This window comes from Protopterus annectens, chromosome 15.part0 (assembly GCF_019279795.1).
Source record: "Protopterus annectens isolate FY-2018-M chromosome 15.part0, PAN1.0, whole genome shotgun sequence".
In the NCBI taxonomy this organism is placed as follows: Eukaryota; Metazoa; Chordata; order Ceratodontiformes; family Protopteridae; genus Protopterus; species Protopterus annectens.
The window spans coordinates 527139951-527284129 of NC_056749.1; positions in this window are offsets into that span (position 1 = coordinate 527139951).

Below are 144179 nucleotides of genomic sequence, written 5' to 3' on the forward strand. Positions count from 1 at the left end.
CCATCATAGCAGAGGCAAGCAATATAGTTAGTACCCATATGAAAAGTCAGCACTTGTAACCTTGATAACGTGGAATGCCATGAGGCTAGGGACAGCTCATTCAAGACTACCTTTCAATCTAAAAAAGTGCAGGCTACTTTGTTGCTTGGTCTGTAGGGTGTCATCTTCAAAGTTGCCTGCATTTTTATTGTGGGAAAACACTTCAACCAGTTGTGTGCTAAGAATTCACAAGAAAGGGCAATAGTTTACAAAAATATTCTGAGAATCTTTGAAGACTGTTTTAGTAAATTTCATTCCACTCATGGTATTCCTCATCCCAACAAGTCTGTGGCTTTTTTGTCAATACTGGCCATCCCTTTGCTAGACAAAGCATCCAAAAAAGTTATGAATAAAAGCATTTCTTGGTATTGATATATTAACTAAGTGCAAGTCTGCTGGCCCTGATGGGCTACTAACTTTGTTTTTTAAATAACTCAATATAGTCTTGGCACCTAGGGTATAAGAACTTTATAACAGTGTCTGGTCCCAGGGAATTATCCCCAAATCTTGTAGAAGCATCAGCTGAGGAAGGAAGGCAAAACCTAAACAGATTACAGCAATTACTGAATAATTTTTCTGATGCCTTTGGAAGTCAAATAGCTTGTTAATATTGTTAACTTTGTTTCTGGAGAGGTTTTTACCCAATCCCATACATCATTTTCATAATTTGTTGTGCTATAAGTTAGCTCTTGAACATTTGTGGCAATGCAGCATCCACACTGAGTCCTTAAGTCACCTCTCTACAAGCATTTGAGTGTCATTTACCAGATAACCCACTGGTTGAGATTACCATCCCTCTTTTTAGCAAGAGAATTGAGTTCTATTGGCGGTGACATGAACACAGAGCTTCCATAGTTGCTTGCAGCGGTAGTAAGTTGACTTTGTAATGGTCCTACTTCTTTCTATGCTGGTGCCACATTTATAGGCCACTGTCTGTAATGAGTCAAGGTCAAGGAGTTCTTTTGCTCCAGGCCCTGGGGTTGTAACACTTCCCTAACCCACCTGTACACCAAGTCCAGCTGCCTTCTGAGAGATGGTCTTCAATGGGTCTACAAAAAGTAACCCACCTCCACCACCACATCACCCTGGCCCTCTCCTGCAAGAAAAGTGGGAGGGCAAAATTTTGTCAGTCCTCCCTTTGTGTCCACCAGCTACCCAGGTGCCTGAGCCACTAAATTAATGTGTATCACCTGAGTTATAGATACAGATTCATCCCTCTGCATCAACATTTTGTAGAATGTAGGGACAGTAGCTAATATTAGGCTTGGGGTAAATGCATGTTAGTTAGTTAAGTGCAGGTTGAAGCCCATAGTAGCCATGTATATGCACTTTTGCAAGGCTTTTGTGTTCACAGAATAGCAAGTTCTTTGGGACATCTTACCTCAGTTTGAGATATCAAGGCAGTTTCTACCCTGGTGCCAAATACTATACACTAATCCATTGGTCTAACTCAGCATTAATGGGCATATGTCTTGGCCTATTTCAGTGAAGCAAGGAGCGAAGCAAGGATGCCCTTTTGTTGGTGCTATTTAATGCCTAGAGAAATAAAGTGAATGGCTATGTAGTGACACAGTGTTCCCAAATCTTTTAACAGACAGCTGGTTCACTGATGATTGTGTGGTTTAGTTCAGGAAGCCAAAGAAAAGCTAAAGGTCATAAATGCCAAACTGGAGCAGTATGGATCCCTTTCTGTGTTGTAGATTAACTATATGAAGTCATACCTTTTCTTTCCTAAGAAAGCTGGTCAGAAGGAGGTTCTCCTCTTCCACAGCAACAGTACTCATTGGCTCTACAGGAAACCTATCTAGCTATTAGACGCAAATGGGGAAGGAGGAAAATGAATCAAATTGACTTAACTCCTTTTCTTAAGTTTAGTAAAAGGCAACTGAAAATAATAATAGCTGAATAGTTCTCAGGTTCCTATTTTTAACCAAAATCAGAGCTATTAATTAAGATGAGCATCTGGAACATTTCTCCTGGGCCTACACTGAAAATGGGCTCTGTCCCACTTGAACTTTCCTGGTAAACAAATGCTAAATAAATGATGATCTTACCCAAGTTTATCTTCTTTTGATAGGAACCTTCCCCCATATTCTCCTTTTCTCTCCTATAAAAGTCTTGCAAAATAAGATTTTACATTTTACTTGAAATTGAAGGAAACTAATGGCATCTCATTTAAAGATTATGTTGGAGGCTTACTGGTAATTGACCTTTCAAATATGCCTATCTGTGTATTTGAGCCCATTGATTAAATTAAGGCAATCAAACAGTTACATATGGCTGGTTGTAGCACTACTGGTGCAATTTAGGATATTTGAGGACATTTGGAGGAATGGGGTTGGGGTCGAGGGTGGAGAGTTAAACTGTCCTATTTTGAGGGGGTATGAGAGTTAACTGGAGACATTATTAGCTTTTAAAAGTCCTTGAGGATGGATAAATTACTTATGCTGCTGCTGTTAGATATAACAGTAGAAAATAAAATGTGTTCGTTATAACCTTCTAAGAGTGTTTAGGCTGTACAAATATGGCTTGAAATTTTAAGTGCAAAAATGTGGATTTTGCTGTCATTAGTAACTTGCAGACATGATGGGGGTTTTGGAATGTTTCATAGTCCTCTGTGGAGTGAAAAGACTTCCATTGCCTCCATGTGTGGTCCCTATCTGAAAATTATTTACTTTTAAAGTTAGTGTCAAGAAATGGACATTTTTTAAAGTACCACTTTATGATAGGTTAGTGTTATCCAGTGTGGTCTTGATGAGGGTACTAAATATTTGCAAAGCTGTGGTTGGGTCATCTGACTGATATAGAGACCAGTCTATTCTGCTTATGTGACAAAGGACTTACTCTCCTTTATTATCTGTTATAGGTCAGGTTTCAGTTATAGTGGGGGATATGGGGACCACTGACTGTTAAGATTCCTTGGAGAGGTAGGTGGTCACTGAGGATGTTATAGAACCAGGATTATGTATGCAACACTCAGACCTTCCTAGGAAAGTCTGATTTGGTGGTAATATTTGTAGCTGAGAGGGAGGTTGGTATAATGGCTAAGGTGTTTACCTTACAGACACAAGGTGCAGGTATTGATTCTCACATGGGATAATTGGATAGGCTTAAAATGGCCCACATGGGCAGTTATCCTAGTACTAATCTATAAACCTATCTATAGACCCATAATCTATTTGAGACTCTGTATGGAAAAGGAAAGGAACAATAACACATAAGGGAAGCAAGCCTTGTCATCCTTCTAACTGGAAGCAGGAACAGTGCACTATTTAGATCATTATACTGAGCACTAGCAACCCATCAGCTATCACCATTTGGTAAGAATATCAGTGACTGGGAAATGTGGTTTGGATGTGCCTGAACAAATGATGTTTGGAAGGAGATGCTTCCAAGCTGACTTGTCCATAACAGAATGTCTCTACTTGCCTTCACTAGGTTCATATTACTGCACCAGTAGCAATTGACACCTGCTAACTTATTTAGGGTAGCTGTGTTGTAGAATGACTGGTGATGAAGGTGCCAAAACCTAATGTTAAGCTATGAACATTTTGTGTGGAAGTGCCTTCAGACTTGGTGCACATGGTTAAAAGGAATGGAGACCCTGGAATGGGCAACTCGACTTGGCAGATTAGTGGTGTTTAGTATATTTATGGAATGCAGTCAGGTCTCTAATAATGTTCACTATGGAATTTGGCAGATTTGAATTATCAATCCGGCCATTATTTTGGGGTTCTGGGAATCTCTGCCTCTTGACATTTCTTCTGAGGAATAGTTATATAAATTCAGACAGGAGAAGGTGGACAAGGGTTTATTTATTGACTGATTCATTAACTTTGTAATGGTCCTACTTCTTTCTATGCTGGTGCCACATTTATAGGCCACTGTCTGTAATGAGTCAAGGTCAAGGAGTTCTTTTGCTCCAGGCCCTGGGGTTGTAACACTTCCCTAACCCACCTGTACACCAAGTCCAGCTGCCTTCTGAGAGATGGTCTTCAATGGGTCTACAAAAAGTAACCCACCTCCACCACCACATCACCCTGGCCCTCTCCTGCAAGAAAAGTGGGAGGGCAAAATTTTGTCAGTCCTCCCTTTGTGTCCACCAGCTACCCAGGTGCCTGAGCCACTAAATTAATGTGTATCACCTGAGTTATAGATACAGATTCATCCCTCTGCATCAACATTTTGTAGAATGTAGGGACAGTAGCTAATATTAGGCTTGGGGTAAATGCATGTTAGTTAGTTAAGTGCAGGTTGAAGCCCATAGTAGCCATGTATATGCACTTTTGCAAGGCTTTTGTGTTCACAGAATAGCAAGTTCTTTGGGACATCTTACCTCAGTTTGAGATATCAAGGCAGTTTCTACCCTGGTGCCAAATACTATACACTAATCCATTGGTCTAACTCAGCATTAATGGGCATATGTCTTGGCCTATTTCAGTGAAGCAAGGAGCGAAGCAAGGATGCCCTTTTGTTGGTGCTATTTAATGCCTAGAGAAATAAAGTGAATGGCTATGTAGTGACACAGTGTTCCCAAATCTTTTAACAGACAGCTGGTTCACTGATGATTGTGTGGTTTAGTTCAGGAAGCCAAAGAAAAAGCTAAAGGTCATAAATGCCAAACTGGAGCAGTATGGATCCCTTTCTGTGTTGTAGATTAACTATATGAAGTCATACCTTTTCTTTCCTAAGAAAGCTGGTCAGAAGGAGGTTCTCCCTCTTCCACAGCAACAGTACTCATTGGCTCTACAGGAAACCTATCTAGCTATTAGACGCAAATGGGGAAGGAGGAAAATGAATCAAATTGACTTAACTCCTTTTCTTAAGTTTAGTAAAAGGCAACTGAAAATAATAATAGCTGAATAGTTCTCAGGTTCCTATTTTTAACCAAAATCAGAGCTATTAATTAAGATGAGCATCTGGAACATTTCTCCCTGGGCCTACACTGAAAATGGGCTCTGTCCCACTTGAACTTTCCTGGTAAACAAATGCTAAATAAATGATGATCTTACCCAAGTTTATCTTCTTTTGATAGGAACCTTCCCCCATATTCTCCTTTTCTCTCCTATAAAAGTCTTGCAAAATAAGATTTTACATTTTACTTGAAATTGAAGGAAACTAATGGCATCTCATTTAAAGATTATGTTGGAGGCTTACTGGTAATTGACCTTTCAAATATGCCTATCTGTGTATTTGAGCCCATTGATTAAATTAAGGCAATCAAACAGTTACATATGGCTGGTTGTAGCACTACTGGTGCAATTTAGGATATTTGATTTTTGCAGAGATAAGATGGTAAGACATCCAGGAGGTATGGAAGACAAGATTATAGCAAGTTGTCTGGATTTCCTTTGGATTTGTTCACTGAGATATGATTTCAACTTCTCTTAATGATGTAATAGGAAATAAATATTTATGGTGGCAGAACTTGATTCAAGCACAGATGACTTGTTGGAGATATTTTTATTTATTCTTTACTGACCGTTTGGGTGTGCTGGTCCTTGGACCCTTTTCAGCCATGATCCAGGTGCAGAAAGAACAAATGTTTGAGGAAAACAGTCAAATATAATATTTCAAAGATTAAACAAGTAAACAAAATTTAGTTATACAACTTTTGCATAGGCTAAAAATCTTCTGTTCTTCCACAATCTAAATCCATTTAAAGTACAAAGGATCCATGTAAATGCAGTAATACCTGCACAGAAAAGTTCCTACGGGAAAGAAATTAGAGTCAGGAGATGAAAGAGAAGTATGGCCTGAGAAGTGAAGAGAAAGTAGAAGGTTATGAAAGATGCAGGTAAAGCAGAGGAAGGGTTAGAGATTCATGGAGTGAATGCAGTCATTAATTGATTGGATCAGAAGATGTTAATGTACTACGACTACTGCAAGAAGAGGAATAAGTAACATTTATATATTTACAATACAAGGAAGTCCCTCTGTTATGTGAAAACAATTTATAGGACTTATGGCTTATATATTAATATAGGGACAAGATGAAAGAGTACAACTAGGATGTGGAGATTATCTTTTATCTATAAAGCAGGTACACTTGTATGTGTCTTTTAGTCTACTCTTTGAGCTTTCCTGAAACAAGTACTCGGTAAGTTGCTGGAATTGTGATGGAAGATGATTCCAATTAACAAGGGCTATTTTACTGAAGGACATTTCACCTGTGGCAAGACCAAAAGGGGACAGACTAGAATTAAAGTGTTATTGTCATGGCATCTGAGAGAATAGGGTAAGGATTTTTATTTGGAGTCTTCTTTTTAGAGATGGGCAGAAAGAGCTGTTTCATATAAGTATGGGCAAATTGAATGAGTGTGGAATGCACTGTGAGTGGAAGCCAGCTTGCCTTTTGCAGGGTGAGACAGGGACTTTCATGTTAAGATGAAAGACATATGATTTTAAACATGGCATTAATTGCTGTTTGCATTTTACAAGTGTCATACATAAAGTGCAGGGTATCAATTGGTAAGAAATACTCTCACGTTGGGATAATATGTTCTTTGCAAGAGCTTTTTCTGGCTTTTTTGATGACATGGTTTGAAATGGAGTAGGAGGATTTCAATTGGCTAATAACGTTTATAATCACAGTGTTGATGTGGTTTCTATAAGGTAGTGTTTTTCAAGTATTAACCCATGGTACTTAATACTGTTTGACCATGCTTGTTGGTTCCTCGGGCAAATGATCAAATTGGGAGGGGGCAGCAGTTTTATGTTTCTGCTGTGAGTCAAACAGCATTGTGCCAGTTTTATTAAGAGTAAGTTTATTTTTATTTTGGGTAAGCCAAGTAAGGATGGATGTGAAGGCCTTCTGCAGGGCAGAGTGGACTGAAGAGGTGTATGGTCCATTTCTGTACAAGATGACGTCATCTACATAAAGTGTTAATTCCTTGAAGGGATAAAAGTGGATATGTCTAAGGGAAGAATAAGATAGGCCCAAAAAACGTGCTTTAAAGAACTCCAGCAGACCAAGAAACAAAATCAGTTTGTACAGCAATGGCTTTGACTATAAAGAGGAAAACTTAAGAATGGATGAAATAAAAAAGTGTTTGAACTAGGCTGATAACTTACCTGTGGTGATTGAGAGACTGAATATGTGAACAAGAAGTTTGGAAGGTTGTTTAGCACATATTTTTAGGAATGCTGGGTGTATACTGCTAGGATTCGGGCTGTATTTAGTGGTGAGTTTTTCAAGAATTTTTCTAATAAATTTTGATGAGACTTTTCTAAAAAGGAGGGAGTCCAGCTGGAGGAATGGGGTTGGGGTCGAGGGTGGAGAGTTAAACTGTCCTATTTTGAGGGGGTATGAGAGTTAACTGGAGACATTATTAGCTTTTAAAAGTCCTTGAGGATGGATAAATTACTTATGCTGCTGCTGTTAGATATAACAGTAGAAAATAAAATGTGTTCGTTATAACCTTCTAAGAGTGTTTAGGCTGTACAAATATGGCTTGAAATTTTAAGTGCAAAAATGTGGATTTTGCTGTCATTAGTAACTTGCAGACATGATGGGGGTTTTGGAATGTTTCATAGTCCTCTGTGGAGTGAAAAGACTTCCATTGCCTCCATGTGTGGTCCCTATCTGAAAATTATTTACTTTTAAAGTTAGTGTCAAGAAATGGACATTTTTTAAAGTACCACTTTATGATAGGTTAGTGTTATCCAGTGTGGTCTTGATGAGGGTACTAAATATTTGCAAAGCTGTGGTTGGGTCATCTGACTGATATAGAGACCAGTCTATTCTGCTTATGTGACAAAGGACTTACTCTCCTTTATTATCTGTTATAGGTCAGGTTTCAGTTATAGTGGGGGATATGGGGACCACTGACTGTTAAGATTCCTTGGAGAGGTAGGTGGTCACTGAGGATGTTATAGAACCAGGATTATGTATGCAACACTCAGACCTTCCTAGGAAAGTCTGATTTGGTGGTAATATTTGTAGCTGAGAGGGAGGTTGGTATAATGGCTAAGGTGTTTACCTTACAGACACAAGGTGCAGGTATTGATTCTCACATGGGATAATTGGATAGGCTTAAAATGGCCCACATGGGCAGTTATCCTAGTACTAATCTATAAACCTATCTATAGACCCATAATCTATTTGAGACTCTGTATGGAAAAGGAAAGGAACAATAACACATAAGGGAAGCAAGCCTTGTCATCCTTCTAACTGGAAGCAGGAACAGTGCACTATTTAGATCATTATACTGAGCACTAGCAACCCATCAGCTATCACCATTTGGTAAGAATATCAGTGACTGGGAAATGTGGTTTGGATGTGCCTGAACAAATGATGTTTGGAAGGAGATGCTTCCAAGCTGACTTGTCCATAACAGAATGTCTCTACTTGCCTTCACTAGGTTCATATTACTGCACCAGTAGCAATTGACACCTGCTAACTTATTTAGGGTAGCTGTGTTGTAGAATGACTGGTGATGAAGGTGCCAAAACCTAATGTTAAGCTATGAACATTTTGTGTGGAAGTGCCTTCAGACTTGGTGCACATGGTTAAAAGGAATGGAGACCCTGGAATGGGCAACTCGACTTGGCAGATTAGTGGTGTTTAGTATATTTATGGAATGCAGTCAGGTCTCTAATAATGTTCACTATGGAATTTGGCAGATTTGAATTATCAATCCGGCCATTATTTTGGGGTTCTGGGAATCTCTGCCTCTTGACATTTCTTCTGAGGAATAGTTATATAAATTCAGACAGGAGAAGGTGGACAAGGGTTTATTTATTGACTGATTCATTAATTGTGTTTTGTTTATCAGGAAAGTCCAATGGGCACAATTCCCATTTTCAGTGAAGGCCCAGGGAGAAAAGCTCTACATAAAATACATTTTTATAATGAACAACAGTAAAAAAAGTAAACATTTTAAACATTACTTTGTAGGTGATATTGAGACATAAATAGTAAATATGTTTATCATTTACTATAGAACTGATATTGTACATAAGCCAATGCACGTTAACACGTAATAGCTAGAGATACTAGAGTAATGATAATGCACACAGGTCCAGTACGTATACTGACATAAATGAACCTGGATGTCACTAGAGCTGGAACAGAAAACAGTGAACGAGGTGGAAGGGTTTAAGCAAAAATAATCAAGAAAAAACATAAGAAGAAAAAGTTCTGATATTGAAGAGGTTGAGATAACGTAGATTGGTAAGGAGATGAGGTGGGTACGAAGGAGAGGATTAAGGATACAGGGCAGGTGGGTTAGTGGAGCAGTAGTGGGGTGAAAGAAGGAGAAAAAAAGTAAAACAGATAAGAAAGGTGAGATAGGGTGATTAATAATTGGAGACAGCAATCTGGCAATCATCAATAACATTAAGAAAATGTTTGTAAGCTTCTGTCCATTCTATTTGACATTCTCCTTCTGTGGATATTAGAACGTTTGCAAGGTGACAGATGTTTTAATTAAGAATATCTAGATGTGAAAAGTCTTTCTAAATGTGTAACATAGTCTTTAGAATTATTAGCTCTTTTGTTTTGTTTTTGTATTACACCATTGAAGTGCTGTTCAAAAATAGGGTATATAAAAGATGGAAAGGATTGGGGGGATGGCAAGGGTGCAGTACTAGGAGGCCAGCAGAAGGTCAAGCAAGCAAGATGGTGAGAACAGCAAAGATGCAAGTTAAATGGGAGTTGGCAGAAGGGATCAGAAAATAGAACAAAGGTTTCTTAGGTGTGTGTGTGTGTGTATCTGTATAGATAGATAGATAGATACGTATACAGACATACATATATATATATATATATATATATATATATATATATATATATATATATCCACACACACACACACACACACACACACACACACACACACACACACACACACACACACACACACACACACACACACATACACACATCAGTATCTCAAGACCAGAATGCCGAAAGGAAAGAAAAATAAAAATGGAAAATGCTGGCATTCAAAATATTGAGAGAAAAAAACAACACAGAGTAAGCGCTAACCCTCCCCAACATAAGAAGAAAAAACAAACTCAAAACACAAACTACCATATGTTTAAGCAGCAGTTTAAACTGAAGCTTGCTAAAACTGTTGAGCTGTTAACAGCAGCTGAAACACTCTTGATACAAACAGCAGTTAGAGTGGAAATTTGCTGGCTCTTACAAGAACTATTGGGCTGGTAAGAACAGCTGAAGAACAGCAAACTAAGAAAAACAGACCGCAGAATTACTGCATAGTTGGCAAACTCAGATTCGAAAATATGCACTTAGGCATTCTGCTCTTGAGATACCGAAATTCAATATTTTAGTATTTCGAGATTCAGAAGTGGATCTATGTGTATGTATGTATGTATATGTGTGTGTGTATATATATATATATATATATATATATATATATATATATATATATGTATACACACACACACACACACACACACACACACACACACACACACATATAGCCGAAAAGAGGAAGGAAAGGGCACACCTACACAGAGAGCGAGAAGGGAGGGTGGGAACTTGCTGCTGACAGAGAGAGACTAAAGCATAAAAACCATGTAGTCTAGGTAACAATACATGCAGAAAAAATGTTTGGGAGGAGGAACGAGATTTAAGAGAAGGCAGGAATTAAATAATTTATGTAATGTTGCTTGGATTATATAACAATATATGTGATGTATAATGTTTGTAAATGTGAACTTGTTAATATGGTTTGATTACTTTTACATATATGTAAGTTTGCTTATGGCTCAGATAAATAAAATTGTTTAAAAAAACATGTAGTCTACCTCCCAGAGCACTCAGAAATCTGGTCAGTATGATGGCAGATCTCCCCAACAAAAATCTCCAACAGATCACTGACCAGTGTAGAAGTGCTTGAGGATTAGAGGGCAGCAGGGATGGAATCTTTGTACAAGAAAGGAGCAAGAAAAATCTGAAGAACTCCAAGCTATAAGCTTAACATCAATAACAAGGAAAGTCATGGAATAATCCTAATAAAAGGATGGTTGTTTTACAAGGGGACTACAACCTCCAGGACAGCAACCAGCATGAGTTCATGGCCAAAAGGACCTCTCAGTTAAATCTGATCCACTTTTATGACTGGGTTACAGTTGAAGTCGATAGAGAAATATGAATAGACATAACCAACCTGGACTTTACCAAGACGTCTAGCACAATCCCATAAAGACAGCTGATATGAAGACTGGAAAGGTGAGGTTAGGACCAAGACTGAGGAACTGAACTACCTCATCTTTGAATGGCATAACACAGATAGCTGTGGTGGAAAGGATGACATCACAAATAAGCTACGTGACTAGTGGAACTGGATGGTGGTGTGTGTGTGTGTGTGTGTGTGTGTGTGTGTGTATGTGTATGTGTGTGTGTGTGTGTGTGTGTGTGTGTGTGTGTGTGTATGTGTGTGTGTGTGTGTGTGTGTGTGTGTGTGTGTGTGTGTGTGTGTGTGTGTGTGTGTGTGTGTGTGTGTATGTGTACCCATGCACAATTTTGGCTTCTTCTTAGCTCCTGGATCTGTGAAATCTCAGAAATCAGTTGCTCAATCACGTCATAGTGAAACAATTTATTGCCCAGCACCACTGTGTGCTGTTTTGGGACTTTCCTCCTTCCCCAATTTTGTGTGACAATTGGGTCATTATGTACAAGTTTGTGGGATGTGAGGGCATGTCTCCTATTTGGGAGGTGGAGAAAACCTTGCAACCTACAAAAAGCACCTATCTGAAGTTCTCTCTTAAGTTGCACATAATGGACAACTTTTAAGACTCTAGGGGTGAGCACTTAGGGTGCAAGAGATCATGTTATAATTTATTTATTTATTTTATTTTACATTTGTTAACCGGGAAAGTCCGACTGGATACCTATCCATTTTCAGCGGAGGCCTGGGGAGAAAAACTCCACATTGAAATTAATTTACATTACAAATTGTAGTTACAAAGAAGTCTATAAACATTTAACAACATCAGTGACAGGTTACAGTCAAAATTGTGGTTACATAAAAGTTTGAAAACATTTAATAACATCAGTGACAGGTAATAGTCAAGGTTACATGTAGATACAAATAATCATTTAGACAAAAACTGTCATTGTTGGTAGATGGATTAGGTATACAGAAATAACACTTACATGTCTGAGCAGTGTGTAATACAGAGAATGATTTTCAGATAGAAGGTAAGGATGATAGTTAATTGAATGGTGGTAGGTAAGAAGGAAGTAATTTAGTGTGGGCAGAAAGGTAAGTTCTCTTCCTGATGATGGGATAAAAGAGATGTAATGGTCGAGGGAATTTTGTGTTATGAGGATGGGGAGAGAAGATATAAGGGTGTAGACCTCTGTGAGCTACGTTTGGGTTACCTTTGTCCTGGTATTAAATAGGTTAGTCAGGGTATAGACCTGGTCATGGCTGAGTTAATTTTGCTTATTCTGATTTGTGATTGGGTTAGTCAGGGTTTAGACACGGGCAGAGCCAGTCACTGTTCATGTACATTTTTAGGGATGTTTTGAATTGGGGAAGGAGCATGTGGTGGTTAGTTCAGCTGGAAGTGAGTTCCATTTTTTTGCAGCAGAGTTAGAAAACAATGAATCTCCAGCTGAGCTGTTGGCTTTGGTGGTTTGTACTAGCAGTTTGCTGGATGAATGGGGGGATGCTAGGTTGCTGTAGGGGGTAATAATATTAGTCAGAACGGGGGTACTGGTAGGTTGATTTAGGATTTTATGAATCATTATGAGTTGGTTATAATAAATCTGAATGGGTAGTTCAAGCCAACCTAATTTGTGAAGATTTTGACAGTGGTGAGTTCTGTAGGCTGAGCCTGTGGCAAATCTAGCTATATTGTTATAGCAGCTAGTGATTTTGTTAAGGTTTGATTTGGTTAGATTTGTGAGGATGGGTGAGGTATAGAGAAGGGTTGAAAGAAGATGCGTGGGAGCTATGGCGGTTCTGGCAGATGGGGTTAAGAATTGCTTAACCCTATACATGGAGCCTATTTTTTTGTTTACTGTTTTTATGGTTTTATCTACATGGGCATCGTACTTCAGGTTATTATCAATGATTACCCATAGTAGTTTAGTGCAAGGTTCGGGAGTGATTATGGTGCCATTGTTGGAAGAGACTGTAATTAATCGTAATGTTAGCTCATGGGAGGGGGAGAAAAGTAGTAGTTTGGTTTTGTTTGGGTTCAGTAGGAGATGACGATTATTGAGCCAGTTTTCTACTTTGTTGAAAGTGATTTGGGATAGTAATCTATGGGAGTGGGGGCAGTGCAGATGAGCGTAGAGTCATCTGCATACTGTACACAAGTTGCATCTGGGATAACTTTGGGTAGGTCATTAATGAATATGGAGAAAAGGAGGGGACCTAGGACAGAACCTTGGGGTACTCCAAGGGTGACAGGTAGAAGGTGGGATAAGTTGTCTTTCCACAGGATGGCTTGTTGTCTGCTGTGCAGGTAAGAGTGGAACCAGCTGAGTGCTGGGTTATCTAAGGAGAGTGATCTTAAAGAGTCTAGGAGGAGGTGGTGATTTACCATATCGAACGCTTTAGATAAACTGAGAAAGAGGGCAGAGGAGAGCATATTCTGATTGCGGTTTTGATTTATAGTGTGAGAAAAGGAGATAAGGGTGGTGGTAGTACTATGGGCTGGTCTGAAGCCATGCTGGGTTGAAGCTAGGAGAGTATTCTGTGTAAGGTGGGTTAGGAGTTGTTTCTGTATGCATTTCTCCATTATTTTCACAAAAGGAAATAGTATGGCTATGGGTCTGTAATTAGAGAGTTTGGTGGAGTTTCCCCCTTTATGAAGTCGAATAATATGAGATGTATTCCAGATGGAGGGAATGTAGGATTTGTGGATAGTGCGATTGATTAAGATGGAGATAGGGTACGCTATAACATTAGTGGCCTTTTGTAGTAACTCTGCAGGAAGTTGGTCAGCTGCCAGGGTGGTAGGTTTTAGTTTCTTAAGTAGGGATTTAATATAGTCTGTGCGGATAGGATCAAATATGAGTGGGGGGGTATTTTCTCGAGTAAATGAGATTGCAGTCGAGGAGGTGGGAGATTATTAGCAAGGGACTGGACTGTTTCAGTGAAGAAAGTGTTAAAGGTTTTAGTAACATATTTAGGAGGTTGTTGTAGGGTAGCTGAGGGGGTGGGGGTAGAAGTTATACCTGGGTGGATCAGTTTTTTTAGACCTGACCAGAATTTTTGAGACTGATTATGGTGTTTTTGCTGTAAATTGGAATAGTAGTTTTGTTTGTCTAACACAATAGACTTTTTTGCTTCATTTCTCATTTGTTTGAATGTAATGTGGGCTTGTGGGGATTTGGTGGCTCTCCAGGAGGTCCATGCTGAGTTTCTAGCAGTAGGTTTTTGTCTAGTAGTATTGGTTAGCCATGGAGCAATTTTATTTTTGGTTCTGATTGCACGTGTGCAAGCATGCCTATCTAAGATGGCCAGGAATCTAGTGTTGAATTTGGAGACTCCTTCATCAAGGGGGAATGTTTTTAGATTGGCCCATTTACATGAGCTAAGATTGTCCTGGAAATTAGTTAGGTTAAAGTTCTTTGTATACCTAAGGGTTTTAAAGGTGGTTTGGTGAGACATGTCATCCTTTTTCCAGATTATATTGGTAAGGAGGTGGTCGCTCATTTCTTCAGGTAGGGTGCCTGATTTGCATAACTGTGGTTTGTTATTTATTAAGATCCAGTCTAGGATACTTTCCTTTTTGTTGGGCTTGTTGATTCTGGTGGGGGGTGGTAATAGTCTGGGAGAAACCATATAAGTTAATATGAGTGGTAGGAAAGTTTGCTGAACAAGTTATCCAGTTGATGTTGAAGTCCCCGAGAAAGATTGTTTCTTGGGGGTGGGTTGTGGATAACCATTGAAGGGTGCTTTCTAAGGTGGCTATGTTGTTGCCTGGGGGAATATAGCTGCATGCTATGTTTATGTATTTGTGTTTGTTAAGTTGTACTTTTGAGATGATTATTTCAGAGTTGGAAGTTGTTAGGTATTGTGTGGTGCTAATTGTGGATATCTCGAGAGTGGATTTATAGAGGATGGCTACTCTGCCTCCTTTTCTGCCTTTATGGTCAAGTCTTATTATGTTATAGTTGGGGGGGGTAATATTTCATTATCAGGGATAGTGGGTTTGAGCCATGTTTCTTTAAGGTAGAGTATATCAGGGGAGTGCATGTCTAGGAGGGCGTGCAGATAGTGGACTTTCTTATTTAAATTTCTGATATTTAGGTGGCAGACTAGGAATGATTTGGGGGCATTATGTGAGCTTCTTAGGTTGGTAGGAGAACTATTTATAGGGTTAGAGGTAGCTGATGACTTTGGGCCTGGGTGAGGATGGATGTCACCGCTGGTTATGAGGTTAGGTAATATACTCCTTATGAATTTGGTGAACTTTAGTAGGAGTTGGTAATAGTTCTTTGTCCTTGGGTTTAAGTAAGTAGGATGTATGGGATGGTGAGGATTTGGGGTAGTGCAATTGGTGAGGAGCTGGGGTAGTATTGGTGGCGGGGTGTGTGTTTGGATGCTAGTGGTTGTGATAGATGAAGGGTACTGAGAGTTAGGTAGGTAGTGGAATTCATATGCAGTGAAGACAAAGTATTATAAGTGGGGAAATGAGGTAGCTATATGTTTTAGGGTTTTGGGATAAGGTGGAAGTAAGGGGATACATTCTTGATGGGGTAGTAGAAGGGTTAGTGAAAATAGGTGGGGTGATAGAGAAGTGTGAAAGATAATTAAGGTGGGAGTGGGGGGTGGGTTTGTGGAAAGGTTGAGTTCTGATAGGATGGTTGTAATTAATGGGAAGGGCTGATTAAGTGGGGGGGTGGTTAGGGAAGTATAAGAGTAGGAGTACTGGGGGTGGGTGGAATTTGGGGGCAGGGTCTACACCCTTATATCTTCTCTCCCCACCCTCATAACACAAAATTCCCTCAGCCATTACATCTCTTTTATCCCATCATCAGGAAGAGAACTTACCTTTTTGCCCACACTAAATTAATTCCTTCTTACCTACCACCATTCAATTAACTATCACCCTTACCTTCTATCTGAAAATCATTCTCTTTATTACACACTGCTCAGACATGTAAGTGTTATTTCTGTATACCTAATCCATCTACAAACAATGACAGATTTTGTCTAAATTATTATTTCTATCTACATGTAACCTTGACTATTACCTGTCACTGATGTTATTAAATGTTTTCAAACTTTTATGTAACCACAGTTTTGACTATAACCTGTCACTTGATGTTGTTAAATGTTTATAGACTTCTCTGTAACCACAATTTGTAATGTATAATCTGTCAGAGTAGAAGTCTTCTTTTTCTAGAATAACAGGGGAGTAGATACGGGGATTGAACTTTACATTGATAACAAAAGGATGGCTGCAAAAATGTAGGATGAGGGGAAGAGTTTATAAAAGCATTTGCAAAAGCTGACCACGTGATCTGAAAGAAACTGGGAGTTCAAGGCAGATAAAACGAAAGTACAGCAGTGAGCTCTGGTGTAAAATACTATCCAGAGGAATGAAACTAATGGCAAAAGAGCAAAAACAAGGCATCTGAAAATGTGAGAAGGCTGAAAAGACTGTGGCAGTAACATTTAGAATTCTAGAGTGTATCAGCAAAGGAATAGACCCCAGAAGCAAAGAGATAATGCTACTGCTCTGCCAGGCCCTAATCAGGCCATAACTTGATTACTGTCTGCAGTTCTGGAAGCTATATAAATAAAGAAAAATTAAGCTGCTGGAAGAACTGCAGAAAAAAAAAACATGAGGAAAGTACAAAGGATGGAAGGAAAACTATATAATACACGAACAGAAACAAGAAAACTTTTACGTTCTATTCCATAGAGACAAAAAGAGATATGGAAGACAAGATAAGGGTGCATGAGATCCTGCTCAGGAGATGTGAAGCATTCATCCTGTATAGGAATGCCAGAGGGACTAACTAGTCCCTAGTTTTCCAAAAATACATGTTCAAATACAGGGTTGTGGACCCATGGACAACTGGAAACCATGACAGAGAATCTACAAAGGCATTCAAGTGGGGAGGCAATGGTAAAAAAAAGTAAAGTTGAAGGTAGAGACAGAAGGGAGGTGCAATATATTACTGAATATACTTAAGGAGCAGGCCAAATAAAAGCTTAATATCTTCTTATATCATCAAGCAAATATAATGAAAAGTATGCCACAAAGTGGCTTTTGCAAGAATAGAAAGCTGCATATGACTTTCCCACTCATTTCACCTGCTTCACCCTGTGAATAGAAGGAAGGAGGTAGATTCTCACTCCAAATGGCAAATAAAGGTAGGTAAATGACAAAACCATTGTTAAATATCAGTCTTCTAAACACTCATCCAGACACAGTCTTAAATAAAGAAAGAAATTCAAAATCTACTACCATTCAACCTCCCAAAAATGCAAAGATACTCAGAGTTTTATTTCAAGCTCCTTGTAGTCTCTGCGAAGACCAGCAGCATGAAGGGCATATTGTCTGTCACGAACCTCAAATGTGTGAGTCACTCTATAATTTTCAGAAAGATCTGACTACTAAACCTGCAGTCAGGGCCGGGCTTAACTAAACTAACACCTTATATTAAAAGCTTTGAGGCATCCCCTGTCTCTGCCAAACTCATCCTGGCATACTCACAGTATCCAGCTTCCTTTTCCCTCCTTTTTCTCACAATTTATTTGACTCTCCATTTTTTCCTGCAATTATTCATTCATTCATTCAACATATTCTGTCTAAGCAAGACAGCACTTTGATAACTGTGAAGGAAACAACTGCATAAAAGTGTGGGGGCCTCAAGACCTCCAGAAGATATGAGATTTTTAGATACTTTGAGATGCATTCTAGCCTTTTTTAAACAACAATTTTCATCCAGTGATTAGAAAGACAAAAGCACAGGTACCAGATGAACAGCTTGGTCTTCACCTAAGAGCCAATAGTATGTATAAAAAGTCGAACTGCCACAGTAGAAGGAAAATTCTTTATTGCAAGGAAAAATGAGCGCTTTCACGACCCTCCAGGTCGCTTCATCAGACTTGATAAAACATCCCATGCCTTCATTGATATATATACTTTCAAAGTGACCAATCAGTTAAGACAAACAATTAAATATTTATATCAGATTCGATTAATTTAAAAATAGTAGAAAAAAACATAAAAAGACATAAAATTGTTAAAAACAGTATACAAGTTCAAATGTAAATGCCTATAGAACCATGTAGAAGGGAATTACTGCTTTAAGGCTCTTGCCTTTAAAAATGGTTTCAAAGAAACAGTTTCATTAATGCCTGGGGGTTTGTCTGCATTTAGTTGCAGAATCCATTTTTGCTCAGCCTCTTCTATTCTGTTTTTAACATCATCCCCCTCTGATATTTTCTTCCAGAACTTCTAAAATTAAATGGAACTAAAAGAATGACAACAGAAACCTATCTAATGAGAATCCCCCTTTTCCCATGCAACAGAAGGGAATACCAGGAACTGAAATGATACCCTTCACACTAATGAATGCTTTACCAATAAAAAGCAGATCAAGGAGCAGAGGAAGGAAGGGCCGAGTCAGGCAGATACCAAACACAGAAGCAGCACGGAACACAATGGTAGCCCGCAGCAAGAACACAAAAGTCTGGTAATAAATCTTTCATCTTTAACAGTAACTGATGCACATATGTCACTTTTGAATAAAGGGCTGTTGTTTATTCCAGCCCCGAGAACTGTGTTAGCTGACATTCTTAAAGAACGTTAAGTTATCTGGTCGCAACTTAACTTTAAAAACTAGGTTTAAAGGACAGATGACTGACAATGTGAATATTTTTAAAAAAGCTAGTACATTTGTACCTAAATTACATCCTATGGTAGAATCCTATGTGTCGGTATGTGAGAAGCAAATAAGGGAAGCATTTAATTCAGATAGAAGAGCTGTCTTTTATAACTTGAGTAAAGAAGAATCTGATGCTCTATATGACCTGAGGGAATTGCATTCAGTGGAAATTAGACCTGCAGATAAAGGAGGGGGAATTGTGATTATGGATAGGGAATTTTACATCCAGCAAATGATGAAACTACTGAATGACCATGAAACCTATGCCTGTATCTCAGTAAATATAGTTAAATGTGTTATAGACAGGATTGCTGTTTTGTTGTTTGACTTGCTGACTACAAATTTGATAACAGAGGATTTATTTAAGTATTTTAATGTAGAAACTCCCACCATTCCAGTTATATATGGCCTTCTCAAGGTACATAAAGATATCATATGTCCACCTATGAGACCCATAGTGTCTAGTAGAGGTTGGGCAACAGAAGCCATGTCAATATATGTAGAGAATAATCTTCATCCACTGCTTGAAAAGTGTGAACAGTACTGAAAGACACAAAATCTTTTCTCCAAACATTGTATAGAAAGACAATTTCGATAAATAAAGAGTATCTGATTGTAACCTTAGATATTACATCACTTTTTACAGTGATTCCAAATCAGTGGGGAATAGAGAACATTAGGAGCTTGCTATGTTCTAAATGTGTTTTCTCTAATGATAAAGTTAATCTGTTATGCAGTCTGCTTGAAATAATTTTGGACAATAATGTTTTTGTCTTTAAAGATAATTTTTACCTACAAAAGGTTGGCATAGCTATGGGCACAGCTTGTGTAAACAGCTACGCCAACCTAACTTTAGTCCAATGGGAAGAAACATTTCTACTACAGGGGAGTAAATTTAGCAAATATGTTCTGTGGCATGCACATTTTGTGGATGACATGTTTTATCTATGGGAAAACTCAATAGAGATGCTGGGCAGATACTTAGAGTACCTACACACAACAACACCATTTTTAAAATTTACCTGTAAGTACTCAAATGAACAGATAGAATTCCATGATGTTCTAGTGAAAAAATCAAAAATGGGGCAGATGGCTACTAGCCTATATAGAAAACCAAGTAGAAAGAATTCCATATTATATAAAAACAGCATGCATCCAAGATATGTTAGCAAAAACATTATAAAAGGGCAGTTCCTGAGAGCCTCAAGATTATATAGTAAAAACGATTAGTTGGAGAGGTCCATGTAAATGTTAAGAGGAGAACTACTTGATAGAGGATATAACCAGACAGAAATAGACACCACCATAGAAGGAGTATATCAAGAATGTCAAGGGAAGGGAAGACCTTACTTCTCAGAACAAACTACAAGAGATAACCCTGAAACTGACTCCAGGGATGAGAAACTCAGGTTTCCCATTACATATGCAAGTGATGTCAGTCAATTTTGTGATATATTTAGGAAGAACTGGAACATATTGTTAGCCACTACAGAACTTGAAGGCGTCATAGACTCTAGACCTCACTTCTCATTTAAAAACAAAAAGAAATCACTTAAAAGGCAATTATGTTATAAAACCCAAACACATAAGTCCCTGAATGCATCAGATGGGATAGGGACATATATGTGCAGGAACTGCAGAGCTTGTAAGTACATTTTCTCTTGTAGCACTTTTGTAGATCCACAGCAAAAGTTTAGAATTGAATTTAATTTCTATTTAGACTGCAGGACTAGAAACATAGTCTATCTGAGTTTTTGCCAATATTGTAAAGTTATTTTTATGTAGGCAAGACTAATAGAATGCTCAAAGAATGCATTTTAGAACATATGAGGGACACAGTAAACAAAAAGGAGAGTAGTGCCCTAGCTAAACATGTAGAAGCTGAAGGGATGCACCATGTTTTTAAATTTTTAGTTTTAGAGGTTCTGGAAGAAAATATCAGAGGGGTTACTGACATTACAAACAGAACTTAAGAGGCTGAGCAAAAATGGATTCTGCAACTAAATACAGACAAACCCCCAGGCATTAATGAAACTGTTTCTTTGAAACCATTTTTAAAGGCAAGAGCCTTAAAACACTAATTTCCTTCTACATGGTTCTATGGGCATTCACATTTGAACTTGCATACTGTTTTTAACAGTTTTATGTCTATTTATGTTTTTTTCTACTATTTTTAAATTAATTGAATCTGATATAAATATTTGTTTGCCTTAACTGATTGGTCACTTTGAAAGTATATATATCAAGGAAGGCATGGGATGTTTTATCAAGTCTGATGAAGCGACCTGGAAGGTCATGAAAGCGCTCACTTTGTCCTTGCAATAAAGAATTTTCCTTCTACTGTGGCAGTTCAACTTTTTATACATACTATTAATCCAGTGATTGCCTGAACAAAACGCATGATCAAAGAAATAAATTTAGTCTTATTTCTCAACTTTGTTTTTTCCTGCATCCTTTCAACACATCCTAACTAATCAAGACCATACTGTTTAATAACTACAGTGGGAATAAGTATATTAAGTCAAAGCCTGGGGGCTGCTAGGCCCCAGAATCCATGACATTTTCTATATGCTCTGAGATGCATTTTAGTTTTTTAAACAACCTTTTCATGCAGTGATTGCTTGAACAAAAACCTGGATTACTGAAAGAAATCCAATCTTACTCTTCAACTTTGCATTTTCATGCATTCTTTCAACACATCCTGACTGATCAAGACTACCCTGCAATAACTAAATTAAGCTGGGGGGTACTAGGCACCCAGAGGCATGAGATTATAGATGCTCTGTAGTACATTTTAGAGCTTTTTTTCCAACCTTTTGCTCCAGTGATGGCCTAAACAAAAATGATGCATATGGAAAATAAATTCAATTGTACTTTTTTATTTCAAGCAATAAATAAGTTGTATCTCAGTTTTAAAGCTCAAAGCTGACCAAACCCCACTTGACAATAAACTGAGAAGACAAATACTTCTGAGAATACATGTATCATATCTGAGAATAGCACCCATCACCCTACACACTCCTATCTCAAAATAGGTAGTCACTTCTTATGTATCTTTCTCTGACGTGAAATTAGGATTAAAATTAAGGCATAAATGCCCAGAGTTATAGCTCAAGTTGCTGTTGTCATATTTATATACAACATGCCTCCTCATCCCCTTACACCCAAAAGACAGACACCTTTTCTGTACCCTTATGACATCAGACTGGGACAAAACTGAAAAAAAAATAGAACATAGCACATTTGCTGTCAGACATATATAACCAGATGCTTATTTACTCTCCCCAAAAGATCGCCACCTGTATATGCATCAGATATTTGATTGCGATGAAAATGAAAACAAAAATAATGATCACAGTATTCCATCTTGTTTCTTCTAAAGACAGTAAAAATGCTCCTCTGCAAGCTATTGTGACTTTCTGTGTACCGCCCTGAAGTTTGTGAATGACCACACTGTCCCCAGCTCAACACAAGCTATAGTGACTCTGGGGTTTTGGGAAGAATGTTAAATAAATAATGACATAACCTTCAGCCCCCACACAAGTACAGAGACCTTCTATACACAACTATTAGCGAGTCTAGTTTTAGACTAGATGGGGTTTGTGGCAGAGGTGTTTGCTAACCCCATGTAAAAATGCACGTATACAGCCTTGGTGTGGGGGCCACCAGCACCAAATTGTTCCCCTGAAGGTGTAGGTATTCTGCGATGCATTTCTCCCTTATTTTTGAAAGAGAACTGTAATTGAGCAAGTGACAACATAGGTTCATAGGTTCATACTAGGCTATCTGCCCTAGGGCATTTATAAGCCTAGCCAGAGTGTGTTTGGCTTTCGCCACCCATTTTAAATTAATTTTGCTATGCCCTTTTTCAAGGTTAATATACTGTGCCTCTGACTAACAGTGACACAGAAGTGATACCCGGGGTAAACCTACGATCTCCCATCCACTCATCAAGATTCCTCTTGAAGAGAGTCAATGAGGGACTCTGCCTAACCTGGGCTGGGATTTTATTCCAGAGTGAAGGGAGCCTCTGAGTTATGAATCTGTCCCTCCAGCATGTCCTATTTATTTCAGTGCTGAGGTTCAAGTCTCTCGAGCGTGTAGCTCGATGGGATTTGGATTTTTTGAGGTGCAGCATGTCCCTTAATTCCGGGTTGGACATGGCTTTATACGTCAGGCACAGGTCACCTCTGAGCAGGCAGTATGCCACTGAGTAGAGCTGGAGTTTCTTTAACCGGGCAGCATATGGCATCTGTTTGAGCCCTTTGATCCTCTTGGTGAGGGACTTTTGGGGTCTTTCCAGTTGCAGCAGGTGTTTGGTAAGGTACATCCCAAAAGGGGCATTGTACTCGATTATGGGCCTGATGAGGGATGAGTAAAGAGGCACGATGACCTCCCCTAATCTAGATGTGAATCCCTTCATGATTAGGTGGGCTATATAAAATGTTTTTCTAACCACTTTGGCCACGTGGTTGTCAAATGAGAGATTGCTATCAACTTGGGTCCCCAGGTCCCTAATTACTTCTTCTGTACTTAATGGATTACCACCTATGTGGTAATTTGTGGGCACTTTGTTTTTGCCAAAATGGATGACTATACACTTTTTGGCGTTTAGCTTGAGGCCATGGCTCTGGCACCAGTTGTCTGTTTCTATGAGGCCCTTTTGGAGGATGCTTGTGTCGGCTGGAGAGTCGATTATGGCACCCAGTTTGCAGTCATCTGCGAACTTGGTCAGCCACAGTCCTTCTGTGTTGGCCTGTACCTCCGAGAAATATATACCGAACAAGAGAGGTCCCAGGACTGAGCCTTGTGGGATGCCACTTGTAACTGGTTTGGAGTCTGACATGGCTCCAGCAATTCTAACCATGTGGGTTCTGTCCTTGAGCCAGTTTGAAACCCATCTAGTGACATAGGGGTTTATATTTAAGCTGGTGAGCTTATCTATAATGCCCGAGTGGGGTACTGTATCGAAGGCTGTTGCGAGATCCAGGTAGGCTGTGTGGACCACCTTCCCTTCGTCAATGGCCTTGGTGACTGTTTCAAAGAAGTCGACCAGGTTTAAGAGGCAGGATCTGCCCTTAACAAAGCCGAACTGGGTAGGATCCAGTGTCTGTAGGTCCCCAATATCTTTATTTATGAGGTCCATGATGATCATTTCCATAGCTTTGCAGACCAAGCTAGTCAGGCTTATGGGGCGATAGTTTCCAGGGTCCGTTGAGGTACCACCTTTGTGGAGAGGGACCACTGTTGCTGTACGCCACACTTTGGGTACACATCCTGTAGTAAAGCTGAGATTGAACAGTAGTTTTATGTTTGGGTTTAGCTCTTCTTGGAGTTCATGTAGGACACAGCCCGGGACACCGTCTGGTCCCATTGATGCTGTATTTTTTGCTTTGGAGAGGGCGGCTCTTACCTGAGCATCTGAGATGTCAGTGGGGCAGCACTCTGCTTGGATAGATATTTGCCCTTTTGGTGGGGAGGGGGGGGAGTTTGCGCTGAACCTGTCAGCTAGGATGTTGGCAATGTCTGTGGGTTCAGTGTATTTTTTGTCATTTTGGACTAATTCTGAGCATATCTGGGAATTCCCACCCAGGTTCCTAACATAACTAAAGAAAGCCTTGTGATTATCCTTAGTGTCCTGTGCAATTTTTCTCTCGAAGCTGGCCTTAGACGATTGTATGAGTGCCCTTAGTTTTTTGCTAATACTGATTAGAGATGCCTTCCCTTTTTGGGATTTTGCTCTATCATGTAGTAGCGTCCTCCTTCTATTGTATAGTTTGTTTATGGCTGGGGTCCACCAGGCAGGACGTTTGCCTTTGGAGGATTGGGTCTTAGTTTTATTTGGGATTGCATGATCCATGCATTCCTGAAGGTGTTCAGAGAATGCATTTATAAAGGATTCTGCAGTCTGGGCCGTATTTTCCACAGGCCCGGGGGCTTTGAAGGATTCCACCTCGGTTTTGAGGAGTGTGAAATTTGCTTTAGAGAAGTTTTTCACTGTGGTTTTCTGGACAGGGGGTGGGGTCGGGATGTGAATATCCAGTGAGATCAGTTTATGGTCTGATCTTACCAGTGAGGGATACACTTCTGGTCTGGAGCATAGAGTCCCCATGTTGGTGATGATCAGGTCCAGTATGTTTTCCCTCTTGTGGGAGTGGTAACAAGTTGTTCCATAGCATTTGAGTTTATGAATTCTAGGAACCTTTGGGCTAGGGTGTTGGAGCTAGAGTAATGCTCCCAGTCTATGTTTGGGTAGTTGAAGTCACCCAATATAATGGTGTTTGGAGAGACCTTCATATTTTCCAGTGTTCTCAGGAAGGCCGAGTGGGGTTCTTGGGTTTGGGAGGGTGGTCTGTAGCAGGCTATAAACTGGAAGGCAGTTTTACCCACTGTTAGTTGCACATGGATAGTCTCTGATGCTTCGTGCTTTGCCATCAACCTGGAGGTGTGGGTATCTTTGATGAATATCGATACTCACCCTCCTTTTGTGGTTCAGTCCAAGTTTTGGGGCCGAAAAGCATGGTATGAGGTATAACCTGGTAGTGCTGGGGTGCTCTCGGGAGCCCTGAACCAGGTTTCTCTTACTGCACAGATATCGATGTTCTCCATGCTAAGGAGAGTTTCAAGTGCGTGCATCTTGAGGTTTAGACTTCTGGCATTGAGTAGCATTACTCTTAGTTTCTTATCCCTTGTGATACCTATGGAGGTGGGTTTGTCTTTTGAGCCTTGCCTAAAAAAGGCACTATGGGGGTAGCAAGAGCCTTTGCCAATATCCAAAAGCCCAGGGGTGACAGGTGCAAGCTGTCCCTAGCAAAGCATCATGGCTTGTCGAGCATATCATCCCAGGCTGACAGGCATTGGATCCCCTTTGAATGACACCAGTACTTAAGCCAATTGTTGAAATTGATCATCTTGTCTTCATATTGTGGCATCATTCTTGGTGAGGGTAAGATGCTACTCAAGGTCAGGGTCATACCGGCCTGGGCTACATACTCAGAGAGCTCCTCTATGTCTCTTTTCATGTAGTCCAGGGAGGTACGTCTCAGGTCATTCACACCAGCATGGACAATGACTGAGTCATATTTGTACTTGCCTTGGAGTGACCTGAGTGCTTGTGTTATGTGGCGGATCCTAGCGCCCGACAGGCTGCTCACCATGACCTTCTCCTTGTTCAGACTGGTGAGTGGGACATCAGTGTGCCTGATGACAGAGTCACCTATTACAAGTGTATCAGGTGTGTTGTTTAGCCTTAAGGGCTGTCACTGTTCGGCACACTGGCTTTGTGAGATATGTGTTGCACGTGTTTTGTTTTGGGGTAGCGGTTGCTTGGGTGTCTGCTTTGGAGGTCTCTGCTGCTTAGGCAGATCTTTATTTAGAGCCTCCGAGTATGTTTTTGTGTGATTATGTGTTTGGTTTGCTGTCGTGGTAGGTCTATGTGAGACTGGAATTGTAATGAGTGTGGTTTCCTTCTCCTCCTGACTGGTTATGCCAGTACTGAGTTGAGAGAGCTTAGCCTCCAGTTTGGCTATATGATTGCATCTCTCACATGTGTTGGAATTTGTTGGAAGGAGGGGAGGGTTGTCTGTGTACATGAGGCAGTTGTAACATTGCCTCAAGATTCCCAGATTCACCAGCTGGACCGGAGAGGAGATTGACAACTGACCTTTGGACATGCTAGAATAATATTGGGAATTCCTTTATAATTGAAAACAAGGGCCAATGGGGAGTGAGGGTGTAGTGCTTTTAATTTTTAGTGCTGACTTATATAATTGTTTTAGTGAGCAAGTGCCAGGTAACTTAAGTGCAATGTGTTACAGGTAACTTAAATGCAAAACGACAAACAGTAACTTTCAATCAAGTGAAACAAGGAAATAAGTACAGTAAGCAATGCAGATATCACTAGGGATCCACAGAAGCGCTGAGAAGCCGCATTTTAGGTGGAATTAGTGTTCCAGGGAAATAACAAGCAAACAAACAACAAGCATACAAACAAAGCTAGATTCAGCAGGCCTGGATCTAGTCTATGCTACAGCAAACAAGGTGTACCAATTTCAGTAAGAAACAGTTCAAATATGCAGGCACTATAAACCTTTAACCAGAAATTCCCAGCTCAGAAGGGCAGAGTCCAGCCTCTCCTCCCACAAGAGTGCAGACCATGAACCTTCTTAATGTAAAATAACTGGCCTGAAGCCCAAGTGCTTAAACCAGAACTAATACACTTTAAGAATAACAGACACTGAGCTCTCAATCAGCAGTTCCCAACTTAGAAGGATGAAAGCTACCTGTCCTGCCACCACAGTGCATGCCACAAACCTTCCTAATGTAAAACAACTGGTCTGAAGCCCAAGTGCTTAATCCAAAAGACTTAGAATGATAGCTACACTTTAATCAAGTTACTACCAAGCAGTAATAAATACAATTGAATACTTTAAAGAATGCCTGGATTAGTGCTCAAGTTATACAAACAAAGCTAGATTCAGCAGGCCTGGATCTAGTCTATGCTACAGCAAACAAGGTGTACCAATTTCAGTAAGAAGCAGTTCAGATATGCATGCACTATAAGCCTTTAACCAGAAATTGCCAGCTCAGAAAGGCAGAGTCCAGCCTCTCCTCCCACAAGAATGCAGACCACGAACCCTCTTAATGTAAAATAACTGGCCTGAAAGCCCAAGTGCTTAAACCAGAATTAATACACTTTTAGAATAACAGACACTGAGCCCTCAATCAGCAGTTCCCAACTTAGAAGGATGTAAGCTACCTGTTCTGCCACTACAGTGCAGACCACAAACCCTCTTAATGTAAAACAACTGGTCTGAAGCCCAAGTGTTTAAAAGGCTTAGAATGAGTTACACCAAGCAGTAATAAATACAATTGAGTACTTTTAAGGTGACGCAAAAACAAAATAAAGTAGGAAGAAACACAAGTACAGTAAAAGCAGATTATTTTTTATTTATTTTTTTTTTTTCAGAAAGTAGCAAAAGCAGTAGTGAATACAATTCTCATGCAGTGCAAGCTGGCACACTTGAATATGTAGCAATATTAGTCCACACACAGTTTGAAAAAATGTAATTAAATTAAAAAGGACTAAAAGCAAGTGCAGAAAGGGTTTATTAGGTAGAATGCGGTAAAGAGATGGGCCTGGGGGAGTGTCTTAGATCAAATCTACAGTGGGGCGGGCACTGCAAAAGCCACCAAATTTAAACTGCAACCAAGAACGGGACAGTTTCAACACAGATGTGAGGAATGTGCAAATTATAAAGCCAAAAAATATATACTGTTCTCTATATATTTGCAGAGCAGTAAGATAACAGATATCTAAGCAAACAATTTAGCTCTATAATACAGAATAATACAGAAAAATATACTCAGCTCTATATATTTGCAGATAGTTCTGTAAGGCTGTCTCTCAAATTAAGGTTCCAGTTTGAATGCAAATGGTTAATTAACAGGACACACAACACTAGCTCAATTATATCAGCTGAGGACAAGACAGGAAATGAGGGGGGGAACAGTTTCAACACAGATGTGAGGAATGTGCAAATTATAAAGCAAAAAATATATGCTGTTCTCTATATATTTACAGAGCAGTAAGATAACAGATATCTAAGCAAACAATTTAGCTCTATAATACAGAATAATACAGAAAAATATACTCAGCTCTATATATTTGCAGATAGTTCTGTAAGGCTGTCTCTCAAACTAAGGTTCCAGTTTGAATGCAGATTGTGAATTAACAGGACACAACACTAGCTCAATTATATCAGCTGAAGACAAGACAGGAAATGAGGGGGGTGGGGAAAAACAGTTTCAACACAGATGTGAGGAATGTGCAAATTATAAAGCCAAAAAATATATACTGTTCTCTATATATTTGCAGAGCAGTAAGATAACAGATATCTAAGCAAACAATTTAGCTCTATAATACAGAATAATACAGAAAAATATACTCAGCTCTATATATTTGCAGATAGTTCTGTAAGGCTGTCTCTCAAACTAAGGTTCCAGTTTGAATGCAGAGTGTTAATTAACAGGACACACAACACTAGCTCAATTATATCAGCTGAAGACAAGACAGGAAATGAGGGGGGGTGGGGAAAAACAGTTTCAACACAGATGTGAGGAATGTGCAAATTATAAAGCCAAAACATATATACTGTTCTCTATATATTTGCAGAGCAGTAAGATAACAGATATCTAAGCAAACAATTTAGCTCTATAATACAGAATACAGAAAAATATACTCAGCTCTATATATTTTCAGATAGTTCTGTAAGGCTGTCTCTCAAACTAAGGTTCCAGTTTGAATGCAGATTATTAATTAACAGGACACACAACACTAGCTCAATTATATCAGCTGAAGACAAGACAGGAAATGAGGGGGGTGGGGAAAAACAGTTTCAACACAGATGTGAGGAATGTGCAAATTATAAAGCCAAAAAATATATACTGTTCTCTATATATTTGCAGAGCAGTAAGATAACAGATATCTAAGCAACAATTTAGCTCTATAATACAGAATAATACAGAAAAATATACTCAGCTCTATATATTTTCAGATAGTTCTGTAAGGCTGTCTCTCAAACTAAGGTTCCAGTTTGAATTCAAAAGGTCAGTCACTTTCATTCAGATAACCTCTACTAAGTAGTTATAGCCACTTCTATGCATAATTCAGACATCTGATCATAGGTTCATAGGTAGGTACTAGGCTATTGGTCCTAGGGCCTATACAAGCCTAGCCAAAAAGGTAACCTGGCTTTCGCCACCCAAGAAAATTATTTTCCTGTGCCCCTGTCAAGCAGAGCCACAGAAGTGATCCTTGGGGTGAATTTCTTATTACCCATCCAATCATCAAGATTTTTCTTGAAGAGTGCTAATGAGGAGCTCTGTTTGACATAGATAGGTAGTCTGTTCCAGAGTATGGGAAGTCTCTGGGACAGAAAACTATCCCTCCAGCATGTTCTGTTTATTGTGGTGACAAGGTTTAGGTCCCTAGAGCATGTAGCTCGGAGGGATTGGGATTTCTTTAAGTGGAGCATGCCCAACAGCTCTGGGTTTGACATAGCTTTGTATGTTAGGCAGAGATTGCCTCTGAGTAGTTAATATGCGATGTAGTAAAGCTGGAGTTTTTTGAGACGGTCTGCATAGGGCATCTGTTTGAGGCCAGTAATCCTCTTTGTGAGGTATTTCTGTGGCCTTTCCAGTTGTTGTAGAGGTCTTGTGAGGTACATACCAAAAGGGCCGTTGTACTCTATAATGGGTCTAATGAGTGATGAGTATAGGGGAACAATGACCTCTTTTTTTCTGAATGAGAAATCTTTTGTGATGAGGTGTGCCACGTAGAAGGATTTCCTGATCATTGTGGCGATGTGATTATCAATGGAGAGACTACTGTCCACCTGTGTCCCAAGGTCTCTTATCACACTTTCGGTATTAAGTAGACTACCACCTATGTAGTAGTTCATGGGTACAGAGTTTTTACCAAAGGGGATGACAATGCACTTTTTGGCATTGAGCTTGAGGCCATGGCTTTGACACCAGGCATCTGTCTCAGTGAGGCCCTTTTGTAGGATGCCCACATTGTTAGGTGTTTCGATTATGGCTCCTAGTTTGCAGTCATCTGCGAACTTAGTTAGCCAAAGACCTTCTGTGTTAGCCTGTACTTCAGAGAAGTAGATACCAAACAGGAGAGGACCCAGGACTGAACCCTGTGGTACTCCACTTGTCACTGGTCAGAAGTCTGATTTGGAGTCTGCTACTTTCACATTGTGGGTTCTGTCAGTAAGCCAGTTGGCAACCTATCTTGTGACATAGGGATTTATACCCAGTTTAGTGAGTTTATCTATAATTCCAGAGTGGGGGGTGGTGTTGAATGCCTTGGTGAGATCTAGATAGGCTGTGTGAGCTACCTTACCCTCATCTATGGCTTTGGTGACTACTTCAAAGAAGTCTATCAGGTTTAGGAGACATGATCTGCCTTTTACAAACCCTAACTGTGTGGGATCCAGAGTTTGGAGATTTCCAATGTCTTTTTGTATGAGTTCCATGATGATACGTTCCATGGCCTTGCAGACCAGGCTCATCAGGCTAATAGGGTGGTAGTTCCCAGGGTCTGTCATGGCTCCCCCTTTGTGGAGTGGGATAACCATTGCAGTGCTCCATTCAATGGGCACAAAGCTTGAGGTGAGGCTATGACTGAACATGGTGCTTAGGTGGGGTGCCAGTTCATTCTGTAGTTCATGTAGAAGGCAGCCTGGGATGTTGTCAGGTCCCATGGATGCTGTGTTCTTGGCTTTGGAGAGTGAGGTTTTTACCTGTGCAGCCATGATTACAGGAACTTTGCATTCTTCCGGTACAGAGATGGGCCCTTTAGGGGGTGAGAGGGGGGTAAAGTTAGCACTGAACCTATCTGCCAGGATGTTGGCAATATCAGTTGGTTCTGTATATTTAGTGCCATTGTGCTGTAACTCAGAGCAGATCTGAGTGTTGCCATTGAGATACTTGACATAGCTATAGAATGCTTTGTGGTTGTCTTTAGAATCAGTGGCGATTTTGTTTTTATAACTAGCTTTGGAGGATTTTGAGGGATCTCAGCTTCTTACCGAGGCTGACCAGGGAGTTCCTCCAATCATGGGATTTTACTCTTTTTTTGCATGAGTTTCTTTCTTCTGTTGTAGAGTTGGTTTATGGCAGAAGACCACCAGATTGGCTTCCTTTTTTTGGAGGATAGCATCTTGGTTCTGTTAGGGATAGCACAATTCATGCACTCGTGTAAGTGCTTATAAAGTGCATTTGTGTAGGATTCAGCAGTCGTACCTCTATTGTCCATCTGCATGGGTGTCGTGAAGTTTGCCACTTCTGTCTTAAGAAGCGTGAAGTTGGCTTTGGAGAAATTTTTTACGGTCATTTTCCTAATGGGGGGTGGGAGCAGGATGTGGATGTCTAGGGTGATTAGCTTGTGGTCGGATTTGACCAATGAGGAATTGACCTCTGGTGTGGAACACCGGTCACCCAGGTCTAGGATATTGCTGCTCCTGGTGGGGGTGTGGATAAGTTGATCCAATGCATTGGAATTGATGAAGTCCAGAAAACGTTGAGCAAAAGAGTTGGTACATGAGTAGTTTTCCCATTTAATGGTGGAGTAGTTGAAATCACCCATTATTAGGGTGTTGGGTTGTACCCTAATATTTTCCAGTGTATCAAGAAAAGAGGAGTGGGAATCCTGGAGCATGGTGGGGGGTCTGTAGCAAGCTATAATCTGGATTGCCGTCTTGCCCAGAGTTAGTGGAACTTGGATAATCTGGGATGCATTATGCTGAGCAACTAGCTTGGAGGTGTGGATATCCTTAATGAATATGGACACGCCTCCACCTTTAGTGTTTCGGTCCGGGTTAGGTGGCCGAAAGGTGTGGTATGAATTATAGTCTGGTAATGCAGGGGTGCTCTCTGGAGCTTTGAACCAGGTCTCTGTCACTGCACAGATGTCAATGTTCTCCATTTTATGGAGTGCCTCGAATTAGTTCATTTTGATTTGTGATAAAAGAGGATGAAGTGTAATTTATTACATCTTTGTTTCAAACAGTTGCCACACACTAAAATATTGCACGTCAATTCAAATAATCACATTAGTCCTGCAAAACCAAAATAATAATCAAACAGCAGAAGACATCTAAAGTATTTATTTTATTTTTATTTATTTTACATTTGTTGACCGGGCTGATCCAGCTGGATATATTTCCATTTTCAGTAGAGGCCCGGGGAGAAAAGCTCCACATATAAACCACCACCACACAAAAAATGTTTATAATAAACAAGAAAGGTATTACAGTTTAAATTATGGGAAGACTATGAGACACACTACATTAATACATAATACACCTACAGATCATTTTCCAGTATGAATATCTAGGGCAACCCCAAGACATTATTAAAATACATTTAAATCCTTGGTTATTCTAGTTTACTCCAGACAATTACTATTTCCAAGGGGTTAAACAGTAACAGTAGGAAAAAGGAGGAAGTATAAAGAAATGGCAGGAATACTACCTTCAGGATACATAAATAGCCAAGTAGAAAAGATAGCTAATTGGTGCCTAAGTAGTAGAGATAGCTTATAGGTGCTACTAATTCAGAGGAGTAGACAGGAAAGAGTGGAGGAAAGTAGGAAGTCAAGAGATAACAGCAGAGAAATCCAGAGGATCAGTCTGGGTAACAGCAAGGGCATAGCCAGTGAGTTTTAAGGTGTTTCTTAAGACTTTGTTTAAAGAGAGGAAGGGATGGAAGTGAGGTTAGGTCAGATGGCAAGAGGTTCCATTGTTTTCCAGTGGTACTGGAGAACAGTGAGTCCCCAGCTAAGTTGTTAGACTTGGTGGTACTAGCTAGAAGTTTATTGGAAGAGCATAAGGAATTAAGATTCCTATAGGGTGATATAAGGTTGTTGATTATTGGTGTGTTGTTGGGTTGGTAAAAAATCGTATGAACAATGGTAAGTTGGGAAAGTATCAGAAGGTTTTTTAGTTCGAGCCAGTCTAGCTGGCGAAGGTTAAGACAGTGGTGAGTTCTATATGGGTTTCCAGTGGCAAATCTTGCAATACTATTATATGAGTTGGCTAGTTTGGTAAGATTATTTTTTTAGATTAGTGTATATGGGTGCAGCATTCAGAAGAGTTGAAATTAGATGGGAGTGGGCAATAGTCATTCTGGCTGTTGGAGTTAAGAAAGGTTTTATCCAATATAGGGAGCCCAGTTTTTTATTAACAGATTTAATGGTGTTATTAATGTGATCGTCAAAGGTGAGGTTATTATCAATTGTGATTCCTAATAGTTTGGTGGAAGAGTCGGGGGATATAAGGGTGCCATTATTGGATTGAATGGAGAAATCTATGGGGGAAGACTTACTGTTTGTTGTAAACAGTAGTAGCTTGGTCTTTTTGGCATTCAAAAGAAGGCACCATTTCAAGAACCAAGCCTCTACTGTGTTGAAAGCTGTCTGGGTTAAAGATTGAAGTTCAGATATAGAGTTGGCAGAGCATATGATTGTAGAATCATCAGCATATTGTATACAGGTGGCTTGAGGAATAGCTATTTGAAGGTCATTGATGAATAAAGAGAAAAGAAGAGGGCCAAGAATAGAGCCCCGAGGGACTCCAAGGGAAATAGGAAGGTGAGATGATAGTTGATTCTCCCAAAGAACTACTAAGGTAAGACTTGAACCACAGAATTGCTTTGGCATCAAGAGAGAGGGATGACAGAGTGTTTATGAGTAAGAGATGGTTAACCATATCAAAGGCTTTAGACAGGTCGATGAAGAGTGCTGATGAGAGGGTGCTATTATTATGGTTATTATTAATGGTGTTGGTGAAGGATAGGAGAGCTGAAGTGGTACTATGAAAAGGCCTGAAGCCATGCTGACAGTTTGCTAGAATGTTATGTTGAATTAAGTAGTCCATTAGCTGATGGTGAATACATTTTTCCATAATCTTGGCTAATGGAGAAAGGAGAGCTATAGGCCTGTAGTTAGAATAGTCATTAGAGTTACCTCCTTTGTGTAAGGGAATAATGTGGGAGATTTTCCAGAGATCTGGAATGGATCCTTCAGTTATGGTACAGTTTATCAGGATGGATATAGGATAGGCGGCTACTTTAGCTGCTTGCTGTAGGTATTCAGATGGTAACTTATCGGCAGAGGGGGTACAAGGCTTAAGTTTGTGGATACGTTTTTGGAGGTAAGAGGTAGAGATGGGTTGTAGTTGGAATGTTGGCCGAGTATCAGGTGGGGAGTTAGGTAGATCTGAGTTGTATGAAGCTAGTTGACTGGCTAGAGTTTGTATGGTGTCTGTGAAGAAGGTATTAAAGGCATTGGCAGTTTGATGGGAGGTGTTGTTTTCTGACCCTAGAGGGGAAGGAGTGCTAGAATGGCCTGGACGAAGGAGGTTATTTAAGCTTGCCCAGAATTTGTGTGGATTGTTGTGGTGAATTTGCTGCAGTTTGCAATAGTAGATTTTTTGTCAGAGAGAATAGCTTTTTTGTAGCATTTCTCAGCTATCTAGAGGTTTATATTATAGGTAATTATATCTACTCTGTCTTTGCATATCAGGTGTCCAGTTAAATAGTCCATCTTACTTCTCATAAATGCACAAAAATCCTGCTAGGCCAGATAGTGACTGTTTAAAATGAGCAAATGACAAGATCAGTTGCTTTCCGCAAAACAACCAGAACCTCAACCACCATCCAGGAAGTATAACCACAACATCTGATGGCTATAAAATATTATTTCACCCCCACACATTCGTTTCCACTCTCCAGATTTTTACAGAATATCCAGATTTTTGCCTCATATTGTTGATCTGTTTCTCATAAAATTTATAGTTTTCTTGCAAATTGCAGAGGACTGAAGTCACTAAATAATAATATACAGTTGAGTTTCCAACTTCATATCCTTCAGAAAAAAACATGCTAATACAAATACTGTTATTTTAGCAAATTTCTAATATTTAAAATCTTTTCCTATTTTTGGGGCTTTGTAACCCCCATTATTTTAGGCTTTGTCCAGATTTGTTGCTACACTTTAAAGTATTCCAATCCAAGTTACTCCACACAAATCACAAAGCCAAATTAATATTGCCAAAAATATCTGGTTCATCTTAGTAACAATACTTATCTTACCACACCCTTCCTCTAAACTCAACTGTCCACACAAAATACAAAGTCTGAAATATTGCCCAAAATCTGGTTGATCATTGCCAGCATTATTGTAAAATTAGTAATAACACTTCTCTCACAACCACTGAGCCATTGTCTTCCTCTTTGTCAGAATTCTGCAGATTGTCCCTGCCTCCCTCCCTCGTATGTTACTGTACAAATAAAAGAAAAACTCCTTCAGGTAACTTCTTGCCCATGTATAAATAAAAAATTAACTCGACCACCAAGGCTGAATAAAACAATTACCATTTTAATGTGAAACAGTAACACACACAGTATATAAAGAAGGTAAGCGCTTTCATGGTTAATGACCACTTCTTCAGACTAATGAAACATAGTTAAAATCACAGATTTAAATCCCAAACCTCTAACCAATCAGGAGCTGTCATTGAAAACACATGTTAATTATGTAATACAACATTAATAAAATGTGTATTGACATTTAAGCTGAATAGTGGCAAGTGACAAAATTTATAATCAAAGTATATCTTGGAACACATGTGAAGCATAATCAAATGTTAAATATACATACATATATATATCTTTAATTAAATACAAAACAAAACTTGATTGCTCAGAAATACATCAAAGCTGAAGTTGGGTATGACCAATGGATTATCAGGTCAACCTTTTATTATTCAAGAGTTTAGATACTCAGTTTCTGGCTTGTTCATACACTCTGTGTGTTACTGTTTTGCATTAAAACAGTAATTGTTTTATTCAGCCTTGGTGGTGAGGTTCGTTTTTTATTTATACATGGTACGTTTTGAACTATATCGACCTTTGTCCAGCAGCTTCTCCTGAGTTTTACCTTCTTGCCTACATTTGAACACAGTGAGGTTTGTCTGTACTCCATGACCTCGCAATCTTTACAGTGAATGTAACGTAACGTAACTTGACTTGAATGTCAAGTCAATGGGTGCACTCCCCTATGGAGCACTCTCTGTGCCATGGGTGCATTTTTTTCTGCAGGGGTACTTTATTTATTTCTTTATTTTTTTACACTAAAGACATTTCTGTTCATGTTCAGACCCTGACTAGCATTCTCTATCTCAGATTTCTAGACTATCACCACTAACCCCTAACACTCCAGCTCTTCTAACTTATCCTGTAAATAATGCAAATAAATAAATCCAATATTTTATACACACACACACACACACACACACACACACACACACACACACACACATATAAAACTATATACTGCATTTCATCACTCCTATGCAAATGAAATTTGTATATGTAAATGCAACCTGTTTATATCTGTATAACACTCCTACAGAAATCAAATTGTATTAACCTCTGTCTTTATTGTATTACCCATTTCATTTGATTGCTATTCCAATTGCAGTTAGAATATTTATGCATGGATTTTTAAATGTTTTATTAATTAATAATGTACTTGTTTTATTATGATTAAATCTTAAGTTTGATATTTCTTCAAACTGACATATAGAACTAATAATATGTTCTAATGACTGTTCTATACTTCCTGTTGTTAATAGAATATCATCAAAGAGTTGAATCTTTTGTTTGAAATTTTCTTTTATTTTGATCCCATTAATATTCTTATCAGAGCTAATACTATCAGCAAAGGGTTCTGCAGCTAATGCAAAAAGTAAAGGTGATGATAATGAACAGCCTTGTTTTGTGCCTTTTTGTAATTTAAAAGAATTAGAAAGAAAATAACATATTTTAACATAAGCACAAGAGTTATTGCATAACTTAGAAATTAGTGCAATTAGCTCAGGTGAAAAATTATACATTTTAAGTGTTTTAAACAGGTACAACCAATTAACTGAGTCAAAAGCCTTATCTATATCAAGACTAATGATAGATAGTTATTTCTTATTTTTATTTGCATAGTCTATTAATGTATGTATTCTTATTACATTAGCCTGTACTTGTCTATCTGAAATAAAGCCAGTTTGATCATTGTTAATTAGTTTAGGTATAAGTAGATTACTTCTGTTAGCGAAAATGGACATGAACATCTTATAGTCCACATTTAAAAGTGAAATGGGTCTGTATGATGAGCACTTTGTAGGGTCCTTATCTTGTTGTAAAATAGGTGATATAAGGGAATATTTCCATGATTGGGGACTTCAACAGTTGTTTTTATTTCTCTGTAGACCTTATCTAATATTTTAACTGCATCATCTGGTAGTATTTTATATAGTTCTGGTATAAGACCACCTAAGCCTGGTGCCTTATTATTTTTTAACTTTTTTATTTGATCTTTTATTTCTGTTAAAATGAATGTTGTATCATATTTTTACTTGTTCACTTGTTAATTTATTATTTATTTTTTCCCTTAGAAAAGTTTCAACTATATCATCAATATCTAGGTTATTTGTATTATTATTTATATTTTTATAAATATTTGAAAGTCCTCAAGAATACCTTTAATATCTGTTCCTGTTCTACTTTCTTTTTATTTATATGTGTTATAATTTCTTTGATATGATTGAGTTTATTCATTTTAATTGATCTAAAAGTGGGTTTATGCAAGTTAGAGGGTTTATTAATTACACCTGAAGTTTAAGTTTTTCTAGGTTTATTAAAACTTTATGATTTAGAATTTCAGTATATTTTGTATTTAAGTTCAGACTGACTGATAGTGTCATTTGGTTTTAGATTTAACTTTAATGTGTCTATTTTGGCCTGTAGTGTATTCAATTATTTGTCCCATTCACTTGTTTTACTAATATACCAGCTTGCAGTGGCGGCTGGTGACTTCAAATCACAGGGGGGCTGCAGGAGACGCTGAATGGGCGGGGTCAAAGGGAAGGGGTGTGGTCAACCATAAAGGGGAGGAGCTATGCACAAAACCACAAAAAAACTAACTTTAATTAAATACGCTGCCCTGGGTGGCAAACCATCATTATGAAAGTCCAATCAAGACAAAAATAAGTGTAGAAGAATAAAAATATTTCAATGCATTGGCTGCATGACAGCTTACTTAATATCTAGATGGAAACAAAAGGTTGTGAGGCATGAAAAATAAATTACTTTTTAAATACATTACTGGAATGCCAGTCAAAATCAAGTATAAGAAAAACCAGAAGCACTCAACTCAAACCACTTCTCCTTGCACTGCAGTTCTAATTATAATATATTCAGCTTTATTAAAGTACCAAGCAACATGCTGAAAGTAGAAATCTATGTGATGCCCCCACTTGTAAAATGTTTCTTATCCAAAAAGACCTGCTGCCTGACAACTTGTTTCATGGGGAAAACATGATAAAAGTAAAAATGAAAAGCAAACAAGAAACAAGCTCAAGATACATTGCTTAAAGGATTACTGTACAGGTTATGGACCACACATGATTGGCATTCTGTTTAGTTTACGGGTAAAGCCTGTAGAGATGACTGGAAGTCTCCAACAAGTGTAATGAGCTTTTTAAAATAATGGAATCCTGTCCTTTAATACCCAAGGCTTATACATTATCTAGTCAAGTATTCTCTGCATGGCAACAACAGAAAGGCTTTCAATGTTGGCAATTCTTTAACAGTATGCTTATTAAAGCTTACTTTCATCTTACGATGTCAGACAAGCTTACCTTATGGTCATTAAAGCATTGCTACTTAAACACAGAGCAACAGGCACTTTGAGTAATAAGCATAAATCAACAGTACAAAAATATGACAGAAACCAGACCATTCTGCAAAATCAAGGACAGATGAAAAGCCACTGTAGTACTTATGCAGTGTGTCCTCCCCATCCAAGGTAGATACAACTACTCCTTGCCTTGCTTGGACACATCCAGAGTCACTACATGGGGGAGTGGGGTGCAACAAGCATGTCACAATTTGAAATCTCTCTGGCTGACTGTGATGGCCCTGACACATTTGTCATACCTTTCAACTTCAAGAGCAAGAAATCTGGACAAAGCCATACACAGAAGTGGGACAAAGGCACAACAATAAGGACAATTTTTAAATATTGCTCTAATAAACTTAGAAAGATAATAGAATAGGTCTTGCATTAGTATGAATTTTCTGAAGGGTATAAAATCTGAAACTCAAATGTCTGTCATTTTCTAACTTCAGTCTTTAGTGATTTGTCACTAATTTGCCAAAAACACAATTTTATGAAAAATGGACCAAAAATGTGATGCAAAAATATAAAATAGACACACAATACAGCTTCTACCTGTCAAAGAAGGGACACTTTAATATTAGTACTGCTACCTTGAGCAGCTGACAAAATAAAAGAATCTACATGCATTTCAAGTAATCTATAACTTTGATTATTACAGTTATTTCTTAATTGTAAACCCTCCATGTTTTCTTCCAAAATTGCTATTTTATGGAGGGATTATTAGGGGAAGAGCAACATTTTGAGCCAAAATTGGGGACAGTTGAGAGGTTGGCTATGCCTAATTCTATAAAGCAATTTATTTGCATGTACCTCTCAACCTGTTAATGCAGTAAATCTGAACAAGGCCAAATATATTGGGGGCACATATAAACAGTACTAAAAATTGCTCTTGTATAAATTGAGACAGTTGATAGAACGGCTCTTACTTTAACATGCATTTTATGAAGGTTATGAAGTCTGAAACTTATTATTTAGTGACTTCTGGCAAATCATTTAGGAATTAAAACTACAAATTTTATGAACAACAAACCAAAATAAGAAGCAAAAATCTATTCATTCTTTGAAAATCTGGACAGTTGGGAGGTATAGTTCAGCTGGGCCTGTCTGAGTTTGCTGCCCTTCCCCTGACAAAATAATGGTTGAACTGGAGCCTCTGCAGCCATTCCAATTAACCATTACTTGGCTATTTCACTCCATTTACCATAAACACTAATGTGCATACTGCTTTACTTCAATGATTGGACTTCATTTGAAAGTTTTATTTTGTATTTTACAGCACAAACATTAAGTCATCTGTTAAACAAAGCAATGCAGTCTCACAATGAAAACTTAGCATTAAAACTTCTCTGCCCTTGAAACTCACATTCATTGAAACAGCATTGAAACCCACATTCAAAGAAAATACATTTTGCCAGTGGCAGATAAAGATTAATTTTGGGCTGTTTTCAATCATAGGCCCCTTGCATATGAAACATACATGTGCTCTTTGATACACCTTCCTCATTGTACTAAAATTATATTCCTTGTACAATACAGTACACTTGTTAGAGGGTGTTTTAAATTTGTTTTGAACATTTTTCCAGTAAGCAATGAAACAAAACATATGCACCCATAATGGCAAAACTGCCCAGTTGAGAACATTTATCATAAAAAAAGTCTACTCAGACTTCCACAGTCCACCATTATTAGTAAATATACACAATTCTACAGTCCACCATTATTAGTAAATATGCATAATTCCACAGTCCACCATTATTAGTAAATATGCACAATTCTACATTCCACCATTATCAGTAAATATGCACAATTCTACAGTGCACCTTTATCAGTAAATATGCACAATTCTACAGTCCATATTCAGTGAATTCAGTTCTTGCCATAGCTGTCAACCTTAGCACAAAACCTGGACGAAGCCAATAATGGGGAATACAGTCCCAAAAATAGGGACAAATTTAAAATATTCATCTTATAAACTTAGAAAATTGCTAGAAAAAGGTTGTGCTACTATGTATTCTGAAGAACATGAAGTTTGAAATTCAAATGCCGGTCAATTTTACTGCGGACAGAACAAAACAATTTTCAGCAGAGACGAGGATTAATACTGCAGACACGTCTTTGTAAAATGGCAGGGCATCAGAGCAAATCCACACAAACACAGAGAGGAGATGCAGACTCCACACAGAAGCCACCCCAACCAAGAATCAAACCAGAAAACCTATAGCTGTGAGGCAACAATACTACCACTGCACCATCAAATCTGCAAGGAATTAAACATTCAGAAACCTGAAGTCTGAAATTCAAATGCCTGTCAATTTTACTGGACAGAACAAAAACAATTTTCAGCAGAGATGCAGGGATTAATACTGCAGACACGTCTTTGTAAAATGGCAGGGCACCAGAGCAAATCCACACAAATACAGGGAGGAGATGCAGACAGAAGCCACCCCAACCAAGAATCAAACCAGAAAACCTATAGTTGTGAGGTAACAATACTATCACTGCACCATCAATTATACAAGGAATTAAACATTCAGAAACCTGAAGTCTGAAATTCAAATGCCTGTCAATTTTACTGCGGACAGAACAAAAACAATTTTCAGCAGAGACGCAGGGATTAAAACTGCAGACACATCTTTGTAAAATGGCAGGGCACCAGAGCAAATTCACACAAACACAGGCAGGAGATGCAGACTCCAAACAGAAGCCACCCCAACCAAGAATCAAACCAGAAAACCTATAGCTGTGAGGCAACAATACTACCACCGCACCATCAATTATGCAAGGAATTAAACATTCAGAAACCTGAAGTCTGAAATTCAAATGCCTGTCAATTTTACTGCGGACAGAACAAAACCAATTTTCAGCAGGGATTAAAACTGCAGACACGTCTTTGTAAAATGGCAGGGCACCAGAGCAAATCCACACAAACACATGGAGGAGATGCAGACTCCACACAGAAGCCACCCCAACCAAGAATCAAACCAGAAAACCTATAGCTGTGAGGCAACAATACTACCACTGCACCATCAAATACGCAAGGAATTAAACATTCAGAAACCCTTAAGTCTGAAATTCAAATGCCTGTCAATTTTATTTAACATTTTTTAATCAGGACAGTCTGACTTGGAACAAATAAACAATTTTCAGCAGAGGCCCAGGAAGAAATAATGCAGACATGTCTTTGTAACATGGGAGGGCACAAAAGCAAACCCACACAAACACAGGGAGAAGATACAGACCCCACAAAGAAGGAACCCCAGCCAAGAATCAAACCCAAGAACCTGCAGCTGTGAGGCAACAATGCTACTACTACACCATCAAATATCAAGCATTGCAACATTTACAAACCACAGATATTATGAGGAACAGATCAGATCGAATATGAGGTAAAAATCTGAAATTTTTTTACAAATGGTGGTGGGTAGGGAACTCAAGTCTTTAACACCTGCATACAGGGTACAGGGTTCAAGCCTGAGGCATTCCCTACCACACCACCATAAGCACCTGGGGCATTCACACACACACACACACACACACACACACACACACACACACACACACACACACACACACACACACACACACTCACACTCTCTCTCCAGTAAAGCACAAGCACCATACACAAACTCCAGTAAAGCACAAGCACCATACACAAAAAAAGCACAAACTCAATAAAAATAAACATTGTAAATTAAAAGGCACCTTACCTGAATGAATACATCCAGAGTTAACGTCCGTACAGACATCCTTCCCGCGCAATACTGAAGACCCGCGAGATCCCAATGCTCCTTCCCAACGCCGACGAGATCCCTAAGGCTCTGTCCCGAGTCCCTGCTGCTCCTCTTGCAGTCCGGACGCGTCCCATAATCCTGGCGGGTCTGTGCACTGTAAAAGTGCACAGGCGTCTCCTTGTGTCCCCTATGGGACGGCCGGGCTTTGAGCATGCGCATAGACCGATAAGTCGGGACTCGGTCTATGCATGCCAAGTCATAATTTTAAAAAATATTTTTTTTTATTTTTCATTTTTTTTCTTTCTTTTTTTATTTTTGAGGGGGCTGCAGTCCGGCAGCCCTATGCCACGAGCCGCCCCTGCCAGCTTGTAATTCTTCCATTTAAGTAAGCCTTTAGCAAATCCCACAGGACAATGTCAGTTACTTCACCATCATTCATGGTCATTTCTAGGAAATTTTTGATCTCTTTAACATACCACTCCTTGAATCCTTTTATTTTAATAATGTACCTTGGTAATCTGTGATGTATTCAATTGTCAGTTTTCAAAATAATATTATAGCACTATGGTCTGATAATGGACATGAAACTATTGAAACTTCTCTGATATGTGGTAACGGATTATTTGAGGCAAAAAATGTATCAATATTTGTTTTGTTTTCCATATGTCTATAAATAATAGGAAAACTGAAGTAAGTTTGCTTTCCTTAGCTCATATATATCAATTAAATTAATTAGATTTACAAATCTTGTTAAGTGTTTGGCTGAAGATGTGAGTCTCAGCTTTCTATGTGCAGTGAAATCTTTGATAAAATACAATTAAAATCACCAGCCATTATGACTTCACCTTTCATGTAATAGGCTATAGTATCTAAATAATGTTTTGCATCTTTAGCTCCAATCCCTGGAAGCCAATAACAGTTCATCAATGTATACAGTTTTCTGTTCCATTCAGTTATAACTAACAATGCTTGACATACCATTTTTATCAACATAGGTATATTTTACTTTAAGCATTACTGGGGAGTTTTTCCATAAAATGAGGGTTCCTCTTCTTTTAGCTTGAAAGTTAGAACCTGCTAAAATCAAATAATTCTTTAATGAAAGTTTATTTACATCATTAGTAAGGAAATGGGTTTCCTATAGAAATACTATTTGAGCTTTATGTAAATGCAATTATTTGAATAGGCTCCCCTATCTTAACTGAATTATTCAATCCATTAATATATTAATATTAATAGATATGCATTTAAAATCAGACATTTACATAAGACAGAAAAAATACAGGCATGAAGAAATTGATTTTATGCACAGAATGTATCATATACTTTATATATAACAATATGAAATCTTCAGATATGGACAAAACTTCTGAAACAAAAAAATCACCTAATGATATAACCTTAAAACATTCTACCATGGAATAACATATTCTAAGTTTGTTGAAAAAGACTAACAAACTACTTCTCAAACTCTCCATTAGACTAACAAAGCTTAGCTAATGCTTCTGATTTATATTAATGTGTCTCATTTTTTAGTATGCATCATCTTAAGAGTCAGTCAGTGAGTTATTATGAATAAGAAAAGTTAAGCAGGTGTTCAGAATCTTTATTATAAGTTGACTAAACTGAATATCTCTACAATTGTCTTTCCCTGTACCTCACATTATCTCTCTGGTCTACTATAAGGAAGAAGTCAGTCGTTATTTTCATATTCATTCACTTTTAGTTCCAATGATTTTATATTTTTCTATTTTATTTACTATGTGTAAAGCTGTACATAGAATCAAAGTTCATAAATTAGTACTAGGCTAGCTGTCCTTGTGGGCCATGCCAAGCCCAGCAAATTACCCCATGTAAGAATCAAACCCTACTCCTTGTGACTATAAGGTGAGCATCTTAACCACTATGCCAACCTCCAACTGCTGTAGACATACATATATTCTTTAACTATATACATATTTACTTATTCTGATCTCTTTCAATTTCTGTTTGTATACTGTTGTGTACTATTACTATATTCCTTGGTGTTATATTTTAACTATAATCCTAGTGTAGAGTATCCTATAATAGAATATTTATATTTACCTTTATATATGTGATATCTTTAATCTAGTACTACTGTTAGAATCAGTCCCATTTTTCCTTAAATGTTATGTCTAACAGTATCTGAACAAACATCTGAAAAACCTTCCCTTTAAGATTCAAAATTTCAAAATAAATTGCTCTAAGATATTAACTTTTGTTATCATTTAAAAGAGACTATAACACAGAAACACAATCCTAATTTTTTTATCAGAAGTGTCATTCTATACGCTAATATATAAACTATACGTTTGGTATACTTCAAACATTCAAAACTATTTAATAACTGACAGTGATTTAGAATGCAATTCACTGCCTTTCCTTATTATCTAACTTGTATTCATCGACATATTAGCATATTACTCAAAATATTATGGTTATTTACTTTTAGACAGCAAGAAGTAACCTGGACAGTTCTTAGAATTTTAGAACTCACACAGCATCACAAAACTGCTCCTGATTCCAATTAAGCTGCTTCAAGCTGGAAAATTAGTCCATGCAGCTTTTAAGACGAAATCCTTATCTTGACTTGAGAAAAATCTTATGATTCCTGACCTTGGTTAAGGTGTTTTTTTTTTTTGTTTGTTTGTTTTTTTTAAGATGAGTTAGAAAGTGACATATATGTAATTTTGATGCCATAGGAAAAAGCTTCAGGCAGATTCTGAGTTTTAGGCTGCCAGGTATTAAGGAATTGAATATACTGAATACTTCTTCTTTTTCAGGAAATCCCATAAATCCTCATGCTATTCCTTCTAGATCTGTTCTCTAAGTCTTCTATTTTATTCCAGAATAAGTTGATGTGAAATTGTTCGATCTCGCCATTTGTTCTTACACATGGGTTCGGAGCCGATCCTGGGCTCCGAGTTGGCCACATCACCAGCTTCGCATCTTCGAGAAAGCTCGAGGCACAGTGCTATCCCATGATCCTCCGGTGTCAACCCTCAGATCTAGTTTGCCGCTAGCAGCAGATCGCATACTGAGAGGCTCGGGCCAGTATATTTTCTTTATATTTCATCTTTTTTGAAGTTGTAGTTAGAATTAGTGCTTAAAATAGTTTTATAAGTAGCATATAGTAGTGTAGAGAGTGTTAGTTAACAGAGTGTGCTTTTTCTCTTAGATAAAAATAGTTTAGTATTTACTTAGTTAAGGCCTTGGATTTTTCTGTCAGGATTGACAGTAATTTTTATATATTATTGTAGTTTTTGCCTTAACTTTTTCCCTTTTTTCCCTTATAACATAGTTAGATAGTGTTAAAACTGTTTGTCTATTATTATTATAGATATATATATATATATAAATACTTAAACTTATATATATATATATAAAGTGTGTGTTCCTATATATCAGTATGCTGTGTTTTTTTATATATATTTTTTCATAACTTTACAGTTAAAAATGTCTGAGAAAGGCAAATCAGGCTTCGAGAGATGTCAGTGTGGACAAAAGATGTCCATTACTGATAACCATTCCTCCTGCGTCTACTGTCTTGGCCCTCTCCACTTGCAGGAAGACTCCTCCATATGTTATTCCTTCAATGGGAGGGTCATGCTGGAAAGACGCAGGAAGTTGGTTGACAGAGGGTTGCTTAAACCCGAATTTCAAGAGGCCCTGGACAAGACCGAACAAGTGTCCAAGTCTTCAAAGGGGTCGAAGTCTTCAAGAGTGTCGGAGCCTAAGTCCTCGGCTCCGAGCACCTCTTTCCAGATTCGGACACTGGCTCCAAAGGCCTCGGGGTCGGGCGTCGAGTCCTTGTCTCTGATCGAGACTACCGTGTTGGAGCCAGTATCGGAGTTACCAACACCTTCAATCCTTCGCTCGGTGATGGCTTCAGCCCCTTCGACCCATTCTTCAAGGCTGCTTTCCGATTCCATCAACCAAGTGGTACAGAAGCTAATGGAGAACTTGGCTCTGTCCAAACTCATCGAAGTTTCATCCCAGTTGGTATCGAAACTCGAGACCCTTCCTACCCCTTTGACCAATCCTCCTTCGAGACCTCTCAAGTCACTGGAGCCAGGAATCGAAGAGCCAATGAGTGTAGAGCCCTCGGTGCCGAAGCCTCCAGTTGTGCTATCGACACCTTTAACATCGACACCCTTGGAGCCAGCCGGGGGGTCTCGGAGCCGACGGTCTTTCCTTGGTTCCATGGGGGACAGTTGAACTGAACTTTCAGTTCCGACTCTTCCCCTCGGAGCCTCAGCTCAGATCAGCTCGGTTCCGTCCTCAGGGTCAGAGCCCATGGCTCTGGTTCCCGGGAGGCTATCGGCGTCTTCGGAACCGATGGCATCCTCGGACTGGGGCACCGGTACCTTCGACATCATGAGGAAGGTCTTGTCTGAACAGACACTTACATCATCGACATCTTCTTCTCCTTCCCCAAAGGGTCCGCATTCTGCTTCTGTACCTTCGGTCCCTGCTAAGCGTCGAGACCCAATGCCTCAGCAAGCCCCAGAGGGCACCCCTACTTCCTCGGAGGCATCCCCAGAAGCCCCCTCTGAGGATGTACCGAGGAAAAGATTGTGCAAGAGGAGGCACATAGATTCCCCACAGGAATCTCTAACATTGGATACTGATTTGGATGAAGCAGAAGGGTCCCCACGGTCCCCCTCTGAAGATGTCTCTTTTGCTGACATTTTAGAAATCTTGAAACAGAGGGGAGATTGGCAATCCCTTGCCCCTTCTGCAGATGAATTGGTACTACTGAAGGCATTTGGGGCTCAACCTTCTACCTCCTGGGTGACCCCTCCGTTTGACGAGCTTATGGATCTTATAGCCTGTAGAGCTTGGGAATCACCTGATACAGTGGAACCGGTCCCCCATAGACCTAACAAATACATCACAGCCCCTCAAGACAAGAGTTACCTTACAAAAGGAGTTCCCGTGGATACTATGGTGGTGGCGGCAGCCACGAAAAAGGAAATGTCCGAATCATCCTCCTCTGTCCATCCTCCTAATAAGAATTTTAGGACGATGGACAGGTATGGGAAGCGTGTATTTAGTTCTGTGACTTTTTCCATGAGATCACTCAACTACCTTATGAATTTCACGCGTCTAAAGAGAGATCTCCTTAAGGAACTCAGAGATACTCTCCAGGGTAACACAGATGCTGCTGTCTCCAAAAAAGTGACAGCACAGCTTAATACCCTCAACTCCATAGTGAACTCGTCCATGAGGCTTATTGCATATACAGCCGAAGGATCAAGTAGGGTGGCAGCTTCAGCGATTGCTCTGAGGAGGCAATCCTGGTTGCGCCTATGCTCCTTTCCGGAATCTTTCAAGTCTTCCTTTACAAATGCCCCCTTTGATGGTGCTTCCTTGTTTGGCCCCAAAGTAAAGGAGACCTGCACTAGGAAGGGAAGACCCTGTCTGCCGTAGGGGTCCGTTTTTCTGCCCCGTCCAGACCATACCCCAAAGGGAACAGAGGCGGAAAAATGTGGTTCCGAAAGACTCAGGGATCCTTTCAGCCCACTCAGAGTGATAGCCCCTCCAGAGGCAGAGGAGGGGCAAGAAATGGAAGACACCGCCCAGGCAGCAGAGGGGGTCTGCAAAATCAGGGCGACAGAGAGACCTTCTCTGGGAAGCCCTTCCAGCACTCCTGAGTGCAGGCCCAACTGTCCTACTCTGGAGGCAGTCGGGGGTTGCTTAGCTTTATACCCGGAGGCCTGGCTAAATCTCACATCAGATTCCTGGGTAAAAAGCATAGTTACCAGCGGCTACAATATTCCCTTTATAAAAACTCCACCTGCCCCCAAAAAGCACCCAGATGTTCCACCCAGTCTGCGAGACTAGGCAGTTGTAGAGATAGAAAGGCTGCTCGAAAACAGAGTCATCCAACCAGTCCTACAGCGACTGTGACCACGGACGCTTCCCTGATAGGGGGGGGGCTTTTTCAGGGAAGAACAGTCCAAGGTCAATGATCCAACTTGGAATACAATCTGCACATCAATGTCCTAGAGCTGATGGCAGTGTTTCTGGCGTTGCAGCACTTTCACAAGTCCTTGCCTCTGGGAACGGTGACAGTTCAGACAGACAACATGTCAGTAGTCTGGTACATAAACAAACAAGGGGGAACCAGGTCCTATCCATTGTGCAGAGAGGCCCTCAGGATTTGGAAATGGGCTGTGTCCACCGGATGCTTTCTGATAGCAATGCACATCCCGGGGACATCCAACGTGATTGCGGACAGGTTGAGCAGAGCCATCCTGTTGCCCCACGAGTGGTCCCTCAAACCTCAAGTAGCGGAAATGATTTTCCGCAGATGGGGCCAGCCTTGCTGCGACCTATTTGCATCCCCATTGAATGCCAAATGTAAAAGCTACTTTGCCCTACTACCCCCTCTGGGGGGCGCCCCCAGGGACACACTGGTACACAATTGGCCCCCAGGTCTCCTTTATGCTTTTCCTCCTATCCCATTAATCCCCAAATTCTTGCAGAAAGCCAAACATCTGGAAAGGACCATAATTTTGATAGCCCCATTCTGGCCTCGACAAATCTGGTTTCCCTTTCTTCAAACTCATCAGGTGGACGAACCGTGGATTCTGGACCCAGTGCCAGACCTGTTGACGCACTCGTCGGGAGTTCCCCACACATCTCTCAAGTCCCTCAAACTGACAGCTTGGCTGCTCCGCTTCCCGTCTTAGCCAGGTCAAACTTACTGTCCCCTGCAGTTCAGCAGATCATTGTATCTTCCCATAAGCCATACACGAGGAAGTTATACAATAGCAAATGGAAGCGTTTTGCGTACTGGGCCTCACAACAGGGTATAGATCCATCAGGGGCTCCAGTACACAAGATATTAGAGTTTCTTTCCACACTCTTTCAGGAAGGAGCTTCCACTTCCACGATAAGGGTACAGCTGGTGGCTATATCCAATTTTCATGTTGGTCTAGGAGATAATTCTCTCATGTCCCACAGACTTTGCAAAGCCTTTATGAAAGGTACCTTTCACCTACGTCCTCCTTTTCATGATCCAATCGCCCCATGGAATCTTAACCTGATGTTATCACGGCTCATGCTGCCCCCATTCAAACCAGCCACCACAACTTTTCTCAAATTTTTATCATGGAAGACGCTCTTTCTGGTTGCCATCACTTCCGCTCTGAGAGTTTCAGAGTTGCAGGCTTTGTCTGTCCGGCCCCCATACATGATTTTTCACCCAGACAGAGTTACATTGCACACCAATCCATCCTTCCTTCCAAAGATTTGTTCAGTTCAAAACATTAATCAATCCATTGAACTACCCACCTTCTTTAAAAATCACTCTAATAAGCTGGAATACATGCTGCATAAGTTGGATGTCCACAGGCAGCTAAGATTTTACTTAGACAGGACTAAGGAATACAGAAAATCAGACCAACTATTTGTATCTTATGCTGATCAAAAAAAGGGACAAGTGATAGCGAAAGTTACTTTCTCCAAATGGCTATCGGATTGTATAAATTTCGTATATGCAGAATCAAAACAACAGCCCCCCTTTAATCCTAGAGTTCATTCTACGAGGGCAGTTGCTACTTCCTTGGCCCATGCCGCTCGCTTACCATTAGATACCATTTGTGCGGCGGCAACCTGGGCGAAACCACATACCTTTATTACCCACTACAAATTAGATAAAAACTCCAGAGACAGGGCTACGTTTGGTTCCACTGTTCTCAGGAATGTTCTCCCTTGAGCCACCCAGGATAAAGGAGCTAGGGACGCTACCCGTGTGTAAGAACAAACGGTGAGATTGAACAATTTCACATTAAGAAGTTATGTTCTTACCATAACGTTCCATGTGAATTGTTCATCTCGCCTTTGTTCTTACATTCCCCCCCTCCATCCCCCATTCTGTGGTCTAGGAGAACGGGCATGTCTTGAGCTGAGTTCAGTCTTCTCTACATGTGGGTGTTCTTGAGCTTCCTACTGTACTTCAGGTATGGCATCTTTTCTCGTCTACTTTATGATACAGTATTAGACAGTGTAGTAGCTTTTCTGTGCGCTAGTGCACAGAAACTAGTAGGGTTCTTCGAGTGTTAGCAAACTAGATCTGAGGGTTGACACTGGAGGATCATGGGATAGCACTGTGCCTCAAGCTTTCTCGAAGATGCAAAGCTGGTGATGTGGCCGACTCGGAGCCGAGGATCGGCTCCGAACCCGTGTGTAAGAATAAAGGCGAGATGGACAATTCACATGGAACGTTATGGTAAGAACATAACTTCTTTTTTTGTTTCAGAAGAAATTCAGTGTTATTCTCATTTTCAAGCAATCTTCCATCAAAATCAGATGCTGACTCTTCTATACTCAAGATTTGTAATGATTGTTATTTAAAAGATTCACTCAGCACTTCACCTTGTTTTTTACATTCGTCTATGAAATTGTCCATTTTGCTTTCTAATTTATCTATATTTAACTCACTGATGTTACCTGTACGTCTTTTTTTTTCATAATACTGTCCTGTACATTGGGCTTAGAGAGGCTCATTCTGAGAGAATTAGTTCTTTCTAGTTTTCTCGACAGGAAACACCAATTAAAAGAGTTCCAAACTTTTTACTTTATATAGCAAGTGAAGTATCCTTTCATACAATTAATCTCCCTGACATAACCTTAAACAAACTTCACACTGGTCAGATAGATATTACTATGTACAGAAAACATTCCAGGAAACTACATATCTACATAGAACCCATCACATATCTATCCAAACATTGTTAAAAATCAACTTGTTAGGATAGCTAAATTAAATTCAAATGATTTACTAATGGAACAGCAACTTGAAAGGACTGCTTCAGAATTCATACAGAGAGGTTATAGTTAACAACAAGTTAAAGCAATTAAACACAACATTATAAACAAGATATCCACTAAACACCTCTGATAACCACCAATAGAGACATACAATCGTCCACCAGTCATTATGATATCAAACTAAGATGCACTCTTACACATGATAGAAATACACCAGTCATAAAGAACACTATTAAAAAATACTGGCCTACACTAACTGAGATACCTGAGCTAAGAAATATCATATCAGATGCACCAAGTTTTAGTTATAGAAGACCTAGTAACTTAAAGAACATTCTTTGCTATAAAGAGCAACCAAAAAATACATCTTACTTTTACACTAATAAGCAAGGAATGTACAGATGTAATGATGCACATTTTTGTAAGTACACTAATACAAATAAGTTTGTTAGACATCCAGTCAAAGATGCAGCTTTTGAACTAAGAGCATTTGGTAACTGCAACACACAACATTTAATATACATAGCAAACTGCTCCAAGTGCGAAGCATACAACAAAGGCAAGACAAATAGAAAATTAAAAGAGAGAATAGGTCAACACATGTCAGACATCAGGAGGAGTGTTCAAACAAATGCCTTATATAAACATATTCTTGATACAGATGTACTCATACTTTTAAATTTGCTATTTTGCAAGTTATTTGTGTACCGCTTAGAGAGAGTGACATAAAATTACACACAGAGAGGATAGAACTGCAATGGATTTTTAGATTTAAGGCACATATACCCCCTGGCTTGAATGACATGGTTACCATTAAGCCTCATCTGAAGTACTTACATACTCAAAATACACTGAAAGTTTTGTATTTGTCTGTACCCTATATGTTTTAAAAAATTAAAAAAAAAATTACAAGTACCTTCATTATTTATTACATTTCTTACTGTTATTGTCATTTACATTCTTATACATACAATTTTACGGGAATTTTACTTATTTTATCTTACCATGTAACTACAGTTATAATATGTGACTACACCTTGATTATATAAGCTAAGCACAATGTGTTGCTCAGTTTCTTTGCCTGATGAAGCTTATCTGGGTGAAAGTGTCTTCTGCACTTGCAACCTTTTAAGTACGTTGTGGATTTTAAACTTGTCGAATAAGCAGCAACTTTTTAAGTACATTGTAGATTTTAAACTTGTGGAATAAGCACTTCTAACTACATTATGGATTTTAAACTCTTGGAATCAACAACTATCACTTTAAAAAAAATCTACTCTTCAAGTAAGTTGTGGACTTCGAATTTTTTGACTTAACTACTGTTTATCGCTGCTCATGGTTCCAGTTACTTTTTTGTTTTGCTAGTCTTCCCTTATTAGTAACGGACTTGTCACTCCTCTAATACTGTTATTTTACTTTTGTAGTAAATCTGCAGCAGATGTTCAACTATAAATCTATTACGTTTTGAAACATTCTATTTGAGCTTTTAGTTAAAATCCTGTCAGAGATGATAAAATTAAGCAGAGCTAAAAAAACAATGCTGTTAACTACACACCATCTTGCCCACCACATAGTAAGTATTTATAATCAGAGATCCCCAGTCATAATTCTTTGTGGTGGATAGAGCTTGGTCTGAGCACATGGTAGCAACTACCAACATTCTGTTATTCCTGGCTAAGCTCCGAAACTAAGCCTTCGGCTTGAGGTGTGTTTAAATGGGTCCACACGCATTATGTTGCATACTATGAGTTCCTCCTTCTCTTCTGCAATAAACCCAACCCATATGTAGATGATGCATATTTTGGCTAACTACTTCAACTTCCTCTCACCTGGACCACTAAGAAAATGTCAAATATAATAAAAAATCACCAGAAAAGGTCAAATAATCATGAAAAGTGTGAAGAAAATAACACCAGAAGATGCCAAACAAGCATACAAAAATGAAAAAAATAGGACTGCTGCAAAACTGCCATAGAAACTGACATCCCAGACCATAAAAGTTTTGTAACTGCTGCAGACTTCCATTCCAGTGTATTAAAAAATGTGCCCAGGGTATAAGCTTTTTGTGACTCTAATTTTACTCTTTTTAAAGGAGCCAGTTCCTGTGGCTCACAAGGATTATCATAAGTTAAATGTCCAGTTGCCCTACCATAGTGGTGCCAAGAAGTGAAACCCCAGCTAAGCGGGTTTTCTTAGCAGGCCTCAGTGTCAGAGGAGTTGCCCATATGGGGAATGAGAATTAATAAATGACGCATCATTTTTCTCCATAGGAACAGAGCTGTAGCAAGACCTTAATGCATGACGGTCATGAATTGTAGAACAATTGCTGGTTCATTGGTTCACTAATAAGGGACAGCACTATGGTCTAATAGAGTGCAACAGTTACTCAACGTCAGGATGAACTATATCCCTAAATGTGAACACGTACCTCTTCATACCTTACATCTCCTTATGCTCCCTTCTTCACTCACTTCCTTACTTCTCTCAATTTCTCTCCCATGGCTTTCTCTCTGAATATACCATAACCCTGTTTTTCTTTCACTTCATATTGCAATTACTGTTTGTATTATACTAACTTACCTTTACATTCTCTATAGACTGGCTAAAATTTTGCTAAATATTAAATCATTATCATGTAACTTACACCTGTTTGTAATGAATGTTTTAATATTATGTCTAATTTGGTATAATTATTTAAACTGTAGATGTTTTTGTATTATTTTTGAAGATTATAAATTATTGTTCTTAAAATGTTTTGTAATATTTTGAAGCTTTTCTCCCCAGACCTCCACTGAAAATGGGCTCCTACCCTGTCAGACTTTCCTGGTAATCAAATTTCAATCAATAAATAAACAGATGTAAGTAGGCTGAGCGAGTGGAATCACCTACATATGCTCCATTGCTGTAAGCACGGTTTCAGCAAAATGTTATCCAGCTGCAAGAAGTCAGTATGGGAACAATTCAAGTTAAAAGATGCTGATGGCCCAGAGTTGTCAATTCTTAAAATCATGTTCCAGCCAGGAGGACTGCGGAATGAAGAGGAGGTCTGGCCTCTAAATGATCAAAGCTGGGAAGGACATAAAAAGATTTCTTTTGAAACTACAAAGCTCAAAATAGCAAGAGGGAAAGTAAGAGTTGCAGTGTCTTCATGTATTCTGCTAACTCTGATCGACAGTTAGTACATCACTGCCTCCATTGGAAGTCTTTTCGGTGTGTACACTATCTTCCAGTGGGCATGACCTAAAGCTTTTAAAATATGAAGTAATCGCATCACAACTCTAACAAATGTTCACATCTCTAGAATGAACCATACATGTTACTAAAAAAATGCAAATGGCAAACTATTCAGCACAAAGTAATCTTTACAATGGTTGCATTCATTCAATTCTTGGTCTTAAACTGGATTTTCTAAGCCACACTAACCACAGTAGAATATATCTCATTAACTATTCAAGCAACACACACACTGCCAGCAGCATTTTCTTCATACAGCTGTGAGCTTTCATACGAGGTTAAGCAGTTATGTCTGTGCCACTTGAGATATTTAGAGAAGTATGAAAATTGTTACAACACAAATAGTACACAACTAATATTCAATATCTCTTTATCTGCATTAGACAGTGGTCAGATATTAGTACAATTGTGTTTGCCACTGTGTAAGCTTTAAGATGAAATCTTCTAACACCTTGCCTGTAGCATGGAATAATTGAAATAATACAGATGAATGAAAAAAGCAGTCTTCAGACTGAAGGCAATAACTTTAGCCTGGATATGAAGAAGTATTTCTTCACTGATAGGGTGGCAGAAAATGGAATAAACTTCTTGAGTTCTTGGTGTGGTAAAACTACCAAGTCTTCTAAAAAGAAATGGAACAAATATATTTATGTTTGCTAACCGGTGGGTGAGCTGGTCCAAGAACTTGTTTCAGCCACAATCCAAATACTGAAGCACAAAATAATGTACACATATATCCATTACATGGAATACATAAAGCCAAAAACACAACCAAGTGTAAATAAGCAACTTAAATGGAAAATGCACTTGCAATGGCAGAAGTTACATGCTATATACAGTGTTCTGTTTCTTGCAATGGAACTTGTTCCCTTTATTACTGAGTAACACAAAAGCACCATCATGTATGAGGAATTACAGAGAGTTTATTAACTGAACAAATACTTGTGAGAACTTAAGACATTCGCATAATGGGTCATGACTATAATAAACAGCAGGGAAAAGATCTCAGGCTAGTAGTACTAAAGAGTTACATAAGTTATAAGAAGTATAGGAACATCTAATGAGAAAGGAATGTTGGGAAGTTGGAGGCTGTGGAGAGAAAGAGATAAAAGAAAGTGGAGAAAGGATCTAGGGTAGTGTAGTGAATGTGTAGACAGTTTGATCTATTGAGTCTATTTTAGATGGAAAGCAGTATTACTAAATGTTGTTATGTGAAGTATGTTTTGTGAGATTATCCATACCTCTTGTTTTGCAGAATTTCCAGATTTTTGTCTCGTATTTTAGGCCTGTTCCTCATAAAAGGTGCACTTTTCCTTCAAATCTCTGTGGACTAAAATCACTAAATAACAACATATGTTTGAGTTTCAGACTTAATATCTTCAGAAAATGCATGCTAACTCAAATCCTGTTATTCTAGCAACTTTCTAAGTTTACAAGAGCGAGATTTAAAATCTGTCCCTATTTTTGGGCCTTTGCGCCACCATTATTTAATGCTTTGTCAGGATTTCTTGTGCTAAGCGGTTGAGAGGTATGAGATTATCCTTTGTCCAGATTACAGGTGCATTTACAGCTTTCTTTCAGGTAGTCATATAGTTTGCATTTACATATACTGTAATCAGTGCTTGTCTTATTCTTACAGAAGGCAATTCCAGTTAGCAGGAACAATTTTACTAAAACTTCTTTCTCCAAAGGCCAGACTGAATGGAGGCCTCATGTGAGGGTGTTACCATGGTTTTGTACAGAGTATTGTGACTGTTTGACTTGCAGTTTAGAGCCAAGGGAGGGGCAGTGGTGCTCAAGGAGGACTTTGCAAATGAGGCTGTTTAAAGAGGAAAATGGATCTAGCTGTAGCAGGTAGGCACTTGAATTTTTAAAGTTAGATACAGTGATACTCATACAGGCAGAAACCAACCACTACTCCCATTCTGAAGCGACATGCACCTACAGAGATTCTGAGTGCATGTAGTATATCTTCACAACATTCAGGCATCATCTTTGATTCACATTCTGTAGCAGGCAATCTGGCTATAGTATATGCTACAAATATAGCACGAAAATACAAATCATAAGTGTAAACCAAAACTGCATACTCCCACACCATTCTGAAAAGAAGTGTTAAACCAGCATTTTGTGTTTGTGTGAAAAAATACACATTTCTGCTCAGTTTGAAGATCATTTCAGAGTTTGATACTCATGCACACTCAACTGCATTTTGAAATTACAAGGCCAAGTCATCTTATGACAGTGCATGCTATAGCCAGAGTTTAATGCATCTCCAAACACATTTGTGATCAGTACATAAGCATATCATATCGGCTGGAGTGTGGGGAGTGCCTTCAGTGTCTGCTGTGAGGAATCTGCATGTCCTCCCCGTGGTTGGGTGGGCATTCAAAAGACATGCATAAATGGGCGTGCCTTCGTTGAAGGTTGAACGTTGAACGTCGAGCTGGCACCTCAGCGTTCGTCAAAATCTACTGCCAATCATTAGCAGACCCGAGTTCCACTGTGGCAACCCCTAACCGGGAAAAGCCGAAAGACAACAACAACAACATAAGTATATCATATGTACACATTCATACTATATGAAAGTATATATCTCTGCCACCTACGGTAATAGTATGTCTTTCTGTAAAGCATAAATGTATTTCTCTGCAACATTACAAAATAAATTGTGCTGAACACCACATTATAAATTACAGAAATCCACCATCTTCTGAGGCTATTGCCATTACTGTATTCTATAAATGCAATTTTAAATATTAGAAGTTCTGTACAAAAAAAATGCATATCTCAACAGATCTGAATTACTTCTGCACCCTGGTCAATTCTGCATATTCTAAAACACTGATTTATTTTTTTAATAAAATTTTCCTGTTTTAAGTCATTGACTTCCCAAGTCTGCACAGCAAGAGACCACATGGTGCTTTACAAGTACCTCACACCTTGACCCTCAGCTTAACCTGTACATGATGCAGCTGACATCTGAAGAACACTGAAGCTTCCTCTATTCCAAATGACTGGTCAGATAGTATTTTCAAGTATGATATGACTTATGTTCCATCTCCTTCCTACTCTCCAGTGTCCTCTCCACTTTTATTCTTTCCCTGCTACTACAAAACATCTCCAGAAATGCAGGTATGCAATAATATCATAACAATATGGTGACACTCCTCTTCCAGGATGTTAGTTAGCTGTCCCCTGCTGCCACATGTGAATTTATTCTCTGGCAGATGCAAATGCTACTGGACATCCTCTGAACTTACTCCCCAAATAAGAAGGATTTTTCCAAGGATGGTCAGCTTTATTCATATCATTTGATGTACTTGCAGTCAGTGCTTACTTACAGAGTCTGAATACTGGGGGTACAGATAACCAGCTTCAGTGTTGGCTCTTTTTGGGCTACTTCTACTGTGCATTTACCTAATATTGAAATGTGTGCTAACCTCTCCACTGTCACCTGTCCATTTTCAGGTATCTGGTACAGGTGTGGTTTACATAATATGTCGAAGCAAACTTAATACAAAAGCAAGTGCTAGGAAAGCATTGCTTGCAATCATGTTTACATCATCATAAATTAATGTTCCTTGAATCTGGCTATGTTAAAAAGGATATGAATTAAGTCATGAATAACATGATGTTTCAACAAAAAAAAAAATAGTTTCATTATTACATGAAAGGTACTGGGGATAGGCAGAGCTACATCATAACCTTACTGATGTTAAAAATTGTATCTGTACTTCTTTGTCTATTTCATATTATATACCTGGCTCTCTGGCACAGATGAATGGAGCCCTGGCTGTGACCCATGTGATCACAGTTCAATTAGTGGCCCTGGCACTGGAGGATCCACACAGGGAGGGGAAGGAGTGAAGGGGCATGGACAACTCACCACTCCCAGGGCATGGGGAGGAGTGCACACAATCAGGAACACATAAAACCAGGTGATTTCCTGGAGGAAACCATGGAAACCACAGTTCATGTTCCACTGTGAGGGGCAGGACTGCTTAAAGTAATGCCCCAAGCAGAGGAAAGGGGACACCTCCACAGTCAACCCATTACACATCTCCTCCCTGGTACTTTACCAGTATCATATAGACAGTAATCACAAGTAAGAATTGAGCTAGGTACTAAGACACAAAAAAAGGGTAAATAATGCTCAGACAGCCCCTAATGACTGTTTAAATGATGCTCAGACTGCCCCTAATGGCTGTTTAAATGATAGCTCCTCCTGGTCAATTCTCAGTCCTGTAACGGGGAATAAATGAATGACTGGCTAAAATGGGAATGATGATCATCAGGCAGTAGAGGTAGAGAGTGCAAAAAATGATATATGCATTTCATTTTATACATACCATACATATAATATATCTATCTATATCTATCTATCTATCTATCTATATATATATATATATATATATATACACACACACACAAACATATATAGGCACACGTATATCAATGCCTACACACACACACCCATATAAAACACATCTACCCTATACATGCATCTGTGGAAACATTTGACATGTAAAAATCAGACATTTGCTGAGACTCATTATTTACCGGGATAGTCTAAAGCACAGTTCTGATAAAATATATAAAATCTTTCTCCTTCAGAATCAGTTATTCTGGTTTTAGTGGAGCTTGATGCACCACCTACCTAAACAACTGCTCAGTGGATCTGAAACTAGATAAACAAACTGTCCAGGTTAAATGTCTGAGAAAGGCAAAATGATATAGTGTGGTGAGATTTCTTGCTTTTTTACCATAAACAGTGCAGCTGACTGCTACTACAGTTCTCTTCAAGCCTTCACCTTTGTCAGAGATAAAGTTGAGTAAAATGGAGCAAGGACATTAGAGCTCTCCTTTCTTCTCAGTTTTAGGGGAACAAATGAAGTAGACCTCTTCTACTATTGTTTTTATGTACTATAATACGTGACTTGTGGTTCTTTAATGGTTACCGCCAATCATAATGTTCTAGAGGTCCAAGCAAGGACAGGAAATTATACAAAGCGTGCATACAACATTTTAAATACTTTATACTAACTAGAATACATATGAGCAGCAAAGCATGAACAAAAAAAATTTTTAAAAAATCAAGTCAGCATAAAATGTAACAGTAATGCATTCTAGTTGCTGTAGTTGTGGCCAGAACAGAACAACAAGTAGGATAGCAACATATTAGTTTCCAGGGAACAGCTTTATGTGATCCCTGAGGCCTTAAAAGATGAAAAACAATAGTTACTATGCTATGATGAATCAGCACAAATATACCCAAAGGAAAATAGACCTGTTTACCCTCCAACAGAATTATCTTCAGTTTCATCATTAAGAACACACCTTAAATACAACTTTGTAGAACTCTATTTAATCTTAAAATCCATTTCTGAGAAGAGAAATTGGTTTCTAATGATGCCATCTCTCATTGACATACTGCTTTAGATATACCCAGGCTTTTTGTGAAACCATAATCTGAATGTAACTTTCAACATAATAATAAAACCAAAAACGTCAGTACATACTAATCCCAGGCCAAACTCTAATTCTAATCCTGAAGGCAATGACTTAACAGTAGTGCAGCAGGAACATTCACTCATTTGGCATTTCCATCACAAATTCAAGTTTCACACAAATCAAATGTTGCTAACAAGAACTAGTTCAGTACTGTGATGTTAAGATCTGCCCGCTATACTCTTCATTTGTTAACACACTGTCTGTGTAGTACAACTGTGCAACCAGACAGGACACATTACATTGTTAACAGCATAGTATCTCAGCAGTTTGCGTGCTTAGCTTTGATTCTAGAAGGGAACACATATGAGGGTGGATCCATTATTTCTCTGATATTACAATTAAATGGCAAACTGTGCTTGTAACTGACAGCTCAGGTACATATACAACTGAAACACATATTTATAATTGTACAGTTTATAAGCAGACACACCAAGCAGCAGCAAAATATGCAAGCTTTTTTTTAAGGAGGCAAACCACCCACTAACTCTTATGTAGGGGGGATGTCTCCCCTTACATCATTATTATCATTCTAAAGTCACTACAGCTTGGGGAAAAGCTACTAGCAGCACAATAAATAAAGAAATGTTGTGTTTTTTCACTGGGAGGTTGCAGTGTCTGAGAACATATAAAACAACATAACCCAAGTACCTAAAAATAATTGTTCCTATATGCAATGAGCAGCAATGCATGCGGCTCTCTATCAACTAGTAAAACTCAATCAACTGTGATATAAGCAATCTCATACTGGACAACAGTATATAAATGTGTTTTGGGTTCTTTCTTCATGTGTCACACGAGTTCATATACAAATGATGACAGTGGATTGCAATACAAAAGAGGTGCTGGAATACTGGGATGCCAGCCTTATAAATGGATATCAAACTGAGGTCCTGCATCACTTCAGGTGCATGTTTTATAACAGTAGTGAGTAAAATGTTATTTAATAAAATAAACTGAGAAATTCACAAATATTCCAAATGTAATGAAATATTATGAAACACATTCATTATACAAGTATCATCTGAACAGACAAACTGAAATCCATTTGGATAACTCCACTGTCAATTTAGTGAACTGACCCATGTATGTGTGTATTTGGGGGTAGGGGGCTAAGTAAGTGAAGCAGTAGGTGGCACAGTCATCCACTCACCACCATGACCAGCCATTAACTGAAAATATTCAAGTACAGCAAACAGCCACTAAAATATACAAGTTCTCATTTCTTTTCCAGCAGCTGGCCATGGAACTGAGCATACAGCTCTGCAAAACTGGTTGCAATGGAATTTTAAGTTGCTGCTTTTGTTTGTGTGTCTATGTGTGTGTATTTGAGTCATTCCTGCCTCCACTAACAGTTCTTATCTGAGATGACTTATTCATAGGGGTATGGTGCAACCTCATAAGAGATAATATAAAATTGTAGGTGATGTAATCCCATATAAGGAGATGACAGAGTACTGTCCTTTAAGAACATGGCATTCAATATGTGCCAGCATGCGATGAGATGCCTGACAGTCTTGCATTCTTTGCAAAAAATGGCCTGCACCTCTCATTCTAAGGCATAAATAGCATATTGAATCCAAAACAGGATCACATTAACCTGGCTTTGCTCAATACCAGAAGTTTCAACAATAAACTGCCTGACCTTGAGGCTACTCTGAATTTGGAACACATCCATATCTGTGTGATTACCAAAACTTAGTTTAATTGTTCAGATAGCACTCCCTCCATAGCTGGGATTTATGCCTACCAAAGTTACAGACCCAACAGCAACTACAGTAGCATCTCCATATTTTTGTTAGAGTCTATATCATCTCTAGACAGATTCCTACAGACCTACAAACAGAACTCATTTAGCTCCAAACCACACTACACAGGAACAACTATTAGATTATAGCTTGTCTCGGGACACTCTCTATGTCCCGAGAAAAGCATGTAAGCTTTCTAAATGTACTTGTATAAAGAAAAACTCCATTATTTTAGGAGACGTTAAATATCCCTCAGTAAACAGAAGTATGTATACCTCCAATGCTGGATATGCCCAAAAGTAATTGTTAACAAATCCATATTCTTGATTTGACCCAGCCCCTATGAATTTACTTCATATATTATTTCCAACATCTCTTTCTTAGGTTAAATCATATAGTAAACTAGAGATCTTCACCTTCAAAATCTCTAAACCTACTGAAACAATTATTTCAGAATTCAAGGATTTCAAAATGTACTAATCTCATTAAATCCTACAATGAAGTTTCAAGATTCACTTATAGAAGAAGCAAAACCCCAGAATTTGCTAGAAATGGTACTTCCCAAAGGAGTTCTATGTTTAGTTAGATGTATAGAACTCCCCACCAGATCTAAGCATAACAGGAAATTTAAAAACAAGCTATCCTGACGGTCCACTAACAAAAATAAACCCTACACTAAGGGAAAAAAAACTTCTTAAAAGTATAAAGATCTTTATGTCAAGGATAATGTCAGGAAATTGATTAAAAACTTGAAAATTACCATTAGTTTTGGATATGTTAGGAAAATATGAAATAACACCTAATATTGCTCTGAAAAGATTCACAATGGCACCACCTGTGCATAACTAAGGCGGGGTGAAAGGGGCAACTGTCCCAGGAGCAAAGTGCTAGGTGGTTGATTCCCACTGCTCTTAAATACAATTTAAAAGTCAGTATTGCATTTACAGTCAAACCTGAGTGCTGAGCACTCACTGTGTGGTCTAATGTGTAGCAAGGAGTTTGCTACGGTTTAAAAAGCTTTTTTTTTTAAACTAAAACATAAGTGCAGTAGTGTATAAACTGTAACAGCTTCACACTTTTTTTTTAGTTAAACCTAAGGGATGTAGCGCTCCATACAGTTGTTTGGTACAAAGTAAAAGGGAAAAAGACTTTTTTTTTTTTTTTACCAACAAAAATGTGAAGGAAGAGTGTTGGGGGCAGGACAGGTAAATTAGACCTGATTGTTTACTGGGGTAGGAGGGAGGGGGCATGTCTCTGGCCAGGAGCAAACCTTTTTCAGGGGGGTAGTGGATCAAGGATTGGGCTATGTACTGCATTTCTTTTTCAAAAAGAATGCAGAAGTCCTTTTTTTATCTCTCTTCACTTGTAGAGCTGGGGGGATGGGGTAGAATATTGTGGGAGTGGCACAGGGTGCTAGTTCAACCAGCAATGCCTATGGATTTTGCCAACATACGAGATAAGAAATTCAGCATTAATTTTACTCCATAGATGACTACCCAAAGCACACTTATCCCTGAATCTGTCAGACTCCCTATCATCACTAAAGTACATGTACTGAAAGTGCTCTCCGAGAATAAAAATACAGCTTCTATTGTGCCTGATAATATACCTAGATGTTTAATATACAATAATAGCAGCCACTCCCTAAATGATTTACCTGGAGTTTAGCTACTGGTTTTGTCCCTAAGTTTGTTGCACAGTAGCAATAAAAATGCCATTTCAGAACGGTGGCCCCACTTTGGACCTTGGGAGTTATAGACACTCAGCCTGATAAGTCTCATTTGCAATAAAGACATGAAATGTATTATAATCATCTTGATAAACTATGATATCAAGAATCTTATTATACTAGACTTGAAGCAGTTTGGCTTTGTCAAGGGTAAATCCTGACCACAATTAGTAAAAGCAGCACCAGAGACAAAGTGTGTACTATAATAATGACACTGTTTAATAGAATAAAATTAATACAAAACAAAAGGTAAGCGTTTTTGCACAAGATGTGCTTCATCAGACATACATTCCATTAAGAATCACATTTAAATACTTGTATCAATATATCATTGACCAACCAGAACAACATAATCATTACCTATGCAAATCTCTGGTCTTAAGCACAGGTTTTAAAGAGACCTTATCATTGAGGCCCAGCTTGTAGCCTCACTATCCAATGTAGCTCCCTTTTCTCAGTAAAGTTCTTAAAACCCCCTCACATGGTCCCTTGTGCATTATTTCTATAACTTTAAAAACAAACGTATGTGATAAGCTATGCTACAAAATATGCCTGGTCAAAGCATTACTATCATCATATCTCTTTATACTATATGAGTGTTCACATATCCTTTCATAGAATGAGCGATTTCTCTCTCCCCTATATAAAAACTTTTGCACACCTTACATGTGGCTAAGTAAACTAAATTAGGGGGTCTTACAATTGGCCTGTACTTTGAATGACTATTTCTGCTTAGATATCGGATGTACAAATAGATTAGAACGATCTATATAAGAACAGAACTTACAGCTGCCACAACCAATGATTCCTTCTAAGACAAAATCAGTTGTATTTCTTATTACATTGTCCCTATAACACAAATGGCATTTAAGGGATTTCTTGCTCTTAAATCTAAAAAAATGTCTCTTCCCTACTATTTTCTTAACACGATTATTCACAGTCAAAATCTGCCAATTAGAATTGATAACAGTATGCATCTGTTCATTATCACTAGCATAAGACATGACAATGGATACACATCCCTTGTTCTCCACTCCCCTATTATCCATTACACCTATAGAGACATCTGAAAAATATGGTTTGGCAATATCCATTCTCAAGTGATGGACTTCATCAACCATTCTCTCAACTTCATCATGTTTATAGCCCCTCTCCATAAAATCACCCTGTAAAATGGTCAAGTCCTTAACAAAACCTTCATTCCTATTATTTAAACATGATATCCTCACCCCTTGCCCTTTAAGGATATTTTTATATATGTGTGGGGGGGAGCCTGCTATTACACAGAAGGACAGTATTCTTTCTACAAGGTTTCCTGTAAAGCCTAGTTGTAAAATCCCCTTTGCCATCTTTAAATACAGAGACATCCAGATATGTTACCTTCACTCTTGAAGAATCATGAGCTAACTTCAGAAATGCAGTTGTGGTGTCTACTGTTACAGAAAGAATTTTTAAAAAAGTCTCAAGAATTAGCATTTATTATTTAAGTATCAATGACTGTTTATTTAGCAGTTCTTTAAATTTCATCTGGTTGTTCTTGTCTTGTCTGTAATAAGTTCTAATTGACAATCATCACTTGCAATGTTTATAAATTCTTTCAAGGTTGGAGTAGATTCATTTTTCCAATTCTTGTTGATAACTTTTCATGCTATTGTTAAAATACTCTATAAAAGTGAGTAGATTATTCTTTTCACACAAGCAGGTTTTGACGCATTGATATATTAAGTAAAATTAGTGATTTAGTTAAAGTAAATTTATCACTGAATAAAGTCTGTAAAAAGACTAATGTTATCTCAGAATGGTTTAAGAACATCATAATCAAAATCATATGTTGCCAATCAGTTTTAACATTTAAATTACATCTCCAACATCCTACTTTTTTATACATTAATTCAACCCTATGTGAAGTAATGAAAGTTCTATGCATGGATTTCCAAAAGAATCATATCCATTTTAATGGGAAAGTAGTTTGGTTTGATGATAATAACATTAATTTTTTTATCATCTTCACTTGGATAGTTATTATTTATGGGTTTGAAATTTTCCCAATAGCTTATACTGTAATGACTTGCTGCATTTTTGACCACTTTATATATTTTGGATAAAAGTCCTTTTTCCTAGTATATTCTGATGTATCAAAATGATTAAAGATCAATGTGCTTAGGAACAGAGTTTCTTACTGTTGGTTTCATTTATTTAATTTTATATTCTACTAATTGTCTACAATTTTGAATGTCTAACCATATTTCCTTACATAAATCACATTTTTATTACATAATCTACCGTTTGCACCATTTCTCTATCCATCAGCTGAGACCAATATAGCAACATTTTCTCCTTAAATATAATCACTGTAGATAAATTAAATGTATAGCTATTATTCTGAGTGTATACTACAGGAAACAGTAGAAAAAAACATGCTTTGTATTCTGGATTCTTATAGATAAAATTTCTAAATGTGGTCATTATCATGGAACTATAAGAAGAATTGAATAATTGGTTTCTACTGCCTAAAAAGTAATTTTTTAACAACCAATGAAGATTATTGTTTACTATTATATGATGATATAAACTTGTCGGATGGTTGGATTTTAACCAAATGTTTACTTGTATCGCTTTCCGTTTGGCTTTATAATTATTATTTAACCAGAGAGAGACTGTTTTGATGACTGAAGATAAAGAATATAATTCTAAATCTGGTAAACCAATGCTACCAAAAGACCGATCTCTTATGTGATGATTTACAGCTATTCTAGATTTGTTGGGGTACGAAAGAAATCTCAGGATTAAACTCTTTCATATTATTTTTGGGGAGAGGAAGAGATAAGGATTGTATTATGTACAAAATTTCTGGTAAAACAATCTTAATTAAGGAAAGTCTCTCTAACATAGTGAAAAAAACTTATTCCATTTATTATTAAGATTCTTCATACAGGTTAAACTATTATTATAATTAACAATTATTATATTTTAATATTATCTGTTAAAGTTATCAATAAATAATCATTTTGTTTTGTCTTCTACAATATATTTAGAAAATCCTTTTTTCCATATCATAAGTATTAAAATTGATAGTTTTAATGAAAATAAAACAAAATTTTACCTAAGTCCAGATTTCTTCTAAAAGATTTATATGGCATTAAAAACAGCAAAAAGAGAACATTTATTATCATGCAAAATCAAAAGAATATTGTCTGCAAACAATTGTATTTTGGAATTTAAATTATCTGTATGCCTTTGATATCTAAATTTGATCTTGTATAATTTGCAAATGATTCCATAATTAAAGTAAAGAGCAGTGGCAACAGTGGGCAACCCTGTTTAGTTCTCTTAGAAATCTTAACTGACTCTGAAATATATAAACCTATTTTTTATGTAAGCAAGGACATTTTCATTAAAGAGAGCTGCAAGAAATTATTTGAAAAGTTACATTCCTCTAAAATGAATACAAGTTATTTCCAATTAACTGCGTCAAAAGCACTGTTAATATCTAAACTTATTAATGTTATCTTTTGTGCTATTTGCATAATCAATTACTGTTACTATTTTAATGTTATCATAGGAATTCCTATTTTTTATGAATCCAGTCTGATCATTATTAATCAGAAATGGGAGAAATTGCTGAATTCTGTTAGCGTGAATAGCCATAAATATTTTATAATCAATATTTAATAGGGAAATTGGTCTATAAGAAGAACAATCTGGGGGACTTTATCAACTTTTAAGATCGGAGAAATAAGTGTATATTTCCAAGATGGTGGAACCTTTGTTAGACCCTTAACCACTGAAAAAAACTTCAGGAAAATACTTAAAGCATCTTTGGGCATAAGTTTATAAAATTCCAGTATTATGTCATCATTACCAGGAGCATTATTAGATTTTAGTTTATTGATTTGAACTTTAAGTTCAGACAATAATACAGGTCTATCAATTGATTTCATCTGATCTTCAGATAACTTATTTTTAGTATGATTTCTAATGAAAGTTTTAATTACTTCTTGTGAATCCATTGTTGGATTATATTGCTTAATTTAAAGTGAGTTCTAAATACTCTTAAGATGTCTTTTCAGTAACTTGTTTTACTATTAGGAGAATATATTTCTTTAATGTGATTAGATTTAATAAGCATTTTTTTTTCTAGAAGCTAACTTATGCATGGATTTTGGATTTATGGAATAATAATTTAATTTAATCTCTTCCAAATTAATCATAGTTTTATGATTTATGATTTCTAAATATTTACTGTTTAAATTATTAATTTCTTTTATCAGGTTGTTATTTCCTTTTTGCCTCATTTTAATTTATCAATTTTTCTTGTAAATCTGTCAGCTACTTGTCCTATTGCTTTTTCTTTAAAACATACCAACTCATAACTTTACTGTATAAATATGCTTTTAGGTAATCCCATAAATAAATCTCTGATGTATCTTCTATATAATTAATTTCAATAAAGTCTGAATTTTTTATTGACAAATTCTTTAAAATCCTTCAAGTTGGTTATATCAGCAGGTATCCTTTTGGTGGAAATCTTATTATTACAATTTAAACTCAAACATTATAGTGTTGTGGTCAGAAAGTGGAGAAGAGACTACTTTAGTCTTACCTAGTCTAGTGGTTAAATAATTTGAAATATATACCCTATCTATTCTTGATTGTGATCCATGTCTATGTGAAAAGTCAGTAAAAAAGTGATTCTGAGTCTGAAAATTTGTTTATATCTTTAATTTGAAATAAATCTATAAACTCTATTAATGCTTTTTCTGAGGCTGGTATCCTTCATTTTCTGATAGTGTTAGAATCTCCATCCTTGGGTGTATACTTTATTTTGATTTTTATAGTTACTGAACAAAACATCCCTTTGTCATCATTGTACATATTTAGGATGTTAGGTGTAGGTTTAGAGTTACTCCACAAAATAGCTACCCCTCTTTTTTCTAGTTATATTGAGAGCTAGATAATACAGTGTAATATTTAGTATTATGTCTATGTCTTCTTGTAACAAGTGTGCTTCCTGTAAAAATAATCTGGGAAGTAAATAACTTTAGAAACTTGTTTATATTATTCCTCTTGCAACCGTTATTTAACTCATTAATATTGATAGAAATGCATTTTAAATATGTCATACAGTAGTCAAGACAATAATACAATTGATATCATCATAATTCCAGAATGTAATATTAACAATGAACCATTCATAGAAATCTTGAACTGCTTGCTGATAATTATAAATCTAGTAAACGTGAGATTATTAACTATGTACATAATGAAAATGGTTGTAGACACCAATAAAAAACAAAATGTTACACAAAAAATTAAACTTGAGGATCTGTTATCCTACTTTCTCCTCATGAAGTATGGCACTCTTCCTAGTTTGAATAGTGAATACTCCTCTCTTACATTAGAAACAAAATCATTGAACAAAAACAATTAAAAAAATCACACTCTAAAAACATCCTGAATGATTTAAATTTTCCCTATAGTCTAAAACCATTTTTACTTAAAAATACCTATTGGATTAAGAAACAACAACAAAAAAAGCCTTAGGTGGTATGCAGCATAAAATGGAAGAAAAAGAAAAATTTATTAAATAGTCACATCTTTAAATCCCAGAGCTTGAACAAATTATACCTGAGCTATATCACTCATGTATTCATTAATAAAAAAAAATTTAAAAAAAAGTTCAGGTTGCAAGAACAGGGCTTTCACCATTTAAAGTATAAAATGATTCTTTGATGTATCAATTCTAAAAATAATTCCTATATCTCATACATATCAGATGTTCTAATCATGCCAAGGAGTAATACAGAAATCCAGCAAAAACATTTAGTTACAATATGCCTTTCCTTTGGAATATTTAAAATGTTCCTGTTTATATAATATAGCCAACTTACTCAACTACATTGCTTGAAAAAAGAACGATAGACTTCCATCATAAATTTTCTGGTACAGGGAAAACTATTGAAAGCCTATTTAACATAAAATACAAAGTCTGGTTGTCAATGAAGTAATTATGTTTGCCATAGTCTTGATGCCACAAGACTTTTAATCCACCACCTATAGATGTATTTCTGGTATTATGATACTACAGGTATGCAATACTTTTTAATGTTGCTTAAAGCTTGAATTTTTAATATACAAACATTTTAAGCATAGCACCCTATCTAGACAAGTGAAGATTAAAATGTTCATAATACCAAAAAGGAGAACTCTCCTTGCAAAAAAAAATTACCTGCTTTCACTGTTTATGGTAACATCTAATAAACAGCTGTCATGCTTGAAAAAAGACTATTTTAAATAACTCAAAAAGCACATGTAGTGTTGCAAATCAGATCTCCTGTATAACACAAACCATGATCAACTTTCCAACTCCAAACAAATTAAGCACAATTTAATAAAGGACAAAAATGTCAAAATAGTCTCACAAATTAAATCTCACTATTTTTAAGCATGAATTTGCAAGTACTTTAGTCTATCGGATATTGCCAGACTGTAAGTAATACATATATAAAGACAACTAAATAATACACAATTATGTCATGTAACCATGCCCAGCCAGTACAATGACCACACCAATACATATGTAATGCAATCAATATGAAGTTTCAGAAAAATTTCAAAAGATGCAAACATGGCATAGTAATGCTTCTGTTTTACAGAAAATAAAAACTGCTTTGAAATTGAGCTTTTCATTGTTAGCTGGTGAAGTGCAGATACCCAGCTTTATATAACATCTACAGTCTACCCAATATAGCACTGGATTTACAGTCTCTCATCCATTTCGGCAATCACAATGCCAATTACACAAACACAGAACCATTTAAAACATAACATTATTTGGCATGTCTAGCTACAACATTAGTATTTTTTTCTCCCTACATTGCTTGGCATTGCTTATATGTCCTTATTGTAATCTTTGTGTTGCTAACTAATTGATAAGGCAGGGTAACCAGAAAAATGGCCAACATACATAATATTTTTGGGGCAGCAATTAAAATGGTCTGTAAAGTGTGCAGCCTGCCTTTTAATATTAACAAATTACTTATATAAACTTACAAAATTAAACTGGTTACAATAACTAAATTGAATCACCCCCCTTAAGTCTAACTACTGTGTTTGTTAGCACTCTGAAACATTTATTTGAAATGCTGTTTCCTTCTGTAAATAAGCAATTGGACATCACCTAACTTATGCAATAAAGACTAGTGTCTAAAAATATTCCAGTTATTTCTAATAATAATAGTAACAGTTTAAGATTTAAGCAAGAAGGTCTGAATGTTTATTATTAATTACAACAGACAGTGCCACTTTAAGAACTTCAACTAGGAAATTTAAATTTCTAGCAAATCTAACCTTAAAAATTTGAGCAGTGCAGTAATTCTATAGATAGCAGCACAATTACCAAACATTAGTCTTTTAGAATGGTGCCTTTAAACTTATTGAGTGCTTCTGCCCTTCGACCTTCTATGCCAAATGTCAAAACCACCCTCTTCTTAATAATTGACAGCTGAGAACCCATTCCCATCTTGTTCACTAAGCTGTCATACCAGAAGGCATGCAACCTCGGTGAGAAACCCAATAGAATTAAAACAACCAAAAAAAAAACAGAAGAAAGAAAGAACGGACATGCTTCAACATTAGCAACTAAGTGCTCAAGCTCTAAGTGTTCTGATGTTGTAAAGTCATGATTGTAACTTACAGTTAAAGCAAACTGTCATTTTCTATTTTCCTTCCTGTACACTATTACCACAGGAGCCACAACTCATCAAAACAAGCATACTCACTCTCCATCCTCCTGGGAGCTATAACAATACATCACCCAGACTGTCACCAACAACCAGTACAAGAAAACAACAACAAAATACAGATGGAAAAAAGAAAACAAATCATAAAAGAAATGACACTAATCACAATCATCAAACCAAAGCCCCAACCCCCAATCTCACACCAAGCAAACAAGAATAACCAAAGATAAAACAAACCAACCATGGGATCTTACAGCAAAGGCACTGTACATACAGGCCTGAAAACATACACATCAACATTGTTCAACAAGCCACTTTCCATTAAGTCCATAACTTAAGAGAAAATGCATTCCACAATAATTAATGTATCCAGTCCCTAGAAAAACATCAATAATATATAGGAAATAAACTAGTTCTTAAAGTTACAATATAGAACCTTAGGTATTAAAATAAATTAATCAGCTAGACTAACTTATTAAATTACTCTATGTATATTTGTTAGATTAAAATTAATATAGCAACTTTATAAGGGAAGAAGTGAAGGACACTTGCTTGTAAAGTAAGTACTAATGAAATAATAATAAAAGGATCAATAATTATATGTTTCCTTAATTGAAGAAATGTATATGTAATAGTCACAAGATCCAAAGAAAACCAAGTCAGTCCAAAAGGAAACCACAAAGCAGCATTTTAATAAATCCAAGTAAAACAGAGAATGGTTAAGCACTTTCATCTGTAAGGATTTGTTTGGTGTATACCTGGTCAAGCATTGGTGGAATTATTTCGAGTAATAGTCACAATATGATATATGTTAATTATTAAAGTTAAATATCAAAATATAGAGATAAAAAACAATTACCTGAATGAAGAGTGTGTCCAAGTTTCCTTCTTTGCTTTTAAGGCTATTTAAAGAACATGGGAAAATAGAAATATAATTGCATATTAAGGTTAACTAGCATTAAACAAATTAGATAGTCGTGTGCAGAAGTAATTAGATAGTCACTTTTCTTTTAATTTCTTTTCACTAATTTTCCAACCATTTATTTTGGCTTGACTTTTTAAGGAGCTGTTATTCCAATCCATGTCTTCTAGTTGATCTATTATATTTTTGGATTTCAGGAATGTCATAGAAATGGCCAAATCTTTGAAGGATTTAATTCCATCAGGAAGAAATATTTTGAGTGTGGCAGGAAAAAGCAAGTGAACTTTAACCTGTGTTTTCTTAAGTTCTTTTATTATGGGTAGAAAACATTTCCTCTTAAACATCACAGCAGCAGAATAATCACTGTCAAACCTTATTATTTTATCCTCTATCTTGATAGAAGATTTTGACCAGGCTTATTTCTTTGTCTTGTGATGAAAAAATCACAGTAGTAGATCTTGGTGGAGGATTGCTTTTTGAGGAGGAGGAGGTTGTGAAGATATGTGAAGGCTGCCAGCCTAGCCATATAGAATTTTGTAGATAATTCTGTCATGTGTAAATATTAAAGTAAACCACATGCTTATATATGAAGGCTGCCAGCCTCGCTAGATAGAATTTTGTAGATGATTCTGTCACTTGTAAATATTAATGTGAGCTACATGCTTGTTCTCTTAAATGCAAGAAAATTATGGTAAATGTTGAACTTCAAAAATGTAACCACATTGCACTCTGCTGGTGGAAAGCTGATAAGTCAAGCATTGTATAGTTGTTTGATCTCAGAACTCTGAGCCGTGATGTCTGAATGAAGGAATTCTTCCTATTGTTTTGAGACCAGAGTTAATTGCTAGAATTTGCATGTATAATGTCTTTTATTGCTGTAGCTTCCTGACCAGGTGCAAGATCAAAATGGCTGCTAAACTCTGAGTTTCTGTTAGCCTGGGAACCAGAGAAAAAAATGATGTAATCTGAAATGAGTCAGTGTTACTGTGTTATTAATTTAAGGACAGTGAGACTCTGAGGATACTCAATGCTAGAAGTCTAAACCTCAAAATGCACTCTCTCAAGGCAGTCCTAAAAATGGAGAACATCGATATCTGTGCAGTAACTGAGACCTGGTTCAAGGCTCCAGAGAGCACCCCTGCAATACCAGGCTACAACTCTTACCGCACTTTTCGGCCACCAAACCAGGACTGAAACACTAAAGGTGGATGAGTGTCCATATTCACCAAGGATATTCACAACACCAGGCTAGTTGCCCAACACAATGTGTCTGAAATTCTCCAGGTGCAACTAACACTAGGTAAGACTGCAATCCAAATTGTAGCTTGCTACAGATCCCCCACCATGCTCCAAGATTCTCAATACACCTTTCTAAACATACTGGAAAATATTAAGATACAACCAAACACTCTAATACTTGGTGATTTCAACTACCCTGCCATTAACTGGGAAAACTACTTCTGTACCAACACCTTTGCCCAATGTTCTTGGAATTCATAAATTCCAATGCCCTGGGTCAATTAATCCTTAGTCCTATCAGGGTCTCCATTATCCTAGACCTGGTCATTACCAACATGGGAAATCAATGCTCCGCACCTATGGTCACCCCCTCGTTGGTCAGGTCTGACCATAAGCTAATCACCCTTGACATCCACATCCCACCCCCACCCCCCAGTAAGGAAACCTCTGTAAAAAACTTCTCCAAAGCCAACTTCATGCTACTCAAGTCAGAAGTGACAAACGTCATGACACCCACACAGATGGGAACTGAAAGTTTGACTGCTGAATCCTACACTAAGGCACTGTGCGAGCACATCCACTCATGCATGAATTGTGCCATCCCCAATAGAACCAAGATGCTCATCTCCAAAAAAGGAAGCCAGTCTGGTTGTCCCTTGCCATAAACAAACTTTGCAACAAAAGAAGAAACTGCTGCAGAAAAGAGGAAAATCCCAGGATGCAAAAAACTCCCTTACCAGCCTCAGTAAGAAGCTGAGATCCCTCATAAAATCCTCCAAAGCCAGTTACGAAAATAAAATTGCCAAAGATTCCAAAGACAACCGCAAGGCATTCTATAGCTAACAGAATGGCATTAAATATACTGATCCCAAAGATATTGCCAATATTCTGGCAGATCAATTCAGTGCAAACGTCATCCCCTCTCAACCCCTAAAGGGCCCATCTCAATACTGAAAGACTGCCAAATTCCAGTAATAATGGCCACACAGGTAAAAAAATGCACTCTCCAAAGCTAAGAATACAGCTTCCATGGGACCAGATGACATCCCAGGCTGTGTACTACATGAACTACAAAATGAACTGGCACCTCACCTAAGTGTCATGTTTAATGATAGCCTCACCTCAGGCTTCATGCCAACTGAGTGGTGCATAGCTACAGTTATCCCACTCCACAAGGGGGGATCCACTTTGGATCATGGGAACTACTGCCCCATCAGTCTGATGAGCCTGATCTGCAAGGCCATGGAACATATTATCATGGAACTTATAAACAAAGACATTGGCAACCTTCAAACACTGGACCCCATGCAGTTTGGGTTCGTGAAGGGCTGATCTTGTCTCCTGAACCTAACTGACTTCTTCAAATCAGTCTCCAGAGCCGTGGACAAGGGTAAGGTGGTTCACACAGCCTATCTGGACCTTGCCAAGGCCTTCTACACCATCCCCCACTCTGGAATCATAGATAAATTTACTAAGCTGGGCATTAATCCCTATGTCACTCGATGGGCTGTCAACTGGCTTACTGACAGAACCCACACTGTAAAAGTAGCTGACTCCAAATCCAGCTCCAGACAAGTGACAGGTGGAGTACCTCAGGGTTCAGTCCTGGGACCGCTCTTGCTTGGCATCTACTTCTCTGAAGTACAGGCCAACACTAAGGGACTCTGGCTAAAAACGTTTGCAGATGACTGCAAACTGGGAGCCATTATTGAATACCCAAATGATGTGGATATTCTGCAAAAGGGCCTTACAGAAACAGATGCTTGGTGCCAGAGCCATGGGCTCAAGCTCAATGCCAAGAAATGTATAGTTATCATCTTTGGGAAAAAACATGTACCCGTGAATTACCACATAGGTGGCAGTACACTAAACACCAAAAGTGTGATAAGAGACTTAGGGACACAGGTGGACAGTGGTCTCACCTTCGATAACCACATCGCCACAACAGTCAGGAAATCCTTCTATGTGGTACACCTCATCACTAAGGGCTTTTCATCCAGAAAAAAGGAGGTCATTGTCCCACTGTACTCAGCCCTCATTAGACCCATTATAGAATAGAATGCCCCATTTGGTATGTACCTCTCAAGACATCTGCAACTGGAAAGGCCACAGAAATACCTCACTAAAAGAATCACAGGCCTAAAGCAGATGCCCTATACTGACCATCTAAAAAAAACCTCAACCTATACTCTGTCGCATATCATCTACTCAGAGGCGATCTCTGCTTAACATACAAGGCCATGTCAAACCCAGAGTTGTTGGACATGCTACACTTAAAGAAATCCCTCAGAGACACAAGGATCAACAACGAGCTTGTGCTGTTCTTTTGCTGGGCATATAAGTTCCCTCTAGAGAAAAAATCTTCCATTTTTAAATCATTTGTACTTTATCACTTTCCCCTTCAGGAGAGTCATTTTAAAGTTAGGAGTTTTGTGTTTTAATGGACTGTCAGGAGACAGGATTGTACATTTAAACTGGAGCACTCTTTTCTCCTGTCAGTTTAAAAGCTGTTTAAAGTAACTAAAAACATTTTTTCTGTGGTTAAACTGTGTTTGTTGTACTTTTTGAGGCTAGCAAAGTGTTTTAAAGTGCTTTTTACTGTATTTTTCTGTGAAAAAAGTAATATGTGTATATGTATATGTGCATATATACTGTACATACATATATACATACACACACACACACACACACACACACACACACACACACACACACTCCGATCACCAGGTCCTTTATAAGCCCAGCAGTGCAACCCAGCCCACTTGTGCCCCCATGTACCTTGGCTGTCTATTAGTAGGGTTATGTTAGTTTGGAGGTGGCTATGGGCTTTGTTGGGGTTATGTAAGTTAATACTGTACATGCTGTCTGCCTCTGTCCATTAGAGACATAGGAGCCAGACTGGGCTGAATTTGATTTCCCATCCAATGGGCAAGGTTAAATCTGAATGGTGTCAAGGATAAACTCTCCTTCACCTGGATGAGGAGCCTATTTCATATTGTGGGGATCCTTTGAGTCATATATGTTCCTCCAGCAGGTTCTATTTATGTCACAACTGAAGTTCAGATAATTGGATCTGATGTTTCTAGTGCTGATTGTTTTGTCAAACAATCCACTTATGCTGTGTTGATGAGGTTAATAAAAAGGCCAATACATGCATGTCCACAACCAGCAGAACTTGGCTCCACTGGCCTAAAGGCAACCGGCATTTGCTGCTCATCTTCCCCAAGAAACAGGCACCATTTTCAGTTTGACCATAGAGCAAACTACTGGTCCTACAATATGAACTTCTTCCAGCCACAAAAAAAAGTTACGCAAACACCAGTACAGTAATTTGCTTCAACCACAAGTGGGTGGCTCTGCTGTGGCCATTTGTTGTACTCAGACCACTCATCTTTTACCCCGTATTCCTCTGGTGTAGCACCTTGCTTTGCCAGGGATTGTCTGCACCTCTCACCTCTAGGCTTTTGAATATTAGCTAAAACATTTTCTTCCCCCATAGTGCCTTTTTTTAGGCAATGCCAAACTGAAAGTACTTCCAACATAAATCAAAACCAAAAAAATCTAAAGGCATCACTGCTCAATGCTGAGTGTAAACAAAAAACTCCACTTCCTAGAAACTCTCTTTACCCTAGAAAATGCTGATGTCTGTGTGGTCAGGTCACTGAGACATGGTTTAAAGCCACAGAAAGCACACCAACATCGCAATGTTATTATACCTTCCACACATTTAGGCCAGCTACCTCATAGGCAGGGACTAAAGGTGGAGGTGTCTGTGTTTACATAAAAAACAAATATACTTCAAGACTGGTCAAACAGGATGATGCACTTGAGCTGGTCCATGTTTAAATCACCATAGGTAAAATCCAATACTACTTCCTTGCAAGCTATAGGTCCCCCTCTATGAACCAGGAAACCCATACCATGTATTTAAACTTATTAGAAACACTAACTATCCAACTCAATACCACATTCATGGGTGACTTTAATTACCCCACTATTAACTGGGAATCCTATACGACACCAAACATACATGCACAGAGATTCCTGGATTTTGTAAACACAAACTCCCTGGACCAGATAGTTAATACACCAACCAGGGTTGCAACCATACTGGATCTGGTCCTCACTAATATGGGAGACTGCTGCACACCCCTACTGTAATTCCTTCCCTGGTAAGGTCAGACCACAAAATGGTCTCCTTTGAAGTAAAAATAAAACCTGGACACCCAGCTAAACCTGGAATATTCAGGAACTACTCTAAGGCTAACCGCCTGCTATTATGTGAGAACCTGGCAAAATTTAAGCCTCCATAAACCCTGTGAATACTTCTGCCTATGCAGAACTGTTCATAGAAACCCTGTGCAAGCATGTTAATAGCTGCATAGAGGCAGCTGTACCCACCAGTAAGAACTAACTCAAAAAACAAGCCACCCTGGTGGAATCCAGAATCAATCGGATTTATAACAGGAGGAAGAAAATCATGGCAGAAATTAGGAGGTGCAGCACCCAGTAGGATAAAAGCATGCTCATCAAACTAAACAAACAACTCAAAGGACAAATAAAGTCTACTAAGGCCAAATTTGAGGTAAGTTTGGCCTCCCAGGCCAAGGACAACCACAAGGTATTCTTTAGCTATCTCTGCAACCTGAAAGGCAATACACACTTGTGTGTGAAGCTCATTGTAAATGGAGCCACCTATACTGAGGCAGAAGATATAGCAAACCTCCTGGCTGATAAATTCAGCTCCAACTTTACCCCTCTCTCCCCTCAAGCTTCCCTCAGGAAATATCATCAAATATAACTCCCTCTACTATCACTAGGGAACAGGTCCTTAATACTCTCTCTAAGACCAAGAACACTGCATCAGTGGGCCCAGACAATATCCCAGGATGCCTTCTTAATAGCATGAAACATGACCTATCAGGGCCTCTGGAATTACTATTTAACTATAGCCTCTAAACAGGCTTCATCCCTCATGAATGGAAAAAGGCAACAATCATCCCTCTGCACAAAGGTGGGCCATCTATAGACCCTGGAAACTACAGACCCATAAGTCTCACTAGTCTTATATGTAAAGCCATGGAAAGAATTATCATGGAGATGATCAATAGGGATATAGTAAACCTCCAGACACTGGACCCAACCCAGTTTGTTTTCATCAAGGGCAGATCATGCCTACTCAACCTGGTGGACTTCTTTGAGAAGGTCACCAAAGGAATGGATGAGGGCAAAGTCATTCACACTGCCTACCTTGACCTGGCCAAGGCATTTGAAACAATACCCCACTTGGGTATTGTTGACAAACTCAACAGGTTAGGTACAAACCTGTATGTCACCCAGTGGATAGCCAACTGGCTCACAGACAGGACCCAGGAAGTTAGAATTGGGGAGTCCACCTCTACAAAGAGGCCAGTCACAAGTGGAGTTCCTCAGTGATCAGTCCGCTCCTTTTTGGCATTTATTTCTCAGAAGTCAAGGCCAATGTCAGTGGTCTCTGGCTGACTAAATTTGCAGCTGTCATTAAATCTCACACTGACACAAATGTTCTCCAGGAGGGGCTGTCACAGACAAACAACTGGTGTCAGAGCCATGGACTAAAATTAAATGCCAAGAAATGCATAATAGTATCCTTTGGGAAGTCATTCATGACTGATAACTATCATATTGACAACACACCCCTAAGAGTTGACCCAGTAGTCAAGGACTTAGGAACACACATAGATCACACACTTTAGACCCCATGCAATTTGGCTTTGTGAAAGGGAGATCATGCCTACTCAACCTGGTTGACTTCTTTGAGTCAGTCACCAGAGCTGTGGATGAAGATAAGGCAGTTCATACAATCTACCTCGATCTGGCCAAGGCCTTTGATACCATTGCGCACTTGGAAATTATTGATAAACTCACCAAACTAGGCATCAGCCCATATATCACTAGGTGGGTTGCAAATTGGCTCACAGATAGAACACCTAGTGTAAAAGTAGTAGACTCCAAGTCAGATTGCTGACCAGTCACGAGTGGAGTCCCACAGGGATCGGTCCTGGGTCCTCTCCTGTTCAGCATCTACTTCTCAGAAGTCCAGGCCAACACAAAGGGACTCTGGCTGACCAAGTTCACAGATGACTGCAAGCTGGGAGTCATTATTAACTCCCCAAGTGATCCCGACATCCTACAGAAAGGCCTCACTGAGACCAATGACTGTTGTTGAAACCATGGCCTTAAGCTTAATGCCAAAAATGTGTCGTCATCCCCTTTGGTAAAAACTCATTTCCCATTAATTACCACATCGATGGGAGCCCACTGAACACTGAAGACTTTATAAGACATCTGGGGACACAGGTTGACAGCAACCTCTCCTTCGACCACCACATTGCCACTGTAGTCAGAAAGTCCTTCTGTTTGGCACATCTCATTACTAAGGATTTTGCATCCAGGAAGAAAGAGGTCATCATCTCTCTCTACTCTTCCCTCATTAAGCCACTCATTGAGTATAATGCCCAATTTGGCATGTACCTCACTAGACACCTGCAACAGCTGGAGAGACCACAGAAGTACCTCATGAAGAGGATCCTAGGCATTAAACACATGTCCTACATGGACAGACTCAAAACACTCCAGCTATTATCTGTCTGATATTGTCTACTTAGAGGCGATCTTTGCTTGACTTACAAAACCATGTCTAACCCAGCTCTGTTAGAAATGCTACATCTAAAGAATTCCCAATCCCTACACACTACACACTCCAGAGACCTCAACCTCATTACTACAATCAACAGAACATGCTGGAGGGACAGGCTCCTCACTCAGAGACTACCCATGCTCTAGAAGAGACTTCCCATACATGTCAAGCAGAGCACCTCGCTGTCCCTCTTCAAGAGAAATATTGATGAGTGGATGGGTAATAGAAAGTTCACCCAAGATGCCAGGGGACTTCTATGGGCTAGGCTTGTAAAGGCTACAGGGCCATTAGCCTAGTACACACCTATGAACCTATGATTATCAGTATTTACTTGCTATAATCAACCATCTTTTCTCAAAAAACATTTCATCTGAATGTAAGGAAGACATAGCAAAATTCTCGGCCAAAATTAGGATCATTCTAAAAATTAGGGATTGCCCTCCCTCCATGGTACGGGTGTAGAGGAATGATTTATAGGCATTTAAAATCATTGTTTATTATACAGAGCAGTATATGCACTAAAGTGAACTGTGTATGATGTCCAGTATAAGTCACTATCAAAATTTATGACATTTGAGATGTGCAGCAGTCAGCAGTCAAAAATGTAAACAAAATTATTGCAGGTGCACAAAATCCTTCTATTCTACTGCAATTCTGCACTTTGCAGTTGCCTGTATTCTGGAAAGTTTTGTATTTTGGCATTTTCGAGACATTTTGCACTTGTCTGTTCTACTGCTTAAGTCAAGCTACTTAAACGATAGAATGATCCAGTATTGCCATTGTAAATTGGTGTTTGTGCTTAGCGGGCTTGGCTTGTTAACATATGAATACAGTTTTCACACTGAGCGTTATATCAAATTATTGTGATATATCACACTGCAGTTTGTTTCAAAATCTTTTATGAGCCACAGTATAAATGTTTTACCAATTGCTGACAAGCTCTGTCTGCTTTTCATATGTCACCTTAAATCAGATTATTTTACTTGCAGGTAGACTCTACCTGCTTTTTCATGCCGGGTGTAAATCAGAAGACCATGTCAGCTGCAGTGCACCAGGCTGTAAATGCTTTACTACTTTAAGAGGGGTGCAGCTGCATTTTTTCCAGATAATCTAACAGCAGCAAATCTGCAAGAAAAAGTAGTTGCCTTTGGTATAAGATTTTATACAGTATTGTACAAACATGAATATCTGGAAACTGCGAAGGGCACTGCTTGTTAAAAATGTCACTGTAGAAAGTAAACAATTAAGTATATCATACTGGAAGAGTTTTTGTTCTTCAGAGACTGAATTGTTGAAGAGTGTATACACCCAGGTAGACCACTAATGACTTTGTGGCTTGGGCTGATACATAACACATGGAATATTCCTTGGGTATTATGACAGACTAGTAATTACTTTAGCCAAATGTCATGCTCACTTAGTCTGCTACATATTATAAAGTTGCCACATTTATGGGAGATTATTTATTCAATGTATGATGAAAGCACTGTAGGCATCACAGCAGATACAAGCCTGAACATAAAAGAATGTTTACGTATAACACACTTAAGTATACATGTTATCTGACTGCAGTGACAGCACTGCAAGTTTGTTCTGCATCTGCTGTTAGATTAGGATAAAGTCCATTTGTGTGCTATTAGTTCCAAGAAGACATTCACAGCACTGATTGGAAGAATACTTCGTAGAGATGTTTCTTGTGAGGTAACCTTAAGCAGGCTCATAAAAGTGAAGTCATCCTCATAACAAATAGTTCTCTACTCCTTCACAAATGCATACACAAAATAACCAAGATATTTAATTTTTTATTTGACATTTGTTAACTGCCATGGTGCTGCAGTGGTTAGCATCATCACCTCAAAGCAAGAGGGTCTCCAGTTTGATTCTAGGCTGGGGGCTTTCTGTGTGGACTCTGCATGTCCTCCCTGTGATCGTGTGGGATTCCTCCAGGTGCTCTGGTTTCCTCCCACATTCCAAACACATGCAGTAGGTGGACTGGGCACCCTAAATTGGCCGTAGGTGCAAGTGACTGGTATGGGTGATCTACTGTGGCAGGGCTAGCCACCCGGCGGTGCAAACTTTGGCTCAAGATGATTGCCACCGTTGAAGGTGACACCCCGACCTCATGTGCCAAATGGGAAAAAGGGGCTGAGGATGGATGGATGCATGGATTTGTTAACTGGTCAAAAGACCCGTTTAAGCTACAACCTGGGCCAAGCAAGCAGTAACAAGGTACAAACAAAATACATACAGATTTCAATAAGATTCTGATACATTGCAAACAGGGGTAGTACATACACTTTACAGTAAGATGGTGATAGAGTGTAAACAGTGGAAGTATAGAAAAAACAAACAGAAAAATACATAACAGAGCTGTACCTATAGTATGATGCAGGATGGCTAAAATACAAAATATGAAAGTTGAACGACTATACAATAACCAGGTCTACTTCACCCTGTCAAAGGCCGACTATATCGAAGCTGATATTGTTGGCTCCAAAATGTCGAAAGCGAAAATCATCACACGTGTAAACGGAAATCTCCGTAAGGGGAGATTTCCATTTACTGCAATGCAGTGCGATCTCAGAGTTGGTATATTTAAGTAGAAGGGGGGTGTGGGGGTGCAGGGGGGCTTGCTCCCCTGCATAGAGCAATTTGTGTTGTGTTTGGGTGGTTTTTTTGTATGTGTGTTCGATGTTCGGGGGTTTCGACATTTTTGTGTCAATTATTACGTTGTCGACAGTTTGAGTTTTCAACAGCGTAATATAAACGCCAATAACCCATAACTGAGTATGAAGGAGGACTGAGGCAAATGCTGCATGTAGAAAATATGATGAAGTACCTGTCAGTGACAGGGAAGAGTATTTGAGTAGGTTTTAATTTACTATGACAGTGAGTCTCTTTTGTGTGCTATTAGTACTGTGTTTGAAGACAAGAAGTGTGCATGTGCTGGAGTAGAGTTTTGTGATATAAAACGCAGTGAAAAGAATTTACTGTTAGGGTTGGAAAGGCAAGGAAGTGCTTTAGCCAACATCTCTAAAGCACATGCATTGTTTTCCTTTAGAAAATGAGAATGAAGAAGGAAAAGACTTGAAAGAAGCGATGCTTTCAGCTTGTTTGACAGAGTCGGGGAAGAGAGCTCCAGTAAGGTAGAGCATGCTTAGAGAAGGATCTTTTACAAGTGTCAAGGGTATAGGATGGTCTAGAAAGAGACAGAGTTATGAAAGGAACAGTTATTTTTGATTTGTAATTTATTGAGAAGGGGAGGACAGTATCCTTGATTTTAGAAGAAATGAGGTCCTATCAGTCATTGGGTAGCAGTTTTCCTTTACTAAGTGTTTGGAAATGGTGTTCTGTTTTATTGAACATATGGCTTATGTAACAGTGTTTTACTTTTGGTGTGCAGTCGGACTGCACTTTCAGTGAGTATTCTTCTGCATTTGGCCAAATCCTTCACAGAAATAAATACCAAGTACTTAAAGTACACAACATGTTTTTGAGTTGTTTTGGACTCCCTTGAATCAGGCTTAGGTCTCACTGGTGAGACTGGCCTTACCACTTGAGACATGGTGGTTCAGAATGGTACCAAGCACACTAACTGATAGACCAATTTAATATGCTCAGATTTATCAATCTTTTTTTACTATAAAATAATATAATGATAATGTTGTTGCTTGATTATCCTAATCTAGTCTGCAGTGGTTCTTCGCTTCTGTTCTCTCTGCATGTTTCATTTCAATCCCTGAATTACAATGAAATGTATATTGTTTTGTCTTTCGGCTTTTCCCAGTTAGGGGTCGCCACAGATGAACTCCGGTCCCCTAATGATTGGCAGTAGATTTTCACGAACACCGAGGTGCCAGCTTGACGTTCAACCTTCAACAAAGGCACGCCCATTTACGCATGTCTTTTGAATGCCCACCCAACCGCGGGGAGGACATGCAGACTCCACACAGAAGGCACTCCCCGCACTCCAGTCAAGAATCGAACGGGAGAACCTCTTGCTGTGAGACAACAATGCTACCATGAAATGTATATAACAATCTTAAAAAAATGTAACACTGAAAACAAATGTGTGAATGAAGTTCAAGAGACAGTTAGATAATTGCTTTAATTGTCTGTACTATCAGTGAGTTGCTTCCTGAAGTCCAGCATTCAATTTCATTAACTTCCGTTTCCTACTCTGTTTCATTGATCAAGTCACTTAACTAGACAGTGCTCCCAGGCTTATTCTGAAAAAGGTCCATGTGAATCAGTACTCAACTCCTTTTAAGAAACTCCCATAGTTCAATTAAAGAATGCTGGGATGTTGGGCTAAAAATTAAATTTTCATTTTATTACAATGGGAATTTAGTAGGCTGCTAGAATATACATTTTCTAGATTGTTTGTATTTGTGATTTCTTGTAGTGAGACTCTGTACTGAAAACATAATAAATGCAGGTACCCAGCAGAGGAAAGAAAAGTGCACTTGGTGGGAAAGGCAATTCAGCTGTCAATAAGTGTGGCCTCTTTCCTGATATAGCAAGTAAAACTCCTTTCTGCATTAGGTAGGTAACCAGTATGAATCAAAGTCAAAAGGAGAATTTCCACTTCATCCTTAAAATAATCTTGTCTCAGCCTGGTTGTCATTCATTGCCAAGAAATCACATTCATTAAAATTATAAAACATACTCCACTCATCAGACATCTCTACCCAACATCTCTCTTAAACTCTCTGTTCCCTGACTTAACTCACCATTTATCGATACTTTAATCCATCCTTTTCTATAAGCAGAAGTTGACAATTGCAGTAGTCGTGACACCATACTGCATGATTTCCCATAACTATTCATGCTACACTATCAAAAGCCTTTGCTATGCCTCCCATCACCACCATTTTGACTTTATCTTGTCCAAATGTTATATCATCTAAAATTTCTCTAACCAAGCATAACATGTCCCGACTCTGTTTACCTTCAATTCCATACAATCCTTCAATTACATTCTCCTGTAAAACATTCTCAAACCTCTTCTGCATTGCTTTCATTAATAATTTATAATCTATAGTATTCACAGTTGCTGGTTTCCAATTTCCTATATCTTTGCTGTCACCCTTTTTCCATATTAATTTTAACTCTCCTACACACACCTTATTATTATGAATACTTTTTTCGTCCATTCATATAACATGCATAGAAATGTTTCCTTGCATTCTTTCTTTCATATCTTTATACATTTCATACCTAATCCCATCTAAATCCAGTACTGTGTTAACATTTACCGCTTTCAATATTTCCTCCAGTTCTTGCAAAGTAACATTGTTTTCTAAATCATTCAACACTTCCTCAAATTGCTTGACTTTCCACCTACACTCCACCTCTTTTCTTCCACAAGAAAACACTGAATGACAATAGTCTTCCACTACTTTCATAATCTCTTCCTGCTTATATTTCCTTACTTTTTATCAAACTAATACTTTAATAAGGCTTTCCTTATCCCTAATCCACTTGGATAAAAAGGGAGACACCTGCTCTCTCCTTCCTCTAACATAATGCTGCTGGCTGTATATCTGCCTCTTAATCCTTTGCCAGTTTTCTTTATATAATCCTCTTTCTTTTTTTTTTTAGATATAAAACATCATCTTCTTTCAAAAACCTATCCATACTTTCCAACCTACATCTATAGTTAACCACTCTCTTCCTCATATCCACCACCAAATAAACTTTATACTTTTCTTTATAAGTTCATGTCTCACAAAAATCCATCACTGTTATATAATTTTTTCTCACTACCAAAATGTTTACTATTCATAACATCTTCCATCATCTTTTGTATCCCTTTCCCTTTTTTTTTCAAGCATGCTTTCTCCCCTGCTTCCACACAAAAAGCTGTAACAATAATACCCCCATTGAACTCCTTTATTTCTTTGGGAAAAATCTATTTCAGTCTTCACACTATCTCTGAAATATGTATACTTCCTTTCCTGACTCATACATAACTAGCACATTTAATAACTCAAAATTTTTCCTATCACCTGAAATCATTTTTTTCTTCCTCTGATGTCACAGTTAAAATCTTCCATTACCACCACAAACTTACAAACAATATCATTTGTAGCAACAATCTTTCAAATACATTTTCCCTTTACTTTACCACAATATAGACATTCACCTATTATTCTACACATCACCCCATTACCAAAAACATTGACACTATAACACTTCCTGGTGCAATTACAGTCAAATATAGAATCTGTACGTCCTCTCCTCTTCTTTTCAACACAGCTATCCCAGAACATGTATCTATTCCAAAACACCATACAATATCCCCCTCCAAAAGAAACTAAATCTGCACTCTTTCATTCTGTCCTATAAGACAAATATCTAAAAGAAATAACATATCGATCCTGTTTTTACACCACTCCAGAACACACAGCCTTCTCACATCATTTTTAATACTATTAACATAAACTGACGTTTGTTTTGTTTAAGTTTAGACCGGAAATATTATTTTCCATTTCCTTACCTTTACTCTTTTCCCCAGACAAATTTTTTATGTACCTTCTTACCTCCTGTTCATTTTCTTCACCTCCAAATTCCTTATCTGCTGTCAGAATCTCAAAATTATTTTCAGCAATAATTTCTTTTGATTTTGACATTTACCTGTGCATTTTCAACTACCCTTTGTATTACTTCACCCCCTCCTAGTCACTATTACTATTCTCTATCACTTTAACTGCAACATCATCATACCTTGTTGATTCTTCCTCTGTATTCTCTTGCGTTACATTACCATCACTTATATCACTGTCAAACCAGAAATGGCCTGTTTTATTACAAATGCTACATTCCATTTTACAGTTTTGCATTATATGACCCCTTTCCGCCACATTTCTGTCATCTGCTTTTTACTACATTCATTGAGTATTATCCTCCAAAAAATGCCTTTCGTTGTCCCGAATGTAACACACCCATAAATCCTGCAATGAAACACCACTAAGTAAATTAATTCATTATTTTCCCCAACAGTTTCTAAAGTTGCTTTACACTCCTATCCCATATTCCAAACATTTATTTCACCTTTTGCTTTTTTTTAACACTTTTAATCCCTTTACACATTTCCTCTAAGAAAAGAGCAACATCAAGTTGTAATAACTTATCATGAATTGCATAAATATTTTAAAATTTGCAGTCTTTGTCATAGGTTCATAAGTTCATAGGAGATTACAAGGCTAATGACCCTAAAGAGTCTCTTTAGAATTATCCATGCTTTCCAAATGTAGTAGGCCAGCTATGATACTGCCTATTTTATAGGGATTGTAGCTTGTGCAAGCTTTAGAAGATTTCTTTTTCTAATAGGAACATAGGTGGCAAACCAGGTGTAAGTTTACAATTACCCATCCACTGATCCAAGTTCACTTGTATAAGTGCAGGGAAGAACTCTGCTTCTCAAGGATTGGAAGCCTGTTCCATATAAAAAGTAGTCTTTGAGACCTATCCCTCTAGCATGTACTATTTATGTTGCAAATGAAGTTTAGTTCCTTAAATTAGGTGTCTCTAATACTGTTTGATTTGCAGACATGCAACAGGTCCATAAGGGATGGATCCGAAGATGCTTTGTAGGCCAGGCATAGATCACCTCTCAGCAGTATAGAATATCCACCAGCTGTTGCATGTGCCTGGCCAGATACATATGAAAGGCAGCATTTTACTCAATGACTGGTCTGATATGGGTAGAGTACAATGGAACAATGGCATCTTTGGATCTAAATGCCATACCCTTGCTTGTAAGTTGTGCCATGTAGAATAATTTCCTTACAACAGGGGGTACATGATGATCAAAGGCCAAGCCACTGTCTACATGTGCTCCCAAGTCCTTATCCACAGGGTCAATGCTTAGGGGTGTATTATTGATGCACTAATTTCCTAGGGTAGGCCTCTTTCTGGAAAGGTACTATTATGCATTTTTTAGCATTGAAATTTAGATTGTGATTTTGTCATCCATGTCAGTCCTTTTTGGGGGATTCTATGACTATGCCTAGTTTGCAATTATCTGTGAACTTGATCAGCCAGAGGCCCTTGTTGTTGGTCTTGATTTCCAAGTAGAAGATACCATAAAGGAACGGCCACAGCACTCAGCCCTGGGGGAATCCACTAGTGACTGGTATTTTGTGGTGGAAATTTCCATATCCTGACTCTGTGTCATATCTGTGATCCAGCTAACCGGTTATACAGTGGGTGACATAGTGGTTTATGCCCAATTTTGTGAGCTTATCTACAATTCCTGAGTGGAGTATTGTGTTGAATGTTTTGGCCAGGTTGAAGTAGGCAGTATGCATTCTTTTACCCATGTCCATTGCTTTGGTGACCTTCTCAAAGTCGTTCACCAGACTGAGTAGACATGCCTTTGATGAAGCCAAACTGGGTTGGATCCAATGAATGCAGTTTTCTAGACTGTTATTTGTCAGGTCCATGGTTATTCTTTCCATGGCCATACATATGAAACTAGTCAGACTTATGGGTCTGCAATTACCCAGGTCTGTGGATGGCCCTCCCTTGTGCAGAATGATTACAGGTACAGTCTTCCATTCACTAGACACAAAACCTGTCTGGAGGCTATGGATGAATAGTGATTCTAGTGGTCCTGCTATGTCATGTTTCATGCCATTGGGGAGGCATCTATGGATATTATCAGGGCCTATTGTTGTAGTGTTTTTGGCCGTGGAGAGTACATTGAGGACCTGTTGCCTAGTGATAGTTGGGGAAGTTATGGTTGAGGATACTTCCTCTGCTTGTGGCAGGAAAAGGTAAAACTGGAGGTAAATTTGTTTGCCAGCAGATTAGCAATATCTTCCAGCTCAGTAATGGTGACTCCACTTACAATCAGTTCTGCACATTGCTGTGTACTGCCTTTGAGTTTGCAGACATAGCTGAAGAATGCTTTGTGATTGTCCTTTGCTTGGGAGATTATTTTTACCTCAAACTTGACTTTTGTAGTCTTGATTAGTCCCCTAAGTTTCTTGTTTAGATTGATGAGGGAGGATTTATACTGCAGGACATTGCACTTCCTAATTTTTTTCATGATTTTTTTATTTTTGTTATACAGTCCAGTCATGCTGGAATTCTCAAAGTGTGGTTTCTTTTTGAGTTTATCATGTGCTTTTTCCATTTGGGTACAGTTGTCTCAATGCATCTAGTTACATAATTATATGGGGTTTCAATAAACAATTCCACCGAAGCAGCAATGTTCCATATTTTTTTTTTTTGGGGGGGGGAGGGCTTCACCATGAAAATTCTCTTTTAGAAAGTGTTTTTTATTTTTAGTTTTTTTAACTATTTTCTGGCATGCTTAAGGAGTTCTATACTTTATGACTGTATACTATATATTTGTCTTATGTCATCAGAAATGAGTACTTCTTTAATTATGACACATTTGGGCCATGCAGTGATATTGATTCATTTTGGACATGTGACTTGAAAGAGTTTTTAAATTCATGGTGATAGTTAAGTTTTACTTGCTCTGATGTAGTTCCCGATGTTAAGGAATGAAAGCGATTAACTGTTCCACATTAAAGGATCATGTGGTGTACAGCTGCATCTCCTGAGGCATTTGCATTTTCATCTGTTTGTTTTTTCACCATGCATGTGCTGACTTTTCCTATAGTAATATGGATGTGGAGACGCATAGGTGCATCATACTGTTTGAGTAGTTCTGAAGTGTGTTTGTTTTTGTTGTAGACAGAGATCCCTCACCTCTTGTCCCTCCATGTGCAGTAGTTGGTCTGAATGTGTGTGGAAGGCATTACAGCCCTGCAATGCTGGTATGCGCTCTGTGGCTTTAAATCATGTCTCAATAACTGCACAGATGTCCATACTCTCCAGGGTGAGGACAGCCTGTAGGGAGTACAGTTTCTTGTTTAGACAACTGCCATTTAGTAGTAACACCTTAAGATTTTCTTGGGTTGGTTTGCTTTGTCAGAAGGGTCGTTTGGTTGTCATTGTCTAAAAAAAGGCACAGTGGGAGTTGACAAGGTTTTAGTCAATATTCAAAAGAAAGAAGGACAAGTGCAGGCCATCCCTGGCAAAGCAATGCAGTCTGTCAACCATATCCACCCAGGCTGATAAATATTTATACCTTCAAATGACACCAAAAATTAAGCCAATTATTCTAGTCAATTAATTTCTGTTTATATTGTGTGATCACCTTAGGAGAAGGTAGAATATTGCTCATTGTTAGGCTCATACTACCAGGAAAATACAGTGAGTTCCATCATGCCTCACTTCATATAGTCCAGGGAGGTATGCTGCAGGTTAGTGACACCGACATGGACAATGACTTAGTCATAATGGTAATTGAGGTTCAATGACCTGAGTGCGTGTGGGATCTGACAAGATCCTAGCTCCTGGCAGGCAACTGACAGTGACTCTCTCCTAACTCAGCCTGTTGAGTGGGACATGTGTAGCCCTTACAATGTAATATCCTATGACCAAGATAGTGTTGCATGGTGGTTTGCCTTATGGGCTTTGAATCTGAGATCCCATGAGATGTGGCTATATCTGTCATGGTAGGTGTTGTTTTGAGAGTGTTTTTGAGGTTACTGAGTATGCATTTTGTGGGTACCACATCTGGGAGGCCCTTGTGGTTTTGGAAGATTACATTTTACGTGTCTGATCCATACTGCTGTGTGGTGGGTGTAGTGTCTCCATTTCTGACAACCTTTTTGGTATTATAAGTATTTGTATGTGACAGTCTTGCCTCCAGTAATATTTTATAGCTCAGTCTCTCACATAATGTATTGATTTGTTTAAAAATTAGGTGGTTGTCAGTAAACATGAGACAATTGCTGCATTGCCTCAGGATGCCATATCTACCAAGCCCACTGTAGAGATGGTAGGAAAGTTTATATCCATGGTTACAGACCCTTTTTAAGTGATCTAGAAGGTTGCTGTACAAGTATAGAGCATAATTAGGAGTATTCAGCATTAAAGGCATGGATAGTGCTTGTGCAACTAAGTACTGAGGACATTTCTAGGCCAGTTTTATAAGGAAAATATAAATTCTTAAGTGCCTGCATTTATACAGGGCACTGACAACTGCTACTGTGCAACACTGCTTATTGCGCAAACCTGCCAACTTTACAGAGGCAGAGAAAACTGACTAAACAGACAAAAAAAAAGTGGCCAATAAAAAAAATCACACTTGAAGCCTTTCTGTGTGATTCCCAGCTCAGAAATTACCAGGTTACCCTCTACTGCCACTAGAGCACAGTCCCAAGCCTTCTTAATGTAAAACCACACAATATATAGCCCAAAGTAGAGAACTACAGAACAAGCAACAGACTAACAAGGAAATTACTACAGTACAGAGAAACCAGCAGAAGGTCAGTGAAATGCAATGGTGCTTTACAAAGATAAAGTGCAAAAATACAGTAAATAATTTGATAATATAGCAGCAGCAAGTTGCAATATCTTATACAAGTGCAAACATTTGATCTCATGTACTTATTATAAAAGTGCAAACATTTGATCTCATGTACTTATCCATGCTGGGATGGCATTAGATTCAAGCCAAACACTCAGAAATTGGTGGTGTTAATGCCAAGCATTTGTGAGCTCGGTAGAAATGAGCTAAGAGCAGTGAAAACATGCCGACATTGTAAAGGCAGAAAAAAATCACTAAACTTCCCACTGCAAAATAAATTTAAAATGGGTGGCGAAAGCCAAACACATTTTGGCTAGGCTTATAAATGCCCTAGGGCAGATAGCCTAGTATGAACCTATGAACCTATGAACTGACCAACTGAAAAAAAATCACTCTTAAAGCCTCTCTGTGAGTTCCTGTTTAAAACAGACAAGCCTACCTTCTTCTGCCACAAGAGGGCAGTCCCAAGCCTTCAATCTAAAGCACTTATCTGTGCTATGATGACACTAGATTTAAGCCAGATACTCAAGAGATCAGTACAGTGAATGCACTGCCTTTCCAGTGATATTCATTTTTATATATATATATATATATATATATATATATATATATATATATATATATATATATATATATATGTGTGTGTGTGTGTGTGTGTGTGTGTGTGTGTGTGTGTGTGTGTGTATATATATATATATATATATATATATATATATATATATATATATATGTGTGTGTATATATATATATATATATATATATATATATATATATATATATATGTGTGTGTATATATATATATATATATATATATATATATATATATATATATATATATATATATATATGTGTATGTGTGTATATATATATATATATATATATATATATATATATATATATATATATATGTGTGTGTGTGTGTGTGTGTGTGTATATATATATATATATATATATATATATATATATATATAAATAAAGATGTTTTTGCAATAAATTCAGAATCTCAAAGGTTGTCACAAAACGTTTCTCTACACAAATATATGAACGATCAAACTTACATTACATTAAATCCCATTTGGAAGTATCTATCAGTAACAGTACCTTTTTTGTTTGAAATATTCACCACAGGTCTCAACAGCACTCTCTTTTTAGGAAAATGACTCCTTCCTCCTACTGATGACCAGCTGCTTCAGCATAGGTTTTAACACCACTTGCAGATTGTCAGCCATCCTGCTGTTGTTGCTTAACACAACCATCATTCTCCTTGTGCTGCTCGATTTCTGAAAAAAATAAAATCAGTCATTTAACCACAGGAAACCAACTACTCTCCAGACTCATCCTTTTGCAGCTTCTTGATCAGTTTAGGTGTATCTAGCCCCCCCCAACCCCCAGATTCTGTCCTCACATTTCCATGTTTCAAACAAATCCCTTTCACCTTTCAAGATTACTTAATTTCCAGTCTTGGTTTCAGTCATCTAAATCATCTCCTCAAACATGTTTTTAACCAAACTGCACATTTCCTTATCACTTTCTGACATCGGTGCTACTACTGCCACCATAATGCTACTCTTCCCAGCAGCATCTGTAATGGAAACAGGAAGATGACTCATAGAAAAGAGGAAGTTTCCCTGATGCCCTGCACAAATTTCCCCTAGAAGTATAAATTCCAACTCAGATCGCCCCTGAAAAGAGGTTACTAGACTAGTGGGACTAACCCAGTCAAATAATAAACAAATTTCACAAAAGATATCTTCCTCCAGATGAAAATTGAACTTTTACAAAAAAAAAATTACTGGACATGGAAGTTCAAGAAAAACAAAAACCTGTAGTTTACTGGCAGCCCTGACATGGAAGGTATTAGCATTGGCAATACAGTACAGAAAAGCTAGCTGAATGGACTGGAATACAAGTTAAAGAAAATTTTATAGTGAGAGCTCAAAGGGTATTTCTCCCCACAATATAAGGGTGAGGATGTCTAGATTCTTCCTCATGTGTATTCAAATTTCCACCCTCTTAAAGGAAAAGTTCTTTCTAAACTGTGGTCCCCAGGGAAACTGGTTAAAATCATAGACTTTATAGTTCTGTGTCACCATAATTATTCATCAAAAACAAGAAAAAAGAGCTACCTACCTTTTAAGCAACCATTATAATAATGCAATCGAGAAAATTGAAATTCCTGCTACTATATCCTACACAACTGAAGGTGAATTTGCAAGGGGGGGGGGGCAGTGAAAGTCTATAAAGCTGAGGATGCAGAGACAAAAGAATTAAATCAAACAGGTACTGCAAAATTCTCCGAAGGAGGAGGAGCATCTAGAATTGGGAATAAGTAGCAGACAGTAACAGAACAAGTAACTAAATCCTTTTCCTCTTTTTCAAAACAGAATTATGAAGAAACAGAAAATTCCATTTACTACGGGTAGAATGCAGTTGAATTAGTTGAATGAAGAGTTAAGAATTCTAACAACCAAACGTCTCCTAGTTTCTGTGCTTCAGCACTCTTTTTCATGTTAAAAGGATGTAGTTTTGAGAAAGAAATGAATCTTCTTTGCAACACCAGACTTTAGTAGATTGTACTACATGTGATTGGACTTTCACAAGTACTGCACTGAATTCCTTTAATTAACAATATTTAATTTTGAATGCACTGGTTAATACATGTACCTGAATTTATATTATATTAGACTTTGATCCGTGGTGTGACAGTAAGTTGCACATACTGTGAATCAAAAGAGGATGAACATCCAACTATAATGATGAGCCCTCATACAGATGGCCTCCTATTGTAATTCGAAGCTGCACAAGAGCAAGTTCCAGAATAATGAAAATAAAGGACAACAACAAATGTTGAACATGACTCCTCTTTTAAAGTTTTTGCAGTGGGCAAGCACCCTGCACTCCCCCCTCCAATATGGAGGACAAGCCACCTATACTCTCAAACTACATATGCCAACTCTGAGATTACCATACATTGGAAAAATGGAATACTCTTGAGAAACATCATTATATAACTCCGTATTTTTACCATTCATGCTCGCTATTCCAGGACTCATAGTAATGAGCCACAGAATAGAAGTTACCCATGCAGACACAATCGTTTAGTTACTATCCTTCAAGAATCTCTTTTAAATTAAGAGATTAGAATGTTGATTAAATAATGGATTTTCTTAATGGTTTTGGAAGTTAGCTGGTTCTGTTACACAGATTTAGATTTTTACATATACTGCATTGAATTTGTTTACCAAAACCTGTTTAATCTGGACAGCTATGGTTAATGCATTCACTTGAGTTTTCCCTACTAATTATTAGCAAGCTTATTACAGCATGGTGCCAGGCTCAATCAGGAGGCTTAAAAATGAATATCTGCTGCTGTTGGTGGTACCAGCTCACTGAAGGCCTGGCATGAAATTACCACGAATATGGAACATATATATATATATATATATATATATATACATATATATATATATATATACATATATATATATATATATATATATATATATATATATACACACACACACATATACAGGAGAACCACCAGAGAAAATATTTTTCCATCTAATCTGACATTTCTGTAGCAGAGTGCTGAACCTTGGTGGCAAGATTTGAACAGCCTTCACTAAAAATGTTTCCTGTGGTTCAGGACAGCAGGGTATGCCCCCAGCCATTCTGCTGAAACTGTACATATTCTGCTAGAAGAAAATTAGCATGCCACTTAATGTTACATTTCTGGAGCAGTAATACAGTGCATACCAAGCTATGATGAAAAAAATATTTAAGGCATTTTGTGTAGCTGAGCTACACTATGTGCATAGGTAACAGATGAATTCAAAATACTAGCATTTCAACTAAGTCATAAGCACAAATAAATGAAAATTCAAAATAAAAAGTGTTAGATGATGCAGATCAATCGGCATAACATTTGTCAGTACTATTATAATCAAAAATCACTTCAACAACAGTGGATTCAACATACTAAAGCAAAAGAAAATAATATATAAAAAGTTTTCTTGGGAGTATGATTTTCCAACCCATTATTGGTTATTTCATTATACAGTATTAACTCCATACCAATTTCACTATACAATATTACCTCCATGCCTTTGCATTTTTGAAAAAAGTGCAAGTATAGTATACACTGAATCCTCATTTTGGCAAAGCAAAGAGGACCAAGAAAGTAAACATGACCAGATGAACACTGTAAACAGCATAATGGATCAGTGTTTACAATCTCTGCCTCACAGCTCCAGAGTCTGGGATTCAAATTCTGATCTCCAGTCGCTGTGTGAGGATTGCATGCTTTCCCCATGCCTGTGTGGATTTTCTCCTGGCACTTCAGTTTCCTCCAACCTCACAAAAAGCTTGCTGGTTGAATGGCTGCTCTAAGGTTTCAATACATGCTGCATTCACCCTTGTTCTCGGGAGCTGTGTTGCACCTGAAAAGGATCAACGATAACCAGTTCATTTACACAGATAACCCATTTATAAACTACAAGTAAAAATAGCAGAAAAGCTCAATTCATAGTCCAATGACCCATTTGGTGCCTGACAGAATATTTCCTGTCACAATCAATGGCATCTTTATAGAGAAGTCAAATGTTATGGCGCCCCCAACTAAATATCCTTTTTCTTCTCTTCTGTGCTGAATTTACATGCACTGCACTTCTGTCAAGAGCTGGGTTTATAAACCAACGATAATCCAAGGAGGAAGAACCAGTTGCACAAAAACAAATAGCGTAATACAATTTAATAACCGCTTTCGTCGAGAGACTTCTTCAGAATGCATTTTAAAAATTCATGACATCATTTAAATAGCTCACCAATAATTACTTTCAATGATTCAATAAAATTAATTAAAAAACAATCAAAAATATTAATTGAAAAACTCCATCTGAACACTTTTATCAATGCTTAATTTACCATCTCTTAAAAAACATTTAACGTTTATGGTGTCATTCAACCCTGGGAATTTGTCAGATTTTAATCTTATTTGCCATAGGGTTTCCCTTTGCTCAACATAGTTTTTAAAATCCCCACCCCTCAAGTCCGTTTTACAAACTTCTATAACTGAAAATGTAAATTTCTTAAAGTTATGACAAACCAATGAGTGTTTAAATAAAGCATTTGTCTCATCCTGAACTTTAATGCTATAAATATGTTCACGAATTCGTGTTTTTAAGCATCTGGTCGTCATTCCTACATAAAAAGCAGGGCATGTACTGCAGGTACTAATGTAAATAACACCTTTGGTGTTACAATTTACGTATTCTGGTACTTCAAAGGTTCGATCGGAAGTTTCTACTGTTATTAATGGCCCTGGTGAAATGTATCTACACATGTTGCATTGGAAACATACCTTTCCTATTTGTTCCGTTTGACACTAGATCTCTATTGTTGTTTTCTAAGGCTTTTTTAATGTTAAAAGTATTTCTAAATACAAATAAAGGTTTGTCTCCTATAATTTTACAAACTTCAAGATTCCCCTGAATTATTTTCCAATTTCTCTCAAGTAGATGTCTTATTTTTAGACTATCACTTGTCATATCTAATGAGCAAACTGGCTTATTACTAATGTCTGAATTATTTGATACTGAAAATAAAGGGGTATCACCATGGGAAGTGTTGCTGTTTAACAATGCTGGATATAATATCTTTCTTTTATTTAAAACTTCTTTTATTATATCTTCCAATAATGGTTTGTTATACCCTCTATCAATGAACCTTTAGTTATGTACTCACCATAACTTCAGATGTTTGGGATCCATCTCGCCTACATTCTGACTGATGGGTTCGGAGCCGATCCTCGGCTCCGACTCGGCACGCTTATGCCAAAGAGCGAAGTCTCTTATTGGCTGAGCTTACTATATCCCAGGATGCACCACTACCAGTCCCCCAGATCTAGTTTGTCCGCATACATGCACACATGCACGCACTGCTTATATAACATCGTCAGATGAAACAAGATAAAACAGTAGAACTCAAAACCGTTCAATCTCTTCTGATCTCCAAGGCAGGGGGAAGGAGGGTGGGTATTAGGAATGTAGTAGATGGATCCCAAACATCTGAAGTTATGGTGAGTACATAACTAAAAGATGTTATGTGATCCTATCTCGCCTACATTCTGACTGATGGGACAGCGTCCCTAGCACCTGAATCCTGGGTGGCTCACTGGAAAACACTCCCGAGTACCGTGGAACCAAATGATGCTCGCCCTTAGATGCCACATCCAATTTATAGTGGGAAATGAAAGTGTGCGGTTGGACCAAGTAGCCGCAGCACAAATCTCAGAAATAGCGAGCTTGGAATGAAAGGCAATAGAAGTAGCCATAGCTCTGGTAGAGTGAGCTTTGATAGATGTTGTAAGTTGCCTATTTGAAGAGGAATAAGCCTGAGTTATACAATCTCTAATCCATTTGGAGATAGTAGCTTTAGTGATGGTTTTACCCAATTTATTGTCTGAGAAGGACACAAACAACTGGTCTGATTTTCGAATTTGCTGAGTCCTGTCTAGATAGGAGCGCAATTGCCTGTGAACATCCAATTTATGGAGGGTGTACTCCGCTTCGTTGGAGAATTTTGGAAAGAAAACTGGTAGCTCTAGAGATTGTTGGAGACAGAGATTAGAACAAACCTTTGGGACAAAAGATGGGTTAGGCCTAAGTGATACTCTATCCTTGTGAAAAATCAAGTATGGTGGTTTGATAGATAGGGCTTGAAGCTCTGAAACTCTTCTTGCAGAGGTAATTGCAACCAAGAAGGCAGTTTTCCAAGACAGATATTTTAACTCACATGTAGCAGCCGGTTCGAAAGGGGAAGATGTTAAGGCACGAAGTACCAAATCAAGATCCCACGGAGGCGCAGGATGAAAAACTGGGGGTCTTAACAGCCCAGCACCTTTAATGAAAGTTTTGCATAATCTGCTGCTCATCAACGGTGGATCCATGGATTCGTGAAATTTAGAGATAGCTGCCAGCTGGACTTTAATAGTAGAGACTGAAGATCCTTGATTAAACAAGGATGTTAAAAATTTCAAAACCTCTGGAATCGGGGCAGTGATAGGGTCTAAGCCCCTGAGTTGAGCCCAGATAGCAAACCTCTTCCACTTACTGAGGTACAACTTCTTAGTGGTGGGTTTGTGGGCCGAAGTTAAAATGTGAATAACTTCCGGGTCTAGGGTTTGATTTCTGACTAAAGTCGGAAGTGGAGGAGCCAAGCTGTCAACTTTAAAGTGTGAAGGGACGGGTGTTGTCGTCCCGACTGATGAATTAGCAGATCCGGAGTTAGATCCAAAAACCAAGGATCGTCCACAGCATGTTTCTTCAGGTAGGGAAACCATACCTGACGAGGCCAGTGCGGAGCAATCAGTATCATTGTGGACCCCAATTGAGAAGCTTTCTGAATGACTTTGGGGAGAAGTGGAACCGGGGGAAAAGCATAAAGTAGCCCTGTTGGCCAAGGTTGTGCTAGAGCATCCATAGGTGCCTCCCCCTGATGTGGAGTCAAGGAGAAGAACCTTTTGCACTTTGTGTTTTGTGGTGTTGCAAACAGGTCGCAGCACGGTGTCCCCATCTTCTGAAAACCTGAGCTGCTACTGTTTCGTTCAGGGACCACTCGTGAGGAGAGAGAATTGTCCTGCTTAATCTGTCTGCCAATATATTGGATTTCCCTGGAATGTGGGTCGCTACCAAGAAACGGTTGGTAGCTACAGCCCATTCCCACACCCTCATGGCCTCTCTGCAAAGGGGGTAAGATCTGGTCCCTCCTTGTTTGTTTAGATACCAGACCACCGACATGTTGTCTGTGTGGATAGCGATAATGCCTTGAGGGAGAAACTTGTGGAGGGCCTGTAGGGACAGAAGTACAGCCCTCATTTCCAATACATTGATGTGGAGAGAAGTTTCGTCTGGAAGCCAAGAACCCTGAACTAACCTGCCCAGACAATGCCCCCCCCACCCTGTCTGGGAGGCATCCGTCGTCAGGGTGGCCACCGGAGGGGGGATAACAAAAGGTCTTCCCTGATTCAGATTGGACGGTTGAAGCCACCAGCGGAGGTCCCGTTTGCACGTTTCTGTAATCATAATGGGGTGATTGAGGGGAAGATTCTGAAAGGACCATTGAGTCGATAACAGCCACTGAAGAATCCTCATGTGCAATCTTGCCAGTGGAACTAGGAGAACCGTGGCAGACATCGAACCTAAAAGTTGCAGGACCATCCTGGCTGGGGCTTTGGATCTTGAAAGCAGGGCTTGAACTTGACCTTGTAAAGTTTGAATCCTTTCGGTAGGAAGAAAGACGCATCAATTTTGAGTCTATCTCTGTTCCTATGAACCTTATGCGCTGAGAGGGCAGCAAGACAGACTTTGACCAATTGAATGTAATTCCCAGGGTAGCACCCAGGGAAATGGTGGCTTTGAGGTTGTCCATTAGTAGATGCCTGGTGGTGGCAGTCAGGAGCCAGTCGTCCAGATAGGGAAACACTTGGAATCCAAGACTCCTCAGGTGAGCAGTCACTACTGCCAAACACTTGGTGAACACCCTGGGGCTGTGGTGAGACCAAAGGGCAGTGCACAAAATTGGAAATGACTGTCTCCCAGGCTGAAGCGCAGATACTTCCTGGACGCCCGATGTATCGGTATGTGATAATAGGCGTCCTTGAGATCTATGGAGCACATCCAAACATTCTTCTCCAACAATGGGAGAATGGATTGTAAAGTGACCATTCGGAATTTGGATTTCATGACGGATTGGTTTAGTCTGCTGAGATCCAATATTGGTCTCAGGTCCCCTGTCTTTTTTGGCACTAAAAAGAACCTTGAGTAATTTTCCGATCCGATCTGGTCTGTGGGGACCGGTTGGATGACTCCTTTTTCTAGCAGCTTTGACGCTTCTGCGGCTGCAATTTCCCTTTGACTGGGTGGTGGGTCTGGGATCTTTTTGGACGGTGGGGGTGAGTGTGTGAAGGGAATGGTGTAACCTCCGGCAATAATCCGAAGCACCCATCTGTCCTGAGTGATAGACTCCCAGGCTTTTAGGTGCTTGGCAAAACGGCACCCGACTGGCTCCGGAGCAGCACAGCCGGGCAATCCCTCATGACGTGTGGGAGGCTGAAGAGCCACGAAAGGACTCGCGGTCTCCAGAATTGCAGGGCCCTCTGCCGCCCCTGGGACGGCGTCTCCCAGAAAAATTTCCCCGACCTCTGCCTGTGGAAGGGGAATCTTCCTGCTGTTGAGGAAAACTTACGTGATTTGCGGAACCACATCTTCCCTCCTCCTTTAGCCTTGGGATAAGGCCGAAAGGGAGTGGAATAACGTGCACCTACGGCAAATAAAGTTTTTCCCTCTTGCTCACAGCGGGTAAGAGTGTCTTTAACCTTAGGTCCAAACAAAGAGGACCCATCAAAGGGGGCGCCGGTGAAGGAAGACTTGAAGGCCTCCGCAAAATGACACAAACGGAGCCAGGCTTGTCTCCGTAGAGCCACGCCTGTGCCTGCCGCTCTACCCGCCCCTTCGGCCGCATATGAAATGAGCCTCATGGACGAGTTAGAAATCGAGGTAAGGATAGCCAACTGAGAGCTAACCGACTGGGCTAGCTGCTCAGGTAGGTTACCCGAGAGGGAATCTGACAGCTCCTTGACCAGATCCCTCTGTAGCCTGGTAAAATGTGCCAAATAATTCAGGGACCTTAGTGTAAAGGCCGCTGAAGTCAGGGTGCGTTTCCCGTACCGGTCCATGCTCCTAGACTCCTTATTAGGAGGATGGACGGACGTTGAAGCCTCTGCCACGTCCTGTTGTGTAGCAGATGCCACCACCATGGCATCTACAGCCACGCCTTTAGTCAGGAACTCCTTCTCGGGTGGGGCAGACAAAAATTTGTTAGGACGAGAAGGCACTGGTTCCACGGTATCTGGATGTTCCCACGCCCTCCGACAAACCAAATCCAGGAGGCGGAGGGCTGAGCCCCAAAGGCCTTGAGAAGCACTGACTCATCCGCAGAGGGGGGGTTTGGATATCCAGCCGCCTCGTTGTTTGAGGATCTCTAAAATGTCTGCAAATGAGACATCATCCGAGGACGACTTTGGGGACCCCTCTGCATCATCAAGATCAGTGTCCGATGTAAGAGACTCGGGGGAGTCCACGTGCTTCCTCTTGCACAATCTCTTCCTTGGGGGCTCCTCTGAAGACAACTCCGAAGAACCCTCAGGAGGAGGGGAACCCCCAGTGGGGGTAACCTCAGGCCCTGGGGCTCCGCTGCCTAAGGACAGGGGAACTGCCAAAGACCCAGTCTCCACGCCCAGGGAAGGTGCCGGTAAAGCTGGAGAGATGGCCGAAGAAGACTTGGCCAAGGCACTCCTCGTAGCTCTGAAAGCCGGACCCCCAGAATCCTGGGAGTGTCCGGTCCCGGAGCCATGATAGCAGACGGACGTCCCGCAGCCGAAGCACCGAGAGGAGGCTCGGAACCGACAGCATAGGTCCCAAACGTCACCCCGGGTCCAGCCGAAGAAGTCCGTGTGCCAAACTCGGACCAAGGCCCGGGTTGGAGTAAGGGTCGGAGCCGACCCTAGGATCTCCACCGGCTCCAACAGCACCTGCTCCGACGGAGCCGAAGCGGTCGGAGGAGGAATGGCAATGACATGGGCATGGGCTGTTGGCTCAAGCCAACTGGGTCGGAGCCGAAACAAATTTTTGAAAGACTGGGGACTGGAACAGTCTTTGGAGCACCCTGTCTATGTCCGAATCTGACATCCTCGATGACCTAGAGGATACTGAACGGGTTCGAGTTGGCCTCTCCAACGGCCCCAAGGGGCTAGGGGACCGCCCGAGGCGACTCGATGACTATCGGCGCGAAGGAATACCCAAACTAGTTTCCATCGGTGCCGAGGAGGACTTAGGCGCCGAGGAGGAAGTGTCTGAGCGGACAACCTTCATCGGCTCCGAGACCAGTGGAGCCGATGAAGGTGACCCGCCTCGATGCCCCAGCCTCGGCTCAAGCCAGAGGAGTCAAGACTGGTGGCATTGAGGCAGACCGTTCGCCTCGGCTCCAAGTCCTTGGAGCCGAAGGAGAAGCCTGCCTAAGTCTTTTGGCGGTCGGATCCGACGGACTGGTCGGAGCCGACGCCCTTTTCTTTTTAGCAGGAGAAGGAGAGGATGCTAAAGCTTCTTCAAAGAGGGTTTTATAAGGCCTTTCAAAATCAGTTTATTTTTCCTCTCTTGGAGGACCCTCGAGGAAAAAGCGTGACAAACGCTGCAGGACTCCTGTAAATGTTTGGCGCCCAAACAATACACACAGAGAGAGTGGTCATCTGTGATAGACATTTTAAAGCTGCACTTAGTGCACTTCTTAAAGCCCGAAGGCCTAGGAGCCTGAGACATTATTAGCAACAAATTTAACAACAATTATAGAAAGACACACCCTTTTTTTTTTTTTTTTTTTTTAAACTGTCACTACAATAATTAGCTTGCAGTTGCCGATTAAGGTAGCCTGTCCGACAATAACAGAAAGGAAAAATTAACTAAGGAATCCAAACCCCTTAGGATTTGAAGCAATTGACTGACAGGAAAAAAACCCTAACAACTGACAGGGCCTCTAGTCAGAACCAATACGTCAACCACACACAAATTTCACAGAAAAAATAACCAGTCACACACAAAAAGTACAGAATAGCTGTTAAAACAGCTGTTTGTTAAGGAATTAGCAACTTTCTGACAGAAAAGTTAGTGAAAAAACACTACTTAGCTCAGCCAGCTCGAGACCACGTCTTTGCTAGTTAGCGGCAAACGAGATCTGGGGGACTGGTAGTGGTGCATCCTGGGATATAGTAAGCTCAGCCAATAAGAGACTTCGCTCTTTGGCATAAGCGTGCCGAGTCGAAGCCGAGGGATCGGCTCCGAACCCATCAGTCAGAATGTAGGCGAGATAGGATCACATAACATCATGTTGTTAATAAAAGTTATCTCTTCATGTAAATCACTGTCCTTCGATGTCATTCGACAAGCCCTGATAAACTGTCCTTTAGGTATATTTCTAATAACATGGGTAGGATGTCCACTTTGAAACTGCAGGTAACTATTGGTAAAAGTTTTTTTCCTAAAAATCCGACTATGAAATCTTAGTTCTATGGTATCCCACCAAAAAAGTATATCCAAAAAATTAATATTTAAACCAATTGTACCTAAAGTGAATTTTAAAAAACTCATGGAATGATTTATTTCAAACAGAAAATGTTCAACTGTAACTTTGTCCCCTTTTATAATAAAAATCAAATCATCGACAAACCTATGGTACAATAAAATGTGAAAATTACTTTTTAAATGACTAAGACAATCAAGTTCCCACCAAGACATTACTAGGTTGGCATATGAGGGTGCAGCAGAGGACCCCATAGCTACTCCTCTTATTTGTCTATAATAGGTACCATCGTATAAAAAGTAATTGTGATGTAACAAAATCTCTAAAAATCTACATATGGTGGAAATTTGACCAGTATTATAATCAGATTTATTGCTTAATAAGTTATGTATAGCATCAACCCCCTCATCATGGGGAATACATGTATATAAGGAAACGACGTCCAAGGTAAAAATGACATGCTTGCTTGGATCAAAAACATTCCTGTCTGCGAATTCTTTTAGTTTTGCTAAAAAATGCCAGGAATCTTTTACAAAAGATTCCTGTTGGGAAACTAATGGCCCTAAAGTGGCATCTATAACGAGTGATATTCCTTCTGTTATTGAATGTGGAGAAGACACAATTGGCCTAAAAGGCGGATCCACTAAACTTTTGTGGACTTTCGGTATTCCAAAAAGAATACCAATCCTAGGCTTATCTATAACACAAAATTCATAAACTTCTAAGTCTATCTCACCAGACATCAAGGCATCGTACAAAAAGGAATGTATTAATCTAAATTTTTTATTTATTTCACATAATGAAACAACTTCATATTCCTGTTTATTGTTTAATAATTCCAGCATTTTTTTCTTATAAGAATCTTGTGTCATTATCACTATGTTACCCCCTTTGTCGCTTCTCATAAATCTCAATGTATTATTTTTCTTACGTAACTGATAAAAAGCTTTCCTATCATTGGATGTTAAATTATTGACCTTTCTAGTACCCTTGGTTATCTGTTCAAGCTCATGTATACATACTTCTTCAAAGATTTTGATAGTATGATTTAATTGAGGGTTGAAAGTAGAAGGTTTTATTAAGGCTTTGTTTGTCAAGGGAATATCGTGCAACAAGTACTGTAAATTCAATTTTCTGGCGTACTTTTTTATGTCAACTACTGTTTTCCCATAATCAGCCTTAATAGTGGGAATAAAATTAAACCCAAATCTTAAAACATTTATCTCATTGGAATTAAATTCAACATCAGTTAAATTAATGATATCAAAGCGGTTGCTTTGTAAATTTAGGTCTCTTCTCCTGAGGAGCTCGACCCCAAAAAGGTGCGACTCCTCATTAATATGGTCTTTTTCTGAGATAGAATTTTCTTCGCAAAAAAATTTGAAGAGGTTGATGTCAAATTAGTGACAGAAATGTTTTTACCCCCTTTAGTCTTGACGCTAACACTGTTAGCATCAAAGTTATCTTTATCTGAATCAGTAATAGTAGATTCCTCAGAGTTTTTGTCACCATCAATATTTTCAACGGTTTCAGTATTTTTCAAGTTGGTATTACTTATAGTATCTTTTGCTGGTCCAGTTGAACGTCTACCTGCATTTCCGTTATCACGGGTAGTTGCCGTAGCACTGCCCGTCACTACAGAGCTGTAAATGCGTCTATTTGCATTAGAAAATGCTGATGTTTTAAAGTTATTGTCTTTGCCACGTTGCACAAAGTGATTAAAAGCCGTTTTGGACTCATAGGAGGCAATATCACGCAAAAGTTTAGAATGTTTTCTATTAGTAACTTCCGTGGAATGTCTTTCTACGTCGTCGGCGATCTTGTTAAAAAGATCAACCTGTTTCTTGTTATCAGCTAGCATGTCTTTAAGTTCTGATTCAATTTGACAAATGTCGTCTTTCAAGACACTCATTTTTGTCAAATTGTTGTCCATTAACAGTTTTAAAAAGGATAATCCCGCTTCGTTAAAAAAGGATACCAAAATGTTAAACATAGGATCACCTAAGTACACTCCATTGGGGCATTTAAAAAACCTTAGCCCTTTCGGTATAATACGTAATTCAATGCACCTTTCGAAGTAACAGTTCTCTATAAATAAGGAACGGTACCTTTTTAACAATTTGCAAAGAAGTTCACTTTTTTGTTGATTTCTTCACTGTTAATGGTCAGAGGAAAAACAGGATGTGTTCCGAAGGGATTGTTGAAAGTATCCAATATCAGTTTAACTCCGGGTGTACTTTGTTGATGTAAGCGGTGACTAAAGCAGCCTGTCTGCTTCACATGATCCACAGGAGGAACGTTTTCTTCGGTGATTTCAATAACGGTGTCAAGTTCTTTAAAGGAACCTGTAGGACTCGAGGCATTCACCGCTAAAGGTGGTGTTGAAGCTTTCGCTACCAAATAATTCAAAGAGTTTTGAATATTGATCAAAGTTGCTAGCAACATTTCGTTAGAATCAGAGATACCAGTTCCTGGAGTAGGATGAATAGTTAGGTTTAATAGTTGTTTGTCACTTTCCTCCGCCATGGATAGTGTGTAGAAGAAAAAAAAAAAACAAGTAAAACCACAAAGCTGGGTTTATAAACTTATCCATATGATGTTACTGGAGTTTTTGTCTGCAGCTTCCAACAGACTCTTACTTTTCTTAACTTCAAAACTTCTATATTCAGTACTCTTTATGATCAGTATAGAGCTCGGTGTCTTTCCATTTCTTTAAATGGCCTAAACACTGATATGTCCATGACTATCTTAGTTCAGTTTTCACTTTTCTAACCATGCAAAAACCAGTCTGGTTCTGTTGTAGACTGAGAAAGGCACAATAAACACCTCTAATAAAACTTGGAAGTGGGTAAATGTTTTTCACAGGGTCAAAGGTGGGGAAAGTACTATAAACTGGCGCTTTGAAGATTGTTGCAAATGTAGTTTGGGATGAAGACCATCTTCATCGCACAGAAGAGTGAGGTCCTGACTATGTACACAGAAATTTGCAGTAAATGTAGTTTGCAAATAAGGTCAGCTCCATGGTGCAGTGAGATACAGCCCTGGTTGCAGCCCCAGTGACTCGTGTTTCACTTATAAACATAGGGATGAAGTGAAAGGTCATTATCAGTTTGTCTATCCTGGAATAAGGGAGGCAGCAAGGTCTTAGAAAACAAGCACCACATTTGGGACAGACAAGTACGTTCTCCTGCACAAGCTACAAGTCTGCATTTAATCGTGGTAAGAAGAGTTAATGTTACGCAGCTAAGATTGAAGCAAGCTGTGTACATGGCATTCAGAGAGGCTGCCCTACCCTACATAACTGCTCATCTCCTGCTCCAACTGATAGCAGCTATAACTGCAACTGAGAAAGGAACAAGTTGTGGGGGGAATCAACAGGCATGCAGGTGGGTCTGACAAAAAAAGTAGTGTGTGATCATCTAACTTCTGCTAACTGGTTGTTTTAAATTCTTCCAGCAACTGCTTATATTCAGCCTTTGGGTTTCATGTGCTCAGCTGTTCTACAAGGCTGGCAATAGTATTTGCTGGCAAACTCAGTCTGAACTAAGGATTTAGAAATATTGCAACATCTTTCAAAATGCTGAGCTTCAATATAACATTACAATAATTTTCTGCTGTACAAGACATTTATTTTCTGATAATTTTGTATAACTACTAGGATTCTCATTATAATTGTATTTGATTACAGAGAAGGTCTGACTGGGTTAACAACTTGTTTTCAGTGAAGGCCCTGGAAGAAAAGCTCCAGATAAGTATTAAGTAATATTTACAGGACTATAACAATTTTACATAAAATGTTGTAGTTGTACTGCAGGTAATAGAAAGTAAATGATCCATGCAGCACATTATTTTCTGGAAAAAGAAAAAAATTGACTACTTACCCAAAGTTGAGAGATAACATATGTAATATTTTATAGGTATTTCAGGATTATAACAAGTCAGGTTGTAGTATGTTAAGGCTCCTATAACATGGCTGCATTGTTAAGTCATACAAGCAGAAATCAGAAAGAAGTAAACTTATAGGAGAAAGGCAAAGTCAGAGGTCTTAATGGTAAAGTAAAAGGGGAAAACAGTTTATCTGAAATATAGCATATAGTACAGAGGGGACATTGTAAAGGTAAAGAAAAGGAGTAGTGCAAGCAGGGAGAAGTGAAGAGTGTAAAGTCAGGGGGTACATACATTTTGGTGCATAAGATAAGGAATGCCAGGCTTGTAAGAAGTGACAATATATGAAGACGAAAGGGATTCAACCTGAAGTAATGTAATACTATCAAGCACTTCAGTACCAATATGAATGTGTTTCATCGACAGAAACTTTACTTCATTCTTAATCAAATGCAATGATTGTTCTTTATATAAGGTCACTGGTGCCTGAGGCTGCAAAAGCCTGCTTCCATAAAGATGTATGAGCTTATAAATAGCCATATGAAGGGTCATCAGCCAACTTGCTCTAATGTGACAAGTGATTTTGTACCAGTTAAAAAAATGGAATATAATTTGACCCTCATAACTACTAAAACAGTGCACTATCCAATGTGCTTTACTCATAGGACTTTAAGATAACAGAGTTGGTCAAATCCTAATACAGTCATCTTGTTGGAACAAGCTTAATGTACATTAATGGCTCTACATCTACAACTATGACAGACACCTTTAAATGTTGTTGTGAGAGAAGTTCCTCTACAACAGCATAAAACACCTTCCAGACATACAAAGGTCTAGGAAGTGGCATAGATATCCTACATACATGCATATTATGTTGGTCTGATCATGACTGGCAGTCATCACAAACTTGCAAGCCCACAGGAACACCCCACAAAGGAAAAAGCATGCAATGTACAAACAGACGTAGTCCAACTCAGACAAAGTAAGCCTAGAGGCAGAGGAACAGACAAGAGCCACACAGAATGAAGGCAGATAGCAATAATTATTCTCAAAGAAAAACACACTCACAATGACCTTAGTTCTCGCAACCTTCTTTTTGCCACTGGTGTCTCCTAATTTATTTGTAAGTGCTCTGAGTACCAGATCATTCCCAAGAACATCTATCTGGTGGATCTACCTATGTACTTTAACAGAAAGTAAAATCAGAGTATTTACTGTGCATCAGTTCTTTCCTTAACAATCTACATCCTGGTTAAACAGCAGTCACTGTCACTATCCTCATTAGCTCATGTTTCATTTACCCCTGCAACATCAGAGGGTTTGTATCTTATCACTGCACAAAATATAGACAACATTACATATGTCCAATGGCTAAAGGAAACAATAAAACTATCTTGGCTGCCTTTAAAGCCTTGTAACATTCTTATTCTCCCTATACTACTGCCTTTATCTTTACCCTTCATTCTGTCCTTCTCCACTGCCCATTCCAAACAGCCATTCCACATTTTTACAACTCTCTCTGTTAAGAAGCACTATCATAGATCCAGGATGCAATGTCCGATGGCAAAAGGAAACAATAGAACTATCTTGTCTGTCTTTAAGGCCTTTTAACATTCTTATTCTCCCTTTCACTATTTCCTTCCTCTTTACCCTTTCTTCTCCACCACCCATTCCAGATATCCATTCCACATTTTTACAGCTCTCTCTGTTAAGAAGCGCTGTCAGAGACATAGGAAGCAGTCACTACAGTCCGTTATCTGTGGCCCCCTTCTTCCTTGGTCCTTCCTGTTTTGGATGGCTCTTTTACATTTCCCTGGCATGATCTTGTACACCATGCCCTCCCAGGCTCAGCTAACAAGAGTGATTCTGAATTTACTGATCATATTCCCACCCACAACCTCACAGATCTTTCTTTTGGCTTTTCTCTAGATTCCTTCCGAAAGCATCAGGGCTATTCCCTTGTATTATCTCCAGAAATGCACACAATATTCAAGATGGACCAATAACTCTGTAGAATAGAAGTATTACCTCTTTCCTTAGGAGTCTGTCACTTGAGGATACACCCCAACGTTCAGTTTGTTGTGGTCACTCTCCTCTCCCACTACTGGTGGCCTATTCTAGGTGTGGTGTTTGCTTCTAGATCAGGAGTGTCCAACCTGCGGCCCTCAGAGCTCTTCCATGCGGCCCGCGACCCTTAAATTTAAATTTAAATTTAATTTCACTTTTTTTCCATGTGTTTACACGTCCGCGTAGTTTTGCTCTTCTGCGCATGCGCCAACTTTCTTTTTTTTACGTTTTTTTCATACCAGCGTCTTTCCGCTGGTATGCGCATGCGCGAAAACACCGTTCGGGCGATTTTTATATTACTGGTGAAGAAAAGCTGCAGGAAGGAGCGAGATCGTAGCGTAGAGAGAGGATTTATTATTTTTTAGTTTATTTCGTTGTGTACACACCGACTACACTACAACAAAGGTAAGTGAAGTATTTTGCTCCCTTAGAACTAGCTAGATAAGGAAAATTAGTTAAAAACTTATTTATGCAGTGCTGACCAAAACTGTGAATCAATGGGGGAATTCTGCATGGACTAGTTTAGAGAAAGATCCTTTATTTACAGCTAGGTTGGGCTTTATGTGAGTGGAAGGGCACCAGTACTATTTAGTAATATACACTCTTTAATCTGTTAAATTGTTTAATCACACTTTTGTATTTTGTGTGTACAGCAAAGAACAAAACAATAATGCAGAATCAGGACATTTTCAGTAGTTGATGAGTAGCAATTTGGTGAGGTTGTATGATAATTTTATTTGTATTTGACCCATTAGTAGTGTTATGACTATGGCGAAATGAGAAAAGTCGGGTCAAGGAGGGCTGCAAAGTATTTGTAAGTGGTGAGAAAAATAATGGGACTTCACTACCTAAAAATCAAAAATTATGAGCATGGTTAATGGAGAGACTTTGAGTAGTGCCACATAACACAGACTTTGGTTTAACTTTAGAGCTCTTAACTTATAAGGGCTTTTTAGAAAGCAAAAACAGAGTTTATTAAAATCAGTTTGTAGAGATTTACATTCCAAAGTACTCTGTGACAATTTGCAAGAGAAGGTGGCTATCAAAATAAAGGATGAGATAGGGTTGGGGTAGATCTTTAAGGAGAGTATTTATAATTGATAAAAATAGGATATGGTCAGCCAGCTCTGCTGTAAGAAAGTGTTGGCCCTGGGTATGTTACAAATGAATTAGGAACACCTGGCAATCCAGGCACTAGGATAACGAGATAGGATGGGATTCAGAATCAGTTGCAAGCTTGCCAGTCCTGAGGGCAGGGAGTTGGCTTAGTCATGCCATACGAATGAGCTTTAGTATGAGACTTAGAAGTGAAGTAGGGATTCTGGAGGATATGAGTCTGCCAAGGTGTATACAAATGAGTACTGCAAGTGTACAAGAGCATTCACCCATAGGGGTTCAGCATGACAGGCATTGTATGGTGAGAGGATTGTAAGTTTGAAAGAGCATGCACCCATATGGACTCAGCATGGCAGGCATTGTATTATGAGAGTATTGTAAGTGTGCAAGAGCATGCACCCATATGGGCTCAGCATGGCAGGCATTGTATGGTGAGAGTATTGTAAGTGTGCAAGAACATGCACCCATATGGACTCAGCATGGCAGGCATTGTAGTGTGAGAGTATTGTAAGTGTGCAAGAGCATGCACCTATATGGCCTCAGCATGGCAGGCATTGTACTGTGAGAGTATTGTAAGTGGGCAAGAGCATGCACCCATATGGGCTCAGCATGGCAGGCATTGTACGGTGAGAACATTGTAAGTGTGAAGGAGCATGCACCCACATGGACTCAGCATGGCAGGCATTGTATGGTGAGAGTATTGTAAGTGTGCAAGAGCATGTACCCATATGTGCTTAACATGGCAGGCATTGTACGGTGTTGCCTATCAGTGTAGTGTTGTGGTGAAATATAGCTCCAGAATGTTCTGTGTCTTTGGTTTCACATTGTTTTAAGTAAGATATTTTGGTTCACAGAAGGCATGACACAAATTGTGTAAAGTAAGGGGTAACTGATTGCTTTTACAGATAGTAGTTGCACAGTGAACAAAGACCACCGAGATACCAATACATAGCTGTTTGTTACATGTACTGAAAATGATTGATTTGGCTAACTGCTGACAGCCATGTATATACAGAGCATGGCAGTGCCCTACCTACAGCAAGTAAATAAGAATGTGTGAAAAGAAGGAACAAAATAAAGCAGAGCTGTATACTTGTACAGATGGAACTACCTTTCCTTAAGTCTGTCTATTTTTGTACACTGCAACAGGTGTTCTGTCACCTGCCCTTTCTTTTATTAAATTGGTGTGTTTTATTTCATTTATTTGCAGAATTAAGGTACCCTCTGGGGAAGACCAGCTAAACTAGAGTGGAGTGCATGTGTTTCAGACCTGTCTTTGACTGTTAGAAACCAAATGATTATTACATCATGTTAAAGTTAATTACTATGAGAGTGAAATGGTTAACACTCTGTGATTAAAGCAATATGCAATACGTGTAACATCTCTAGGAGCAGATTTAAGGGGTGCAATTATGTTTCGCAGCAAGAGGACAGCGGTTACTGGTCTAGTTGATGTGCACAGTGAGATATGTAGTTTTTCTATGCAAGTCTGTAGGCTAGAAAAATAGTACATTTTATTTGTATAGTAAGAAGGGAAAAAAGCAGTTTATAGATAGACAAAACTTATACACAGCGAAACACGATAAACTAGTTCATTAAATGTTTGCACTTACACTTAATTATGAGAAAAGAAAAATGCAAACAGGAACGGAATAATCATATTCATGTGCAGTTGTTACACATTACTGATGTGTTGATTAGATAAACTAGTTTTAGGAAGATAGCCTTGGGTGAGGACATGGTGAATTTGATTTCATTATGGTAAAAGGACAGGTTGTTGGGGAATTGCATCTGGAACTTGATTTTACGCTTAATAACATCTGAGCTGTACGGAGAAAGTTTACGGTGCTTTTCCTTAATTTCTCGGGGGAGATATTGGGAAATTGTGATTGTGTACTGTATGTGTTCTTACAATACAGCCACATTAGTCCGCATAAACCTGTGTTTTTTTTTTTTTTTGCTCTTCAGTTAATATGAGACCTTTTTTTTTTTTTTTTTTGGTCCTCACCTGCCGTTTGCCCCCAGACCATTTCTGTTGACTCAATGCGGCCCTTGCAACTGGAAAGGTTGGACACCCCTGTTCTAGATCTTTTCTCTGATCTGCTTTCTCAACTAGGCAATTTATAGAGTGGTTGCTATGGTCAAGGTGCAGTACTTTCTCTTGGTTAATCACCAAACCTCAATTGCCACCTTTCTGCCTACTTGGTGCCTGGCTACTGCTCTTCTTTGGTTTACCCAGTCTCACTCCTAGTATGGCACCCTTCCCTTGCTTTCCTGTGTGAAAACTTGAGTATGCATTCAGCATGTCTGCTTTTCCTGAATTCTCTGTGATCTCCTCCCACCTCTGCTCAACTTGGCCAGGCCTGCCCTCAGTTTCTCCTTTCTGCTACATTCCTTAAAAAAGGCCTTATTTTTATTTGCTGCCATCACCACCTTTGTTGCCTTTCTGCTAACCTCCTTGTACTGTGCTTGCTCCACTTTCCTCCTCCAGCAGGCCCCACACTTTGCCCTAATTGTGAGCCTCACCTTACTATGTTACCATATTGGCTTTCTACTCTTTTATGCCTCATCCTCTCACCCTTAACAACTTTGAATATCCCATCCCTAATCTAGTCCATATTGTGCTTTGCTTGTTCCAAATCTCCTTGTCCAACTTTTCCAGAAGATCATAATCCACTCTCCTAAAATCCCACACCATATTCTTTTGCCATAGTTTTATCCTTCCACCTACAGCAGACCAGTCACATAATCAATGTTGGCTAATGGTGCCATAATCTTTACACCCATGACTCCCTATCCACTCAGAAAGTCAGATGATAACAGCACTAGGAATGTCTCTCGTTTTCTGACTGGCAAGCTAGTATATGATTTATTTATAGTTGCTGCTGCTGCCGCAGCTTCCACACAGTAGCATCTGACTGGTATATAATTCAAATCTTGGATACAAGGATAGAGTCTTAAAATTCAGGATTTCTTGGAAAGTCTGAGGTAACTGAGGGGCTGCCTGTGTTTATTTGCATGGGCTGCATTTTTGAAAGTTCAGTATCAAAGTCCTGCATATTTTAAAAGCAATAAGATTTTTACTGGCTAAAGGGATGCACATTAAAGTGTTATTAATGCAAGCCTGCTGTTTGCAACAGATGCTCATAATATAAATAAAAGCAAAGATGTTTAAACAGCTGCTCTTTAATTTATTTTACCTTGTCACAGTGTCATTCTACACCCCGCTTATTTAATGAATCTAAGACTTATGTCATCATATTTTCCAAACTGTACTTCTTAAAATGTTTTTAGATCTCATATTTGATTTCCATTTCCTCCAGCTTCAGATCATAAAAGTAAAAAAAAAAAAATGACAAAGCAACATCATTAAAATGAAATATGCAACTTAGAATATATAGCTTCAGAAGTCTTTGCATCAGCATTCAGAAACATGTATCTTAGAAGGCTTAGCAGTATCACGAATAAACTGGGATTTATTGTGTTTGTATTAAATGACATGTTTGCAATATGTTTGTTAAAGTACAGAAAAAATAAAATAAGTATGGTGTTAGCAAATTGTGTGCCAATAGCACCATCTTGTGGTATGTAAAAAGTAAAGGACAAATCAGGATGGTAAAGCAACTGTAGGTATGGGACTAAACCAAAAAATCCTGGCTAGCTTAGGTTGTACAAGCCTTAAGAAAACTCCAATGACCCTATTAATCAAATCCATCCACAGTAAAATAGGTATAATACTAGACAGGCTCTGTATCTTAGGATCAATAATTAAAAATCCATGGAAATATCTTTAATAAAAACACTGGATAACTTAGTTTCACAAAGAGTTTAATGGCAGATGAGCGCTGATGTTCAGTGTTATATAAACATAGGAGTTCAGTATACATTTATTCTTTCACAACAAAGTTAGCCTAATAGCCAAGTTTGTGGGTGTGTGGAGGGAGTGGTTTAGATTAGTGTAACCCATTGGTCACAGTAATTCAAAAATAGTAAATGGATTTTCCCTTGAAAATTTCAAAATGCGTAGTGGATGTCCAGTAGCGTGCTAACCATCAACTACATTCCAGAGTCTAAAGCTATAATTTTTAACAAAACAAGAAAATCCCATCCAGAAAATACCCAAATAAGGCCAAGCAAAAAATTCCACTTGTTGTAAGAAAGATATAAAACTCAACTATCTTATATAAAAAAACAATTTCCAATTATTCAGATTGAAAGGCTTTAAATTTATTAATGAATATGACTCTAATACCTGGAGGTGGATCTTGAAATAAAATGAATGATAAATCAGGTTTAAAATTCGTGAAATGTGCTACAGCGCTTTCGCTAACAGCTTCTGATCTGCCTTAATAAAGTCACAATATCAGAATAATCGGGAATCTCTGCCTTAGGGGGAATGTTTGTATGTGTGGAATCTAAAGGGGTAATTAAATCATGCTTTTGGCTGGATCAGTAGTAAGGGATAATAAGACATAATATTAACAAGAACAATATTGAATATGGCTGTAAAAATAGAGGCTCAAAAATTGTATCCGATGAGGCTTAAGAAAATAAGGAAGGCCTTAGTATCCTTGAGGGGAGGGAAGGAGCAGGAAACCTTCAGGTAAATCAAACAGAATCAAATGGGTCTAAGAAAAGTTAAACAACTGTGAGACAAGTGAAGCTTAAAAAATAAAGACATCCAGAGTTAAAAGTCAGAAAGTAAAGCGGGTGAGCTAGTTTGGTATTCTACTGATAGTGAGAAAAAACTGAAATAATTGCTCTTGTTATCCTACAGCCCTAATCATACGATGTCTAAGGATTTCATTCAGAAAGTAATGGTTAGGTTCTTAAGGGGGCTAAGGTTACACATGTTCTTTATAGTGTTCTATCATAATTCACATTTATCATCAAGTATCTGCAACCATGGTTCTTAAAAACAACTAGGAGTGGAGGCCAGGGTTATAAGTAAGGGGTTCAATATTAACTTTGAGGAGAGCACAATGAGGGATTGTGGGAAATTGGTTTTCAATTAGTTATAAATGTAACACAAATTATTACAGTTGTGGGGGTACTAATCTGCAGATTATGGGTTGTATAACCAGCTAGCCTATTTTGCTTATTTCTAAAATAAAATACTGTGAGGTTAATAATATATGAATTATCACAAAAAAATTACCAGCTGAAGACAATTATAGTAAAAAGAAGGTGGATCATAAGGGAGTTATGGATGATGTGTGTCGAGAGATGGATACTTTAAAATAAAGAACCATAAGGGTATTTGGGTGGATCATGAAATGAAAAAAATTAAAAGCTGTGTCTGTGAATAAACATACTGTTCATGATCGAAGCGAGCTGGTATACAGTGTTATACAACCATAATTGTTAGGCATAACTTTATTATTATAAGAAAGTTAGCTATCCAGTTACCTCTCGAGTGCACCTCATTACGAGGAACATACCTCATTTGGGGTCTTAAAAAGTTCATGTTCCTCAAATTTCCACACTGAAAGGGCCTGTCACACATTCAAAGTTAGGAGATTTTTTTTAAGTGAAATCCATGGTAAATAGAAATAAATTGTATTATTTCATGAAATGCTCTTCTTTATAAGTAAAGCCAGCATATTTTAACCATCCTATTACCTTCCTAGCTGAAGCTGTTAGTAAGCCATTAGTACGTGTTCCACATCTGGCCCACTTGTTCCACATTATGAGGGCTAATGTTCCTCATTTTGGAGATGGGATGTTGAGAGCTATGAATTAAGATTGTAGAATGGAGTGGTTTAGAATAGTGTCAACCATTGGCTGCAATAGTTTTAAAACAGCCAATGGTTGCCACCCTCACACCATGCAAAGTGGATAAAAAGTAGAGCGCCAAAAATCGACTCAAGTCCAGAGTCTCCAGTCACTATCAATAAACCGGCAACATTTTAACAAAGGAAACATTCAAAAAGTAGAACGCAAGAAGCAAAAAAAGTAAAAAGAACACCATAAGGGAATAGAAAAAAATTAGAAAAAAAAATGTAAAAAATTAGAATAGCCATGTGCTTAGACATGCTACTGTCCAGCCTTCTCTTTTTACATTGCAATGGCTACAGTTCTTAAAATATAATTAAAACATCGATCCTACTCAAACATCTACTATCCTAAGTTGCATGTAGAACTGTACTATGTCCAAAGGATCAATGCTGTACTAGTAATAACCAATGGAAAGATAGACATTATTATGATTGGATGGAGGCTTTGTTTCTTGTACTGGGTTGCAAAAGATCTGGCCAAGGGAAAACGTGCTAAGTTTCTCAAGGTTATACCCACTTTAGAATGTTATAGAAAAGTGTGAAGAGAGGACTGAGCTGCTGCCCATAGTATAGTTTGTCTACTCACTCCTCTTATAAATGCAGTAGTTGCTACTGTGCCTCTTAGTAATGTGTGATCTTTCATAGTCTTCCAGTTTAACCATGAGCCAAATAAAACAAAAACAATGTGCCAAGCCATTGGTAGATACTCTGCTTAGAAAAGGGCCTACCTTCCTTTGTAGATGCAACAGATACAAAAAAATCACCTGATCCTCTTACATTCTGTGTCCTGCATAGATTTTTCTCAGTTTTCTATGAATATCTAGTGAATGCAAAAGCATTTCCCCTTTGATTACCTGCTCAGAAAGAAGTCTGTCAAGCTCCTAGATTGGTTTAGGGTGATTTCTGTGATCACAATAGGCATAATGGAAGACAGTGAATACAGGTTGACTCAGTGTTTGTGAAGAAAAAGAAATGGCTTTTTTACATATCTACAGTTAAAGAGTTCAAATATTTTTCTAGATTATGTGATAGTAAGCAGCAGGTTTATTTTCCATGTCAAATATCTGAGGGGTTGCTAATCCTGCAGGAGTGAAATAATCTTGTGTGAGTTTTTTCAGGAAATAAATTTAAGTTCCATGGAGGAGAAATATCCTTTTTAGATGCACTCAAATACAACACATTCTTATAAAACTGTCCACTGGCTATTAAAGCTACTAGCAGGAGGTTCATAGGTATGCAGGCTAAAATGGCTGAAAATATACCTTCATCTAGTTATATGGCAGCCCCAACCAGTACAACTTTTGAGAAGTACTGCAAAAATCAAAGACACTGATGTTAAAAGGGGCAGCTGATTCCTTCACTGCCATCACAAGGAGGAAATCTTCCATTTACCCAGTAAGATTTCCCAGTGCCAGGCTTCCTAGATTCCCTTATAACATTTGGTATGTGCTCAAGCCATGTCAAAATCATCCATTCTGTGTGCCTTAAGATTAAATCTTAAAAGTCAACAGTCCCACACACTGAGGAAGTATGAATGGTTTCTCATTTAACATTACTAGCAAGAGGGAGAACCAGTGATGTCTGGGATGAAAAATGTGCTATTAGCAGCATTTCTCAACCTTTCTCTCTTGCTTTCCATATTATCCTCAGGAGTATAAGGTAAATGGACAGAAACTCACCCATTCAACTGAAGTCTGCTTTCACTGCCCACACCTCTTTTGGGCAATGCACTGGAGAAGAACTTCTTTAGCAGTTTGTCTCAGAGAAGCAAAGACATCTACTTCTGGTTCATTCTATATGTGTACCCACTGAAGAAATATGTCCCTATACAACATCCCTTAACTGGAATCTGGTACATAACTGAAGCAGATCAGATGAAGAGAGTTCTGCTGGGTTGAAATGTAGGAGGTCTTTAAGTGCATATCTTACTCTTAGGCAGTCTCCAAAGTAGTCATTGTCTTCTTCGCCTTCTTTCAGTTTTTCTCGGTTAGGGGTCACCACAGCGGATCACCTGTCCGGTCATGATTGGCAGTGGAGTTTTACAGTGTCGAGTTGCCAGCCTGGCACCCAACCTTCCACAGAAGGCACACACATGCCTGCACTCACACCTAGGCCGAATTTAGAGTGTCCAATCTACCTACAGCATGTCTTTGGGATGTGGGAGGAAACCAGAGCACCCAGAGGAAATCCACGCAACCACAGGGAGGACATGGAGACTCCACACAGAAGGCACCCCAGCTGAGGATCGAACCAGAGAACCTCTTGCTGTGAGGCAGCAATGCTAACCACTGCACCATCGCGGCCGCCCAAAGTAATCATTGCCTAGGGGTATGAATTTGTTCTTTCTTGTTTATGTACCACATCACATTGATAATGTCCATTTTTAAACTCCAAATGAGGAACAATAACAGTAAAAAAAACATAAAAAAGGTTTTATTGCAAAATGAATAAAACCATTAAGCACACTGTCAGATCAATAGTGATGTCTGAACTGATAACAGGTGGCAAGAAACAATCACATGACTACTCACATTATAATAAAACCACAAGGTGTAAAATATGAACACGCACAATGCCCCTTCAAGTACAATGCCAAACAGGAGCCTGAATGAAATGCTACTTGTTTATTCTACATTTTAGGAGTTAGGATGCTCTAATATAGAACCACAAACTAAACACAATGTCTTAAATAAAGTTTTCTTTTGCACAAGTAACTATGTTCTTGTTAACAATCATCCCCTAGAAGGTTAGCATACTTCTTTATGAAGGAAAAACGCTTCTGTTTGTTCAGTTGGACATGGTCCCTCCATTCAGATGGAGTATACAGCCGAGTAACCAGGCATTGTCTGTCATTAGGTGTAGGATTCCTTACTTCCATATAGGCTTGAAAGCCCTGAACCCCTAAATCACTGTCATCACTTCTTTTATACGGCTGTATCAACTACACTGGGTTCCTAAGACCACATCTGAGGTCAGAGTTTGACTGACTGGCCCCTGCCTGAAGGAATTACCAATGTTCTGCACTTGCTGTACCCACCATAATATTTTTCACTGTATCCAAGGTGGGAGAGGAGTCTGTTCTTCCAGGGAATTTCTGCAAACTCCAACAGTTTCTAAGGTATGACAAGTTCATGTACACAGACTTTTAAGGGTACTGTCAAAATTGTGGATATAATGCACACAGGATAAGAGGGTACTCTTTTGTAGTGACAAACTTCTGTGACATCTGCTAAAGGTAGTTCACTGGGGATTTAACCTTGTCCTGGGAAAGAAGACACTCTGGTTTCCAAAATCTAGGACAGTCTCTAGTTCATAACAGTTCTGGATGGGGTTAAGTCTGATTTGAGAAGGTTGCCAGTGCCCCAAAGACTGAACACAGTTTAAGATAAACTGCAGCACCCTCCCTACCCTTTTTTGGAAGTGGCTTACCCCTTCCTTCATGTGGGCATGGATCAGGAAGTCATCCAGATATAGGTAGAAGGGAATGCCCTCGATCTTCAATGCAACATTAATGGAGCCATTTTCTAAAAACCCTGGCAGCAGCATACAACCCAAAGAGAACATGGGTAAACCAGTAATGAGACCACCATGACTCAAACCTGAGAAAGTAACCATTATTATCAGTGAATGGGAATATACAGGTTGGCATCCTTGTGCTCCAAGATGTTCATAACTGCTTTTAGGAACTTTCTACCATTGTATAATCTAGTGTGGACCTCCAACAGCCTTTTTTATGGGCACCAGGAAAGATTCCTCAACAGAAGTCTGTCTCTTTTTCCTTCTTGGGGATTTTTTCTATGACTTCCTGAAGTAACAGTTCTTCCACCAAGGATGATCCAGAACTTTTCTATGCCTTTGTGACTGGTAGAATCCCTGCAAATTTTAGTTTTGCAAGGAAGTGCAGCCTGTATCCTGATTTCTTGCAGGATCCACTTGCACTGAATAATATTTTTCCAGTATTCTGAGAATACTGCTAGGCTACCTCTTCTATCAGTTTTGGCAGGGAGCAAGCTAGGAATTCAAGAGCGAGGGCAGAATTTTGGGAATGTGTGAGGAGTATGGGAGGAGTACAGAATAATTATGGTCACTATCTCTTCAGTGGCCCTGAGACCTACAGTCTTCCTGTTTTGATCTCCTTGCCACTTTTTTGTAATGGTACTTTATCCCCTCTTGCCTGTTTCCTTTTAGCTTGTTGGTAGACGTTAGAGAGAAGTCTTACACAGGTCATTTCTGTTATAACATGAGGTGGGGGATGAAATAACTAAAAATGGACCACCTTCCTGGTCTCATCCAGTTTCTTGAAAACTTCTCAACAGGGATTATGAACAACAAATTATTTTCTTAAGGAGGCAAAAAGAATATGTGCCTTGACTTCTCCTGACAGGGTCTGGATCAGCAGGTGTGTCTTCTAATTACTTACCTCAAGGCAGCAACCTTAAATGCTACATCTATAGTATCACAGCCACATTTAACAGCATAAACTTGTTAAAGTAAATGGTTTTCTTCCATGACCTTTGTTTCTAAGAACAGAATTAGACACTCCCCAATTTTTGTCAAGTCTTTTGTCACCATGATATTTTGTCATGCAAGTCTGATGATTTAAAACCCTAAAGGCCACAACTGGTACACAGTAAATGTACTTTCCAAAGCAGTCTAGTATTCTACTCTCATCATTGTAAAGTGTTTAAATGGTTGGAATCAATTCTGCCCCCTTATATCTGGATCCAGCACTAGATTTGCTGTAGAATTCTTATTTAAGCACTTAAGGAATCCCTAGACCTTGTAAAAATGGTAAGACCTCCTTAGAGCAGGGGGTCAGTAGTTTAGTTCCACAGATGTAGCTTAAAAGAAATCCTGTAATGCCTCTAAAAAGTGGAGAAACTGCTACTAGCTTAGGACCATCCAGACCCACTGGCAAAATAGCACTTCTGGGTAATCAGAGGTCTCCTAATTTGAAGTGATCCTTCATCTTGCTTAATCTATTCATAAATGAGGTACAGGATCATAGGAAGTTACTAGGTTATTGGCCCTGAGGCCCTTACAAGCCTAGCCAAGAATTTAGCCCATGTTCTGACAAGTCAGCACCCAATGCCCATGTCCAGCAGAGACACAGGTAGAATCTCAGGGGTGTGTTTTCTGTTCCTCATCCAGAGTGACCTTAAAAAGGGTTAATGAGGTACTCTGCTTGACATGGAGAGGGCATCTATTCCACAGGAACGGGGGGTCTCTGAGACACAAATCTGTCCTGCCAACAAGTCCTATTGATGTCACAGACCAGGTTAAGGTAGCACGTGTGGGCTACTTGAGTGAAGCTGGACTTGCAGATATGTAGCAGTCCCATCAAGGTGGGATCTGAGATTGATTTGTATGGCAGACAGAGGTCACCTCTGAGGTGTCTTATGAGACTGAGTACAGGGATAGGACTTTTAGTCTATCTGTGTAAGGTAAATATTTGAGGGCCTGGATTCTCCTGGTGAGGAACCTCTGTGGTGCCTCTTGCTGCTGCATGTGCTTTGTGAGGTACATGCCAAAAGGGGCATTGTACTCAATAATGGGTCTTATAAGGGAAGAGTGCAGGGATGCTATGACCACCTTGTCCCTAGATGAGATACCCTTACTAATGATGTGGGCCATGTAGAAAGCTTTCCATACAACAGAGGCAATATGGTGGTCAAAAGTCAGTTTGCTGTCAACATGGGTGCCCAAGTCCCTCATGACTGATTGTGTGCTTAGGACCTTGTTATTAATGTGATATTTTGTGGGGACATCACTCTCCCCAAAGGGGATGATGATGCATTTTTTAGCATTCAGTTTGAGACTATGTTTCTGGCACCAATCATTTGGGTGAGACCCACTTGGAGGATGCCCACATCACTAGGGGAGTTGATGACAGCGCCCAGCCTGGAGTCATCTGCAAACTTGGTCAGCCATACTCCACTGGTTTTGGCCTGCACCTCAGAAAAGTAAATCCTAAACAACAGAGGCCCCAAGACTGATCCCTGGGGTACATCGCTTGTTATGGGTCTACTGCTTGAGGTGGCTTCCCCTAGTTTGACTAGGTGGGTGCTATCAGTGAACCAGTTTGCTACCCATCTGGTAACATATGGATTGATGCCTATTTGAGACAGTTTATCTATCATACCTGAGTGGGGAATAGTACCAAAGGCATTGGCCAGATCAAGGTAGGCAGTGTGCACCATCTTTTCCTCATCCATACCTTTGGTGACTGTCTCAAAGAAGTCGACCAAATTTAACAGTCATGACCTCCCCTTGACGAAGCCAAATTTTTTGTGAGATTGGGTGTTTGGAGGTTGCCAATGTCCTTGTTAATGAGTTCCATGATAATTCACTCCATGGCCTTGCAGATCAAGCTAGTTAGGCTGATGGGTCTATAATTTCCTAGATTGTGGGTGCTCCACCTTTGTGCAAAGGGGTGACAGTGGCTGCCCTCCACTCGGCTGGGACGAAACTGGTACTCAGGCTTTGGTTGAATAGGGTGCCTAATGGTGCTGCATGTTCCTGCCTGAATTCATGTAGGATGCAGCCTGGGATGATATTGGGTCCCATGGAGGCTGTATTTTTTGCCTTTGAGAAGGCAGTAATGACTTGCTCCCAAGAGATAAGGGGAGAGGTCAGGTGCTGAGGATGTCTTGATTTACTGATTTTCTGGAGAAGCAGAGAACAGAGTATCCCTGTGGTTTTAATCAAAAACAAATGAGGAAGACATCTGAGGTGTGTAAGCTATAATTCCCCCCCAAAAAACATAAGGTCTGATTTCCTAATAGAAATGGATTCTCCTTTCCTTCTGGTGGAATGGGAAGCATGACACTGATGTTGGTACCACAAAGGCTGCAAAGCCTTTGAATGGAATTCATGAATTACCAGGCCAAACTGAAACAAAGAGGGATGGTGTGAAGATTCTTCTATTGCCTGAAGCCCAAGCAATGCTGGGAAGCTCAATTGGACAGACATCCTGTGTTTTGAAATGTGTGCCGTCTTGGAGGGTGTCACCACCTTGGAGGCCTAGGATTCAGATAGGTGAACCTGACACCCATCTTTCAATTAGAGATGTCCCCAAGAAAGAGGAGAAAGATCTCCAGCCTCTCCCTTTTTAATCACAAATTAAAGTAATCAGCCTGTACATCCAGACCAACCACTTGGGCAAAGGCATTCAAGAGAATGTGGTAGGTTTTAACAGCATGGAGACCTCCTAAAGGCAATGCCAGAAGCTTAGGAAAAAAATCATGGAACAGAGACTGCGAAAGCAGCTCTCAGTCCTTGTCATTCTTAAATCTAAAGAAGAGACATTTAGGCTTAAGTGGCATCCTCTGGCTCTTCTTCTTCTCATTCTCTTTTGGTTGCTTTCTGATGCACTTTTTCTTGTTGGAAGAAATATTTGTTAGAGCTGTGGAAACACCAGAAGACATAGCAGTCACAACAGAAAAAGGCTTTTCTTGTCCAGGCACTTATGGGGAGAGCACCCCCTTTGCTTATGTGCCTTTCTGATGAAACCAGCATACATAGGACAACTGGTGTCTCAAGCAAAAAAAAAAAAAAAAGAAAGAAAAAAATTGATTGCATGTGATGGTCTTTAATGGAATCTGTCACATGTACACAATTTTTTATGGGTCGCTACATCATTAATCATATACTGGTCATCTAACTACAAGGTTTAATCACAAAAGAAATTAAAATATATTTTATAATAACAAAAGAGTTACCCTAGAAAGTACGTATCCGCCACCTCTAGAGGATCACGCTGAAATGCTGGACTGACAATGCTACACACTCTTTGAGAGCCCCACTGTAGCAAGAAAAAAAGCTGACATGGACAGGAATACTATTTATACTGGAAATGTGCGGAAGTTCCTGGACATAGACACCCACCAAGCCAAGAGGGCAAAGGATGCAAAGCTCAGGAAGTCAGATCAGACTTCAGGTCTTCAGAAGTTCTAATGGTTACTACTATTACTATCACAATGATTCAAATTATGAACAGAAGTTACTCTTCCTATCGCCAAAGGCACCATTCTTGCTAAAATTCATGTACCTTGCATATGTCTTGTAAAATTGTATTTTGATAAGCAGTTATCTATAAACTATCCCCCAGTAGCTTACATCACTGCATCTACCTACACCTTTTAGCTTACAGATGTACTATACTGGAGACAATCACTTTGAAATTCTTCACAGTTGAACATAATTACTCACTTTAATCAGTTATTGTGAAAATGGAGATTTATGTTACTTAAACTTTCACTAATGTGCTGAGCATCAACTTGTATACACAGCTTCAGCTGCATATGGTCAGTATAATGATGGACAAAGGCAAACAGGACCCCCACCCATACTGTGACATTTCTAGGTTACTGTTCTCTAACATGCCTATCATTCTAGCTATAACTCAGATTTATATTTTCATATAAGCTTTTCATATGTGCATCACTTGTTTCATCATTCCAAACTGCTACTCAATAAAATGATTCCTTGTTCAGTACTTTCTAGTTACAGCTCAATTTTATGACACCACACAGGTTTTTCATCAGTCATTTTGCTTGCATATCTTTGTTCTGTTGTTTAATACTTCCATATCATTAAGCTTAATGCCATAGTTCAATACATACAATGTTTGCAAAGAGAAAAAATATTCTGTAAAAAAAATCTCAGGCTCTAAAGGCACAATAATTCTACCTATGTTGGTAAAATTTCCTGGATGATTCATTCATTTACTAAATATCTGTAGTGAGTGTCTTTAAATGCAAATATTTAACAAACAGTTAGATGCTTGACTCCAAATCTGCTCAGTGCAAGAACCTAACCAATAAACCAGCCTCAAAACACATATTTACAGAAGACAGGTTTAATAATACAGTTGAACACTTTTGTCTCAATTTACAGAGGACTTTTAGGACTTTTTTTCAAAACTGAATTAGAAGTTGAACAAATATATAATTTTAAAACAGATATCTGATTTTTTTAAAAATTCTGCCTCTGGTTGTGAGTCACAAGGGTCTTTTGGTTCACTTTCATGCACGTTCAAACTTCTTTATTTGGCCAACGCTAGTAATGAGAGGAAAAACAAGGATGCAAGAGCAAAGCAATTCTATAGTGTACATATACCATAACTCTGTCCACTGATATGATTTCACCATATTCTAAATGAAACTCATGGCTTTCTTCCATTCTCATATGGTTAATTCACCATCCATGTTTCCACAAGGATATTAAATTAAAACAGAACATTGGTGACTGCCAAAACTGTTACTAACACTTTAGAAAACTATAACACACAACAAATATGTGAAAACTCAATTTTCTAACAATGTGAATTTAGGTACATTTACAAATTTGGGGCAAGACCAATGATGGCTACATAAACTATCAATGGAAAAATTGAAAATAATGGCTCAACATTAATATGTGCAGCCTCAACAATAAATAAGTTCCAAGACATTACCCAAAAATATCTGTCCTCTGTAGAAACCTGGCTCAAAGAATCAAACCTCCTACTCAACCGTAAGAAAACTAAGTTAATGCTTTTCACCTCAAAAAGTTACCAAAATCAAAAGCAATCTTTTACTATAAAGTCAGCAAATAATACCATCATCGAAACATAGTAAACTTCTAGGCATTATAACAGACAACCTTCTCAAATATGACCACCATATACTGTACACCATAAAATCTACACACCAGAAACAAGGCTCCTTTTACAGAATCAATGGATTCCTTACAGATACTGCAAGAAAAACTCTATCCACCACCTTCTCACTGCGGATTCTCTTATACACTGCTCCTATCCTAACAAACAATACTCCTGCTACAATAAAATAGCTAAATGTGTTACCAGTCTCCTTCACAGGATCCATCATTCTCTTAGCTTAAAGCAATTAAACTGGCTTAAAATGCACAAGTGTCTAACATATTCACATCTGACTACAGCACACAAACTCATTCATCATCCAGAAAAAACGTGTTACTACCCTACTGTTCAGCAAGGGACCTCTGTTCTACTAACAAAGTCTTATTACTTACTAAAAAGTCAAATAATGTTACATGAGACTCACTCTTCTACCAATGTATTGCTAAACTCTGGAACAGTATCCCACACCCAAATAAAACTCTCCAACAAACTCAGTAGTTTTAAACCACTGCTTAAACAACATCTTAAGCAATCCTGTTCATGCTCATCACAGGGTTAAAATGCTTTCACTGTACAATACTAGCCAAATACTCTCCTCAAATATAGTATTCTTAATCTCTAACTGAAATGACAAAACTATTTTTATACGCAATTGCTGCCTGTACAATCCACTAAGTTCCATTTCTGCTTTAATAGCTTCCACCTCTGTAAAATCTTAAAATGTATATGTATAAATATAACTACTGTTTGTGTATAAATGCAAGTAGAAATGTAACTACTATTTGTGTATAAATGTAAATAGAAATGTGACTACTCTGTATTTGACTGGAACTTAGTATAATGCAATGTAAGTAAATGAGAGTTTTTCTCCCCAGATCTCCACTTAAATGGGTACTACCCATTTGAACTTTGCCAGTAAACAAAGACAAATAAACCAATTACCAAGTATTTAGATCACTTTTGGTCTTCATATTTGTTTACCGGATAATTTTTTCCCCAATATTTTTATTAAAGATAAAATAATAGAATAAACACTATCTAATAAATTGATCATACTGAACAGACTTTTAACAACAATGAAACTAAATCAACTATTTACATTATATACAAGGGCCTGAAAAATGTTTGAATATTACAAATATTTTAAGAAAAAACTTTCAGTGAAGCAAACAAATAATGATTAAACAGGGTTAAAATCAGTTTGGAAAGTCAATTACGTTTGAAACCTTTGTCCATTGGTTGTTACTAAAACTCGTCGGATATATTCTCAGTTTTTTAGTTCTGACTTCCTTGTTTTTGGTTTCTTCTAGTAAGGACAGAAATTCACCAAAACTTGGAGAGGTGGTAGAGGTCCATTATCTTGTAATACATTTCCTGGCTACTGCTAATATTTTTCAGAAGTATGAATTTCATTTATTCAAAGAAAAAGTTTCATCAGCATTAAACAATTGAAATTTAAGTTAATGTGAAGTTATCTGAAAATAAATTTGAAAGAAAATCAATATCTCTCCAAAAATTCCTTACTTTAGAGCAATCAAAGAAAACATGGAACCAACCTGCATTACATGATGTTAGACATCTCCAGCAAATGATGTTATTCAATTTTTTTTTAATTTAGCAATTTTGCCAGGAGTTAAAAATGTTCTGTGTAAAAACTTCCATGTTAATACACTCCAATATTGGCCACAAGAAGTAAGTTTTATTGAAGATAGAATTTTAAGTTTTCCTGTCTGGAAGAGACTATGTGGTAGACCTTTAGTCATTGTGTTCCATTGCTTATTTGTTAAAATGGACCTGTAATTTAACAAAATGCTTTATAATTTGGATACTAAATAGTCAAACTGTTGGTCATTAAATATTTCAGATATGATTGTGATTAAGGGATGTTGATCTAAATGTGAAGAGTTCTGAATAATTCTGCATAAGTCTTGAGAATAAGCAATTACACTTTGTAGAAATAACCAATCTTGTGATGTTAAGTTATATAGTCTTTTATAATTTGCTGAAGCTGTAAAGCTTCCAAATCTTTAATACATTCTTTTCAACAAATAACATTCTTTAATTTCACATTCATTAAAGATGTTAATGTGAAGCGTATCTGGGAAGTTTTTTGTGATTTTAAAGGGGATTATTAGGTCAAACCAGGATTTGATAGCTGCATTCGAGTATATTATTTTTCTAAAGCTGTTAATAATGTTATTTACATAGTTTAGTTTCATGGGCTTTGTCACATTATATTGAACAGTGTGACTAAGAAACAGAAACTTATTGGAGGGATGTTTGGAATTTTACACGACAGTGAGTCTTCATTATGCATTATAGCTATGTGGATATCAATCCAATTTAATGTACTTTTTAAATAATGATGCTTTGATATAGGTTTCCAAGTCAGGGAATCTTAAACCACCATCATCCCAAGATCTAATATGGGGTGTATACGCAATCCTATTTTCGTTCAGATACCATAGGAAGTTTAATAAAGTTTTATTCATGAGTTTAATATAATTATTCCCAGGATGGGTGTCGAATGCCAAAATATACAAAATTTTTGGAAGAGGAGTCATTTTTAACAATTGCAGTCTATCCTCAAATGAAAAAAACACTGTTCCAGCTGCTTATGTATGTATTTACCTGAGACATTATGTTTTTATCATTTGTTTTTCTTGTTTTTTTCCCCCAAGTTTTTGCATAAGGTTATCCCTAGGTAGTTTAGTGTAGCAACTTGCTCTCCAATGATGCTTTGGTTAACTAGTTGAAATTTCCCTTTATCATTACAATTAATATGTTAATATGTTATGATTAAGATTTTTGCTTATTAAAATGGAGGCCTGAAATTATTTGAAAGTTATTTATTATTGTCTAGTTCTAATAATTCTTTATTTGACTTAGGTAAGCAGAATATCATCCACAAATAAAGCTATTTTAGAACTGTATTGATTATAAATATTAATACCTTTGATTTCTTGATTATTTCTTATTGATTATGTTAATATTTCTATGACAAGGGCAACCTTGTTTGGTACCTTTGGTTATGGGGATGCACTTTAAAGTGAAGGAGCCTAATTTGACATATGCCAAATTATCTTTGAAATAGCCTTTATCATGGTGATAAAATATATTGGAAACAAGAATGCTTTTAGTGTTTCAAATAAAAAAATGCCAGTTTACCAAGTTAAATGCTTTTTCTATGTCTAGACTCACCAACAAAGCTTCATTTTCTTTAATAATTCTGTTAATATTAATATTATTTTAATATTATCATGAGTGTACCTTTTATGATTAAACACAGTTTGATCATTATGAAATAATTGTGAAAGCGGAACCTTTATTTTGTCTACAAATATAGACATAAAAATTATGTAGTCATTATTTAATAAGGAAATTGTTCTATACAATTTACATAGCTGCAGATCTTTGTTGAATTTAAGAATAGGAGTAATCAAGGAGCATCTCCCAGAGGGAAGGATCACATTTTTAGTTTGTACTTCAACCAGGGTGTTATGAAGTAAAGATATAATTGAATCTGTAAAAGGCTTATTAATCTCTGCTATAATGGCATCTATGCCGGGAGCCTTGTTAGGTTTAAGGTTTTTGATTTTACTTTTGATTTCATTTAATTATTCATTTCTCAAAAAGTTGTACTAAGATTTTCTGGGCTGGCCTTCAAATTTAAAGCTATTAATTCTTGGGGTGTGACGTTTTTGTTTATACTATCAGAGTTATAATGTCTGGCGAAATGATATCGAAAAGTTTCTAACATATCTCTGATATCAGAAACTATCTTGTTAGTACCTTCATATAATACTTTTATGATATTACTTGCCTTGGAATGTAATTTTGCTCTTAATGACAAATGGTGCATGTGTTTGAGAGTAACAGCATGAGTTAATTTCATTTTTTCTAATGTTAAGTTTGCTTTGTGTGCCAAAATATCTACATATTTCTTGTTTAATGCATCTATAAAAGTAAAAAAATACCAGGTCCAACAAATGAAAACAACCCGCAACTGGACAGTAATACATTTTAATGGTCAAGCACTTTTGTCAAGCATGTATCACAGACTTTTTCAGAACAAGTAAATCACTGTACAGCACTTATTTAAAAAACTCTCCCAAATAAGTCACATGCTATACAACCACCAATGTGCAACTGTTTTTATGCAAGGAAACCCCAAAGAAGATTTAAGTATCATATTTATGATCATTCCCTAGATATTACAAACCAGAACATTAATAATGCACTTTATAAACACGTTGAAAGAAATCCAGGGCACAAATTTGAAGTCATGGGGACTGATCAGGTTATTAAGAACCCAAGGAGGGGTCCTTGGCTTGACTGGATTGAGGCTGTGGAGTTGAAATGGCAGACAAGGCTAAATGTGTGCGTTTACCCAAAGCTTGAACGACAAAATTTCTTTACATAGTATTTTGAAGTTATTCTCATACGTGGTTTAAAGTTTTTGATTATTTGGTATTTTTAAGTTCATGTGTTTCATTGTTAAGAATGACTATTTATTTTATTGTACAGAAAATTGTTTCACAAGTGAGTATGTTTTACAGTTCAAAGAATGTTTTAGGTTTCTACTGACCTGCTGCAAGGATTCCTTTTTACTCAGTTTCATTTTATTAAGCTCTGAAGGTATGTATATTTGGCTTGTTAATGAGCACTCAATTTGATTGGTGGTTGTACAGCATGCGACTTATTTGGGAAGGTTTTTTAAATAAGTGTTGTACAGTGATTTACTTGTTCTGAAGAAGTCTGTTATACATGCTTGACAAAAGTGCATAACCATTAAAATCTATTACTGTCCGGTTGTGGGTTCATTTCTTTGATTTGGTATTTATTTTTACTGTATTTTTTAATGCATCTATTTCTTTCTTTTTTTTTTTTGAGTGTGATGATCTAGATCTCATGGAGGTTAATTGAGATTGTAGAGTATGTAGTTCCGATTCCCATTCCTCAACTTTTTTCTTATACCAGACTACAGTTTTACCATAAATATATGTTGTTAGTACATCCCAAACCATAATAATGTTTGTTTCAGTTTTATTTGTCTCTAAGAAGAAGTTATATTCTGATAATAACCATGGTTTGAAGTTTTTTAGTTTGGTGATATATGCACAAATTCTAGTAATAGTATTTAGTTTTGTGAAGTTTATTTGTATATCTAACATAAGACAATCATGGTCTGATAAAGGACAGGAAGAATAGTAAAGGATGTAAGCTTTAATTTTAAATCATTGGAGATAAGGACTTTATTTTGGTTAGAGTTTTAAATTTATGATCAGTGTGTGTTTAACAGAGTGTTTTTTTTATTTTTTGAGTTATATCTATCATACAGATTATGAGAATTTATCCATTTCTTAAGAAATTTAGCAGATGTTAGTCTAAGTGGGTGACTATTTGTTGCATCAGAATTATCTAATAAGCAGTTAAAATCACCCCCTTAAATAAGATTCCCTTTTGATATACTATCAATAAAATCGAGATGTTGTTTGGCAGTTGAAACACCCAATCCTGAGAACCAATAAAAGTTGGCAAGCATCCAAATTCTATGATTGAATTTTAGAATAGTGATAGCTAGTAGTCCCTTTCAGTCTTCATGCTTATTTATATAATACTTGAGGGCAGATAATATTATTTTTCCATAGGATCATCACTCCTCTCCTTTTAGACTTAAATGAAGCATGAGCTAGTACTGTATAAGTATTTGGCTTCCAAACATCCTTCTCTGTATTTTTAAAATGGGTTTTCTATAGGAATACTATTTGTGGTTTGTTTAATGTAAGGTATCTTAAAAGGTTTGACCTCTTCTTTGCATTACTGATGCCATTTATATTAAGTGAAGCTAAAGCAGACATGGTGAATTATAGCAGTAGTATATCCAATGGTCAGCAATAACTGATTTTATCTTGAAGCATTCACTGAAAATATGAGCCTTCCAAACTTTGATTTGTATAAGTGACATGTTTGCAAGAATAATGACTGTGAATGTGATGTGAAGTATATTATAATCAGGCCTGAGTGCAGAAAAAAACAACAAAACAATCATATTAAAAACAGAGAAACAAATAATGTATTTCTCCAACACATACATGGAATTTAAAAAATTCCCAGTTTGAAAGATGACATAAAATCAAACTGCTTTCCCAAACTATTATGAACATTCCTGCCTGCTCTAAAATGTACTAAGAGACGTGTGCTGTAAACATACAACTGATTGAACAGCTTCCACTAAATTATTAAAATACAGTGAGGAAAAATGAGAAATGCACATATATTAACATCTTAAGTTACATATGTAATACTGGATGTTGAGGTTCCTATCTTTGACATAAATTATTATATGAGATCAAATGAGTTTAAATGAGTACAAAATCTTTATCTATTAGCTAGAGTAAATAAGAATTAATATTTTAATTACATTATCCAAAAATGAACAGGTAAAAAGAAAGATGGGTGCCCCTTTAATGATATATATTTCAAAAAATGTGTGCACATTAGAAAATATTGTGAACAGTAATGAACATCAAAGGATCCTATAGTCTGGCTCAGACATTTATATCTAGTTAGAGTGTATGTCAGTCCAACTGTAACTCTCTCATTTTGTACTTAAAAACATGTTAACCAACAGCTTGTGTAAAAATCTTTGGGACAGTGTAATGCATATATAAAAAATACATAATTCATTGCTTGAGCATAGTTATTCATCAACACTTTAATCTTTTTGTTCATCTATATTGTTCTAATCAAGTAAAACGTCCCAAAGAGGTTTCTTAGTTTAACATCAGGGGGCTTCACAATTACCTCAGTGAAATACATTAAACTACATTATTTTAAGATGAATAGGTAATGTTGTACTGAATTTATTTTTATAAGATTAAAAGTCTGAACACATTATCTATATTATTTGTAGCAAGAATTAGTGAATATGTTTTTAAATGTGCTTAATGCAGACTGTTCATCAACACTGCAAAAATAAAACTTCATAAAGGCTATTCTTATAATGGTAATAACGCAGCATCATATAGCTAAGCATGGTCAAATATGAGTCAGTTATGATTATTCCATTTCCTATATTATTAAAAGAAACTTCTTTACATTACACTCTATTTCATCTTCTATGTAGATGCAAATAATTTGTGTTATATTCTAACCATTCATCTTGCATTTTTCTTTTACTGCTGCAAGGTATTCTTAACTTGCTTTCTAAACAATCTCAGTTGAAGTGTAGCTCTTGTAGATATTTTATATATGATAGCAAAATTCCAACACTCTTTGTAATAGAGATGCAAATTATATGTTCATTAATGAAAAGAACTTTATCATTAGGTTGCATTGATGTAACAATGCTTGCAGTTATTAGGTTTACCACCACAGACTATAAATATCAACTCATGTATTTTTAATCCATGTTAAAGCTAGTTGTTTACACCTTTTATTCACCTTATAAAAGACAGATGATTCTTAAGAGTTCTCCTTGCTCAAGATTCTTACATTTATAAAAGCTTCCATATAGCTAAAATCTGTCAACTGGACTGGACCTGTGGTTACCATATTAGTGCAGCTATCTACAGTATCATTATCACTTTAACAATGTGCTTATTCAACCTAAGAGCTGTCAGCAAAAGTTCTGAGAAGTACTGTTTGAGAGTGGCATCCAGGACCATCTCACACGTTCTTGTCTCCACAGTAATGAAGCATGTGAGATATATATATATATATATATATACACACATACACACACACACAATTTTTTGCATGTAATTGCCTTAATGTCTAAATTTAGCAGAACTACAACACCTTCTTGCCAAAAGATGTTATTAGATGACACCCGTATAAACCCTCTAGCCTTATGCAGCAATATGAAAAAGTTAACCAGGTTCTGCTGTATAAATGCTATGTATTTGTCTTCAGTCTAATAGAACTTCCTAGACACTGGAGCTTGAGAGTAAAGTTATAACAAGATGCTCTCAAAAGCTTGCACAGTTTGGTGTCTTCAAGCATTGCATAATCAGGAAACATTAAGAGACACTTTAAATTGTGTGTATATTTATGTTTAAGCCTGGACTGATTTAATTACTTGTTTCTGTCAGCTTTAATTAAAATTAGCAGTCATATTAAACTGTTATTTTCCAATTTCTAAACATTGACTTGAAATTAGTAACATTTTTATATAAATAAAAAAAATCTAACTTACTTAAATGTAGCAGTCAGTGTTTTCAGCATTAATTAGGAGGTTTAAAGCTAAGGGTGCATCTCTAATACTGTTCCCTACACTTCCTGTAGGGTGTGACATAGCAGAATGGACCAACAGCTTCCAGAAGCCTTAAAAAAGACAGAGCAGTTTAAAAATGGCACGGGGGTCATATCAAGGTAAGAAAAAGCTTCACCTCTAATTTAAAAAATATTCTTTAAGTAAAAAAACAATTTAGTGAGGTAAAAAAAAGGAAAAATAATGATAAAAAATGGTGGTACATTTACTCGCGTCTGTTTCCCAGTTTTACATATTCTAACAGATACTCTGACATTAATAAAACATTAAATTGAGCATTTCTTCTTCTTTTGGCTTTTCCTGGTTAGGGGTCACCATAGCGGAACAATAGTCCGCAGAATGATTGGCAGTGGAGTTTTTTTTTTATGGTGTCGAATTGCCAGCCTGGTGCCCAACCTTCCACAGAAGGCACACACTCACACTAGGGCCAACTTACAGTGCACAGTCCACCAACAGCATGTCTTTGGGATGGGGGAGGAAACCGAAGCACCCAGAGGAAACCCATGCAACCACAGGGAGGACATTCAGACTCCGCACAGAAGGTCCCCCCAGCAGACAATCGTACCAGAGAGCCTCTTGCTGAGAGGCAGCAATGCTAACCTTCTGCACCATTGAGCATTTAAGGTTTAAAAAAAATCTAATGTAATTAAGTTATTGTGACACTTTATATTATGTAGTTGGTTAAGCAAGCTGCATTACTATTTTAATAAAGATTTATACATGTATGCAGCATGGAGCCCTCCCCCAACTCACTTAAAGAAGCAGCTGCACACATATGATTTATTAACAGTGCCTTATCGAGAAATCAACTCAGTTTTATTTTTCTTTTTGGCTATAAATTATCTCTCAACATGCAATGAGATTAAACAAACAATTCCTTAATATTATTGCTATAAGTCAACTATTTGCTCTGTGCTAAATATTTAAAAAGCATTAATTACTATAATATGGAACAAAAGCACGAATTAAGAAACAGTCACGAACAACAAAAAAAAGATTTGATTATTTATCAGTTGGTTCTTTGAGAGATGAATTTGCTGTGGCAGTTGAAGTTTCAGTTTTTTTTATTTCTTCTTTTTCACTTCATTTCATGTATTTTTCTCAGATGTTCTTTAAAAAAAAAAAAAGACAGGGAAAGTCCATATCCTCTGGGATGGTTGTTAGATTACTATTTGTTATAAAGGAGATAGCTTCATCCAGCTTAAGGGTTCTTGTACCAGAACAGAGGTGGATTTTGATTTTTGCCAGATACAATATTTGGGCTCTAATGTTGTTTTGTTTCAGACAATGGCCAACATTTCTTCCTCAATTCCATAATTTTCATAGAGTAGTCACTGTCAAATCAGATTGGGTGTTGATTAAATTTTAATGGGGTTTTCCTCCAAGCTGTTTTTAGCAGTAATTTCTAATCAAGATAAGAAAGGAATTTTACAAAAATAGATCTCAGTGTTGCTGTGGAGGATGTGGGCACTGGCTTACCAGATGCCTTAGCAGCTCTTTCTATACCAAACAACAGCCTCTCTTGTAAGTCAAAAATTTTGGGAATCTAATTATTCAAAAATAAAAATTATGTTCTCACCTTCTGCCTTCTCTGGTGCTCAGAAAATTCTGATATTGTACCTTCTCTCCTGATTTTCAAGATCAATTTTATACAATAGCCATGCATTTTGTTTGAGAAGAAAGTCTTTGCACAGTTCGTCCTCCTTTAATCTTCCATCTGTGTTGGTTATGGCTGTCTCCATGTCCATTATTGTATTTTGATGTTGTTGAAAAAGGTCTCTAAAAACTTCAGTTTGTTTAGAACTAGTCTCACTTAAGTCATCTATCTTCAGTGATAGTGACTGTAGAGTGGAAGACACCAGCTATAGTTCTTTCCTCAGTGCAGCATCAGACTGTGAAGACTTGGAGCTGCTCATTTTCCTTCAAGTTTAGTCTCAAATAATTTGACAGGAATTGTTTGGAATAAAAACTTCAAAGTTTGTAAAGTTTAGACTATTAGTAATTAGATTTTATAAAACTGAAGTATATATATATATATATATATATATATATATATATATATATATATATATATATATATATATATATATATATATACACACACACACACACACACACACACACACACACACACACACACACACAAGTCTAATTCTTGTCTATTATATTAATTTTATAGAGCTCAAAAAAAGTGTTGCTCTTAGCCGGCCATCTAGGCCCCCCCCCTCACTGGATAAAACTTTTAACGTCTTTAGTAAATATGCCCTTATTAGTCTCCAAATCATCGTGTAGAGCCTACCAGTCTACTCATCTATTTTTGACCTGAAGACTGCATGTTTTCAGATGTTTCATCCCTATCAAATCAGATCTTTGCTTCCATCCATGTTTTATTTCTGCAGTAATAGCAATACCCCTCCTTTCAATATCTATATTTTGCTCTACATGCACTTTGTCCAGTCTCTTTGGTAACTCTTGTTTTCTCAACTCCTTTATTCAGACTGTTACAAGTCAGCAATTTACTATCCTAAAATACCTTTAAAATAATTGCAGGAAATCAGTTTTAAACCAGTTTTCTTTGTACTATTTTTATAGCTTTTACAAATACAAGCAATCTTTAAAATGTCACCTTAAAGTAATCATGTTTGATAACAGAGATCTCCCAGTTATTAACAATTATCTGTCCATCTGCTACAATTTCCACAATCCGTTACTTTCAAAAAGTGTAAACAATCTGTCATATCCAGTGTTGTTTCCCATCTTTAAGTTGCAAATATGGCAACAAGTGCTTTAAAAGTGTTCATGGAATCTTTTGCAAACCCAGATCACTCTCATCTTCTGGTTTTCACTTAATTCTCCAACAACATTCTTTCTTCTAAAACTCCAATCACAAATTTTGCTCTCTTGCTTTATCTTACAATTAAATGCCACTCATATACTTGTTGAGGAAATCAGTGTTACTGAAGGATGTAACCTGAACAAGAGTCATGGGAGAAATCATCCAATTTCTGGTGATCCTCTGTTCTACAACTGCAAAGACAGTTAAACTATGGCTTAGACTACTAACAGCCAATTTAAATGTAAAAAAAAAAACAGTTTCAATTCATACTAGATTCTAGCCACCACCTTTGAAGTCTCTAGGAAGTAAGGGAGCCTCAAAAGACAATACTTTGACCTAGAAGTGGCACCTGTCCAACACATACTGAAGAAAACTAATGTGAGGTCCCCAACACTAATAGTCCAAAAATAACCCATAAGGAAAAGCAGCAACATGCGGGTAATCCTGAAACAACAGAGACATGAGGCCCAGAATTATCCATCCCATCAAGTTGTGGCAGTAACACTATAACAGAATGGACTCTCTGAGTCTTAAAGTATCCAAAAGAGGTGGGAGAAACCTTGTCCTTCCTCCCAGTAATGAGGCAGCCTCTCATGTTCTTTTCCACTATATCCAGACAGAAAAAGAAAGGCAGATATAAATGTCAGCTGAAATGTAATGACTACAAGGACACAAATTAAAAAGCCATGCAAACTCTGAAACTTTACGGAAGACAGCAAGGCCAAAATCTGAACTGTGGAAGTGACAAAAAAAAAACTAAAAGTTATGTACTTACCATAACAATGGATCTACATGATCCTGGTCCAATCTTCCATACAGCTAGAACTCAGACCGCAAGTCTGAGTCAGCTCAGCATTAGAAGCCTTCCTAAGCTCAAACTCTCCCCAATGTACTGTGCTCTTCTCCGACCCTTTAGCTCTATGAAAATTACCAAAGACTATATACACATTTATCTGGGAGAGGAAGAGAGCAAGTATCAAATGGGATAAGCTGATCCTTTCAATAGAATTAGGTGGCTTAAGATTAACTGACTTGAAGGGTATTTTACAGCTACACAGTTAAGGCTCACATACATAACACATATGCAGAAAGCTATAATTAAAAGTGGAAATGGATGATGAAGCGGGGAAAAGTCAGGAAACAAGGGAGTGGGATTTTGGGTGCAGATCTTTAAGGAGAACAGAAGCAGCCACACAGAATATTATATTCATGAAGTATCAGAAAGTATTCCAAGAATTAAGCCAACACAAGAATGGTGAAAGGAGACAGGAGACTGCCAACTGGGATGAGAATGATGAAAGTAGATAGGAGACTGCCAATTGGGATGTCTGCAATTAGGAAAACAGAGAACAGGTAAGGGGGCTGGAATTTACTAGAAAAAACTGGCAAAGGATCCAAGATATTGACAGCAAACAGCATGAGGGAAAGGTAACAGAATGGGAAAAGGCCAAGATGACATTTGAACTGCAGGCTAAAGACTGCTTTCCCTATAAGGAATTGATATCAGAGCACAGAGAAAGACTGCCAAAAAATAATGAAAATCAAATTCTTAACCAACTGTATTTAAAGTAGTGAATAGCATAACACAGATAAAACAACTGGAAGTAGGATCTTTACAAAATTGTAGGAGCAAATTACATACCAAAATGGAAATTGTAGGAACAATGCTTTGAAGGAGGACTGTGGTTTAATGGAAGGCAGGAACTGAGCAATTTATGTAATGCTGGATTGATGATAATTGTACAAAATAATGCACGTTATATACAAACATTTATAACTGTGAACATGTTAACATGGTTTGTTTTCTTTTACATAAAAGTATGTTAAGTGATAATTCAATAATTATGTTAAAAAACGGACTACATACACAGCAGTCATTCCTAAAATATTCCTTCTCTAGCTCTCTTCCACCCTATTCTAGGGAGAAAGGTGGTGGCAGTGCTGAAGATGGTCCAGGATTGGTTAGCTCTATAATAATACTAAGTATGTAAGTTTTGTATCCACCATCATCCACTCTTCTTCAAAACTGATAGGACTGAGACCCAAATTCATCTCCCTAGGAGTCATCATGAAAAAATCCCACAAATGACTGTGGCTCCAAACCTGGACCTGAAGATCATATCTAGTTTGGAGTGTCTTGAGAAACCTTAGGTGCAACTGCACAGATCTCATTTACAGAAATATTTTTAAGAACTCTTGTGATGCAGCCACTGCTCTTGTGGAGTGTACTGTAAACATGACCAATACATTTTTGTTGTACTTCCAGCAGAAAAAAATACAACATATTCTGACAAACACTTGTACAGGATGACATTAGAGACTTTATGTCTCAACTATTATTTTTTTTTACATATGAAACAGGTGAGAATTGTTGCAAAATGATTTTGCTCTCTGTAATAAATCCTAACTGCCTATACACATACATGCAATGAAGAATACAGTCCCCTTTATTGGAATAATTAAATAAAAACAGTGGCAAATTTACTGATTCAAATTAGTCTCAGTGGCTACTCTAAGAATGAAAGTGGATTTGTATGCAACACCACACTCACCCGGTAAAAGACCAGGGCTAAAAGTTCCAACATTCTATTGCTGAAGTAACAGCCACAACAGAAAGTCTTCCAAGATAAAAAATGCTACTCATCCCGCACAGCCAGTACAGAGGTAATGCTAATTTCTCTAATATGAACTATAAATCCAAAGCGGGATCTCAATCCTTGAAAGGGGATATAATCTGAAAATTTCCCATGTCTTACAAACCTTTAGAGATGCAAGAGAAGTGTTATGATGTCCATGACGAAAGTCAGAAGTAACAGAGAAGAAATCCTATAAGAAAGGTAATCTAGGATCTCCAAAGGTGCTGAAAGAGGATGTAGACTAAAGTGCAGAACATTATCACATACTCTTGCATGTCTCCCTCATGTCAGACGTCTGGGCAGAGGTGAAAATCTAGTCTACCCTAAGAATGTATGAAGAATCTTTTGTCACAAAGGATAGTGGAGAAATCGCATAGTTAAAGGGAGGCACTGAATGTCTGGGTAAGGCTTGCCGGACACACGAGTTAATGGGGTTTGGAATGGATTTGGGCAACAAGGCTCCACCAGGATCTGAGATCACAGCAGAGGGCACCACAATTAAGGTCAGAAGAAGGCTATGAGAATGATCTTTGACTTGTTGCCCTTGGCTTTCTGAGTAAATTTGGGAATCAGTGGAAAGAGGTGGAATATGTAAAATATTCCTGGGATCCATCTCTAGACAACAACAGCTGTGGGCCATGAGTCTAGAGGAGTATCAGAAACTGGAAACAGCTGCACTTGATGTTGAAAAAGGATGCAAAAAAGCCACAGCAAGGCTTCCCCAGTCATGGAAGCAATTCCATGCTGCATACAAGCTGAAGAACCACTTCTGCAATAACAATCATTTGCAGACTCCATCCTCAAGGAAGCTGACATTTTCAGAATATGGGTGACCACCAAAAAGCATCTGGACTGCACAGCAGAGCAGACTCCCACACCCTCAAAAGTTTTTCAACACAGGGTAATGAAAGTGTTCCATGCCTGCTTCTTTACACAACACATCACAGCCATGTGACAGAGTGTTGTAATGAGTTTTACCCTGCTTATTTATATAGCACATCAAGCTATATTGCCTGACTGGATAACAACTGCATCTCATGGGAGAGAGTCCCAAAATGGCCTATAAAGGGAGGACAACTGCCCACATTTCCAAATGCTGGTGTGCAGATTGGCTTCTGACTGCCCAAGCACCCTAGACTGCCTAGCCATGACAAAGCCGCACCCCCAACATTAGAGCTGAGCCATCCATGGTGATTATCACTACAGGGGGAGGGAAGGAGAAAGGGACTGCCCAGAGGAAGGATGGGGGGGGGTACACAACCATTAATGAATATGTGCCCTGCAAGCTTTGACTTTTCTCATATATCACAAGAGATCTGTGTACAGATTTCAATGAGTTCTGGGAGTCCACAGCAGTACCCTTGGATGAAATCTGTCACGAAGGACCACAAAATGCACCAAACAGATAAAGGGTACTTACAGCATGGAGCCAAGCTAAAAAACAAGAAACCCCTGACTTATCCTACACAGTGCAGTGACAAGACTATAAAAATACCAGCGTACTGTCATCCATAATAGACTTGTGTAAGGGACCATTAAAAATATACTAAATATCCAGAAAAGAAAAAGTAAGTTTAGAGTGCAAGGTAACCTGAATAAAGGTGCCTTCACTCATAACATCCTGTACCTTGTACACTGGAACAGTCAGATAAATCAGCAGGCATGGCACATAAAGCACCCAAAACAGACAAAATGTACTCTGAAGTTACGAGGATCAGCAGGTCTGACTACATAAAATCCAATGACAACAGGCTAGTAGTGGGTGAAGGAATCCCTATGAAAGCACTCAATGACCCTACAAAATTCAGGCTTTGGCAGCATGAGAGAGACTGGTGGAGTTAGCAAACAAACAGAAGACATTTGGGATAAGGTGACTGAATGAGAAGACACAGCCAGGAGACAAAACATGAAATATACTAATATTTTATAGGGCTGTGAGGGAAACAACTGTTTCAGTCCATGAGCCAACGAACAGTTATCACAGGAAAAAAATTGTATTAGACAAGAATTCATATGGTTACGGGGGGGGGGGGGGCAACAAAGTACCCAAGATTAATTTTAGTGATGGTGCAGAACTTTCAGTTATAGCAAAGAATCCTTTAAAAGTTATGGAGGATGGACATGTTGTTGAAAATTAATAATAACAGGGTCTTTGTGGAAAGCCACAACCACAAGATTAAGGTGAAGCAAATTCTCCCCAGCTGTCTGCCTCTGCAGAAAGGCAAACATCAGGGTTAAACTAAAATATCTGGTAGCCCTGAAAACTTTATTTGCATCTGCTAAAAAGACTCATCCAGATCCTGAAATAGCTTATACAGACTCGGAGGAGTTTTTGCAAGAAAACTCACAGACTAGGCTGCAATAGCAGCAGGAAGGAGACAGTTTTATAATTCAACTTCAAGAAGCTCCCATTAAAATACTTCCTGGTTTTAAGATGGGGAATGTAGGAGAAATAAATGCTGAAGACAATGAAGAAAACTCAGGGGAATCACTTGTGAAGGATCAGTTCCCTCCCTTAGGTTAAATAGAAGAATATAAAGAGGACCTATAGCACAATGAATGATTTTTAGGACTGATTTGTATGCAAGGAGTACAATTTGTAGGCTGGAAGGGTTACAAAGAGTTTCTTTTAAAGCAGCATAATGTGCCTTCAAGCAAATGCTTTTCTTTTTGTTGAAATATATCAGTAACTCACTATATTAAAATAACTTCATTAAGACGTTTAAAACTAGACACTTTATAGTCTCTTGCAGTCTGTGGCAATGCTTACTAATTTACTTTACAATCCTGAAAACATGAATGATAAGGGAGATAGATACCCCCCGAGCACGTCTGGCAAGAATATATTCTCACCTGACTGGCTGACAGGGGCTTCCTTTTTTATGAATAATCTGGTCATTCATGAGACCAGTTATTAGTCTCTGGGATACCTTGAGCAGACATGTATAAAGGGGACCAGACTAACCTAAAAAAAAAGCAGTTGCCATGACAGGAGATGAGTAGGAATATTGAAGGGATGAGACTAGTTAACTTGAAAAAGTTATCTGTTACAATTATAGGCACAAACTGCCATTAAATTGAAAAAAAAATGTTTTATTTTGTTGGCCAAGGGAGAAAAGGGGAGGGGCAGATCAATTTTAGTTGTAGGAGGAGCTGGTACCACTATGGAGCATATGCCTACAAGTAAAATGATCAAGGATTTAATGACTGCAAATAGTTATTTTTAAAACAGGTTAAATTCTGAATACTGTTTTAGCTAATGATGCTGGTTTCATATTTTTGGACATGGTTGCTGATTCAACAAAACAAACAAAAAAAAGTGCATAGTTAAAGATATCTAAATATGTACTAAAACGCTAACGGTACCAAACACTGCAAAAATGAAAAGTACAGTTGTGTAAGAAGCTACTGTAATGTGGGAGGGAGCAAGACGGCCAACACTGCAGCAACTGACGAAAGCTCTGTGACTGAAAAATTTTCTCTGACAGAAAATATAATCAAAAAATTAAAATATGGTGATACCGGACAGCTAATTTTATTCACTAATAGAGAAAAAATTTATAGCTTTAAGTTATTTAAAAGCTGCAATTTTCCTGTCAGATTTTCAAATACTTGATTAAGAGAGAAGACTCAAACGTGAGCCACTCCAAAAATTTAACTTGGGATTCTTCTGTTAAAAAAAGATATCCAGTCACTAATATGTAGTATCCAGGATGTATAACTTAAAATGGTTAAGCTGGATACCAAAGTAGAAAACTTCAAAGAAGAGTCCAGAAAAATATAGAACATTTAGATTTTTTTTTATGAAACAACAAAGTGAATGAATCAATAGTATGGAAGAAGATGTAAATGATCATCAAGGAAAAATAACTGAAGGGGAGGCTCAAGACTGAATTTC